General features: G+C 40.1%; 5 protein-coding genes and 1 non-coding gene across 8 annotated transcripts; 2 read left to right on the forward strand and 4 right to left on the reverse strand.

Annotated features, from left to right (window-relative positions):
• Nucleotides 1-6898: 6898 nt before the first annotated feature.
• Nucleotides 6899-10488, forward strand: LOC119740277. Its single transcript, XM_038215542.1, has 5 exons — nt 6899-7483; nt 7678-7803; nt 7979-8137; nt 8308-9780; nt 10068-10488. The coding sequence occupies exons 1-5, from the start codon at nt 6899-6901 to the stop codon at nt 10461-10463; spliced, it is 2739 nt and encodes a 912-aa protein (XP_038071470.1). The 3' UTR covers nt 10464-10488.
• A 3799-nt stretch (nt 10489-14287) lies between these two features.
• On the reverse strand, nt 14288-44403 carry LOC119735848 (small nuclear ribonucleoprotein G-like). The gene is made up of 4 exons (XM_038209789.1): nt 44236-44403; nt 17382-17404; nt 16783-16907; nt 14288-16131 (listed from the first exon to the last, which is right to left on the reverse strand). Exons 1-4 carry the CDS (start codon nt 44265-44267, stop codon nt 16081-16083), a joined length of 231 nt encoding a protein of 76 aa, XP_038065717.1. The 5' UTR covers nt 44268-44403; the 3' UTR covers nt 14288-16080.
• On the reverse strand, nt 22212-25898 carry LOC119735838. The gene is made up of 2 exons (XM_038209779.1): nt 24570-25898; nt 22212-23691 (listed from the first exon to the last, which is right to left on the reverse strand). Exons 1-2 carry the CDS (start codon nt 25647-25649, stop codon nt 23284-23286), a joined length of 1488 nt encoding a protein of 495 aa, XP_038065707.1. The 5' UTR covers nt 25650-25898; the 3' UTR covers nt 22212-23283.
• An 889-nt stretch (nt 44404-45292) lies between the features above and the next one.
• Nucleotides 45293-71990, forward strand: LOC119735858 (protein O-GlcNAcase-like). 3 transcript variants are annotated; one of them, XM_038209799.1, is made up of 16 exons: nt 45293-45539; nt 46953-47102; nt 48767-48897; nt 49659-49827; nt 50665-50763; nt 52148-52276; nt 53408-53569; nt 54699-55708; nt 57552-57726; nt 61130-61183; nt 64983-65068; nt 66372-66473; nt 67873-67964; nt 68375-68567; nt 69281-69440; nt 70346-71990. In XM_038209799.1, exons 1-16 carry the CDS (start codon nt 45500-45502, stop codon nt 70480-70482), a joined length of 2889 nt encoding a protein of 962 aa, XP_038065727.1. In that variant the 5' UTR covers nt 45293-45499; the 3' UTR covers nt 70483-71990. The 3 variants fall into 3 exon arrangements, with proteins under 3 accessions (XP_038065727.1, XP_038065736.1, XP_038065743.1); XM_038209808.1 differs by having other exon boundaries at nt 54702-55708; XM_038209815.1 differs by lacking the exon at nt 61130-61183 and having other exon boundaries at nt 45294-45539.
• Nucleotides 71991-76189: 4199 nt separating this feature from the next.
• On the reverse strand, nt 76190-118131 carry LOC119735877 (receptor expression-enhancing protein 3-A-like). Its single transcript, XM_038209824.1, has 10 exons — nt 117939-118131; nt 104571-104643; nt 97174-97250; nt 91654-91774; nt 89136-89249; nt 86952-87129; nt 84168-84589; nt 83741-83811; nt 80927-80998; nt 76190-77773 (listed from the first exon to the last, which is right to left on the reverse strand). The coding sequence occupies exons 1-9, from the start codon at nt 117968-117970 to the stop codon at nt 80935-80937; spliced, it is 1152 nt and encodes a 383-aa protein (XP_038065752.1). The 5' UTR covers nt 117971-118131; the 3' UTR covers nt 76190-77773; nt 80927-80934.
• On the reverse strand, nt 99087-99159 carry Trnas-aga. The gene has a single exon. It is a non-coding gene; the product is annotated as a tRNA-Ser (tRNA).
• Nucleotides 118132-118730: the final 599 nt, after the last annotated feature.

Here is a 118730-nt window from a genome sequence, read left to right on the forward strand (position 1 = left end):
ATTCCGTACAATACTCTGAGGTATTCTTTGACAGCTAATGTTCTCCATTCCTCCTAGTGTTTCTTGCATTTACTTGTCACTCAGTTGCCGATGAGAATTGCTTTGTTATTGGCCCTTACACACCAGAGAACTTTATCACGATGTAACCATTTTGTCTAGTTTCCAGCAGCAAGACATTGAGAAATCACTGCGGCCACTTGCGTACAGAATAGTCATCAGACAGTGATTATTTTTCTCTGTAGATCTGTTTGGTCATTTGGATCAGTTGTAAGAACATTGAGAACATGATTAAGACTATAATTATCATGCGCTGCTAACGTTCCAGTACGCTGTATTTTGGTAAAAATAATAAGCTTTTAAACTTGAAAAATATCTGAAATATGAAAATATCTGCTTATTGAACCACAGATTTGCTGTTCAACTGATCCAAAGAGAGTACTGCCAAAGTTTACTGTTTCTGTGCGATTTTTTACAACCATTTATTCTGTTAACTAATATCTGAGATGTGGCTTATTCAAATATGGTATTAAAAAAAACTGATCTAAAAATCTTGAAAACAAACCATCAATTCAATTTTGCTTCATATTCAAATCCTCCAATTTGAATATGATTTTTTTCACACACTTATAGAGGTGAGGGTTAAGACCAGTACTCCGTTTGTTCAAGTGTTAGTTGTTGTGGGTGTCCTAACAACCTCGTTAACATAGCTTTCGAGCTCCAATACGAGGTTGACCTTTGACACCCGCAATGACGTCACCTTTTTCAAGTCCGGAGTTCTGGTCTTATTTTCAGCCCAAACATGACATGCACTGATTTTTCTTCATTCCATTTCATTCTCTATTAATTGAGTCATATCCTATGGATCCCTTATTTTTGTATTTTACGATGGACCACTTTTCTTCACGAGTGAAGGTAGCTTAATTTTGAAATAACAGTTTGAATAATTGTAGTAACATCAGTTACTAACACAACCATTGACCTCAGGTATTCATATGGTCAGTTTGAAGACAAATAATGGAAATATATACACATTGTCATTCATATAAGTAGGTATGTAACACAAGTTCAATCCTAACTTTAGCTTTGATGCAAGTTTTTTTTTTCACAGCAAAAAGAAATTCTTTGCATTCTTCTTGCCAGCATAACGTATTTGATTTTTAGAAGAAAAAAAAAGTTGGTTTAATATATCAGAATATTACTGATGCCTATAGTTATTGGTACTCCCGGGTATCTATCACATTCTTTTATGACGCTACTATGAAACTCTAGAATGCTGATACATAGCACAGAATGAAACAATATGTGAAATCAAGCTGGTTTATTCTGTACATTAATGGCAAATGAGAATTAACAAATAAAGTACGCCAGAACGAAAAATCGTGTTTTCTGGTCTTTTTTTCAAGTCGTGAAATTTACTTCAAAATTATAATTGCAAAAATGACGTGAAGGCATGAATCTGGGACAGAGAAATGTTTCCAATTTTGTTAGGAAATACTTGAAACGACTCTCCATAGACTTTGTACATAAGCGCGGAAGTGGCGGCAGGTTGCAACATTTTTTTTCCTGGCGTGTTTAGCAGTATCGCCGCACCCGTACAACCAAGTCATTTTGTGTGCCTTACGTCAAAATGGATAGTTGAGACGACGATTTCTTTCTGGCTAAAAGTAGTTTTTGCAGTGACGGCGGAGAATCTGACAGTGAAGATGCACGGTTATTTTCGGAAAGCAATTTTCCACGCAGACGTTCCTATTCAGGCTCATTACGGAGAACAATAAATTGTCCGACGTGTTCAAAGTGTGGATTCGTAATTCCAAATCCACACTTTACAAAAGATTCGTAGTTCCGAATCCACACTTTGTGAACAGTGTAAGAGATTCGTAGATCCGAATCCACACTTTTATCGATATTGTGACGTCATAGCAATGGTTTAATTTCTGCTAACACTCAGACTCCGGTTTGTTATTTGTATAACGCATTCTTTGCCAGATTTCAGTTTCATGGTTGCTATTAGTAAATTGTTAAGTTTGATCTCCATCGACTAAAGAAGTAAATTGTTTGTTTGTCAGTGGTGTTAATTCAACACTTCTTATTCCCCGTGTAAAAAGGCATCAACAAGTGCAAACTTTGCGTGGGGGATCAGATTTTTCTGAGAAAAAAAGTTATCAAAATGAAATCAGTCTGAAAAGGCTGAAAGTAGGCGGGCAGCAATAACGGTGGGGGGGGGGATGAGGGGGTGATTCTACCCCGTGTGGACATGTTGGCACTTGGCCAAAAATCAAGCCTTGCACACGCTTTAGATCCAAATCCCACATTTGAGCTTTTGTGACGTCACAGTGACGTGCGCGCAAACTTGGAATGTATCGGCGACATCTGCCGCGTCTTGGCAACTTTATGTTAGTTTGTGTTTGTGTTTCGATCAGTGAACACGGTTTTTTGCTTTGGTGCGTTTTCGGATGCTCAAAAGTGACGATTTGACGGAGAATATAGCGATTCAGGATGTACAACTACGCAAGCGCGTACGCAGCAGCCTTTTCGGAAAGTTACAAGTAAGTAACTTTTAAATAAAAACAAATAAAAACATTTTCTGTTCAAAGAAGTCTTAACTTGAATTAACACAGCTGACCTAGTCAAGATTGAATGTTTTCTATTCAAATTTGTAAGTGGCTAGGCTACTGTAGCAACGTTTATTTAGAAGAGATGGAACACAGAAAGTCTTTCAATTTCATATTTCATCCTCATCATTCATTTTTTTGCATTGGAAAAAAAACACAAATCACGTAGTCTTCAATATTATTAATTTGTAGCCGCCTTTAATGAGGTTTTTGTGTATTTTCTATTAAAAAAAATATATTCATCTTAAGTTATATCATATTTTATGTTCAATAAAATAAAAGTACAATGTTCAGTACAATGAAAGGTAGTATGAATGTAATTCCTATTAGGCACTGATGGAATTTGATATTTTTTTCCCGTTGAGGCAGAATATTGTTAGCACAACTGCACAGAAAACCCAAAGTGAATAATTTGACTCCGAAATCGTAAAAATGAATCCTTTTGTCCGTGAAATGACACACTTGGAGCCACGGGAGAAATGACTCATTTTTTTACGATAAAGAGTGAAATGACTCACTTGGGTTTTTATTCCCCATCTTCCTAATGATTGAAGACAAAATGTTTATTGATGACAACCAACATAAACCCTACAATGTTAATTGAAAACCTGGCGTACTAACTACAAACCCATCAGTAATATTTTGAAGACCTTCAGAGCATACTGACCGGAACGTCGATTTTATACCTCTGATTCTTTTTAGAACCATTCTCTTAGTTGAGAAATTATTTGAACATGGTGTTTCCGCAAACCTTTCATTATTTAAACCTAACTGCATTTCAATGACAAAGAATCAATCTGAATGCATTTCAATGAAAATATTTTTCCAAGTGAAACAAGGCGATAGACCTTTTGCTGATCATTGCGAAGTTATTATGTTTGTTCTTGGGTTTGATCATTCAGAAAGGCGTGTGACTCGAATCCCATGACGGCAGGCGGCGGGCAGCACTACGGCACCTGCGGTCCCTACGGTTCTGCCACCGTCCAAGGACGGTGTCCGCGCTCGGCTCGTGTCGGGAGCGGAAATCCACGGGGAGGTGACACCCGCCCAAGATCACGGAATGCCGGCCAGCTCATGACTGGCTCCCGGTGGGTGTCCCCAAGTGGATATGTCCATTGCCAGATTGATTCCGCTAAGGATGAGCGGAATCTCAAGCCACCCTTACAAGTCCCCCAAGCTAGGTGAGTCTCCCTCAAATCTGAACCCCCCCCCCCTAAAAAAAAAAATAGAATAAACAAAGCCCAACGAGAAACTTTCCTCATTTCCCAATGTGAAAAAGAGAACTCTGTAGCAACCCCTAATTCCAATCAACATAAAAGGAATTTATATTTTGGGGGTCTGAGTGGGGGCAAAGATCTGTAAGTACTTTTAAAAAAAAATAAGTAAAAGTAAACAGAAACACGATGGCTGGCGTGGAATCAACAAACTTGCTGACAACACTGATAACTTCTTTCATTTTGGTAAAATATATTGTCGATCGTCTTGAAATTTCATCGTCTAATTTCAGCTAAATGAGTCGTTTGTCGGGAATTTTTATTTACAGGCCAAAATAGGACCACTTCATCACATCATTTCATCACATCTCTTGGTGTTCCAACTTTCATAATTTTTGAGCTAAAGATGGTATCAGCATGCGGTTTTCACAGCAGTAATGCTGAGATTGTGCTCTTTTCAAATCTGTAATAAAAAACCTTTTGACCAGGGTCGACAAACGACTCATGTAGCTTGATCGCATCACATTTGTAGCCTACCGCTTAATGTTTTTTTTAATTCATTCTTTACCGTTGATGTTTTTTTTCCTCGAAACCTGTTCATAGTTTCACTGCACCATTTTTCTATTTACCGGAAATTTCCGACTTCATCAAAAGCATTAAGTTAGTTCATTTATAATAAAGATTGGAGTGGACCTTATCCAGTATACCGCATCTGGTGGTGGGTGGCGAAGATGAGTGGTTGCACACCCTACCGATCAGCCGCTGCAAAAAATGTTGTGATACTATTAAAATGGGGCCAAAAATAATTAAATTATACTCAAAGTTTCTAAATTTATTCTCAAATTGCCTTAGATAGAATGGAGAGAGCGCATTCCCCCAAAGAGGCACGACTTCACTCAAATATCGACCTTCGTCTGCATGCGTTTCCTGAAACTTTTATTTATCCTTTGATATACTGTCTGTCCAAATTTAAATCACAAGATACTTGAACTCTGCCCTGAGAATGTGTTGACTGCAGTTTTGCAGGAAACGCACGCAAATTGATTCCCCCAATCAGGAGGCTATAACCTATTGGGCATTGAAGGAATTTTGAATGTTTCTGTTGAAGCTGAATATTTTAATCACAAAAATTGCCCAATGATTGGAGACAAAATTTGTATTGATAGCTGCCAACATATAGGAACCTAAAACCTGACTTCTGCAAAACTGTGCATACGGAATACAAACCCATCAGTAATATCCTGATGAATACCGATTTTAATCTTGTTGTTTAATTTGATCATTCAGAAAGGCGTGCGAATCGGATCCCTGGCCCTCGGCGGGAGGCAGCGGGCAGCGCTACGACAACTGCGGTCCCCGTTCTGCCACCGTCCAAGGACTGTGTCCGCACTCGGCTCGTGTCGAGAGCGGGAATCCACGGGGAGGTGACACCCGCCCAAGATCACGGAATGCCGGTCAGCCCATGACTGGCTCCCAGCGGGTGTCCCCAAGTGGATATGTCCATCGCCAGATTGATTCCGCTAAGGATGAGCGGAATCTTAAGCCACCCTTACAAGGCCTTCAAGCTAGGTGAGTCAAATCTGCCAAATCTTATTCAAATCTGCCCCCCCCCCTAAAAAAAAGAATAGCAGAAACACTGCTCATTTCGCAAAGTGTTAAACAGTTCAGGTTTACCGGAAACAAACACAAATTTATTTCCACAACTCAGGAGGCTTTTCCCCCTTCGGCGTCTTCCTCAACGCAACAAGGTTCGACCTCTGAACATCAACGGTCCCTCGTTGACGTCAGAAGCACGCCCACCCTGCCCCAGTGACTCGGCCCGCAGCTACGCCATGTTCAATGCCTCTTCGCAAATCTCCAATACCACCCAGAGATCAGGCAACTTGGTCGTAGCCGGGCAGTCCCGTAAGCTGGCGAACATCACCAGCGACAGGACGAGCTCGAGTCCCCCAGAGGACGACATTGACAGGCCGCCGTCTTTCGTCGTAGGACAGGCATTTGTCCCGACAACATCAAGGTGAATGTCATCATTTTCTGTAGGGAAATGTTCCACAACCATATGTTTGATAATAATGCATTACAGCACCGAAGGTAGACTCTTACTGGCCTGTTGCTTTGCCATTAAGTTAAAAGTGGCATATTTTCATCAAGTCCCAATATTGTTGCGTTGCTTACTCATGATCCCCTCTCCACATGTGTGTCTCTTGGAAATTGTGTGTGCTGTCAGGTGGGCTGACTGTCTGAATTTATGTCCGTGGGCCGAAATCGGACCGTCAGTCAGTGAGATGGTTGTTGTTAGATAACAAGTTTGTCAAACTCTCTTCGTTAAATTGCTTCTCATTAGACTTCGAGCATCTCCATTCAAAGGGATCGGAATGCAGGAAAAGAAACAGGCAGACAGGGTCGTGCCTTTGCGTATCATCCATAATAAGAAATGACCGCCACCTATATAACTGTCTTCCCTAAGGTCCAAGCGAACGTGGAAAACGAGACTTCGATCTCTCTTTGCTCCTCGGAGTCGCGGGACCAAGACCACCGTTCAGCATTTCGTTACACCACAAGGGCAATCGGAAGGGCAATCGGAAGTTCAAGTCAGTCGACCTAGGTCACTCAAAGAAGACCACAGTGACCCAGGTCAAGTCAACCGACCCAGGTCACTCAAAGAAGACCACAGTGACCCAGGTCAAGTCAACCGATCTAGGTCACTCAAAGAAGACCACAGTGACCCAGGTCACCAGAGCCACACCAGCGCTCTGATGAAGAATCGAGAAGCGAAGGGATTTAAGGGAAATGGTAAGTTATATCTATCTTGCAAAATCCATGGTTTGTCTGTAACAACATCATCATCTGAATTATTAATAAAAACAAATGTCCAGTTGATTTATGGCAGGTGCATTGCTTGTAATTCATGTTCTTGGACCTTTGAATTTCAAAATGAAAAGCCATTGTGAAAAATAACATTACCCTGAACAATTCCTTGAAATGTTTACAATTAGAAAAAGAAAACATTCCTTATAGGAAAAAATGTGTCCTACTGGCCAATTGCTTTATTCTCCAGCATTAAGTATAAAGATGCATCATCGGCAATGCAGTGCTGCCATGGCAACAAGACCAGCCTCGTACAGCAACCAGCCCCTCCCGATCCCAGGAACACCTCAATTTGACTGGGACCGTCTCCAGTCAAGCTCCCACCCTGCTCCAAGAAGTGACAATCTGATCACATCACAGAAGCAGAAGGAGGTTACGAGCCTCGTCGCCAACTACGGTGACGGGTCACTCCCAGCTTCAGCTCCTAGGAATGCTTCCTTTCGCAATTCCTCGGTTTGCGACTTGCCTTCATTTCCATCTCAGGGGCAAGGAGCAAAGATGCGGGATAAGATATCATCAGATGAGGAAGTAGGAATACCTAATGCAGATCCTCTGACGTCGATCTCACGTGGCGATGGCAAGCCTCACGAAGAGGGAAGAGAAAGTGGAGACCATGGTTGTGGTTGGGAATCGATCTCAGTTCCAGTGTCTCCATCTCCATCTCATCAATCTGTCTCCTCCTCATCCAAGAATTCCTCTCCGTCTCAGAATGTAGGATCAGAGACGGATGTTGAAGACTTCATCTACAATGTTGATGGAGAAAGCTCATCGGTATCATCTATGAGCGATGTAAGCATTGTCAGTGTCCCATCACAATATTAACTCGCTACATCTACCTGGAAGTTACGAATTTGATAAAATAAATACTCACGTTGACTTCCATTAATTTATATCTCGATGTTAAAATTGTAAGTGCTGGCAGTAAGGAAATGTTTCATCGTTCTGGCGAACATTTAGAATATCCCGTCCCCCTTTATCCACAGTCTTCATGGGCAATGCCAAATTCAGAAGCTGATGTGGATGTTGACTCTTTTGATGAGAAGACAATTGCAGACAAAAGCAGACAAAGGTTTACAGAATTACCACCGCTTCGTCAGCAGCGACTCGCTGTGAGTATAATAAACATCGTACATCATCCATACTTTAAAGTTTTTCAGAGTTGAGTTTGACCTCTTAATCTTTCTTTCCTATTGCTTAATTAACTCCATATAAATCTTACGTTGTCTCCATGGTGCATGTTTGAAGCAATCGTTTCAGTTTTCGTTGTTTTGGTTGGTTTTGCAGCTCAAGATGGCCCCGGCATTTGCTTTAAAAACATCTTATCCGGAGGACTTTGCTCATTGGCTGACGGTTGTGCTGAGTTGTATTGAGCGAAGGGATGTGATGCGACGGATGCAACTTGTTTCCAACTACAAGACACCGTTCACAAGAAAGGAGGCTTGGGTAGGTTGATACTCATTACTTCTGCGAAGTGATTTTAAACCTCATGATTTCTTGGAACCTGAGGAAGGACCGGGTCTGAGTTTATTTCAGGAATGGTCAGAATAAACTATTACAAAAAATATTTCGAAATTTTGAAGTATTTTAAATAGTCTGTATGTTTTTCCCAACAGGAAATTCATGCCAACGCCGCAAAAGCCAAAGACATAATGCGTCAATTGAACCAAATCATCTCATTATCGACAAAGGACGAAGAGTCGAGTATTGAGAGTTTGCAATTAGCCTCTCCTGCAAATCCTGTCAAGAAAGACTCAGAAATCGAGGGGGACAGAAGAACATCAAGTGCAACACCACAGGTCCCGAAGGACGCCTGGAGTTCTAGACAGGTAGCATCTTCAAAAGATTCCGAACCGTCTGCATCCATAACTGCAAAGACAAAGTTCGAAACTACTTTGAAGGAACACAAAGAAAAAGTTGAAAAGAGCGACTCAGATCAAGAAGAGGTAACGCCAGCTGAATGTCCAGAGTCTTCAATTTCAAAGCTCTCTGAGATGATGTCTACTGAAAGTAAACCATGGGATGTTGTCAACAAGGCATCCCCATGTGCACATCTACCCACAATCTCGAAGAAGTCATCTTCGAACGACGCATCAAGAGCAGCGTCCCATGCTCAGAAAGACACCTTAAGTCTCGCAGAGGCCGCTTCTGAAAAAGGCGCAGAATATACTTCATCCATGAATGCAAAGAAATACATAGTGTATGCCCAAAAAGAAATGGACGAAATTGCAAGAAAACCCGAAGAGACTGAGAAGAGCGACTCAGATCGACCATCTGGAAGTCCAGCGTCTTTACTGCCAAAACTTTCTGATAAGACTCACACTTCAGCTTCATTAAGAGTAGTTGTCAACAAGGCATCAATTGAAGAAAATCACCATTCGCCACAACCGAAAATCTCAAAGAATTCATCTTGGAAGGATGTGGCTACAACTGATAACACATCAAGCACAGCTAATGCTTCTTCTAAGAGCCCTCAAGCAACACAAAGTCCTCAGCAAGGACTACCAGAACTCACAGCCTATCCCTCAATCGATCCTAGCGAGTTGGAGTTCATTATGTCTGACAACGGAAAAGAAGTTGCGCTTAGGTCGGGTTCTTGTGGTGGAGTCCTACTGATGCGTCATAAAGCAGACAATACTCTCCTTGCTGTCAAGGTGCTGGTTAAAAACTTCTCTTTCTTGCAGCACGAGGTGGCAGCCATGCATGCGGTGAGAAACTGTCCCTTCTTCCCCAAATTTGTAGGAGTCATCGACTACTGCTCTTACGCCCAAGAGCTCGTAGGCGGTGTTGGCAGAAACACGGCTTACGACTTCCGCAAGGCGCTGCAGGACGATCTCTTGAACGCGTTAGAGTGGCTACACGTCTGCCGTGATGTCACGAAGGGACTCAAGGCTTTACACGCTGCTGGCTGGCTTCACTGCGACCTACACTGCGGCAATGCTATGGTGTGTCCCAATCCACCAGGCTCTGATGTGGCTTGGCGTGGCAAGATCATCGACCTGGGAAACGCCCTGCAGATTTCGAATCCAGGCCCAGTCACGATCCTTGATGATGAGCAACAGAAGAAGCTCTACGAACTTGCCAAGCAGGTACGAACGAAACCAAGAGAATTAACACGCCATCATCTTTTAAACACAGTCAATTTCTTGGATGCTTTCTCCTTCCTTTCCCAACTTTTAAACTCACTGAGATTAAGATTTCTTTACTTCAGTTTTAAAACAAAAAATATATAATTTTGTGCAGCTGAATATGAAGTGCAAAGAACAATACAATAGATTATTGCAGTCTGCATTCTAATCAATTGAGCAATGTTATTCTTGCCCGATGTAAAAGCTTAGACTAAAGTCATTTTACTTTCTCACACATTGACTTCCAGTGTGCCCCCGAGATTCTGGAAGGCAGAGACACATTCACCGAGAAATCCGACATCTACAGTCTCGGCAATCTCTTCGTGGATGTAGCCAGTGACGCAAACATCCCCCACGGTCTCCGTCTGCTAGGCGAGTTCTGCATGAGACGAATTCCTGATGCTCGCCCAACACTGGATGCCATCTCGGGGAAACTAGACGATTTCATCTCGGAGATGATGCAGGCTGAGCAGCAGCCTTCCAGCCCGTCTCCCATTGCTCCTTCCTCATCCTCTCCTTCTCCTAATCTTCGTTGCCATCTCATCGCGGAAATGGTGCAGGCTGAGCAGCAGCCTTCTAGCCCGTCTCCTATTCCTCCTTCCCCATCCTCTCCTTCTCCTAAAATGCGTTGCCGTCTTTGTTAGTTTATCAAATCCAAAATCGCACAGAAAGAGTAGAGAAGACCGGTCGCGTCCTCATCGGATGTTTTTGACTACGATTTCAGAGCAGTTCATGAGTAGTGGAAGGCTGGAAACATGCAAACCGTAGTCTAAAACAACCGATTTGGACGCGGCGTTAGGGCCGTGTGTTACACGAAGGAATTCACAGGCAAATTGTTCCAGGCAAGAAAAGGACAGAACAAAAATTTCATTCCTTACAATACTCTGAGGTATTCTTTGACAGCTAATGTTCTCCATTCCTCCTAGTGTTTCTTGCATGTAGTTGTCTCTCAGTTGCCGATGAGAATTGCTTTGTTTGACTTGGCCCTGACAGACCAGAGAACTTTATCAAGATGCAGCCATTTTGTCTAGTTTCCAGCAGCGAGACATTGAGAAATCACTGCGGCCACTTGCGTACAAAATAGTCACCAGCCAGTGATGATTTTTCTCTGCAGATCTGTTTGGTCATTTGGATCAGTTGTAAGAACATTGAGAACATGATTAAGATTATAATTATCATGCGCTGCTAACTTTCCAGTACGGTAAAAAATAATTAAGCTTTTAAATTTAATGAAAACATCTGCTTATTAAACCACAGATTTGCTGTTCAACTGATCCAAAGAGAGTACTGCCAAAGTTTACTGTTTCTGTGCGATTTTTGACAACCATTTATTCTGTTAACTAATATCTGAGATGTGGCTTATTCAAATATGGTATTTAAAAAAAAAACTGATTTAAAAATCTTGAAAACAAACCATCAATTCAATTTTGCTTCATATTCAAATCCTCCAATTTGAATATGATTTTTTTCACACACTTATAGAGGCAAGGGTTAAGACCAGTACTCCGTTTGTTCAAGTGTTAGTTTTTGTGGGTGTCCTAACAACCTCGTTAACATAGCTTTCGAGCTCCAATACGAGGTTGACCTTTGACACCCGCAATGACGTCACCTTTTTCAAGTCCGGAGTTCTGGTCTTATTTTCGGTCCAAACATGACATGCACTGATTTTTCTTCATTCCATTTCATTCTCTATTAATTGAGTCATATCCTATGGATCCCTTAATTTTAATATTTTACGATGGACCACTTTTTTCACGAGTGAAAGTAGCTTAATTTTGAAATAACAGTTTGAATAATTGTAGTAGCATCAGTTACTAACACAACCATTGACCTCAGGTATACATGTGGTCAGTTTGAAGACAAATAATGGAAATATATACACATTGTCATTCATATAAGTAGGTATGTAACACAAGTTTAAACCTAACTTTAGCTTTGATGCAGGTTTTTTTCACAGCAAAAGAAATTCTTTGCATTCTTCTTTCCAGCATAATGTATTTTGGTTTTATCATAAATGGTGTTGGTTAGTACTATCAGAATATTACTGTTGCCTATAGATATTGGTACTCCCGGGTATTTATCACATTCTTGTATGACACTATGAAACTCTAGAACGCTGATACATAGCACAGAATGAAACAATATGTGACATCAAGCTGGTTGATTCTGTAAATTAATGGCAAATGAGAATTAACAAATAAATCATGCCAGAACGAAAAATCGTGTTTGCTGGTCTTTTTTTCAAGTCGTGAAATTTACTTCAAGATTATAATGTTCTCCATTACCTTATAGCAAAACCACCCGTTCATGCAACTGGCGAGGGCGGGGCCGGTGGTCTTTGATTAAAAAAAAAAAATGAAACTATGGAGCCGAATTATTTAAACATTTTAAAGGATTTCCGGTACAAATACAAGAAACCAGATCCTTTATAAACACTGTGGGTTTGAAACAGTTTAATAAGTCAGAAATATAGGTTGATAGTGTGACAAGGGCGGATCCGGGGGGGCCAAAGGGGGCCATGCCCCCCCCCCCCCAAGAAAAAACGAAACCAATTTTTTTTTATGTGACATCGCAATAAAGGTGGGCAATGAGTACACCACCATCTTTCTCTCAAAAAAACATTGGTTAAAGTGGTCAGAAATTGCCTCAGATCGCACCACAGAGCATCTAGGATCCAAAAAAAAATCGGGGCCCTTAAGGCCCCCCCAAAAAAGTCTCCGGTTTCTGGTATGGAGCTTGCCCAAAAAGTGGTGCGGCGACGCGGCTTTTTTTTTTTTTTTACCTGTTTTTTTTGCTTCAAATGTCGGCTGACGACTGCAAATGGTGCCCGACTAAACTTAGTGCAAATATATGGGAGTCCAGAGAGGCCACACAAAGCTTATTCTCGATCATAACCCCATCTAAAAACACGTTAAAATTGTGCAGCAGCAGGATTCCAGTCAAACCAGTGAGTTTGGCGGTTTTGAGACATCATCTTTTATTGAAAAAAAAATAATTTCATTTTGCCGACGCGCATGGCTACGGCGACGCGCGCGCATACCAGAAACCGGAGACTTTTTTTTTGGGCCTAAGCGGGCCCCGAACCCCACGCCGTAATTTTTTTGACCCACTTTTTTGGGGGACAAAAAAAATTTTTTGGCCCCCCAAAAATTGTGTTCTGGATCCGCCCTTGTAGTGTGAGGACATTTGGGCACTGACCGATATAGCGCAGCGTGATTTTCCGCAGAGTCCCCCAGGGGCAGTGCGCGCAGCAGACGGTCAACATCGCAGGCCGTGCTGGCGCGCGGCTGGTACCGCCACCGTGTTTCAATGACATTTTGTAAATAGGCCCTCAGTTTTCATCATTTTAGTTTATTTTCAGCCCTAACAATGTGTTATTATATTTGTTTTCTCTTTTGTCTGTCGTTATTTCCGTTAAAGATTTAAAAGTTTTTGAAGGTCATATATTTAAAAAAAAATAAGAAAAATATTAGTAAAGTTATTTGTTTGGGCTGGGACAACTTGAAAACGATGCCCTTCCTATCTCCCTCCATTTTTTTTTTAGGGGGGGGGGGGTGGGTGGGGGCTTTTAAAAAATTATGATTAAATATCTGTCAAAAAAGAAATGGGGGGCGTCCCCACCCGCTTCCTTTTTGGAGGCCGCCTCCTTTTTAATTTGATAAAAAAATGCTACATTTTAATCAGTGACATCATTTGGGTCTGTCGCATCTAATCCATATAAAGCTGGTTTGTCATTTCCCCCGAGTCCAGGTGGCCGCCATTACAAAAAAAAGCTGTCACTTATAATTTGGCTCCATAGCGTTTCACTCGCACCGCGACCGCAGGCAATGTATTCCCCTCCATTTTTAAGATGGCTGCTGAATGTAAATAATTATCCAGGGGGCGAGTCAGCTAGGAGGGGAGTTGGCGAGGGGGCAAGTCGACTGGGGGCGAGTCGGTCAGGGGCCGTATTCGTATTGTACGGGACGAGACAGTCAGGGGGCAAGTCAGTCAGGGGGAAAAGTCAGTGGGGGGGGGGGCGAGTAGGGGCAAGTCGGCCAGGGGGCGAGTCGGTCAGGGGGCAAGTCAGCCAGGGGTCGAGTTGACCTACAATCCTATTGTTGACCAATGGTTAAGCATAGTTCGACGATGGTTGACTATACTTTAGTCGACCATTTGGACCACAGGCACTACGTACAGCAGGGAGCCAGCACACGGCCAGAAGTTTTGTGATGACATTTTGACCAGCATTTGACTTGAGACGTTCGCACGTTGCTGTTAGTGCGCTAATTGACAAACCACTATATCGACAAATGGTCCTTGCCCAAATTTGCTCATTGTTGATATTCAAGGATCCGTAGATGGCAAAGGGCGAGGGATGCGTAACATCACTAAAAATTCATCTTCACCCCTCAACTCATCTTTGATCGAAGATCGTTTGTTTATGAGGATTCAACTCCAGGGGTAATTCAAACAAAAGAAACCTCCATTTAAGAAAGGCACGGAACAATCTTTTTATTCATAAACGATTATGTAACCACTTAATTTTACAACACAGCTTGGTAGTACAAACCTGGCGTAAAATTCACTACTTTTTGGTTGGCATAGTCCATGATCACACTATCAACTGTTAAAAATCACCAATATTTAATACAAATAACAGTAAACCAAGTCAAACACAAATAACCGGAGAGCCTTATTTTGGTCATCTCCACAAAATCACAAATCGTCATTTTTCACAAAGAGCCAAATTTAGTGCACGGAGATATAGGAAATTTGCCTCCTAGTGAAAAATGATGAAATGTCATCAATTTCCCCAGCACCCCCCCCCCCCCCACAAAAGAAAAACAACGTTTAGACTAACCTACATCAGTGTATGGCACTGTTTCAACATAGAAACCAACATGAACTGCTGTTTCAGTTCTAAGCCTTGTGCACTTCTTTATGAACTTCACAAAAACTGATGACAAGTGCTTTAGAATATGTACAATAAACACAGAATTACGGATCTAGACACATTTCTGATTAGCAGGCAGCACTTAGGCTCTTGAGGGCCTTCCACACTAGGGACCAGTGTGGCTTGGAAATACATGTAGTGGCTTATTAAATCACTATTGCGTTGGCCCACACACCTATATCTCAATTTTGTGATGTGATATGTGCATTGCCAGTAATGTACCCGATAAAATAACCACACAAACTGGCGATTTAACAGGTGAATTTTTCTGAGCCGTGTAAGTACCCAGAATGGTCCCTACCGGCTAAAATTTCAATGTTGGACCAGGATCCAACACAGAGATTTCTGCAACCCATTTCACGCCAACAAGAATCCAACAGCGCTTCTACACGGGTCCAGCACTGTACGCAGGTTAATTCCAACCATGGTCGGGACCAGGGTTGAGTGGTTCTACCGGGGTAAAAAATAAACAATTTACAGTCAACCTGTGTACACACTGTTGTAAATATGAATGATGAGCCTTTCGTACCCGCGTTTGATGTGACCCCGTTCCACTTATGGTGAATCCAAGTTGATTTCAACATGGGTAGTGTGAAAAGGGTTTCAGTGTCAATGCTAAACTAGAAATTTGTTTATTTCCTTCTTCAAACATAACAGGTCTTTGTGACATTCCTTAACCCTAACCCTCCTCAATCCTCCACAATCCTCCAGGCGGTTTTGGAGGATTTTGGAGGTTTGCGGCTGAATGGCAAAAACTGTCGGTTGATTTTGAAGACTACAATGGTGTAGAGTTTGTAGGCTGTACCTATCATTGTTTATGTTCAGTCATGCATAATTGAGCCCCGCATTACGCTTGATACCACCCGCACTGCTTCTGAATGTCATTGGCGCTGCCTCAACCAATGAACAGTATGGTTGGAGGATTTTGAAGGATTGAGGCAATGGTCAGCCCTCCACTGAACAAATTCAAGAAATAACGGATGATTTTGGAGGATTGAGGCCGAGTCTAATGTGTAATGGTGGCAATTGGAGGATTTTGGAGGATTAAGGGTGATTCATAGCCAAAAGGGCCTATGGGTTAGGGTTAAGAATCAAAGAATACAGTTTTCTGGATGCTAACAACCCAATAGGTAAAGAATGTTGGCAGTTCATCGCAAGGCTCCCGAACGAAACTGCCGTTCTCTTCAGAAAGTAATTGTTGCTTCCAAGGAAAAAGCTCAAGGCACTGGAAACTCCTGCTCATGTTTTAAGTTCCAGGGTCCACCATCGAGTCAGAGACTTGGACTAAGATTTTCAAGAGTTCAGAGCTGCCTGTGGCAGAGGGGCTATATTCTCTCCAGCACTTCTAGAAGGATGATACTGTTTCCCCTGATTACCTGCAAGAAATTACAAATGTAAACAATCAATCTTCGTATCTTGTTCTTATTTTATTGTTTTGCCCTAGCAAAGCTGTGTTCTTAAAGGGTAAAATGATGTATGTCTGAATTTATCTTTAATCACATGAGACCTGAGAGGGTAACCTAAGTTCAGTGTATTCATATGTATTGGACCATTTAATCCGAAAAGTGTCGAAAAATCTTGAAAACAATACTGAACAACACCATTATAACATACACTGCTTCACTAAACATTCGGCTACAATAACCATCCCATTTGGCTCCCAAAATGTATTTATAATATTACCAGGATTGGTAGTTGAAATTAACAACAACATACAACCACTACATGTATACTTAAAATCTTAGAAATATACTGATATAAATTGAAAAACTGTGGATCCCACTGTGTTTGTTATTGTGTAGTTCTACAATGTACTTTATATGATTTGGATGGAGGTATGGGGTGGCATCAACATCTGTATTTTCAGATTAACTGTAGTACTAAAATAATGTCTCTGATGAATGAAACGTAGTACAAAATTGGCATACGCAATGGATGCTATCGTATGCAGATTTCAAGTGTGCTTAATCAACTCATAAAAATTCTATTTTTGAAAAAAAAACTTTTGAGAGGATGTGGGAGCTTACCACCATGCCAATGTCGTACTTCTCACCACCAGACAGGTTCTCAACGGTCTCGTCCATGACAAGGTTCATGAAGGGATCAAAACCTCGCAGAGTGCCAGTCACCCTGCGATTGCTGTTCAGCTTTACTGCAAATGAAAATAAATGGAAACAAAAAATGAAAAATCTTAAGAATTAACCCAAATTTTTAAGGTATGGTTGGCCTACTACACTTTCAAAGACCTTCTATGTGCAGAAACCAGCGGCAAAATTCTTCGTCCTTAAAAGGTTTCAAGGGCATCAAACCCTTCCTAAATAGATAAGTTGGAAGTTGGGCGGTATCTTCCACAAGTCTACAAGATTCCCCCCCCCCCCCAAAAAAAAACCTCCGTTGTGGATACTGAGGGATATTTGGGGGCAGCGACGAGGGTTACTAAAGGCATATAGGATCACTTGCATTCTAAGACACAAGTGACAGAGAGTGAGTCAGTAAGTCAGTCTATGGGAGTCAGTCAGTCTCAGTCGGGGAGTTGGGGAGTCAGTCAGTTAGTTAGTGAGGTACATGTAAGGGCAAAGGGGAGTATAGGCTGGCCGACTCAGACCAGCAGAAAAACATTACTTACATGATAATTTCTTGTCCATGAACCTGAAACAAAAGAAAAAAGCGCATTAGTCCACCAGAATTGTAAAATATCTTTTTTAACAAAATTCCCGGGGCTCAGTAAGACACCTGAGATATTCTTGACCAATGACTGAATCAGTCAAGGTTTAGACGGCAAGATATTAAAAAAAAGTTCATCGTTTTAGTTCATCAAAGAAAGTCCATATATTAATTCGGTATGACCCCACTTTTCGGGATGTGTATCATCGGCAGAACTCTAGTAGTATAAAAGTATAATAAATGTGTTAGGTTTAATAAAACTCCTAGTTTTCACAGACACAGATTGAAGAGGCCAGCATGAATCAATCGCCCATTGCAGACTTTTGTGCATCGGCAGATGGCACGGTATAGAACTTGTGCCATCATCCATTAACCCTAAATCACCTCACTCCTCCAAAATCCTCCTGGCGGTTTTGGAGGATTCTAGAGGATTGAGGATGAATGGTGATTGAATCAAATGAGGATTCTGGAGGATTGAGGATGAATGGTGATTGAAGCACATGAGGATTTTGGAGGATTGAGGATGAATGGTGATTGAAGCACAAGAGGATTTTGGAGGATTGAGGATGAATGCATTTTGAGGCAGGACTGTCTGATGATTTTGAAGGATTTGGCATTGGTTATCCTTCATTTAAACACGAGTGCAAAGTTTTGGGATGAGGAGGATTTTGGAGGATTGAGGATGAATGCATTTTGAGGCAGGACTGTCTGACAATTTTGAAAAATTTAGGCGGAGTTGCAACATTTTGGAGGATTTTGGAGGATTTTGGAGGATTGAGGATGGTTGTAAGCAACAAGGGCCTAGGGGGTTAGGGTTGAGCCTCTGTAGTCTGTACTGATGACATCACACTTTGTTTGCGTGTGCACTTTTCTATGGGGCTACGAAACCGTCGTCCCACTAGGCTCCCATAAGAAAGCACAAGTGTAAACAAAGTGTGACGTCGTCAGTACTGGCTTATTTGCCCATGGTATAATGTGCACAGGATGTTGCATGATCAATTGATCATGTGAAACAATTGCAGAATTGCCACTTATAAATCAACCTCCTAGCCTGCTGAGCTTCGCGATCATACTTGGTTGCCTCCGTTAATTATAATGTTTCTCCACTTTCACCAAGGATCCGCAGACCCACAGAGCCACTTCAGGGTACAGAAATTTAGACTTTTATTGTTTCAGCAGGCCCCATTTACTCAATGTGGCTTTGCTGTTTGTTTTTCGCCCCAGGCAAAGTGAAGTAAGGAGCCATTTTGGGCTACAAGTTGGACTTGCATGCAAGACATTTTTAGAACCCCCCCCCCCCTCCCATTCACTTTACATGGCCATGGAAAAAAACTTTGACAACGGATCCACGGATCTACACAGGACTTTGTATGCGGGCACACTTTTGACCAAAACTGAATGACAGGCAACAGCCGTACAAATGCACATTGTCAAAATTTGATGCAAGCTAGTGAGGGCGCGATTTATCACACCATGAATAATGCAACACGACCCTTTCGTGAACAATGGCTGTAAAAGTCAGCCGAATTCAACTCGAAATTACAAGATAACTAGACCTCTGAAGGTGCCGAATTTAACGTTTTGTTGATATTAAGCAGTTGTAGACGGCATTGGGTGAGTATAAAGTGACAAAATAATTGCGATTTCGAATGGATTTTCAGCTCCCTTAGCAACAGACCCTCCGTCCAAATACCATATCTGTATCTGTGACATTTAATACGGAGGTAGTCCAGTTATTAACGTCACATTTATGGGACTAGAAGCAGGTTCTGACTTTGTTATTAAGAGGGTGAGCGTATTTTTTTCGAAGCATAAATGAACTGGGTCTGAATTCGGAATGTGGAAATAACTTTGCAAACATGTCCGAGTAGTTTCAGTGCATGGTGGATGTGTGGCCTATGTTTACGGAGGTAGTCCAGTAAATTGGCCACATTTATGGGGCTAAGGGCGCTATTGACGAGACAAAGCCGGTCTTGGGCTGTTGGGCCAAAACTACCGCCCCCGGCGGGCACGCGGCGCACCGCGTGACTGACAGGTGAATGATCCATGATGTATCCCATCAGGTATATTGCGTGTTGAGCATTGTTAAGTTGGAACATGGTTGCAATTGCGTTACACAAAAACGGATGCCAGAAGCCTCCAAAAGGAGCTGGAAGGAAGTTACAGTTAGTGCCATGACACAAAAACTGGAGAGCTGAACACGTCACTTGCGCATCATTTTTTATTTGTTGTTAACAATAACATTACATTGGAAAAAATTCCGTACTCGGACGTCACTTTTTTCAATTAATTTTCTAGCGCCAAAAGTTACATCTTTTATGGTTATTCCTCCACTTTCCCTCCTCTACTCTCACCCTCTCCTTTCCTTAATTTCTATTTATTAATCAGTCAGTTACTTCATCGGGATTCGAACCTCTGACGCTTGCTTGATACACGAGACTCTTAACCGCTAGGCCGCGCACGATCGCTGTTGCAATAATCAATCTTTGGACGTATTTGAAGTATCCATTGAAATAAACTAAATATTCATGAGAAAATAAATATTCATAATGACGTATTGCACTATCATTGGCAGGCTCATGCGACGTCATGGTTGTTGATGTCACGTGTATAACGTACCGCTGTCTTTCAGCCACTACAATCAATTTTGACCGGCTGCTTCAAGTTAGTTCTGCACGACGTATGCATCCAAAATGTGCTCTAAAAACACATTTTGAGTAAATTTTTTTCACCTTTATACAGCTTCCTGGATTTCTCTTGGTTCAAATGACAAGGTGAGGTGACAATTAATATGTTTGGCAGCAGATAAATTGAGTCCGAGTACGGAACTTTTCCCGAAAAGAAATTTGGTAACAAGTGCTAACGTCATGAACGTTGTGACTAAGCATGGACTAAGTGTGGTAATCCTTACTTTTAGGACACCTCTATTTTGTAAGAGTTCTGTTCAAAACTGACTTTTGCAGATGACTGTCCAGTACCAAAGTGACTTTTGCAGGCTAAAGAAGTCTTTTTTCTTCAGACAAACTCATGTTACTTGTTAGTTATAATTTTGAACATGTTGAAAGCACTTTCGGAGTAACTATAGAATGCAGGGCCACGGCGGAGCAAGGTTTTTTTGCGCGGTGGAGGCGGAGTTGTATAATGGGAGATTCGAGACAGAACGTATTCAGTTTGTAGAATATAAGTCTAAGTATGAGAACAGATGGGGTGAGTTGTGTTTGTTAAGGTTGGAATGGGCATCAAGTACAATACCTGTATTGTAATGGCTTGTTGAGTGCTGAGTAGGCAGAAAGTGCTAAGTGCAAAGTGCCAAAGCGATGGTGTGATGGGGCACCGTTAGGAAGATGAATAGTAATGGTGGACAAAAGAGGGCGCATTTAATTTGTATAGTTTTGGTATAGGAGGGATAAGTACGTGAGGGGACCCCGGGTGGAGCCTCGGAGTAGCGGAGGCGCGGAGTCGCGGAGCCGTGGAGTTGGAAGGGATTGCGGGCTCGTGAGGGGGCCGCGGGTGGAGCCTCGGAGGCGTGGAGGCGCGGAGTCGTGGAGTCGGGGAGTTATGGAGTTTGAGGGAGGGCGGGTTCGTGAGGGGGCCGCGGGTGGAGCCTTGGAGGCGTGGAGGCGCGGAGTCGTGGAGTCGGGGAGCTATGGAGTTTGAGGGAGGGCGGGCTCGTGAGGGGGCCGCGGGTGGAGCCTCGGAGGCGTGGAGGCGCGGAGTCGTGGAGTCGGGGAGCTATGGAGTTTGAGGGAGGGCGGGTTCGTGAGGGGGCCGCGGGTGGAGCCTTGGAGGCGTGGAGGCGCGGAGTCGTGGAGTCGGGGAGCTAGGGAGTTGGAAGGGAGGTCGGGCTTTTGAGAGGGCCGCGGGTGGAGCCTCGGAGGCGTGGAGGCGCGGAGTCGTGGAGTCGGGGAGCTATGGAGTTTGAGGGAGGGCGGGCTCGTGAGAGGGCCGCGGGTGGAGCCTTGGAGGCGTGGAGGCGCGGAGTCGTGGAGTCGGGGAGCTATGGAGTTTGAGGGAGGGCGGGCTCGTGAGGGGGCCGCGGGTGGAGCCTTGGAGGCGTGGAGGCGCGGAGTCGTGGAGTCGGGGAGCTATGGAGTTTGAGGGAGGGCGGGTTCGTGAGGGGGCCGCGGGTGGAGCCTTGGAGGCGTGGAGGCGCGGAGTCGTGGAGTCGGGGAGCTATGGAGTTTGAGGGAGGGCGGGCTCGTGAGAGGGCCGCGGGTGGAGCCTTGGAGGCGTGGAGGCGCGGAGTCGTGGAGTCGGGGAGCTATGGAGTTTGAGGGAGGGCGGGCTCGTGAGGGGGCCGCGGGTGGAGTCTTGGAGGCGTGGAGGCGCGGAGTCGTGGAGTCGGGGTGTCCCGAATACCCGTGGAGAGTTGAGAATATATTGTGCTAGGGGTTGAAGTGGGAGCTTATAGCATAAGGGTTTAGTGATTTTAATAACTTTGATGGATTTGTTAAGGTTGGGGATGAGTGTCTTCTGAAGTGGAGGCGTGCTGTGATAGGGCAGAAAATGGTAGGAATGTAAAGGGGGGGGTTGAGATTGAAATGAGTTTTGTTTTTGTAAGTTTCGTAGCAGCAAGTGTTTAAGGAATTAAAAGGCAGACCTTCTTCAGACAATAAATGGTTGAAACCGGTTATTGGGCCGTCTTTGAGCAATATTTGGATAGAGGCAGTTTGGTTTGGGGGTTTATGTATTGCACATGGTGGGATGAAGTAGATAAACAATTTGGGGAAGAATAGGAAAGGAGCAATAAGAACTGTACGACATAAGATGAAATTTGCACAGCACAAAAGCATTGGAAATGCGTGTTTATTGATTAATTGAACTGGATTAACTGAAGTATAAGGAATGGAGGAATCTTCAGGTCGATCATAACGCAGCAAGTTTTGTAATAGAAATAGCGAAGCAAAACATGTGTAATGGAGAATAGATAATAAAGTAAACAATAATGTTTAAAAAATATGGGTTGGATATTGAGCTATGTAGCACTGTTAAAGTGAAATATATTTGAAATTGAAAAAACAATTAAAAATAGTACAATTATTAACGCGCATTGAAATAAATGCGGCATGGAAATGCACATAAGTTTTGTAGGGTTACAGTGATGGTTGAGTGGCAAGCCAAAATGAGCATCAATGAATTTGTAAAAACATGTAGCAATAGGAATAGAATAGGTTTTTGGTAGCTTAAGTTTAATTTTTGTACGAAAATTGTAGCGAAATGGATTGGAATGTTACAATGAAAGGATTAGCAAAACAGGTTAAGAAGTATCAGCTGGATTTTTGGAAACACCTAGTTATTGACGAACTGATATCAAGTATTAGGAATGATTCTATGGCGCATTAAGTTTTTGTTATATAAATAACACCAGATGGTATTTAGAATAAGCAATATAATTAAGGGTATATAAAAGTATGAAAAAAACTACTATCTATCTAAAGGTTAAAGAGGTATTTAGCTAAGCTTTGAGGGGAGCAAAGGCAGTGATTAAGGGAAATATATACATTTATTGAATGAGGTAAACGTACAAATATAACAAAGTATAGCGCATATCAAAAGTGCATGTCAAATGAATATTTAGCGAGTATAATAACACAAAGTGAAGAACAAACGTGAAGAAACGTGAAGAAAAGTAGATATCTATGTTATTGTATTTACATTAAATAATGAGATTATGCATACATATTTGTTATGGTGAGAGCGACGTTTTATTAGTATTATACTTGTTGTTGGGCTTGGTCCTATCTGTAGGGACTACCGAAGTTAGAAAAATATGTCTGGAGGCAAGACGATTAGGTTTGTGGGTTTGACTGTAGTGCGTCAACAAGTTGGGCAGCCGTTCTTGTCGGTGGCAGTTCTACAAATATTCAGCCAACTCTGAAGTAGTCTTCAGGCAGATCTTCATGTGCTACTACAGCCGCTTGAATGTTTTGTGTGATCTTCACACTGCAGGGAGCGTCGAATCGTGCTCGGTAGACCTCTTCGTTGACTGTCTGCCAGTCGGTGATCGTGTCTGGGTGCTTCTTGAGGAAGACCATGATGGGTTTGCAGCGAGGGACCTTGATTGTGAATTGCTTGCCGTAGGTTGCTGACTTAGTGATGGCTGTTTGAAATTCGACGGATGTTGTTTGGCGCAGACACCGTGGGCCAGAACTTGTGAAGCTGCGGTATGTAACGATTCTGCCTGGGAAAAGGATGATAGCTCGCAGGACATCTTCTTGAGATGGTTGCAGGCGTACGTCCTCCAGTACAGGGCTGATCATGTTGCTGAGAACCTGCGTGTATGGGAAAAAACGAAATACATGTACAGTTATTGTGAAGGCATAATTTGTGGGTGGCTATTGAAAAAAGAGATAGGCGAATGATGTTTATTAGTGACAAGATAATTTTGATGTCTTATGGCAGTCATGTGTAGTGCAGAAAAAAGGAATTTTAGTGGAATTATAAATTTAAACAGTATGGGAGGTTTCAACTAAATAATGCAACAAGTGCCAACAAGTCTTTTATAAATGTCAGCCAGCTGCAACAACGGTAATAACCGCAAATAAGCGTGAACGGTTGTCAACAAGTATTATTTTATTGTGTATTATGTTGTGCAACAATGAAATAACTAAGATGGTAGAAAAAGCAACACACAACTTCTTTTGCATAGGAAATAAAGTGATAATAATGTCCAAACAATTATTTTGGAGGCAAGTGAAATCAACGGCGTATTTTACCAATATCGTGGCCGCCATTTTGTTTGGATGGCGTTCTTAATTGCGCTTGCGTAGTATGGCCTTGAAGTGTTTATTCTGTAATCATGTGTAATAGGAACCCTAGTTGCAAAAGCGTTAACAAGTGTCAACAAGCGTGAACAAATTGTAATGGTTGCTAATGAGCGTAAACCATTTTTGTATAGACTTGTACATAATGAAAACAGTAGTAAAAGCAGAAATGTACATCTTCTGCAAATTATGTATTACAGTTATAATTTTTTGACAAAGTGGTTAAAGTTACTTTTTTGGAAATTTAAACATTGTCTTTGAGGAAGTAAAGGAATGAGTCATAAAACTGAGTTTTGTTAGAGGTTTGTCTCTGAAATAAAAAACACACAATTACAAATGTTGTAATCGTTATTTGTAATGTATAGAAAAATGTTAATAACACTTACCTGCATGAATACTGTTTTCTGGGCTTCGCAGTGTTCGACGAAAGTCAATGCCGCTTCTAAACTGGATAGGTCAATCTCAGGCGGTGGTGGTCCAATGTTGTCTTGGCCATCAAGAAAGGCGGAGCAGGTGTAAACGAACACATGGATGCCAGCAGCCAACCGGACTACGAAGTCGAACGTTTTCGACTTGGGTGGGACGAGGCCATTTTTGATGGCATTGTTGATGTCAGCAATGATGTTTGCATTGATGTCTGAGAGGCGTCTTTTCGCAGCGTCGGTGAAAGTGAAGGTGTTGATGGTGTCCAGGATATCATACATGGCCGAAACCAAATCGGAAAACGAAAAGTTATGTTCTTGCAATGCAGCTTGTGCTGTGACTGTGTCGTCAGGAGTCGGTCTGAGGCATTGAGGGACGTGTATGAGGAAACGATCCAAAAGTCCTTGACCTTTATTAAATGCCGTTAATAGTGTGGCTGCTGGTTGCATCTGGGTTCCACCAAGAATTGCGAAGGGTAGAGATGATGGGATGGTTTGATCGTTTTTGGTGGCGAAAGTAAATGTGACAGGCTCTCCGGAAAACAGTTCGCAAAGTAGGGCGGGGTCGCAATCGTCTGCTTTGGTCAGTCTTCCGAGGGCATCTGAGATTTCTGAACTAACGATGAAGCCGCTTTTGTTGTCGGCTAGTTTCTTCCCGAGACCGGCGGCGGTACATTTGTTCAGCATGGGATTGGCGATGTCTTTTTGGTTGAAAAGTTCCAATAGGGGATCTGTCGTGATGGCTCGAATCGCTTGTGTCTTGCCAGTTGATGGGGGGCCGATGAAGATGGTGAACATATTCGCTTTTTGTTTACCATGAGGAAGTTGAACGTCGCATTGGAGACTTATGAGGAAGCAAACGGTCGTGAGGATGCTGGACAACACATAGCCAGCACAAGTGCTAAGGCTATCTGCTTGCGTTTGGACGTATGTCGCCACTGGCCGAGGGAAGACTCCCTGAAGATCAAACTCCATTGAGCTTAACCGTTGGTGTAGCGAACACCAAGTTTCCTCGCGTTGTCGAGATATTTTAGTTTGAGACATTTTGAACTTCTTTCAGTAAGATACCATGTAGATGTGATACACGACGAAACAAAATTTGTGACTTTATTATGTTGAAGGAGACTTAGTGAGCAGTGAGTTAATACGTAGTTTAATGGGAACGCACGACAAAGCTTATTAGTTGATGACGTCAATTGAAAAAGGAGTTTCTATTGGGTGGTTGGGACCGGAGTGTGTAATGTTGTATCCAATCACAAAGCGATAACACTGTTGCTGTATTGAATGTGATCAATGCAAGGCGCTGAATGAAATGAAAACTCAGTCAGGTGAAGAGGCATAGGCCTTTTATATTTGTGTACATTAGCGTAAAAAAAAAATTAACACGTCAAGTGAGTGTTTGCTTTTGGGAAAAGAGAGAATTTACAGTGTTCTCCCTGTATGATAAGTTTGTGAGTTGGCTAGATGGCTGTAAGATTGTGGTTATTACAGCGTGCATTTGATTGTAAGAAATCATTGTTACTTGTCACTAAGAAACAACATTTGACGGAATTTTAGGATAACAATCATTTTGCCCTCATAAAAATGGCTTCCACATTTTGTTCGAGTTGGAAAAGACAGCGAATGTTATTTATGCACTATCCATGTATAGTTGTAGATTACCCTAGTAATGCATATTTTAGAAAAGGAAGCATCCATATCCATCCGTATGCAGATTAATGGGACAAATGTCCCCCCCCCCCCGCCCCCATTTTTCCGAAAATTAGAAATGGAATTATTTTTTGTGTTTTTCTGTAGTCTGCGCTACATTTGCGTAAATCTTGCATAGGCTTTTGGGCCATGCGTGTGTGAATTTGGACACTGATAAAACGATGTCAATCAGCGCTTTGTGCGTAACGACCAATTACGGTCTGTATAATATAGGCATACATTTAGCAGTTAACGTGTTTTCCCACGAAAAGTGTGTGTGAGTTATTGTAAAATATATATTTTGCATGCATATTTTCGCCAATGAGGTTAATGCTGTACACTATATTATACACAGCCACAACATAAATGCTGTATACTACATCATAACTGTTTGTTTGAAAATGTGTTACCTTATTTTGTATGTAATGTACGTGTATTTTTTTAACATTGATTCAAAAATACAGGGTATCACTAGTCCATTGAATGCATGCCCATCCTAGGAGGACTTGTATTCTTTTGGTAATTGCAATAGTTCTTGGATGTCATTGATGCCCGCTTGTGATTTTTTTTAGGGGTGGGAAAGGTATTTTTTTGTTATGATACGAATTCGCTTTAGGTCATATGTATTTGTCGATTTTCAAGGGGGAGGGGGAAATGGTGCTACGTTGGTGATATGTATATGGTCTATTTTTAAGGGGGGGGCAGATTGTGCTAAGTGGTTAAATATTTCCCCCCCCCCCCCCTAAAAATAAACAAAGTTGTCTTTTTGCACTCAAACATTGTGGAAACATTGTTTTAAAATTGCACTTTGTTTTGGCTATATATGCAGCTGTGGGGAAGATGAGCTCTTGATAATGTTTGCAAACGAAGCAACACAAAACGACATGCTAAGGTATTAGGTGTGCTTGTTTTTACTCATGGTGGGTTATGTGGAAACAATTAGCAGCACAGTGTTTCGTTGAATTTTAGACCTAATTGAAATGTATCACGGGTGCACAATCTGCCGGCTTCGGGTTGCGCAACTTTGCCAGTTGAATACTGCAAAGACTATAAGATTACATATTGTTAAAAATGCCGACAATATTAATTCATTTGTGTAATAACAAAATGCTTATTAAAAAAAAGACCCAATAATTACAAACCATGACTTTGTCCCATGTAGAATTTGTTTGCAAAGACAAAATGGCCTATCAACAAAGCAAACAAATAATTTTTAAACACGCCTTTCTCCTATGAATTTGGGCGGGCCATGTCTTCAGACAATCATCAGTAAAGGCGTTTTCCAGTGATCACAGTTGTTATTAAAATGTGTTATAAAACGCAACCCTCGTAAAATAATGACCGGTCATACAGAGGACGAGACGTATGTTTTCTGTTCTATTTCAATACCTCAAAGTTTGTTGATGTCAATGACAACCGCTTTCAAAAGAAAACACTTATCCCTTTAGTGGGTAGCCACTTTCTATAGATAACACCTATCCCTTCAGTCTAACGGGCGCAAGCCGCTTTCAATGGGTCACTCTTATCCCTTCAGTTTTATAACACCACCGGTACTCGCTTTCAATTATTGTGAACACAAATGAACACATTTTCCTACAAACATTAGTAAAGTATAGTACACATCAAAGAGCGTCCACACAGAGGACAAGGAGTGTTCCTTTTGTTCAATATCAATAGCTCTGAGTTGTATGGTACATGCCTGTAAGTGTTAATGAAGAGGTGGAGTTTCAAAGTTTTCGTATTACCTAGGTTAATTTGTTTCCGGCGACGCACAAATAGCCGACTGGGACTGTAACTTTTGTAAGGTTTTTAGGCACGCTGCAAACGTTCAGCTGCTGCTGACTTAGTTTCAATATTTCAATGTAATTATCACGAAATAAGTGTACATCACATGTGCGTCACTGTCTTCAGTTGGCTGTTTCCTTTTAAACTGTGCAGAATGCATTGACCAGTGGTCGCGCCGGGTCGTTCAACACTTTTGGAGTATTGGCGTTCAGACATATTAGTCGAAGAAATAATGTTACATAGGAAATGCAAGAGTTGGACACATTGTATGATTAGAAAGTTGTAGCCTTAGGCCTTGTTTAATTCAACTTGCGTAAATATACGTATCCTTTAGGTAAAAAAAATTGTTTCGTGCAAACACCAATACGTGATGGCTATTATTTTGTGACGTTGTAAACCGTTTTTGTCAATTCCAAGGAATATTTATCCGCGGGACCTCCGTTATTATACGAGAACATGTATTTGGATATGGATGCGCCGTTCTCAATAAAATATGTTTTGTATTTACAGTAGTACAGCTTTAATATCTGTAAATTCAATGTACAATGTATCAGCCATTGAAGGTGTACAAATGGCAACTACCAATGGTGTACTTAGGAAAAGTGATTATTATGTGAATGTTCTTTGTTTGTTGGTACTTTACCGGTTATACCATCAATAGTTTATATTGTCGTAACATGCATTGCCTGACGATTGCCAAAGTAGTACAGTAGTTTGCTTTTTGTGCAATCTTAGTTTTATAATGTAAGCTACTAATGAATTCGGAGGCAGGCCTTTTTCATATGATTGAGGGCGCGATTAGTCATGTTTTAGACAATCAGTATTATAGACGCTTGCGACTGATCACACCTTTTATCAAAATGTCTTATAAAAGCCAGCTGTAAATGACTGTACGTACAGAGAAAGAGTCGGATTTGTTCTGTGCCATTTCAATGCATGTACGTTTGATATTGTCAATGATAGCCGCTTTCAATGGCTCACACTTATCCCTCCAGTCTAACCACCAGTAGTCGCTTTCAATTCATTACACTTAGCCACAAGTAGCCGCTTTCTTTTGGTCAGCCCTATCGTTTCAGTTATGAATAGTATCGGTAGTCGTTCAATTATTGATCACAGCGATTAGCACATTGTCAGACAAACATGACAAAAGCGTTGTCCTCATCAAAGACCGTGTTCACAGAGGATTAGGCGTGTTCGTTTTGTCAATTCAATACCTTTGCGTGTTTTGGTAGCTATCTGGAAGTTCTGAATAAAAAGCGGTGTTTTGCAAGGCCTTTATAAGTATTATGACTTCGGGGAATTGGTATAGGTGGTTCCAGAAATGCTGACCAAGAGGGTCACTTTTGTTGAACACCATAATATGTTGTTATGCAGGGTGCACTTTGATGCACCCGATAGGGATAATATATGGGTATGTCTTTGTCCATTAGTTTGGGTGTTGGCTATTGGTAGTAGGCGTGCCTTTTGTAACATGAGAGGTGTGAAAGTCAAATCCGGTTGTGTTTTTGGGAGGTAAAGTTCGGAAACTGTCTGATGTAGCTGACAATAGGAAAGGTTGTTGGTGCCTTGTAAAACATCATAAAGGTTGTCGTGTAAAATGGACGTTAATTTTGCCAAAAATTGTAATGCAGGAGTCGGTCTCGTAATAGTCAAGTTTGTTCGATTGATGGTTATGGAAGTAGTTGGAAATGATTTTTCAGGGTAACCATCCTTTTGAATAAATAGAGGTGTGAATATCTGAATAATAATTTATGGCCAAATATATTCCTGTACAGTTGTAGGAATAATTTTTTTTTTCGCACGACATATCCATATCCATATCCTTTACAATGGGACAAATTCAATAATAATATATGATCCTTACCTTGACAGTTATATATGACTTTAGGAATAAATTTGTTGGAGAACGAAGCCAAATATCCAAATTAATGTCTTCGCACATAAAAATGGTCTCCACATTTTGTTCGTGTTGGTAAACACATAAAGTGTAATTGATGCACTATTCATGGATAGTTGTGCATGACCCCAGTAATGCATTATTTAGTAGAACGAAGCATCCATATGCAGATTAATGGGACCAATGCCCCCCTCCCCCCCTTTTACTCAAAAGTAGCATGAAAACAATCAAGGAAATGAAAAATACTGCGTTTTATTATCGCAATGAAGTACACGAGGCAAATTTTTCATTAACTTAGCTATATTGGCCAACTAGTTTATGGATGGAATTACTTTTCGTGTTTGTCTGTAGTCTGGGCTATATTTGCGTAAATCTGGCGTAGGCTTTTGGGCCATGCGTGCGTGACTGTGGACAAGAAACTGAGGTCAAACAGCGCTTTGTGCGTAACGGCCACTTACGGTCTGTATAATATATAGGCTTCGGCATACATTTGGCATCTATCGTGTTTTAGTATGAAAAGTGTATGTGAGTTATTGTAAAACTAAATGTACCTGCTCTTCTCGCCAATTAGGCTAATGCTGTACCCTATATCATTCACAGCAACAACATAAATGTTGTATACTACATCATAATTTATTGTTTACAATGTTTTTCCAGAATTTTGTTGTATTTAAGCTACTTGTTTTTATTGAACAGTGATTCTAAAATACACGGTATCACTGGATAATTGAATGGCCATCATGTAGGCCGACTTGATTCTTTCGGTTATTGTAAAAGATTTTGGATGTCATTGATGGCCGCTTTTGGAGGTTTCTTTCTTAGGGGAGGGGGGAAGTTTTTTTTGGATGCTATGAATTCGCTCTAGGTGATATGTATATGGTCTATATTCAAGGGGTTGGGAAATGGTGCTACCTGGGTTAAAATATTCCCCCTGCCTTAAAAATAAGCAAAATTGTCTTTTTGCAGACAAACAGTATGGCAATATTGTTTGTAAATTGCACTTTCTTTTGGCTATGCACCTGTGGGGAGGATGACCCCTAATGCTGTACCCTATATCATTCACAGCAACAACATAAATGTTGTATACTACATCATAATTTTTTGTTTAAAATTTTTTTCCAGAATTTGGTTGTATTTAAGCTACTTGTTTTTATTGAACAGTGATTCTAAAATACACGGTATCACTGGATAATTGAATGGCCATCATGTAGGCCGACTTGATTCTTTCGGTTATTGTAAAAGATCTTGGATGTCATTGATGGCCGCTTTTGGAGGTTTCTTTCTTAGGGGAGGGGGGAAGTTTTTTTTGGATGCTATGAATTCGCTCTAGGTGATATGTATATTGTCTATATTCAAGGGGTTGGGAAATAGTGCTACCTGGGTTAAAATAATCCCCCTGCCTTAAAAATAAGCAAAATTGTCTTTTTGCAGACAAACAGTATGGCAATATTGTTTGTAAATTGCACTTTCTTTTGGCTATGCACCTGTGGGGAGGATGACCCCTTGATAATGTTTGAAAATGAAGCAAGACAAAAGGACATGCTAAGGTATTAGGTGTGCTTGTTTTTCGTCATGTAGGGTTATGTGGAATGAAACTGACGCAGCACAGTGTTTCGTTGAATGTTAGAGCAAAATTCCATTTTTCACTGGTGCCCAATCTGCCGGCTTCGGGTAGCGCAACTTTGTAAGTTGAATACTGTAAACACTATAAGATTACATACAGCGACGGCGGAACGGGTTTTAAACTGTGGGGCAGGACCCAAAAGGGGCACTTGCAAACCAAAAGGGGCACTTGCTAACCCGTGCTGAAATGTCGCCTAGTTTTTCCACCCGACACTTGGCCACCGTAAAATCAAATAGTGTGGGGGGGGGGGGACCAACTTCCAACATAGGGCGCGCTCTACAATACCAAGGATTCTATGATAAACATACAATTTGTGCTCATTTTCAGGGCGTCTTGTATGGATTGTGTGACTTGGCTTTCATATTCCTCGTTCATATCAAAAATATCTTTACCATTATTGGGAAAAGGTTACTCTTAAGAATTGGTTAGATACTTCAAGGGCATTTGTGATTTATTTTGAGGGGACACCTTATTGCTCGAGGGAGCACATTTATGGCCGAAAAAGGTGCACTTGGAAAAATCTGGGGGCCAAACGCCCCCCCCCCCCCCGTTCCGCCGCCCCTGATTACATATAGTTAAGAGATGCCGACAATATTAATTCATTTGTTAATAACAAAATGCTTATTAAAAAAAATACCCAATAATTACAAACCATGACTTTGTCCCATGTAGAATTTGTTTGCAAAGACAAAATGGCCTATCAACAAAGCAAACAAATAATTTTTAAACACGCCTTTCTCCTATGAATGTGGGCGGGCCATGTTTTCAGACAATCATCAGTAAAGGCGTTTTCTAGTGATCACAGTTGTTATTAAAATGTGTTATAAAACGCAACCCTCGTAAAATAATGACCGGTCATACAGAGGACGAGACGTATGTTTTCTGTTCTATTTCAATACCTCAAAGTTTGTTGATGCCAATGACAACCGCTTTCAAAAGATAACACTTATCCCTTTAGTGGGTAGCCGCTTTCTATAGATAACACCTATCCCTTCAGTCTAACCGGCGCAAGCCGCTTTCAATGGGTCACTCTTATCCCTTCAGTTTTATAACACAACCGGTACTCGCTTTCAATTATTGTGAACACAAATGAACACATTTTCCTACAAACATTAGAAAAGTATAGTACACATCAAAGAGCGTCCACACAGAGGACAAGGAGTGTTCCTTTTGTTCAATATCAATAGCTCTGAGTTTTATGGTACATGCCTGTAAGTGTTAATGAAGAGGTGGAGTTGCAAAGCTTTCGTATGACCTAGGTTAATTTGTTTCCGGCGACGCACAAATAGCCAACTGGGACAGTAATGTTTTTAAGGTTTTCAGGCACGCTGCAAACGTCTAACTGTTGCTGACTTAGTTTCAATATTTCAATGTAATTATCAAAAAATAACTGCACACCACATGTGCGTCACTGGCTTCAGCTGGCTGTTTCCTTTTAAACTGTGCAGAATGCATTGAGCAGTGGTCACGCCGGGTTGTTCAAAAATTTTGGTGGTTTGGCGTTCACACATTTTGGTTCAAGAAATTGTGCTACATAGGAAATGAAGAGTTGGACATCATTGTGTTTCGAAAGTTGTAGCCTTAGGCCACGTTTAATTCAATTTCTGTAAACATAGGTCTCCTTTAAGAACAACAATTTTTTTTGCCTGCAAATTTCAAGATGTGAAGGATATTATTTAAGAACGTTGTAATCTTTTTTTGTCACTTCCAAAGAATATCAATTCCGGGACCTACGTCATTATACGAGAACATGTATTTGGATATGGATGTGTCGTTCTCAAAAAAAAAAATATGTTGTGTACCTACAGTGGCACAGCTGTAATACTTGTAACTTTCAATTTACAATGTAATTGCTATTGAAGGCGTACAAATGGCAACTACCAATTGTGTTAGATCTTGTGTTTGTTGGTTTGTAGCCGGTCATACCGGCGATACTGTATATCGCCCTAATATGCATTGACTGACGATTGCCAAAGCAGTATATTAGTTAAGTTAATGTGCAATCTTAGTTTTATAATGAAACCGTTAGCGTGGAGTAGCATTTGTGTGAGGAATAAGACAAAATTTGTGGGCTTGTGTAGGAATAGATTGTAGTCTATATTCACAAAGTACTGGCGTTACTAACTGTTGTTGTTGAAAAGTTTGATGTTTGTTTGATTCTTGGTAGTAACATTTTTTGTGGTAAACAGCAGTTATGTTTGGTATGAAAATAAAACATACGATTTGAACTGTACATTGTGAAATATTGGCTATACAGTGCATATAGTCAGGTATTTTTTGCTATGGTCTTGAATACAGTCTAGTAAAATCGCGCGTTGAATGTTGGGTTATCCATGCGTGATTCGGGGAAATAAACTGAGGTCAAACAGGGCTTTGTGCATTACCTCGCCACTGACCACCTTTATAATATAAGCGTAGGCTACATGTTACAACAACCACTATTGTCCCCCAAAAATGATATATGTACCGTGTTGTTGTCAGGGGCGGTGGAACCGGGGGGGGGGGCGATGTATGATTATCATAGAATCATTGATTTTGAAGAATGGCCCTATGTTTGAAGATGGTACGAGCCCTCTCTCCCTAGCGCACTATTTGATTTTACGTAGGCTAATTTTCGTTGAAAATAACGTGTCGACATTTGAGCACGGGTCTGCAAGTGTCCATTTTGGTTTGCAAGTGCCTCTTTTGGGTGCTGCATTCCCAGATTCACCTTCATTCTAACCAGCGGTAGTAGCTTTCAATACATTACACTTAGCCACAAGTAGACGCTTTGATTTGGACAGCCCTTTCGTTTCAGTTGAACAATAATTCCGGTAGTCATTCAATTATTGATCACACCAATTAACACAGTGTCAGACAAACATAACAAAAGTGTAGCCCTCATCAATGGCCATGTTCACAGAGGATTAGCCGTGTTGTCTTTGTCAATTCGATACCTATCACTATTAGTGTTATGGCAGTTTCCTGGAAGTGTTAAATAAGAGGCGGTGTTCTCAAAGGCCCTTTTAAGTTTTATGACTTGGGTGAATTGGTATAGCCTGGTTCTAGAAATGCCGGGCATGATCGTCATTTTAGAATGTTTCTAGGCATAACGTTTCTGACTTCTTTAAAACCCGTTGTGAACGTTGCACAATGCAACCATGAAAGAAATCATTACCAACTGAATCATTGTATGAGGAGGTATTGAACACCACTTGCCAAACTCCTAACCGTGGATAAACCGTCTGAAAGTTGGATTCAAGCTGAATGCAATGGCTGCTCACACAAATATTTCTGATTTTGTGTCTTTCCTGGACCTGGAAAGATTAGTAGCAAATGTTGATAGCATGACGCCTGGAGATGTAACCGACAAGCGAATGGAATTGTTTTCGCTAATAAATGGCGACATATTCATGCCAATCTGCCAGTGGCCTGTCAAGTTCAATCGCATGTTTTGGCAAAAACCGCTGTCGGATGCGTCTACATTTGAACTTGTACTCTTTCTGATTGGCAATGGATGTGCCCCTCACATTGCTTGTGAGTGGGTGATCGTATCGCAGTATTGGAATAAGAAATGCCTGCAGAAACGTTTCCAACAACTTCGGTTTATCGTTGGACATTTCCACACATGCAGCAACCGGTGGTTTTATTTTGATATTCACTCAAACACCCAGAGATATGTCTCCGGAAAGCCTCGTTCAACTTAAAACAATTGCAACTGGTTCTTCTGTAGGCCAACAATAAGTACAATCTTCAATCGTTAACAAGAAAAGAACATTGAACATCATCAAACACCCAGACAAGAAATTCAGCGCAAGACTGCTTTTCCGAGGTTTTTTGTCAACGGCGCGTGTGGTTCAGAAGACAGCACCCTTCTTCAACGAAATAAATGGACACATGCAATCAATCACCGCATTGGGAAGTTCCACAATCAACGTAACATATAGAGTATGCTTCAACAATGACTGTGAGGATTCAATGAAGGTGCAACTTGGTTGATTTTTAACTTCATATCCATGGGGTGTAAAATAGAATGACAATATCGCTGGAATGAAACTGGTTTATGTTCGAAATTCTCTGCGTTCAGTTATACATTTAATTATGTGGGAACAACAATTCTTTGGAAGGTGTAGTAGTTGTGGTCATCATGGTATGGAATCGCGAGTGCGAAATTATAATGAACAACAAACTCGTGTGTGTTGAAAATGTTATGAAATGATGTTGGTGTGCTTTATTGAAAGTTGTATTACACATGTCTTGATGAAAACTCAAGTATTGGGAGAAATGAGGTGATTATGCATATTTTTTGATAATCATTGATGTGTCGACAAGTCTTGAATATTCGATATGGGTTTTTTGTAATATAATTTCATCTATTATTGTAGTACATGTACAGTAAGCGTTTTTTGTAGCATTCCTCACTACTTTGCAATAGTTTGCTTTCAGTAATGCATGTGAATAATTTTCTGACGCAATTTGTGTAGAAGAATTGTTGACTTGCCTCGACATGGTATTGACTTGCGATAGTTTATCTAATGTGCAACAAATTTGGCTTTCCCTACAAGGTTACGAAATGTTGTTTTTGTGAGTTGCAATAAACATATGTTAAAAAAAAACAAATATTGGGAAGATTGTCGATACTTATGGTACTGTCAAGCAATCAGCCAGTGTTGACAATTTCTTGAATATTTGATATGGCTTTTGTAGTTATATACTTTCATGCATTTATGTAGTACATGTACATAAATCATAGAAAATCATAGGGTCACAATGAAAATTTTTTTAAATGGGGAAAAAAGTAATGAAATTTTAAAGTGATAGCTTTATAATGAATGGTAAGAATTAAATTAAAATATATCTTGGGTTTACGATTATGCTTTTAATCTTCGTTGGGGCATTGACATAGGCAAAAAAAAGTTTGCAATGTTTTGTGCATGAGCCCAAGCGTATGGTCATTCTAAAAGGTTGATAGTGTCTATTAGTTTGAATGTAAAATTATTCATGTATATATTAAACTTTGTTTCATTTACTTCGAGTAAGTTGCAATTGTTAATTGTTTATCAACGTTACCAAATTGTTCGGCTTCAAAGGTCGGCATCATTTGAGCAAAACTTGTTTCGGTTGGATTGAGCGGAGTAAATATTGTATTGTTCATAAGCTCATTAGACAGGGATGATTTAGAGGTACTTTAGCCAAATTGCTGTGCAGATTTCGTAGCAAGGATTTAATAATATTTTCGATAAATGGCACTATGATATCACTGCCAGAGCAAGTGCACAGTTTTTGTATCTACTGTTTGGGCTCTAAGTATAATGCATAAAGAAAAGGAAATCTTATTCCACAATTCCAATTAATTATGTCCTTTAGTTACAAGTACCTCTGTACACACAAATAAGGAATTGCACACAAATAAGGAATTGTATAGTCAATATTATTGTTGTGTTACGTGGTTATTCTGTAAATTCTGTGTGTTTATAGTTTCAAATGTGTTATTATACGGTACACATATAGGATTGCAAATAAATGTCATGTACTATGATTTATCATGGTCTATTTTGAATTGTTCCATGTTTTGTTTATTTCTCTAGTAATCTGTTTGAAAAATTGTTTATTAGGTTTGCTCTTCGAAAAATGGCTTCTAGTGGTATTAATAAAACTCAGGGAATGGGTTTTTTGAATGGATAGGGGCTACGAGGAAAATATGTTGGGTGCCGTCCAATTTGTATGTATTATAGGACACGGTTATAAGTGTTACCATGAAACAGAGACGTGATAAAGAACACGACATGTGTTGCCATGAAACAGAGAGGTGACAAAGAATCGTCGTGTCCAGTATTGATAAAGCTGCTCATTGAAAAGCGACAGTTTTGTTATGCTTGTCAAATGGCAATGGCGTAGCCAGAAATGTTTCAGTGTGGGGGGGGGGATCTTTGGGGAGCTTTAACATTTTATTGGAAGAGAGGCGTCATGTACATCATAGTAATTTGTTGTGAAATTCAACATCACATTGAGGGCGACTTGAGGTCGACAAGGTTTCATTGTGGAATTGTGGCCCCCTGCTCCCCCCCCCCCTCCCACGGCCCCCGTAGCTTCGCCACTGTACAAATGGTATTTAGGAACATGAAGGGTTCTAAAAAACCAAAGAAGAAGTAGGTTACTAATTAGGCATTAGATTCATGTTAAATATTTTCCTTACAATTCATTCTTAAAATGATTTGCGATCAATGTCACAGTTAATCATTTTGAATTTGTGAGTGTATTTGTGTATGCAAACAAACATATTTTTCCAAAAGCAATACCATTACCAAAAACACTTGTTTATTGACCAACAACAAGACATTAGATGAAATAAACACAGGATTTGTTAACAATTCATATAAACAATCATTTGTAGTAAATGTCACATATGATTGTGTACTTTCGTGTCAGTACGGTTGTGTACGAAAAATTCTGTTTTTGAAGCAAAATCTTAAGGTAAAAGGGTTTTATAGAAACACATATAATTCCCTAAAGTAGAATTGACTTATGGAAAACGTGGCATTAGATAAGCATGTATATGTAATTGACATATCGGGAGATAAGAAAACAATATACTGAGTCATCAGTAAACAGAATGAATTCTAAAACTGAGTTTTTGCTTTTGCTAAACTGAAGGCGATTTGCAACTAACAACGTAAGCCTTAAAGAAACAGAAATATAATGAAATTGTATGAGCCCCAGAAGTCGTTAGTTTATTTAGCTCATTGTAACCAAACCCAAATGCAAGCGCATTCTTTGAATATGTAAAGGATTGTAAAAGAATTGTTGTTGACTGTATAACACGTAAAATGTCGCAGACATGTAAGCGAGCCATTAGTACTTCATTTTTTTAAACAACCCCAATCCATGCTACTGACTGTCCAACACTAATAATTTCGCAGACATGCACTTTAGCCATCAGTTCTTAATGTTCTTTAACAATCCCAATCCAACCAACTAACTCTGGCGTGTTGTTGTCTAGGTAACACAATGCCAGGGTACAGTTTGTCAAGTTTGTTCGGAGTAGGCTATGAACTGCCCCACAAAACCTTCCAACGTCCTCCCCCCCCCCCCTCCAATGGTGAGTAGTTAATTACCGGAAACCTTTCCATTGAGCCCACATTTACAAAGGTAGTTGGAACGACTTATGCGATCATGACGCTGTTATCAGCAAGGATACACTTTAATGTAGCCGACGTGTATTATGCAGGGCGCCTGGCAGGGTATGTCTTGGCGTTGGTTAAATCCATCTTTTGTAAAGTTGGGTATTGACAATAATAGTAAGAGTTTCTTTTGTCAAGTGAAAGAACGTTACCTATCAGAGTTACCATGCTTTTTGATGGATTGAGGTGCGAAAATCAATATAGTCCAGCATTTCAACAGAAAGGTTGACAAGTCAGGAGTGATAAGAAGCCTGTAGGATTAAATGCGGTTTAAAAGAGGTCAAAGGCCAGTGAGCCAAGTAATTTGTAAGTGGTTTGGTTTTCTGAACTATATTGCCCAAGCTTAAAGCGTATGATGCAAATCATGTTTTGGCAGTACATGTACATGTATATGCTTAGAGCGCATTGACTGAACTAGTTCGGTGTGTGCACGTCACGTATGATTAATTGTTGCACGTTAAGTATCACGAAACATTTGTCATAATGTATACCCGCAAATGTCATATTGGCGTACAGTGTGGACACACTGTTGAGAATCGAGATGAGGCGACACAAATGGAAACATTTCCTTGCACCTACCAAAGACGTGATGAACATCAAACTTTCGTAACTTACGATGATTTACTTCGTCTTGTTCTGTGGAACAAAGATACGACTTTGAAGTGGTGTCAACTTAAGAATATCATCGCTTCCTCTAGAGATTGCAGCCATTGCGGATCACCCATGGAAATTGTAGACACAGATGATCGCCTTGATGGTTGCAAATGGGAATGCCGTCGACAAATTAAAGGAAAGCGGCATAAGGTAACATTGTCCATTCGAAATAGATCTTGGTTTTCTAAGAGCAACTTGTCCATCGAAGAGACTTTAAAGTTCACCTACTTTTGGACTCTAGGATTGACGCAATCCCAAATCAAACAACAACTTCGTCTGAGCGCCAATACAGCTGTTGATTGGGACATGTTCTGTCGGGAATGTTGCGATGCCATTCTGACTAGAAACAGCACTCCAATTGGCGGTCCAGGAAAGCGAGTTCAAATAGATGAGTCCAAAATCGGGAAAAGGAAGTATCATCGAGGACACCGTGTAGAGGGACAATGGGTTTTCGGAGGGATTGAAGAGGACTCTAGGAACTGCTTCATTGAGTGTGTAGAGAAACGCGACAAAGACACTCTGGTTCCTCTCATTCAGAAATGGATTCTACCTGGCACAACAATCATTTCAGATTGTTGGAAATCCTATGATTGTCTAGAGAGCATTGGATACACTCACGAATCGGTGAATCACTCGCAAGAGTTTGTGAACAGCGACGGTTTCCACACCAACAAAATCGAAGGACACTGGCGTCAAATGAAATCAAGTCTTCCAAGCCACGGGCGACGAAAACATCACTACGCATCGTACCTAGCAGAGTTCCTGTACAGATATAAACATCGCGACGACGACATGTTCACCTCGTTCATACATGACATTTCAGAAATATACTCTCCCCAATAGTCACATCAGAACAGAAACGACAAACGGAATTCAAATCAAATGAACAATACCTGGCTCTCAAGCTCTGCGGAAGACCCACAAGGCACGCTCAACAGGACCTCAAGCACTCAAGATCCGGGGAACCCAATGGACACCACACAAGTCTAAGCAAAGTGAAGTTAAGTTGAAATTTGTGTTCAAATAAAAAACAATCTAAGTAGCTGGGTTTTTTTAACAAACCATGTCCATTAAACAATCATGCATTAGCATATACAAGTATCGAATTTGGAACTTGACGGATTATCCAATAACGGCTTGTGCATATCCTTTGTGCACTTGCAAAGCCAATTGATGAATTGTTAAAAAATGTCTGCTTTTGTAAAGTGACTTTCATCTGGAAGTAAATACTTTCATTGGGAAGTATGTAACAAACCTTTATTAAGAAAAAGTCGATGAAGAACATAGTGTGTTGTGATTATTTTCTTTACATGTTCCTTGACACCTAGTTATCAGTTAATTTTGTGCCTATCGATTATTATTTGAAAGTTTTTTTTTTTTTTTTGGAGGGGGCAGCCATTTCCAACTGAAAATCGCGATATGCAATTGAAAATGCCGCCATGTTGACAATAGTTGTTATTTGTTGACAATTTTGTTGTGGTCCACTTGATGAGTTTTGCAAGACATTTTGTTTTGATTAGAATCATTTTGAAGTGAAAGTCTTCAATTACATATAAAATTTCTTAAATGTTTGGCAAACAATATCCCATTCGAAACAACATGTAATAGCCAGTTGCATGTTTCCCCTCTTTAAATGTGCTTCAACTAATTGCTTTCGTTTCGACCCTTGTCCTCTACAATATCGCATTAACACAATGTTAATCGTGAAGCTCTTTAGTGTGAGACGCTTCAACTAATTGTGTTTTGTGTGAGCCATTGTGCACTAAAAAAATCGCATCCATTGTCAACTGAAAGAATCGCATTAATAACACCCAAAAAATATCCACTTGCATTCATTTTTTGCACTTGATTACTTTCCAACCTTTTTGTGGTTTTGTCCCATTTGCTCTGCAATGACTGCATTTACAACATTCTGTAACAATTTCCGTTACGCTTTGTTGATGGTAAACTTATTGATCTCTAGTTAGAAAGTGTGTATTTCTGATAAAGCTAAAAAACGTCAAAGAAACGAACATTTTCAGTCAACTTCTTTATATATTTGAAACTGTATTTTTTTTTGTATCAAGCGCATCAAGCCACACACCATCAAGGAAGACAACTCAAACGCTACCACCAGAAAGGTCCAACAAGGTTCAAGACCATCCATGAGATGCTGGTCAAGTTGTGCCACCACCCAAACAGAAGCTCAAGACATCGAGTTATCTTCCACCCTGCAAGCATCTGAGCGGCCTGACGTTTCAAGAACTCCCAATTCAAGATCATCCAAAAGAGCCTTCTTCCTACCAGACACAGCAGCTGTAGACATCGACCTTCCTTCCAACCAGCAACATCTGAGCCGGCCAGAGTTCCAGTCTGCAACCAACTCACCAGAGCGACGTAGTTTACCGGCGGAACAACAAAACAGCCCTTTTCAGGGCTAAACCTTCTCAACCCAACCGGCCCTTTTCAGGGCCACCCCATCTTCCAAAAAGAGATTTGAGCCATGTGCCGTTATATTGCATAAATTATACCCGTTACTATTAATAACCATGACTCAACCCAACCGGCCCTTTTCAGGGCCACCCCATCTTCCAAAAAGAGATTTGCGCTATGTGCCGTTACATTGCATAAATTATACCCATTACTATTAATAATTATGACTAACCCAAAGTTCCACAGAAAAGACAAGAGCTTGATGCAGCAACAATAATTTCCATTTTTTTGAGAACGAAGCATCCATATGCATCAAAAGTCATTCTCATGAGAGATTGAAGGGATCATACGGGAACATCATAAGAGGGCGCAATTTTACTGGAAATAAGAATGTAAACGAAAATCATTATCCCTTGCAGCATAATTGTATGTAATCGTTATCCCTTGCAGCATAATTGTATTTAATATTTTAATTGCTTGCAGCAACAATAACTTCCATGTTTTTGAGAACGAAGCATCCATATCCATCCAAAAACATTCACACGAGAGATTGAAGGGGTCATAAGGGTATACTGGGGTATACCGGTAGAGAGCGCATCTAAAAACATTCAATTAATTTCAAAAGAAAGATTAAAATAAAAAATATTTAAGCAGTAAGGGTGTTTGAATTTCTTTTGTAAAAGCCAATTACGTAAAGAAATATTTAACCAGTAGAGGGCGCATGAATTTCTCATGAAGAGGCAATACCGGTAGAAGGAGTATTTTATTGACAGGAAATTTTGAAAAAGAAAATGGAAAACCGCCGGTAGAGGGGGCCATTCTTGTCGGTAGGTTTTTTGAATTTTTATGATAGCTTGTGCAGCAACAATAACTTCCATCTTTTTGAGAACGAAGCATAGAGCAGGTAGTGGTAGGTGCGTACTGCTTGACATCCTGGGGACGAAGTTGGGTAGCCTTGGGTAATACAATGTGCACAATGTACGTCACGTGACATTGTATACAATGTGCAAAATTTACGTGACGTGACTAACACGGGAGGAACGTCACGTGACTAACACGGGAGGAATTCTTCCTTTTGCCGGAAATCTCCGAAGTTTGCCGAAGTCGTTTACGTGACTAACACGGGAGGAATTCTTCCTTTTGCCGGAAATCTCCGAAGTTTGCCGAAGTCGTTTCGTGGACAATCGGATAGCGCCCGAGTATTTCCGAGTATGTAATCAGGTATAAGTAACTGGTAATTGCTTATTAATTTAAATTTAAATGAGAATTAACTGCTAATTGCTTATTAATTTGAATTTAAATAAGTTGACAATTAATCTAACAGTGCTATTTGAGTCTCAAATTTTATTATTTTAAATGACTTGATAATTAATCTATCAGTGCTACTTGGAGCCCTAATTTTGAAGATTTAAGATGTTAATACATCAAATTCTATTATCATAACTGTATGATAAGCGAAATCAGAAACGAAGCCATTAATGTCGTCATGTTAATTTTTAGCCGTGAGCGTCGGGAATAAGTTTGAGGTCTGGGAACCAGACTAGTCGGTAGGTCGACTGCGCCTCCACGTAGCTGCACGGCCGCCACGCGCGTACGCAGCGCTATACGGCCTCCTATACGGCCTACTAATACATGTACATGTAATCATAGGGCTTTTGTGTGCTACTGTATGTGGTATTGGTCGACTGCGGCTCCACGCCTCCAGGGATTTTGTGTGCTACTGTATGTGGTATTGGTCGACTGCGGCTCCACGCCTCCAGGGATTTTGTGTGCTACTGTATGTAGTATTGGTCGACTGAGGCTCCACGGAGGCACGGATGGAGTGGAGTGGCAGGTATAGGGTTTTTGTGTAGGTAGTATTGGTCGACTGCGGCTCCACGCCTCCACGCATTCATACGGAGGCACGGATGTAGAGTCGAGTGGCCCTGCATTCTATAGTTGTACCGCACTTTCAAAGAAAATGCGACTTTCCTACCTTTTTTTGCAGTTCGCCATCTTGCTTTTTAAATTTATTTTCTGTTTGTCATCGTCGTCTTTAACCCCTCATAAATCAAAACCCTGGCTCTTTCTACAAAATCAAACCTGCTGATATTCAAGAGGTGTCATTGCCAAATGTTCAAATACATGTGTCAATAAATATTAGAATGTCACTTTTACTAGTTTTGAGTGTCATTTAGTCAGCTGTTTTGGTGAGTCTTTTAACCTTATATAGGAAAGGGGTCCTAAAAGTAAGGATTACCCTAAGGGTGGCCTTTATTTACGGAGTCAGTCAATTCATGCAATTACTGAATTAGGCCACATTTATGGGGCTAGACTCGAGCAGAAAAATTAATAAAAAATGAATAAATTGTGTACCGGTATCATCGTAATGTACAAAAGTACCATGAATGTTTCACAAAATAATCTTACTTTTTAAGCTCGGGAGGATGTGCTTTACTCATCTTGGAATATGACGATGTTTCTCGATTTAAGATCGGTCAAAATCGTCCGCCAAACGTCTTTCCACGGAAATCACACTCGCATCAAAATTATGGACTGGTTCCCGATTCTGCAATCGTATACTATCTCGTAGTACAGTACAATATTTTTTGATAAACAAAGAGGCGAGCACCAGATTCTACATTAAGAAGAGGCCTGCTGATAGGCTATAATATCGCTATTCCTCAGATATTGTCCAATAAAATCTCGTGTAACATGGTTGGTATTTATATGGCCTCATTAGGGGAGAGACCGTTTTAGCTGAATTTCGGCTAAATTTGACAGAAATTTTAGAGGGAAACCCCGCTTTAGACAGAAAATTTAGCAGAATGATTTTTTTCAGCAGATTGCAGGCTGAATTCTGTAAAATTGGTGATCTGACTGAAAAAAATATGACAGATTTGAAAAATATAGCTGATTAGTTTTGAAAAAGTTTCAATTTGAGGTTCCCTGACGTTAAGTACACAGTAAGGAACTTAAGACCATTGCAAGCCAAGCTAGACATGAGCAAATTTAGAACTTGAAAAAAAACATGAATTTAATCTTTTTAAAGGGAATTTTATGATTTTTACGGATCCCCTAAAAAAAGGGACATTCAATATATATTTTTAAACTGGTGCGCCGACATAATTAAATCTTGTGCACACGACATATACATGTACTTTGTATCTTGTGCGCACGACACAATTATCTCGTGCGCATGACATATAGCTCGTGCGCACAAGATAATTATCTCGTGCGCACAAGATAATTATGTCATGCGCACAAGATTATGTAGTGCGTACGAGATATTATTTCGCGCATACGAAATAAAAAAATATATATATTGAAAGTCCTTTGGCTCCGTAGATTTTTGTTTAGTTAGTATAAGTGTTTATAATGTATTTCGTGTTATAATAATTATGTATTTCGTGTTATAATAGGTGATTTAGCAGATTTTTGTTAAATCTAGCAGATTTTGCAAGGTATCTAGCAGAATTTTGTCATTACCTTACGGTCACCCTTTGAGTCAGTAGTGCAAAGATCCTGTGTGGCGAATGACACGGGTGTCCAATTCCTGATCCTGCAAGCACCAGTTATCACCTAAAATGTTGCATTCCATGTAAATTGTATTAAATTACCGATGCATACAGGGTTCATGATGATTCAAGTATGACATTGGACATTCTTTGAAGTCGAAAAGACCCATGAAAACATGATTCCACCGTCTTCTTTTTACTGTGGCTGTGTGGAGGGTGAGTTTTAAATGAACCAGTCTGAACCAGACATTGCCATGATTGCCAGACATGCCAGACATTATTTATTTGTCATTTTTGAAGGATTCCCACATAGGCCTGTCTGGCCATCAGTAATTTTTCACTTCTGTGACCTATCCCTAGTATCATCAGCCATCAGAAGACAGAAAGTGAAAATATGTCCTAAAAAAGTCAAATTTATTAGCACTGTTTTGTTAGCAGGGAAAATATTGAAAGATTTAGAGGGGACAATACAACATGTAGGCCTACAAACATTTGATAGGTGCATTACATTAGGACTCCTTCATGTTTTGAACTTACTTCTAGCATTAAGTTCTAGCATTTTGATTTTTACGGGTCAGTACGCTATGTCTTTTGGAAATGCACTTTAATAGACGAAATAGTTTAGTTATACCGTTGTCTGGAATTCCAATTTCTGAAACACAAATCCACCCAAAAAGTTTTACTGAATTTATTTGTTAACTCTAAAATGTTTTAGAACCATTGACATTTGGATCATGGGACAAATTTTGAGGTGGAAAATCCCAGTTTTTATTCACCAGACTCCGACGAATACGTGGGTCATTCTTCATGTGTGTTTATGTACGTTGTGCGTGTGCGGATCTTTGCATGACCTCAGCAGGTCAACTGTACATGCGGCTCGACCATTTGGGATGGAGGGGGATTGTATGCTTTGCATCGCACAACAGTACATAAAATTATTATGTACGTTATTTGGGCACACTAAATACGCTGCGCTATATGGTTTAAGTTGTCAGTTTTGGTGGACTGTTTACTGATGGATCTTTTCATCCCTTTTTTTTAAATTTAAAAACAGTCCACCAAAATTGAAATTACCTTTAGGCTTTGGTAATTTTTGGTCATGATTTGGCGATGTTAGAGTCCGAGCCGAAACCATTCGTGGAACTCATCCACCAAAACCGTCAGACTTTACCCCCAACACAGACCACAAGGTCCAGAATACACCATCTCAGGATCCAATATAGAGATCAAAAATAAAGATGATGGTATTTAGGTAACCTTACAATTCGGAAAGAAAGAGACATTTCCCCTTTCAAGACTGAGATTTGCTGTTTGCTCGTTGACACGTTAGGTCCTCATTTGTTCAAAGGCAAAACAAAAATGTCATTACGAATTGGCTCAGTGCTGATGTGATACCGAAGAACAAGTGCGTATTCTCACATTGGCTTATCTAGTGTCCAGACCTATGTTCTTGAAACTCAATGGTTCTCAAGTCTGGAGTGCTGAATGGTAACACATAAAAAAAAAACAGTGAAAACTGGTGTACAAATGAGTAGAGTTTTTATCGGATGACGTCAGCCCGCCCTTACCTATGTATAGTTAATGACCATAATGTGCATGCGTGAAATGGTACCGTTTGTCCTTTTCAAGGTTTTTACGGCCGGCCATGGACGACAGCCCAGCGCAAGAACCTGTTTGCTCTCATGCGACGACTCAAGCTCAACACGTACATGTACGCACCGAAAGACGACTGCAAACATCGGATGTACTGGCGAGAAATGTACTCGGTCGAAGAAGCTGGTAAGTAAGGAAGTCAACTCTTTGAAAGGAGATATCTTTGAAATGTCCTCGGTCTCATGTAGTGCCTTAAAAGCACCTTGTCTGTGACTCATTTGTTAAAGGGTCCATGATGTGAATTTTCTTAGGAACATATTGTGTGCAACTTTCTACTCCTCTTAAAGGGAAGATGCAACATTTGCAAACATCATTTATAAAGCAAAATGATCAAATTATCACGAAATACCTTACTGGATTGTTAGGGAATGACAGTCTCAAGCGTCCTGTAAAATTGTGGCTCCTGGTGTGCTGTCATTTTCAAGAAAACTGGTATTTTTCCAACGCTGGTCGGCCGACCAGCGTTGGAGAAAACTGGCTTTTTTTCAAATACTGCTCCCAATTTTTCATAATTAGTTTTTTTGCAATTGATTACTCACCTGTGAAGGGGTACAAGCCTGCTAGACTGATTCTCTGACCTTACAATTCCCAAAAGTCCATAAATTGCTCCGTTTCATCTTAAGTGGGGTCAGGGAACCAGACTACAAGAGCATGATTGGTTTTCTTGGTTTTTCCAGCATCTACAAGCCCAAAACGTGAAACAAGTCATTTTAACAATATTTGTTATAACATTTTAATCCTCCAAATCCATTTATTTCTGAAAATTGCAGCAAAAGCAAATGTTGTACATTCCCTTTAAACATTTGAAAACTATTTGACTTCCCTATTTGGTTAATTTTATTGAACAGTGCACTAAACATTTTTAAAAAAAATTCCATTCTTTTCCGGACAACTGAGGGTGCTGTTGCTGTGATGTCATTTCGTGAAGACACTGTTCAGTTAAATAGGGGTTTTCTGTTCAAACTGAGAACCCGAAAATTTGCTCATTGTCAGAGGTTAATGTAAAAAAGGAGTTAAAGGGAATATACAACATTTGCTTTTGCCATAATTTACAGAAATGGATGGATTTGGGGGGTTAGTATTTTATAGCAAATATTGTTTCACTGACTTTTTTGAAGTATTGTGTTCGTAGATGCTGGAAAAACCAAAAGAAACAATCATGTTCCTGAAGTCTGGTTCCCTGACCCCACTTAAGATGAAACGGAGCAATTTATAGATGTCGGGGAATTGTAAGGTCATAGAACCAGTCTAGCTGGCTTGCATCCGTTCAGGGCGTGTTACCAATTGCAAACAAAATGTGGACTGAATAAATTTGGTAAATTGGGGGCAGTAGTTGAAAAAAGTCAGGTTTTTCCAACGCTGGTCGGCCGACCAGCGTTGGAAATCGATACAAAAATATCACTTTTTTTTTTAAATGACAGCACACCAGATGCCATGATTTTACAGGATGCTTTAGACTGTCATTCACTAATAGTCCAGTAAGGTATTTCATAATAATTTGGTAGTTTTGTTTTTTGATGTTTGCAAATGTTGTTTATTCCCTTTAAGTGAGTGCACATCATCTCATTCATACAAATTGTAGGTAATGCATTATTTATAAATCTATACATAAATTCGTTCAAGTCATTGAATTGTAAAAGACTCAGATTTGCAAACAAAGGAACAGAATTGATCATGATAACCAGCACGAGATAGGAGGTATTAGGGTAATTTCTGACCATGAAGTTTGTCATTAATTCGAATTAATTTTTTACCATATTTTTGCCTATGACTCATTTTTTTGTTCACAGAGCATTTGACCGGACTGATTGACGCAGCCAAAGAAAACAATGTAGACTTTGTCTATGCACTGTCCCCTGGCCTGGATGTTACCTTCTCCAGTGCCAAAGAAGTCACATGTCTCAAGAGGAAACTCGAACAGGTACATACAAATTAGGCAGACTGTCCTTCAGACTTCATTTTCAAAAAAAATTATGTATGTTCAAGAAACAATTAAAAAATAACTGGTCCTTAGATGGCGTTAGTATTTTTTTTATTCGGTGAAATGCGCGCAACCGTTGGAACGATGCGCACATGCGCGCGGTTGCTATAATTCGTTGGATCGGTGTGCAACATCGCGTAGCTGCAATCGGCTCGGTGAGAACGTGTCTCGGACGCTGAATTCAGGCCCAATTCAAAACATTATTCAGCAACTTTTGATTTGAAATAGAGATCCTTGAATGCTGTTTTTTTCTGGAATATACAGCTGAAGCTGAGCTGAAACTTCATCAGGTTAGTTGTTCAGCACCCCTCTTTAGATTTGAGCACGTGTGTTGCTTCAAACGAACAAAATACACAAATTACAAATGATGGACTGTACCTTTAAGAGGTACCTGCAGGGGGGAAAAAAACTTTCTGTCGTTCGAGACGCTTTAATGCCTAGTTTGACAGCAAAAAGCCCTTGAAAGATACCGGTGTACCTATCGAAATGTTCTTGTACTCATATTAAATACGGTACTTGTACTCTTACTCATACTCTTGGAAATGCACTCTTATGTACTCGTACTCATGGGGAAAAATTGCTTTGCACGCTTGTTCATACTCATGGCAAGATACTCATACTCTTACCCATGGGAATGTACTCGATGACAACACTGCTTACATGTTAACCGAACAATTTTATCTCTGTTTTTATCCCTGAAGGTTCGCCAGTTTGGATGTGAGGCGTTCTCTCTACTCTTTGACGACATTGACACGGATATGTGTGCAGCTGATAAGGAGGTGTTTCAGACCTTTGCCCACGCCCAGGTCTCTGTCACCAACGAGGTCTTTCAGCATCTCGGACAGCCCAAGTTCCTGTTTTGCCCAACTGGTAATAAACCTCCCAAATTGAACTTGGTCTCTATCTCGCAGTCAGCTAGACATGCCAATGCCTTCTGCCCAGATTTCATTGGATATTAGGCTTGGACGATATTTCGGTAATACCATGTAATGACGATTTATGGGTGGCTAGTCTGCATTAATGATGTGCATCCGGTTGGGTTGACCAGGCCAAACCGACCTGAAACATTAGAGATATAAACCGAATCCGAACCGAAACCGATTTTAACTCCCTCAAACCGACCCGACCCGACAATAAATAAGGTAAAACCGACTTGAACGGACCCGACCCGAAAAAAAACACACAAAAAACCCCGAATTCCTGGCTAGGGCAAAGTGATCACTTTTTTGTGCCTGTCCTCCCCTTACCCACGTGGGGCATGAATTCTTTTGCAAAACCATCGTCTCTCTTTCTCTGTCATACTCAGTGGGTTGATCGAGAGTCCACGCAGTATCACTTTACAATCTATCTATTTCACTTTCAGTCCCGATCCGACTAGAGACATTAAAACCGTGGGAACTTGATAGTGCGCTCGGTGGCCACACCACACAATGGGCTGCGGTCACAGTGACTGTCAATAATATTGCATCACCTGAATTTCTCAACTGTTTCGGTTTATTTCAGTTTATTTCAGTTTTTTCAAAATATGGCTAAACCAACCCGACCAGACCCGAAAATGTAAATGCGAAACCGAAACCCGACTGAAAAGATGGGCAAACTGACCCGACCCGAAGTCGGTGTCGTTTCGGTTTCGGGTCGGGTTTGCACATCATTAGTGTGCATGACGTTTCAGCTTCCTACAGTATTCTTTTCTTGCCTTATTTACAGAATATTGTGCAACAAGAGCAGAACCTTCTGTCCGCAAGTCTGAATACCTGAGGACACTAGGTGCCAAGCTACTACCAGATATCAAAATCATGTGGACAGGTAAAATTATTGAAATTTAGTATATTAGCCCATTTGGATATGAACTCTATGTATATCAAGGCAGGGTAGATCATTTGCAGCTATCCACAAAGTCAGTGACAAAATTACTGTTGAAAAGCTCACTTGGTTTAAAGATAGTAATGGCACTAACCTCCATGTGAAATTAGTCTTTCTGGCATGCTGTCATTTTGAAGAAAACAATGAAAGAAAACCATTTCCAACAGCGCGTCAAGTGATGCATCATTGGAAATGTCCTTTAGTAGTTGGTTTTGTAATTCGGCGCATCCGTGAATGGGTGCGCGCCAATTGTTGACACAACGCATACACGCGCACGATTGCTGTAATTCGTCAGTTCAGTGCATGACACTGTGTAGCTGCAATCGGCTGAATAAGAATGTGTTCCGGACGCTGATTTTTGGCGCAATTCAAACTATGACTTGGCAAATTTTGAGTCGAAAACGAGATCCTAGGATATTTTTTTCTCGAAGTATACAGCATTCACAGAGTTAAAACTTCATCAGGTTAGTTGTTAAGCACACGTCTACAGATTTGAGCTATTTTGTTGCTTCAAATGAAAAAAATGCACAATCGACAAATGATCTGCCCTACCTTTAAGAACCCCCTTAACCTCCCTCCTCTGGCTGGCAAATTCAACAATGCCATCCGAGCAGCCACAAAAAGTCAATCGATTGACTGTTTTTAGTAGTTGAGTCGGGGGGACCACTATTGTAGCACTAGTTCTCCTCAAGTCATGTTGTATTTTTTAAATTACCTTCCTAAGTGCTTGCTCAACTGGAAACAAACAAAACTAGAGGTCTATGTCTGTTTGAAAACAGAACATAGGGCTTTTCCGCATTATTTTTGTATGACATGATGCTTTTTTGCCAATGTGCAGTCATGTAAATTTTATTTTTTTGTTCAAAGTTCATAAAAAATTATATTGAGCTACCGACAACAGATATAAAATATAAGAAAATTTGTTGATGGCATCATGTTGACGTCACTTCGGATTTGGTAACACTTGTCATACATTTGCATTGTGGACTTGGTTTGTACTAAGCTTGAAGTCAATCCAGTGAAAGGAAGTGTTAAATTTTGGAAGCCGAATGAAATTGTAAATATTAGAAAAATCATAAAAAAATCAACTGATGACGTCATGATGACGTCATGGTTTTGCATACTGGTACCATTATCTAGCTATCCACCAAGTTTCATGACCATCGAACCACAACTTTGCAGAAAAGCCAAAAAGTTTATCTCCTCTTTCTGATTTATGCCGCGATGAATTGATTCATATTCTAATTGATAGGGAATTAGTGATATCACACATTTTTTTTTTCACACGAACTATGTGTTAGATCCCATTTATTTTTTTTCTATGCAGGACCCAAAGTTGTTTCCAAGACGATATCGGTTGAGTCCATACTGGAATTAACCGAAGTGATCAAGAGGAAACCGGTCATCTGGGATAACGTCCACGCCAATGATTACGACCAACAGAGGATATTCCTTGGTGAGTACAAAGTCAAATCTGATTTCAAAAATATTGGGATCTGATTTTGTTGACAACACATTTGGGCAATTCTGAAATTCAGATGTACATGTCAGACACTTTAATCCTAACTCCCTAGCATAATTTATTAGGAACCATACCCATCCTGGCAAATTCCAAGACCATATGGGAAACTGTACACACATATTTCTGACTTTGATTCTGGAGGTGTGCCAACCCAATGTAAAAGACTGTCAGTTTAGGAGTACTGTACCCATCCTGACAGATTCCAACAAAACATGCCGTTGGGGTTTGATGGGTTGAGTTCTGTTGGGGTTAATTAATGAGGTGCTGTTGGAAAAGTGAATGTGATACATCACTAATATGTGACATCTAATGAGTAGAAAACAATCACAGACCAAACTATTAAAGGTATCACCACTTTAACAAACTTGTACATGTACATCATGTGGTCGGACGTATGTTGGATTTTACGGAATTGCCCATCTAGTAACTGTTAACAAAAAACTGACCATTAAAAGTGTACCTCAAATAAGTTTTTGAAAGTTTGCAGAGTTGCAAACATGGAAGGAACTGAGTCAATTGTAAGTGTGCACAACATGTAGACAATTTTGTTCATGAATGCAGCAGCAAATGCATACGTGTAACAGATGGGAGAATATTTCATTAATATTATCGTCATTGTCATTATTGTCATTATTAAGTTGAGTTACACATTTTATAGCACAGTGTCCTTTTTCCTATGTGTACTAATCGTTTACTGTGTGGAAGTCCAGGATATAACTTCCCCTACTTTAATTCATCATGTTTACACGTTAACGCAGTGTGACACGTGCAACGTTCTGATGCACATGCTGTACTTCATTTTTTCTTGCGGCCACTGTGGGTAAACAAGTGTGACATGCTTTTATGTTGAAGTATGAAAGACTGCCTAAAAAAAGGATTGAATGCTGTAAATGCATGAAATGACGAACATAGTTTACTTACAGATTTTCTTTCTCGATTTATTGAGAAACTCTCCAACAAATTTCTTTACATTTGTTTCCTAGACTCGGTCGCAGTGCAGTGAACATAGATGGATTATGGTATATGGTCTACACATTTATATATTTTTGTATCCTTTACATGTAGGTCCATTCAAAGGCCGTTCCTCTGAGCTACATTCCTACGTCAGTGGTATCCTGACCAACCCCAACTGTGAATATGAAGCCAACTACATTGCCTTGCACACCCTGGCCACGTGGTCGCACTGTTGCGACGGAGACCCTGACGAAAGCAAGGAGGAGCCCAGTGGTAAGGCAACATCATTTGAGATCCCTCAGGTTCAGTTCCGGTTTGGTTCCAATTCGGTTCGAAACATGTTATCTGAACATTGCTTCAATTTGGGTTCGGCAGCAAATTGGAACATCAAAACAAGTTGCAGTCTGCGCGCATAATAAATCACTAAGAGCCCTTTGCGAATAACCTCAGCCACGCCACACTGCCATTGCTTTATGGTGCGAATACAAAACAGTCCTTATTTTATACGTGCTCGAAGCGCAAAATTCGAAATGAGAGTTGAGTTGCGTACGTGGAAAAGTCATCCATATTGCCCATTTTGTCTTGCCAAAAATGCTTCTCAATGGCTCATTTTTGGCCTCCATGTTTTTGTGTAGCAATTGTGTCAGGCCGGAATTATCCAATAGGCACTCTGCCTTGGGCCTACTTAAAATTTGGGGGCCTACAAAAAGTTTGAGGTCCTACGAAAATATCACGGTGTGGCCTGGCTTGCTTAGTACAGCTTAGCATCAACATGAAATTGGTGTTGGTGGCTAGGTCAGAGTAGGGCCTCCGGAACACTGGTGCCTAGGGCCTATAGAACACTTAATCCGGCCTGATGTGAGGATGATATCAGGAACTTGCTAGTAATCGGCAATGGTAGGACAGTTTGAAACATTTCATGTGGACATTTTGGAAAAGATTGAAAAGTGAAGATTTCAGCGATTTTTTATTTTAATTTTTTTTCCCCCAGCATTGAAACTCTGACTTGTAAACTTTTTCTGCAGCTTCAAAATTCTTAACTCATAACATATGCTAACCATAGTGCAGAATTTTCTTTATTGGTTTGCGGAGATATGTTAAGCAGAGTTTTGTGACGGTAAATCATATGTTGCATTATTACTCTCTGTTTCAGTAACTTGACGGAAAGGAAATGAGTATAAAAGAAACATCTTCCCTACATGTACATGCAGCTTCACAATGCATGTGTAACAAATGTGGTGAATCTGTTAATATCCTAAGCTAGGGAACTCGTATTACCCACAAATAGCCCGGAAAGTTGCAGGTTTTCAGAAACTGCAGCAATTCCAGGTAATCTTTCACCAAATTGATAACATCTCGTGTGCTCAGCTTGACCAAGACTTTCTTTCATTTTTCCATAAAGCAGGAAGCCCTTCGGACAATCCTACCATTACGGCGGAAATCAAACTGGAAACAGAAGGGGACATTGAGTCCGTTCCCCCACACAGGAACTATCCCAACCACGGGCAGTATGATCCGGACTTGGCGTTGAAAGCCGCCGTCACAGAATGGATGGAAGTGATAATGACTGTCTTGCCTGGAAATGAGAAACGTTTACTAGCCCCACCTCTGGTGACTGTGCCCCCCACGGCCCCGCCCATACCCAGTATCAACACTTGCATGAGTATTACAACTCCCACCACGTCCAGCAGCAAAGACATGCCCTCTCCGGGGGAGGGACAGTTGGCCGAGGAACTCTTGAAAAACAAGGAGGCCTTCGACACCCTGGCCGCAGTCAGCGCGGCGGCCGAGAACTTCAAGCCGATTCCCAACCCCGTCAACTCGCTGGTGTCCAACGCCTTTGCGCCGGGCGATCCGTTGGAGCCGATGGACTGCAACGGGGATTTCTCCTCCCGGAAGGAGACGGTGCCGAGCTGTGTTGTGCCAACCAAGATGAGTTCCAACGTCTCCACCACCACCACGACGGTCTGTAAGGTCAGCGAGGTTGCCATGCAGATTGACGAAACCGTGGAGAAGGAGTCGGAGGGGAACCACGCACAACCTGAAAACACGTCGAATTCGCACAGCAAGACCCCAGAGGTGGAAGCGATGGCAGAGACAATGACGGACACGGATACTGAGATGCAGAGCGATGGAGCAGATGCCGACAGCCAACCGGAAGACGTGAACATTGAGTCTGCCGAGCCTGACTCGGACATCCCCGACGAGGATTCAGACTCGGACAAACGGACCAAGAAACTGGCTGCCACGGAGAAGATCACCGTGGAGGACGTACTGCTCCTGGTGGAACTATTTTATCTGCCGTATGAGCACGGTAGTAGAGCGGTCAAGATGTTGGAGGAGATACACTGGTTGAAAACGAATGCTCATCATATCTGCGAGGCCAAACTCAAAAGCAATCCATCTGATACGGTAAATAAAATATCATGATGTACTTCTCCCCTTTTTTTAGTAATCTTTGTTCCTGTATTTTAGGCCATTTTTGAATAGAAAACAAATTATCTTACATGTTTGTATGATTCTGATTACATTTGCCGGATGGATCATTCGAAACATTTGGGGTCTACTTTTTTCCTGTCCCTGTTACATTTGACATCTAAGATTTTATAATGCGGATGCGCTCATTAACCCTAGCCTTGAGCCTTTTCTGGCTAGGATCCATCCTCAGTCCTTCCAAATCCTCCATTTAATTGGTGCAGCCTCAAGCCTCCGAAATCACCTTTTATTTCTTGCATTTGTTCAGTAGAGCGGTGACCATTGCCTCAATCCTTCAAAATCCTCCAAAATCCACCAACAATCATCGTAACACAATGAGGAATTACCGATGATATCCAAAAGCACTGCGGATGATATCTCGTTTAACCGTAATCCCTACTTACCGGTAGTTTTACTTAGTAGAAGACCATGTCCATCAAAATCCATCGCTGACTCTGCTTCACATAATGCTTCAGGACTGAATCCATTGAAATCCACCACTGGTGCTGGTGGATTTTGATGGAGTTGGTAACGTTAGGATTATATAATGAGGCATAGTTTATGCATGGATAAGCATGCATAACACAAGGTGCAGTTTTAAGACCTTGTCACAATGCATCCTTCTTAAAGGTACAGTCCATCATTTGTAATTTGTGCATTTTGTTCGTTTGAAGCAACAAACGTGCTCAAAATCTAAAGAAGGGTATTGAACAACTAACCTGATGAAGTTTCAGCTCAGCTTCAGCTGTATATTCCGAGAAAAAAACGCATTCTAGGATCTTGATATCAAATCAAAAGTTCCTGAATCATGTTTTAAATTGGGCCTGAATTCAGCGTCCGAGACACGTTCTCAATGAGCCGATTGCAGCTACGCGGTGTCGCGCACTGATCTGACGAATTATAGCAACCGCGCACATGTGCGTCGTGCCAATGCTTGCGCACGCTTCGCTGCAAAACAAAATGAACTACTAATTTAAATTTCCTACGGTACGTCTTAAGAAGCATCGTTGGAAAGGCCTTCTTTTGTTGATTTCTTCAAAATGACAACTTTCCAGAAAGAATAATTTCACAGGGAGTTTAGTCCCCTTATTATCTCTCAACCAAGTATGTTTTTCAACAAGAATTACGCCAGTTACTTTTTGGACAGCTGCAAATGATGGACTCCAGCTTTAATCAACTGACACAATAAATGTCTGCACGATAATACTACCACAGCAAGATACAATGGTGTACAATGAGCTCAATACATGTAGCTTTATGGTGTGGATTGCAAGTTGTTTTCCATGCAGCCTTGTTTTCATTTTAAGAATTGTCCGCAAATGACATTCAAAACCTAAGCCTAAGTGGCCATCCACTCAGAAGGAAAGTGAGCCAAATAATGTGTCCGGCATAGCGAGTTACTGTGAAAGCCATTCATGTACATTGTATGCTTTATATGTACATTGTACATGATCATTGAAAAATTGTGAACTTTGCGTAACTCTGACTGCGAATATCTCGAATTTTCTATCCATTCCCTTGAGATTTGACCTATTGACATGATTGGGATTTCACTGTACTTGACGAACAGCAGGCACAGTGTATGCTGAATCACAGTGTTCGTCATAATACAACAAATGGGAGCACCACAACTTTGAGTGAAGGTTTTGAATTTCTTTATGAGAGGGGAAACTACCACTTGGCATTGGGAATATTTCAAGGGGGACCTAAGCTCTAACAGAAGCAATGAGCATCAAATGTATTCCTTAATATCCTGGCTCCTTGTTTTGCTTGCAACTAGGCCGGCGAGTGGGCAGACCGGGCCGCCTCTTTCGTGGACTTCAGCCGCCAGGTGCACCAGGTGATGATGCGCCTGCTCAACATCCCCAACCGCTCCCTACTCTACGACCTCTACCCGTACATGTGGGACATGGAGGGGGTGATTTCCACGCTGGCCTCCTTCGTCAAGTGGCTTGGTAAGTTTCCCTGGGCTGTTTTTATCCCCCTGGCTTTTAAACCAGAAAGCCGGGCACATTGCGATAGCGTATTTCGTCTGTGTGTCTGTGTGTCTGTGTGTTCCATTTTGGATAGTGTAACTGTTTAGTGTTGTCATATGAAAAGTCAGACTTCTCTCTCAACCAAACTTGGTGACAATAAACTTTGGGTAGGGGACATCAGATGAATGGATGTCATTTGAGGTCAGAGGTCATCTAGGGGTCAAATGAGGTCTTTGTTGGTTTTGGTTTGGTAAACTGAAAAGTGCTGTCATGAAAAGTCAGACTTCACTCGCAACCAAACTTGGTGACAATAATCTTTGGGTAGGGGGACTACATGTGACTTGAGACATTTGAGGTCAAATGTCATATAGGGGTCAAATGTCATATAGGGGTCACATGAGGTCATTGTTGATTTTCGTTAGGTGCACTGAAATGTGTGCTTAATAACTTACTGTATAAATACTGCCAGCATGCCAGGGTTTCTATGGTTCTCACATTTTTCTTAGGGTCAGTTAGTCGGTTGGTAAAAAATATAAATCTGAAGAAAAGAAAATTACAGTTGCACCCGTATGTATAGATGGATAACTTAAATGATGCCAAGTGCGTAGTGCCTCTTGTTTTGTTTATTGCAAAAGATATTATCATGAGTTGATAACACCGAACAATAATAAAGCTATGTTTGGCAAGATGTAGTTGACTTACATAAGATATCTGCACCATGTACCTCACTGTCTTGGTTGTAGTGGCAGGCATGACGTGACAGTAAAGGTGAAGTTTATAGACCCTAGATATGTTGAGAGGCAACAACATTGCATCTTCTGGGACTGCATTGGTTGCTACCAGTATACACCGTGCTTCGAGTAAAATCAGAACTTACTTTCCGTAGCTTTTCAAATAACACAGAGCACGATTGCCTGAATTTTGTTCTCCATTTCTTTATTAATTTTTCTTGTTAGTTGGGGTTCCAGGTTGTTTTTTGGCTTTGATCGGGAGCCCCAAATAGGGTCGGTCAGAAATGAGAACCAAAGAAAAAGAAAGGGATGCCCTACCAAGTGCTGGGAAGACGATGACAGCATAATCTAGTAACCCAATATTTGCCACCACTCCTTAGTCTAGGCAACTTCTTGGGTAGATTTTTTTTTTACAAGTATTTTGCAGAGTACATGTTACTGCAACAAACTAGTAAACCTCCACAGAGTCTGTCCAGCATGTCTAGGGATTTTGAAAAGGTTCAAGGTGATTGAGTTGAGTTGACATTTCCATGAGTGAAATAAGTAACAGCCAGGTGATCCATGGCACATTACATTTCCATCAGCAATGCCTCAGGAAACAGAACGCTTCATGCATCACCTTGGGAGGCTAGTTTTACTACACCACTCGGAGCAGTCAATATTTTGTATACTATTCTATTGAAGCAAACAGAATTTTAAAAATAAATGCCTTTAGGCAGAGTTGTAGCGAGTCACTGAACTTTGTGACTTGAGTCGAGTTAAGTCATTTAAAGGAAGTGACTCGAGTCGAGTCATTAGATCAAGAAGGTCCAGTCGAGTCACATTGTGCGGTTGAGTCGAGTCGAGTCAAATTTATGCTCGAGTCAATTGGAGTCACTGATATTTGAACACCATCCACCACCATAAATTAACACAAAGGAGACAGAGAATGGGTTAGGATTCAGCAGTAACTTGTTGATATTTTTTTTTTTTCATCCTGGTCTGTATATCAACGTGTGCACCACGAAGTGACGTATCGTCTATGGAGTTTGTGAGCCCGATACGTCACTTCCTGGTGCAACCGACGATATGTACATGTGGTTGGACTTCGGGAAGACCAAATCGCCCAAAGCCGATGATGAATCCAAGAATTTGGAAATTTGCGTTTAAAGTCTATTTCCGGGATAGTAGTTTGTGCGCTACATTATAAAACCAAGATATGGGAGTCTGTGATACGGCATATAATTGTACACGATAAGTAGCCACAATTTGACGGTAGCGTGAAGTACGCGAACATAAATAACTGAGTCGCCGTAAATATATTTTTTGCACAGTTTTGGACTCGGGTGTTATTAGCCATGAACTGGAGTCAAGTCCAGTCTTCTAACGAGGGACTCGGGTCGAGTCAAGTCATTTGCTCACAGTGACAGGAGTCAAAGCAAGTCAGTTACCCGTTGGGACTCCAGTCACGTCGAGTGGCCGAAAATTGTGACTTGAGTCGGACTTCAGTCGAGTCATTGACTTGAGTCATTATAACTGTGCCTTTACGAAATCAAGGGCAAAACTAGTGTACCGAAGATGAATGAATCCATGTACCTATGATTGTATATTTACCCTCCCCTTAATCCTTCCAAATCCGCCAGATTATGGAAGATGTTGCAGGATCGAGGAAGATCATCCGCAGTTACATCTATTTTACAGGAGGCGTGATGCCTCATTACATGTAACAGATGAAAGTTTAAGGCCAAATAGTTTGCTATATATGGTTCCTGCAGAGTAAAGGATTTTGGAGAATTTCACAAGGTTTAATGAGAGTTACGGTTTAAGATGAAGAATACTTCACAGTGTGTGAATGCATATATTGCTAAAATTGACCTGGATTATGAAGGGAAAATTGATTGACATTGCTATTGATCCAGTTGTTTTCAGTTTATCCACTTCATGTACATGACACATGGAATTAGTCATGGCTCGGTCATTTGCAAGTCGGTCACGTGATTGTTATTCCATTGTTAGCATAGAGCTATATTAAATTACTAGAGCGCTAACTCCTCATTCTTGCGCGCAGAGACACGTTGAAGCCTTCCTGGGCACAGACGTTTTGAATTCATGTGCGTGTTTGTAGAACATAATAAAATTTGATGGATTGAATTTCGAAAGTGTACTCTACATGCAGCGTGCAAGTGGAACATAGGCAAACGACTTAAGCGCGTCATGAAAGTTAGAAAAAGTCACGGCAAAAAGCATCCTCAGCAAATACGCGCACGCGTTGCGCCGTTTGTGTAGAGCAAAATGAAATGCTCATTTGCTGATCGTGCGTTTTGGTTTTGGGCGTATTGGCTTCGATAACGCACCGGTATGGAATACAAATGCAGATACATGCAAATAGACGTACAAAATACGTAGCGAATTTCTAGTTCTCCATAGCTTTGTGTACAAACATGGATGCGCCCATCAGGCATCTCTTTGTACATCGAGTTAGCACTCTAGTAATTTAATATAGCTCTGTGATTGTTAGTCAAGGTTAACCATTATACTGCTGAGTCAGGTCATCTACCTAAACAAAGTGCTGCGTTTGCGTAGCGAGCAGCGAAAGCTTTGCCGTCTTGCGCTTACTACATGCAGAACCTAATGGCTGTGTTTTTATTTTTTGGTTTCTCTTTTTATTCTAGATCTTGGCAAAGTTCCTCGTATTGGCTGCTGTTTCATGGACTATCATCCATCATGTACGATTGGAAAATTCCCTCCTGAAACACAAAACAGCCCAAACATGGCACAATGTTCGTGGTCTATTTGCCGCTAGCGCAGAGATACCCCTCAATTACAAAAAAATCTTTGTTCCAAACCGTGCCTTTCTTGTTATTGTGTTATTGGAAACTGCAAAAATAACTTGCATTTCATAGACGTGACCATTTTGCCACGTGAAGGCTGTTTTTTGTACTGGAAGACATTAAAACTGTCATGTGTTGCACTTTTTCGACTGATGAGGCTGCACAGCTAGCTTGCCGCTGTTGTGTGCTTGAAATTCTTGTGAAAACAACTTAATTACTTTGACGTGTGGCAGCTTAACGCAGAAGTTGTTTGCGCAACCCCCATCTGGCAGTGAGGTTTGAGTTTCAAGACTTTCAAATTCTACAATATAGAAAGTAACCTTTGACCCTTCCTTTTTTTCTGTTGGTATCCATCACTGGAAACCATCCACCTTTGTTTAAAGCATGGTTACCAGCCAGACAGATTCGGTAGTCATCTTTTGTCATAATTTTTGTTACTGTGTTCTTTTACTTTTTGTTGATTCGAATCAGATTTAGTCTTTGCGAGGCTGAAAAGGACTGGCACTTCTTGAATATTGACTGCAATTTTAGCTCCCCCCCCCTCCAAAATTTAATTTTTTTTAAAGATAGCAAAACTTCAATAAGCCAGTTCGGTATTCCAAAATAGTCTGGTGCACAACAAGATTCGACGATTTTTTTTCGGGATAAACGCGGCAGATAAATACATTAAAGGCTATGGGGACGTGATAACCGAATCTGCATTCTGTGTAATTTTTCGTGCAATCGAAGAAAGAGATGGAAACTTTCGTTCACACAAAAGTTTGGACACACCAGACACCTAAAAACACGTCGCTGTCCAAACAGTTTTTTGCAAAATGTTACTACAGAACACAACAATCCCTTCAATTTTTCTGGCACCCCGCTATGCTTTTGCAAGCATACGATGAAATGTTTGTCCTGAAAGAAAAATCAATCAAGTACATGTGCACTTGGAATGCCAAACTAACTTATTGAAATCCTGCTTTACTTGAATTACTGCGTTCGATTTGATTCGTGCATGATTTTTCTTTTCTACCCGTGACCGAGTCATCTCAAAAGTTCAACTCTGGAGGCCTGCCCTGAATTCACTGTTCCCTGTCTGTGGAATGGTTTCTGGTGTTCTAATGCTCACTTTTTGGTTATCTGCCATCAATATTGCGATCACCGTGGTGATATGCAAATATTCACCATAACTAGAGGACAAAAAAGTGTTTGAAATAAAATATTGTCGAACTCTGTGAACCAGACATTCAGGATTATATGCAAATTCGATCAGTATACCACAAGCAAACAGCAATCGAACCGGTATTCTGACATAAAATATACATACCATTTTTCAGAATGAATTTTGATGATGCTTTCTTTTTCTACTCCTGTTGTGTGATCCATTATAGAGATGGCAAATAACCGAAAAATTATTTTTGGCGTTTTCCCCATTAATCTTGTGCCTTTTTTTCATTCAGGCAAGGAGTATCTTCTCAGCAAAAACATCTTCGTTGTTGGCTTCCCCTCAAAAATTTTTAAAAAGGAGCCTAAAAATGACAATGCTGATGTTTTACTGAAGAAATGTGTAATGAACTGTTTCTGGGTTTGGGGTCACTGTCTTGGTGTCCATCAAAAAATTCTGACGTACAACAGGAAAGAGGTTTTTTTTTCTCAGACTACATTCCGCTGTGGATACAATCATTCAATGCTAAGTTAGTGTTTACAGTCAAGCAAAGAATGATGAGAAAGCAAATTGCTCAGTTTAATGAGTTGTTGTGAAATTTCCTTTCACAACATTCTTTGATGGGGAACGTTGGATGGGCCCATCGGCTTGTGAAGCCAGTTGCCTTCTATAAGTTTTCAAAATGTACAAGTCCCAGCGTTCAAAGGAAACCCTTCCAAGCACAAGTGTTTAATCTGATCGCTTGGTTGCGTTGTAACAAAGGTAATGTTAACTTTGAAAAAATATGGACACCAAGACATTGTACCCGTTTCTTTTTAAAGGGCCACCTTAAATTAACATCCTGCAACTGCAGCACGCACCTTTAATATTAGTAGCAGCCATGGCAGCAAGGTGCTAGGAAGTGTGGCCCTTTAAAATTCCACGAAACAGCTCCTTCACTTCAATTTTGACAGAGGATCAAACTGTGAGCCAGAGACAGTACATACAGCCGACTGGAGTTGGGTATCGGCAAGTGTGGCTGCTACACATATATATATATATCCAAACTTTGCTGCGATGCGCATTGCATTCTGCAACGGCAGGAGTATTTTCCTTTCAGATATTGTAGAAATCATACAGGTAGACTTCTACACAAGTCTTAGGTTAACAATGCACAGAGCTTAACAGTAATCAAGTATTGAAAATGCTGTTAAATATTTGTCAAATTCCAACGCGTACCGGTAGATTCGTACAAAACAGTGAGTACATGTACACCTACTGGTTTTTGCTGATGCATAAACAAACACTTATTAAAATGCATTGATAACATTTCATTTTTACTCCTATTGTTATATTTTGACTTGCTTTTCACAGCCAAAACAAACTGCCTAATCATGTCAGAGTCATTGCCTGAGTGTATATGTACATTTGGTTGTCCAGAAATATTGTGACAGCCTCAAAAAATCTGTCAGGGAAAAATAGTCCTGCCGCATGCTTGCTGCTAGCCGTGCAATGCACCAGATTCCATTCTCAACAGCGGGCCACAGCTGCAAGAATCCTAGCTGTTGGTGCAGGAAAGTGCGACAACTTTTGGCCTCAATCCCTGGGCACAAAATGGACGCCGATATGCAGCGATTTAGACTTGAACCCATTTGTGTCAACAGGGAGCTAGTTGCCAGAATTTTTTGTCTTTTTCTACAGCTCTAGCAAGGAACAGGGGCCTCTTAGCCCATGAGTGAGCTTTTGAGATGACCTGCCTGTGTTTTGCTCTTGTAAACCGCCCCTTGTTGAATCTAGACCCGCTGCCCTTATCAGTGTGCAATTTTTTTCCCCACGAGTCAGGAATCCAGACCATGAGGTCTGCTAATTATATAACTTTGAGGCTACCTTAGGTAGAGCAAAGTATTTTGGATATTCAACGACTGTTAATCAGGGAAACTGACCGTCTGAATAGTTTAATATGGCCGTTAATAATCGATAGAAACAAATTATCATTATTATTATTAAGCGTTTCTGGTAATGAAACCAAGGATTCCTCAAAAGCGCCTATAGGCACTGCAGCTTGCAAGCCTGAAGAAACCTGTAGAGAGGAGACAATGAGAAGAAATTACAGTTTTAGAGGTGGGAGGAAAAGCCCAGAAGAATGTTCTGGGGAAAACCCACGGAATAAGGGAGGGACTGAAAACCCAATCCACATTTTGGCCCAGGCAGGATTTGAACCTGGGTCGCAGTGGTGGAAGGCGAGGAAAGTACCACTACGCCAACTTGACTCCCCAATTGTAATTTTCCAAAGGAATAAACAATTCCCTATCAGGGATCACAATGATTCATTTAAACAAAAATGTGGTCTGTTATATAAAAAAGCACAGGTTAAGCATCAAAAAAGTTATTGAACTGTGCTTTAATTTATAAAAACAATGATGTTTTTACAATAGCAATAAATCATACTCCTTATAAAGAGTGTCAAACATCTTTTTTTTTTTCAAAAGTTCCAATGAGAATTGATTGATGTAAATACAGTGAAATTTGCAGCTGTTCAACACTCCTCTGTTTTGCTTTTCTTTTCAGGGTGTTCAAAGGGCTACAAGGAAGCCTTCATGAGCGGTGATCTAGAACCATGGGTCTTCCGTGGTGGGCTGACTGCTGAGTTCCAGGTATGAAATTCTTTTTTTGCAAGGAACCGTGCCTTCACCCTCTGAAATACACAGTGTGTACATGTACATACCGAATGGCATATTCAAAGTCTGTGTAAGGTCAGAAACTGAGAAATTGTGTGATTCTCGCGGAACAAGACGACCATTCCTCAGCATAGACGTGATCATGTGACATCTTCAAAATGGCGGTGTGCGTGTTGATAACAATCAAACGATCTTCCACGGCCACGTCTGTTCATTCGACCATTTTTGCCGCACACTGATTGGCTACACAATGAAATAAGACGATCTGGATGCACGCACGACGTCGACTGCGAGTGGTTCCCAGCTGTCGGGAACCTGTTCCGTCGTGATGCAGAAGTTGAAATTTTTCTACTCTTGCAACCGTTGAATTTTTTTTAGCGCCGACTGATGCCGATCGTCTTAATATCGTTGCAGTTACACTAAGGTGGCAAAAAAAATCGGCCACTGATATGTGCCAACAGTCTTAGCTTAGGCGCAGCTTGGTCCTGAAAAGTCAGTCGCCAACTGTTCTGTGTCATCACAAGGGCGACCTGAGGGCGGCCTAAGAAAAGGGGCTGGTCCATTCCTTCATATAGCCGGGTCAAATATGTTCTCACCGTGAATGCGAGCTTGTGACAACCCTGCAAGTTTTTGCGCTGTGAATTTGCAATAGTTGAACACTTTTCATCTCCGACAAATTTTGCTGCGAAGGTTTCAGGAAATTTTTTAAACAAGTAAATAAGCTTGTTTAAAGTCATCTTTCTTTCTTTATTTCTTCAAAAGCTAAGTCAAAAGTTTTGTTTCTAAGGAAATTGCACTTATCTGACACTTGGCCGTGTAACTCACAGGTAACATTAAAGTTGCTGTCCTTATCCTGTTTTTGAGTTTCAAACTACCCCCAACTCCCCCCCCCCCAAAAAAAAAAAATTGAAATTGCTATTTTTCTAGCATTACAAAAGTTATTTACTATTGAAAGAGACATTGAACAAGAATCTGCCCACATTTAGTTATGGTATATTTACTTACAAATTCAACTTATTTGCAGCACGATAATGATTTAGGTATATCTTTTGTGTGCATTGGTGCAAACACAACCCAAAATAAAATTGTGTTGTCAAAGTGTTGGAAGGTCCAAAATTGACAAAAACAATTGCTTTTAAAACATGCAAATTGAAAATTAAAAAAAATGTGCCAAGGTCAGTTTATTTTGGAATGTAAGCGAAATGCTGATGCTATTTCAAGTAGTTTCTGAGAGTTTGGTAGAATTCCTCCAACGCTTGTTGCCTACTTTATTCAACAGAGAATGCTGCCATTAAACGGAGCTGCAGACCTGTTTTCCAAGAAGCCGTACCTGGTCAGTAGCAAGGTGTACACAATCAGGCCCTTCTTGCCTGCCGATGAGGTAAGGTGGATTCTCTCGTCTTATCTCTGTGTCAGTCTGTCTGTCTGGCTGTCTGTCAGATTGGGTGGATGTGGACTGGAAAAGGGTATCACCAAGGTCACTTATCCGCTCCGTTCACAAGTACGCCCTCACCGGCAAAGAAAGCACAGTTGGGGGGGGGGGGGGGACCGACCGACGCCATCTTGTCTGACTGCAATTTTGCCGCGACGCACGGCCGTATCATGTACCACTGCGTGTACATAGTACAAATCCCCTGGTGTACGTGCGTCACACACAAGGAACGGTGTGCGTCAACCAGCTAAATGTCCCGCCCATGGGACGTCGTTGCTAGGAAAAAGGGCGCCCTCTTTCTTTAGCGCACGGAGCCCATAGGGTTCATGAATTGAATTTTACTTGGGAACATAATTTGTGCAACTATCTATTCCTCTTAAATATGTGACCCGCTCTGCAAAAATGAGTCTGATGTCGCATAGCTTGAATTCCAGCTTTCACCACTTTTAAATGGAAACAGTGAAAATTTGCTCAAAATTTGGATTTTTTGTTTTTGTTTTATTTTGGTTGTTTGATAGTTTTAGTTCAGATATCTTGCACAGAAATTTAAATATTGTAAGAAAAAGACAAAAAAAATTATGATTTTTGGTGATTTTCTTGGTTAGTAACAGTGTATTTGTAATTTTTAAACCCCTTTTTTCTTCATTGAGACATTTCTTGCTTTGCAAAAACTTGACAGAATTAAAAAAGGCACAACAGTGCAACCAAACGTCCTAGAGAGGCCCATGATATACCAAATGAAAGCTTATTTCATTCCCATTTTATTAATGTAGTTAACTCAAAATGTCAGTTTTGCCACAACAGACTCATTTTTGTGGAGCGGGTCACATATATGAAAACTATTTGACATCCCTTTTTGGTTAATCTTAGTAAAAAGTGCACTTTCAACATTTAAACATTTTCCCTGCTTTTCCTGACAGATGAGGTCGCAACAACGAATCATGGAAGAAAAGAGAATTTAATAAAGCAAAATGTCCAAAATTCTGGCAAATTTTGATGCTGAAATAACTGTGACATTGAGGTTTCTGCCTGAAATGACATCACACTTTTGCTCATGAATATGCAAATTTGCATTAACATAAAAACCAAAAATGGCACCAAAAAATTTGAAAATAAGGTTAATTGGGACACAAAGTGCATTTCCAAGGACTGCATGGACAAAAATTACATTACATGGGCCCTTTAAGACACATCACAGATCACTTAAATATCTCAGCTTTGTGAGATTCGGTTATGAGTCGTACATGAGATTCATTTATCTCCTGCGAGGGTGAATCTTAAACACTATTTGGAATGGGTAACAGACACTGTATTAATTTTTGTTTTGCCCCTTTCTGTTGTTGGCCAGGATGCTGTATACAGGGTGTGTCTACTCACATGTGCTGATGGGGGGGATGGCTCTGGTCTCTATCCTGATCATCCTCAACTCATCGGAGACAGGTATGCTGACTTGAATGTCTTCCTCTAATCCCTGGATTAATCGCCACTAACAAGACTGCTTCAATTAGCCGGCAAGCATAGCGCATTCATAATGCTTTGTACCCGGCAAGCATAGCGCATTCGTAAAACTTTGTAATGTGTATGTACAGTACATGTACATGAACAGTACATGTAATGTATATTGTACAACGGAATGCGTATGCGTACAGGGGGCGGGGGCGTTGGAACCACTATGTACGCCATGCGTACAGGGGGGAAGGGGGGTCTAAAAATTTGGCATTTCTTGTGTACGTACTTTATGGACGGCCCCAAAGTCTCATGTAGATTTGAATTCTCTTTTTGTGAATTCACAGCTGCATATCAGCAATGATCTATAGATCGTTGAATCTTTCATTTCTGTTGATTGACAGGCTTGCGGGTACATTCCTAACCTTCAGTCGGGAGTACTGCTTCGTCCTCTGTGACCGGGATGACATCGTGGGCTACGCTCTGGCCGCCTTCAATGCCAAGAACTTCAACAAGCAGGTGCAGGTGGCTTGGTTGGAAGAGATGAAGAGGAAATACCCCAAGCCTAGTGAGACCAAGAAACCAACTCAGGCACAGGTGGGTTGAACCCCCTCTCTCCCCCCCCCCCCCCCCCACCATGACTTCGTAAAAGTTGCTGCGCTAGTTCCTGGGTATACCGCGACAAAGATACCGTAGTATTGGGTACTACATGTGCTTTTTGAGGAGAGCTATTGTAATATGTCATTAAAATAATAAAATGATATGTGACATCTGTTCCTTCCGCCATGCATGCTGCATGGTAAGAAGCTTGATCGGCAAATTTTGTATATTCGGTCAAACGCAGCTTCGAATATCGAATACTAAATTATTTGAAACTGAACAACCCTAATTGTGACCAGTGACAATCAGGCAATGAGATAGGTTAGTAGGTTACCAGTCTAATTCACAAGTGACAGTCAGACAGTGAGACAGGCAACCAGTCTCATTCACAAGTGACAATTCATCAGTGAGATAGGCAACCAGTCTAATTCACAAGTGAAAGTCAGTGATAAACTAAAAGCAAGTCTAATTCCTTCAATGGCGAAAGCGTTGTATCAGCTTTGTAGAAAGCAACTGCCGCATAACAGATTTTCTGACCAATAGCGGGCACAATGCTTTTCTCATTGAAGGGGTTCTCCCTGATTTTACAGGTGTAGCGTGCTTGGAATGGACGATACTTGCAACGTATATTTTGCAGTTCTTTCATCAGTTCTGCAAAAACGAATGCTACAGCTAAATACCTCTTGTTGTGTTGGTTTTCCTGCTTGTAGAAAACGATCCTCAGTTTCCATGAAGACCCCGTGCCCTTAACAGAGTCGCTATTCAGCCGCTTTCCCTCACAGCTTCGCTTGGACGTCCTGCCGTGTGTGGAGGACACCGGGGTAGTCAAGAACATGTTGGCCTGCGTCTTGTCGGCACTGAAGACAAGTGGTGAGTGCCTAAGATAAATGTTACGACCTTACACATGGACGAGAAAATGAAGATCACAGTATTTCGGACTGACTCTAGTCTTAGAAATGATATCATTCAACATCCGGAAAAAAATTAAGGGCAAGTTTATCCGCAGTAGTCGCATGTTGGACACTAATTGCAGAATTCAGAACAAGGTTCCCAGAATCTCCCGACAATAAGTCATCAGCATTGTTTACAAATTGACAACTTCATTCTACAAGATGATTCTTGCAAAGTTGCCAGTAATACCCATTCCACATAGGACATAGATCTCTCCCAAATGACGTCACTGCCCATAGATTGTCACGTGCATTAGCATTTTCGTGATGCGCATCGGCTGTGCCGTAGGTCGAAGAAATTTTGAGCAACATGCGTGTGTGTTTAGAACATTTTGCCCACTGGGCGCACACATACCTGATGACATTGAATAGGCAGTTGTAATTTTCCTACGAAGATGTACAGCCAACTCCGCAACGTATCCTTACAAAAAAAATGTTTGACTCGCTTTGTTAGTGGCTCCTGATAACCATGCGGAGAAAAAATACATGCACCTTTTGGGGGATTTTAGTAAAGAAAAACCCAATCCCAACCTTGGCAGCGTGTCCTGCTTTTTATGTTGGGGGAGGGGGGAGGAGCAAAATTAAGGCTTTAGTGTATTGCATCTGAACCATCTTAAAACCATCTTAAAATCGTCTTATTATGCCATCGAAATGCCGCCAGGCGGAGGGGAAGCCCTCTTGCCTTCCTGCTGGATATGCCACTGGCCAACCTTTATGATGCCTTAATAACTTCAGTAAAGCTAAAAGCAGAATTTGCACCTCCAACAGCAACTTTTCTTTTTAAAGATCGTTGAGAATTTGGTAATTTTGTCTCTTTTTTTTTAGGTTCTCACGGTGCTTTCGTTGAGGTCAGCACTGCCAACAAGGGCCACACGGAGTTCTACAACAAACTGGGTTTTGTAGACGTCTCCGACTCCGGGGGGAATCCCGACGAAGTTGCTATCCTCGGAAGAATCATATGAAACCCCCCGAAAAAATCTTCCTCCAAAGAAAAACAACTCCAAAAACAAAAATAAAGTAGCATTATCTATTGGTTTTCATTCCAAACCAATGTTTGTAAAGGTTTAACAACTGAGTTTTGTCATCTGACTCTTGTGGAGTAATTTACCCCTGCTGAATTCGATGCTGCTTGCCGAAAGAACCAGTTTACCGCACTGAGAGTTCGGATGGGTCAGGTTTTCAACGGTACTTAACACGCTCGCTCTTGTTTCAGTTTATTTTATACCTGTAATTGAATCGTTAGAATTGGCACAGTGAGATTGTTACAATTTGTATCCATGCAGTAAGCCAGTTCGGTATCGCGATGAAGTAGTCCAGGTCAAAGTTCATTCGGGATAAAATTGCTGATGTGATGTTACGTGATGTTACGCGAACACCCATTCTGCTCGTGCACCCGTCTCCCTGCGCGCTCATGCGCTTTTGATGAGCGTTCAATTGTCCTGAATGACCCGTGACCCATATCATTGTGCGCATGTGCAGTTGAAATACCAAACTGGCTTATTCTGCTAAAAGCAGTCGGAGCAAAGTCCTATTATTTAAAACCGTAATTCACATTTGTTGGTGCCCCTGATAAAACAAGTGGTACATTGTACATGTATGTACATGTAATAGATAAGACACAATCATAGAGCTATATCTAATTACTAGAGCGCTGACTCCATGTACAAAGTGATGCCTGCTGGGCGCATCCATGATTGTGGAAAAACTCAAAATGGAAAACTCAAAATTGTGTACGGCTTTTGTACGGCTATTTGCATATCTGCATTTGTATTCTATACAGGTACGTTATCAAAGCCGCCACACCCAAAACCGCAAATCATAATCAGTAAATGAACGCTTCATTTTGCTCTACGCAAACATTGCAAATGCGAGCGCGTATCCACTGCAGATAATTTTTGCCGTGACGTTTTTTTCACCGTCATGACGCGCTTAAGTTGTTTGCATGTGTTGTTCTTGTGCGTTGCATTTATAGAGTACACTTTCAAAATTCACTCCATCTAATTTCATTATGTTCAGCAAACACGCACATGAATTCAAAATGTCTGTGCGCAGGACGGCTTCAAAGTACCTCTGCACGGAAGAATGAGGAGTTAGCACTCTAGTAATTTAATATAGCTCTATGGACACAATAGAAAATTGTGGAAATTAAACAATTTTTTTATCGTTGCAAATTATCCTAATAAATCAGCCTAAATATAACACTGAAAAAATTCCTGTGCTTATGCCCCCCAGAGAATTGTTTATACAAAAACAATCATACTGAAACAATAGTTTCTTAAATGAATTTCAGATATTCAACAGATTGGGATATTGTTTTTTTTTCCAATAATTATGTAAGTCCCACTTTTTGTTGTCAATCATGTTCTGGCTATTTGGATAATTGTGTTGCTTACCTCGCACAAAAACAGTATTTGTGTTTTCTTCGGTGTATTAGTTTGCAAAGAAAAAATTAGTCTGTGGTATTTAGGGACAACAGTCGGTGATTCCTTTTTTCCTATTAGCTGACATTGTTAGTATTTGTTATTGGAACTTCTCACTGTGATTTGGGATATTGCTCTATTTTCTTTTACAATGAATGAGCTTTGCAGTCGCGTAATGAATCCTAACCCTCCTCAATCCTCCAAAATCCTCCAGGTGGTTTTTGGTAGATTTTGGAGGATGAGGCTGAATGGCAACAAAAGTGGCGGTTGATTTTGGAGGATGCATTGCGTCGAGTTTGTAGGCTGTACCCAGCACTGTTTTTGTTCAGTCATGCATAGAAGAGCCCTGCATTATGCTCGATATCATCCGCACTGCTTCTGAATGTCATCGGCACTATCTCAACCCATTCACAGTGATTGTTGGAGGATTTTGAAGGATTGAGGCAATGATCACCCCTCCACTGAACAAATTCAAGAAAGGATGGATGATTTTGGAGGATTGAGGCTGAATCCAATTTTTACATGCTAGGAATTGGAGGATTTTGCAGGATTGAGGATGGTTCCTAGCCAAAAGGGCCTAGGGGGTAAGGGTTAACCGTTGAAGGGCCTAGGGGGTTAAGGTTAATCGTTGGTAGTCTCTCTCAGATTTCATTGTCCTTGTAACCTCTGATATGAGATCAAATTCATTTGAAATGTTTACATGCCTACTAAGGCCAAAAAAAAAAGTCTCTGGTTTCTGGTATGCGCGCGCGTCGCCGTAGCCATGCGTGTCGGCAAAATGAAAAAGTTTTTTTTTTAATGAAAGATGATGTCTCAAAACTGCCAAACTCACTGGTTTGACTGGAATCCTGCTGCTGTACAATTTTAACGTGTTTTTAGATTGGGTTATGGTCGAGAATAAGCTTTATGTGGTCTCTCTGGACTCCCATGTATTTGCACTAAGTTTAGTCGGGCACCATTTGCAGTCGTCAGCCGACATTTGAAGCAAAAAAATCAGGTTAAAAAAAAAAAAAAGCCGCGTCGCCGCACCACTTTTTGGGCAAGCTCCATACCAGAAACCGGAGACTTTTTTTTTTTGGCCTAATGGGCTCTGTTTTTCCACTTGTAGAGTACTCGAGAACTAGACCAACCAGAGTGCGTGGAAGGTAGAATTGACAGACATTAAGCTCCACCCACTGGGTACATGGGCAACAACATGCTGCTTTAACGCCACATGTGTCAGATGTGCCACGCATGTTGGAATTTTTAAGATGCATGTCAGAGATTTAATCATGGCTGTGATTGGTCAAAGCGTTATGGGCGGGGCTATCCGGTGTGTAAGTGTGATGTCATTTCAACTTGAACCACGCCCACTACACACAGAGTGGCATTCAAAATCACTAGAAACTTTGGAAACGGAAGTAGTGCAAAATGGAAATATGAGGGCATTGACTATCCTCTTATACAGGGTGAGTAAAAAAAAGCGCATACCAAATGACATGACCAATTTTTGAATGAAGTTTTGTCTCCCCACATAAGATTGAGCTTGGAGTCCTTTGCCTTAATGGGACAATGTTTCTTAAAACTGTTAACATTTGCTGCTTGTATTTATTAAATACAATAAATTTATGTTCTGGGCTCTTGTACCTAGGTTTGCTCATATTTGGTGCATAATGTACATTTAGGCATTGTGACTAAATGCTTGTGGTCACCTTTCAACCAGTAATAATAATGATAATAACAGGTTCTGATATAGCGCTTTAAACTATGATCAAAGCGCTTTATTACTCCTAATCATTGGGCCAATTCAACAACTCAAAATACCATCTCACTTCCCTGGGGAGTGTACAGCTCGATGCAGCCTGTTTTGCGCAAGGCAGCTAATTCAATCGCAATAACCATCTCTGCCCTCACAGGTACCCATTTACTCCTGGGTGAAGAGAAGCAATGAGTGACAAAGTGCCTTGCCCAAGGGCACACACACCATGACCTTGGCTGGACTCGAACCCACAACCTGCAGCTTTACCCACAGACCACGAATCCAGTGCCCTTAACCACGAGGCCACAGCACTCCAACCAGTGTTGAAGTCGAGTACATTTCCTTGAGTGCGAGTATGAAACTCAGTACTTTGCCACGAGTACAAGTACAATGCCACTTTGCCATAGCCATCTCAATAATGGGGTTGAAATGAAAAAGCCTCCTTCAATATGTGTCGTATTGAATTATCAAAATAAAAAAGAATGTTGCTTGTTCAGTTACTACTCTTTTATTTGATCCTTGCAAAGTCGCAGTATCTGTTGAAACTGAAAACCTCAGAGAAAATGATATTTGAATGATATTTAAAGGTAGTAATAAAATAATTATGTCCTAAATTGTGGGGAAAAGTCATAAGATTCCCGGTATGTTTGTTTTACATTGGGTCCTTATTTATTGGCCCATCCCATAACATTGTGTTATATGTCAATAAAAAAAATAGTGCATCATGCAATGTGTACTTGCCAAACTTTCTTTGAGTCAATAAAGGCATCATAGTAGGAACATCGGTAACTTACTCCAGAAAAGAACCTAATGCGGAAAAAAAAAAACATTTGCAAAGTGAAGATATGGCACTACATACCCTGTGAAATGATTCCATCTGAAATGGTATCGTTCAGAGGAAGACAACAAAAATTGAAGGTGATTTTTAAAAAGTATGCCTGCGGGCACACTTTTATCAAACTTTCCATTACTTGTGTAATATACTGCAAGGAGTACCCATCCACTGGGACCTGGACACCGTACCACAACCTTGCTGAATGAGATTCGTGTCCTGAGTGCTGATTTAGGGATTGTACATGATGAAAAATGTACATCAATATCTTTTTAATCTTACAAGACCAAAGAATCGTGCATTATTTTTTTTTCTCTGTTTTACGTATAGTATCCACTTAGCTAAAACTAGCAATAAATAAAAGGGTTTGAGTGAGACGTCGCACGAAAAATCCCCGACCTTTAGTTATTGAATTATTCCTTTTACAAAAATCGAATTATTTGGCCAGACAATAAGTTGGTTCTCAAAGGGTGGTTCATTTGTGCTGCAAATGAAAGCCCCTTGGTTTTTTTTTCAGAGTTGCAGCTATCTCTATGGTTGCAGATGCCAACTATCGGGGAAAAGGTAAAATAAAAATTTGTTAAAACAAAATTGCCTCTGAAACAGGCTCCCGTTCAGCCGCTGACTAATGTTGATGCTAGTAAAATGGGGCAAAAAAAATAATTAATGGAATGCTTAAGTTCGCAAACTTATTCTCAACTTACCCCCTCCCCCCCCCCCCATCCCGTTTTGTGTTTTGTTTTATTTTTACTTCAGTCGGCCGCCCGTGCGTGCCCAGTACCTAACAGGTGGAGCAAGGATGGCCCTGAAGTTTTTTTCGTGAGCTCCCGGCACATCAGCTGTTTTCGAAACCACGGATTCGTCCCTGTTCAATTCATCTTTGGCGTCAAATTCGTTTAAAAGCCTTTTCGTCCAAACCAACTATAAACAGTCTGTAATTTAAGCATTTTAAGATTTGATGTACCAGGGCAGAACACGGGCTACACTCCACGAGTATTTACGTAGGGGCTTAACATTTTCTTGAACCGATATTGGAGACAAAACCGAGGCTTCAAAAAGCTACTGTAGTCTCATTTCGTTTGGTCAATTGAGGGCGCTGTTCGGGTCAGTGATTGGACAAGGCATTTTTCGGTTGACACTTCTAGCCAATGACGCTGCGTTTCGAAGTCTTTGGCAGAAAATTTTTATAACGGAGGATTCTTGGCGCCGTTTTTCAATTGCGAGTCGAATAAGGCTGTCCTTTCTGTACGGAATAAAAACCAAGAAGCGAATTAAACTGATGGCTAGTGCCAGCACCACAAGACGACACATAAGCCAAACATGCAGGTAATATGCAGGTAATAATTCATTTATGCAGTTAGACATTAGAATGCTCAAATTTATGCTACTTTCTTTCACACACAGACTGGAAATACTGTGTTGTGCCCCACTTTTTTCCCCCACGGAACTGCATCACACTTCATGCACATTTTTATTCCATTGACTATTCCATTTTCTTGCGCAGCTAGCTGTGTACTTTGTGAATGGAGATATAAAATCTGAAGGATTTGGACAGAACAAAAAGAGGTTTTTAAAAAAAGTTCTTCTTCCAAAAGTAGGTCCATGTGAAATATATTTTAAAACAAAACTAGACCTTATCCTATGAACACATTACACACACTTCATACACAAACAAAATATTCTTTCTTACAAAATATGACTTTATTCAGACAGTTCAATTGTAAACTTATTATTCTCTTTCTCTTATTATGTTTTCTCTTACACACCGAATATGAAATCACAACCGCTACCACTTATTGACATCTACTTCCATTAGTGAACAACAAAGAGGTATTAACAATTTTAAGAAGCCTATAAACGAACATCACATAATTACAGACAAAAGCCAGGCAACACGGTGTTAAGTGGACTTATTTTCTATCTTACTCCCAAAATGGAATTCTCATTGTGTGCTTTTATGTACAATAATCTCATTAAGTTCCGAATGCCTTTTTCTTTTACAAAACATAACTTAAGGCAAAAAAGTAAAACAAATATACAGTTAAGTTCTGAATGCCCAAAATGTGTGTAATTTTTTACAAGGTAGGACTGCAAGGCACAAATATCGAAACAATTTCTATAAGAATTTACCAAAACCACTAATGGGTGCTGAATGTTGCTGATTCTGAGGTAATGCCCACATAGTATAGTAGTAATACTTAGTAATACACACAATACACTTTCAACAAAAGCAGACATTTGATCCGAATTTGAATTTGATTAAATGTGTACTTCATTATCTGAATCCCTTAGGTATTTCCCCGTTTTCATTGCTTATTCACACAGAAGTCATTTACATGGCCCAGAATGTCACTTTTGGGGGCGACAAAGTGGTATTTTGAACATTATCACAAAAAACAAAACTGGTGCATTGAACAAATTACTAAACCAAACCGTTAATGAATTATTAAGGCCAACATCAACATACACTTAATTAACATGAAATTACACATCTCTTAACATTACTTTTCTGACAACAAAATATCGGAAATCTAATTTTGTACTGAAATAAGCTGTAGCCGTTGTTTCTCATATTTTTTTATTTTCAGGTGTGATTTTAAGTACAATCAATGAAGAAATCCAAGGTAAGCATTAAAAAATACTTAATGTGAGATATTCATATCTGAAAAAAAACCAATGCATTTTCCCTACATTAAGCAACAAATTGATTTACCATGTCACAAACTATGGAGGGATGAATAAATGTCCACTGCAACTCTTCCACAAGATAAAAGTTAAGCTGTAAAAGTGTAACCTTTTAAGAAGATCTGTCTATTTTACAAACTTCTGTGTTTTTGCAGGCTTGTGCTTTGAAGTTTTAGACAGAAATAAATAAATATCAAGTTATCAATACATCCCACCATATGAAAGTTACATAACCTTAAGGTGCAACTATGTTAAAATGTTGTGTTTGTTATAAGGTGTGTATTTTGATGGTTGATATCACCATTTCAACACTGGCACTTGCACAACTATTACTCTACAGACCCGTTGCACCGGTCGCCACACCTGAGGGCAGGTTCCTCTATGATACCAATGGTACGTCAGTGAAGGTGCACCGAGCAAATGCTCTGTTACAACTATTACAGAAAATCTTGTTTTCCAAACACAGACGTAAATATGTCAATGGGAAATAAAGAAAAACTTTCACAATTTCTAGAGCGCCGTTGAAATCTCCAAACTTGCTCATTTTGTCCCCCATGCAGTCCAATAGCCATAAACAGCTGAAAAAGGATGGCATCAATTTTTGCAAATTATTCAAATAAATTTCATGCATGTATCGCCATTTCACAGATAATTGCCCCAAGATTTCCTGTCCTTTTACGAAAAAAAAAGCTTTCAAATACAATTTTACATGTATGACCAAAAAATTGGAAGTCATCACGAAAGTGAAGTGAATAACAAAATGTTACAATTGTGATTTCAGCCACTTTTTTCCACACCTTAACAATTATTTTTCCCCATAAATGAAAGAATTTACAGCCATATTATAAAGGTAGATACAGAGTTTTCAGACTATGACAGAAGGCACTTTCTCTCCAGGAAAAAGGCTGATGTAAAATGCGGTTCTCATGGCCAAAAATATGCAATGATTTCCAAACTTCTCAGGCATTTTCTGGAATATGTCCAAAGTAATGTATACCATTTGCTACAAACGAAACTGGAAAATATTATGAAATATACTTGAATGAAGGTAAATAATAGTATCAAGCATCCTATGACATCGTTGCGCCTGGTATGCTGTCATTTTTAAAGAAAAGAGGAATTTTGTATCAGTGCTATTGATGCTTCGGTCAAAACCATCACTGTGTAGAAAAAAAGGAAGTTTTTGCTTCAAATACTACATCCGTTAGTGTGCGGTGCCATCTATTGACTTTGTGCGTACGCTTGGTACACTAGGTACATGTATGTACATTTGTAATATGTTTTCCCCATGACACATGCTGTCACTCAATCAAGCCCTGTGACCTATGTGTTCTATACACAACAGATTCAGCGAGCTGCACTTTGATGGTTGAAAACAAACAACGCTTTTTCATGTTTTTCCAGCGCCATTGAAGAAAAAGAAAAACTGAGCACATTAATGGAACGATGTCTGCTAGTCCTATAGTTGGTCAATTTCATAAAATTATGACAAATGCAAATGGTATACATTACCTTTAACCAAGGCACTGATTAGATTATGATATGAAAGCCACCAGACAAAAAATGCAAGTGAATTTATTACCAATGGAATTGAAATACTCAGCATCAACCCACACCCTTGATGGTTACACAAAAAAACGACAACACAACCTTAAGAGGAAGAACTGTTTGAAGCTCAAGTTGTGGGAGTATTTGTTTTAATTTGATATTAATGGTCAAGTTTGTTAGCGCCGGTCACATTGAGACAGATGTGACTGTAACCATGTGCCTTGTGTTACACTTGTTTTAAAAGAGTTTTAAAAAAAATGGATTTTCATCTCACCAAAGTCTGTGAGAATATAGACTAACTTAATGAAGTTACATCTCTCCGAATCAGAAAGGCAAGTCATGAATGATCATTTCAATTTTTATTAAAGGAAATCATCACTTTACCACTTTAAAGCAAGTTATATGACAGGACGAAAAAGCAAGTTATTTGACAGGAAGAAAAAGAATCATATCTGATGGAAAGGGAAGAGATTGGATTACTGGAGGAAATGATATGTACCTGGAAATTCCTAAACTGGAAACCATTATGCAAAGATTGACTTCAAGATAAATCAGTGGAAGGAAAAATATGTGATGATGATGAAAACCAAGTCTGTCTGACGTGATTTTTTTCTTCTTTTTTTGGAATTTCGAAGTTCAGTATTGCGAGCTTTGCACACCGTGTTTCAAGCACCTTGGGTCGCACAAGACTGTAACTGAACGTGTGGCAGCTTGCCTGGAGCAATGCGTTTCACACATATTGCCCAGGGCTCATTTTGCCGATCTGAAAACATGAGGGTACTCAGATAATGACATGATCATGTCAATTTGACAAGCTTTGTGTTCTTTCCAAAGAGTCCACGCACAGTCACAATACAAATGTGCAAGCGACATGTAAATATGGTAAGCAATTGTTATCACACAATTGTTTTCACACAGTTTATGACTCGGAGGCAAATGCACAGAGTAGCAAGCTAGCTAATGTATGTATGTATGTATGTATGTATGTATGTATGTATGTAAAAGCATTGCTGCGGGCATCTGTCTGGAGATGCAGATCATTGCAAATGGCATCATGAGGTTATTAACCTCGTTAACGATTGTCTAGTTGGCAAAAGACCCAGGAGAAGACACCATAACAGGCAATAGGTAGAGAGTGGTGCATAAATCAAGGTTTCAAAACCAAGCCAATGAAGTGATAAAGCTGCTGCGGTGATGTAACTATTAGGAAGTCCACAGAGGTGATGATTTTGCTATTCAGAATGGTAAACAAAGCCACGGCATAAGAAGAAATCTGTAAAACACTCAAAGGTAGAGTAGATCATTTGCAGCTATCCAAAAAGTAACTGACCAAATTATTGTTGAAACGCTTACATAGTTTAAAGATAGTAACGGCAATAAACTCCTTGTGAAATTATTCTTTCTGGCATGCTGTCATTTTGAAGAAAATATTAAAAGAAGGCTATTTCCAAAGATGCGTCAAGTGAGGCATTTTTGGAAATTTCTGTTAGTAGTTGGTTTGTAATTTGGCAAATCCGTGAATGGTTGCACGGAAGCATTGACAGGACGCACAAACGCGCAGTTGCCGTTATTCATCGGTTCAGTGCATGGCATCGCATAGCTGTAATCGGCCAAATGAGAACGTGTCCCGGATGCTGATTTCGGGCACACTTCAAAACATGACTCGCAACTTTTGAATTGTAATCGAGATCCTAGAATATTGTTTTCTCAGAATACACAGCGTTCACCTAGCAAAAACATCAACAGGTTAGTTGTTTAGCAACCATCTTTAGATTTTGAACACTTTTGTTGCTTCCAAAAAAAAAGAAAAATGCACAAATGATCTACCCTACCTTTAAGCCCTCCAAATTGAATTATCCACACGCTCACACACATTTCAGATTGACATTCCACTTATTCCAAAGACTCAGTTCAAAAGTTGTTACAAGATCAACTGTTGCCGTTGTTTGGAAGACTCCAGACTTTAGTTAATTGAAAATCAATGCATTTGTCTATCGATACTTTTGGGTTCGGAAACTTTGGTGCGACTCTGGAATGCCAATCTGAGACAGGTATAAAAAGAAGCATGTAAGCCACTTTGTAGTTTACTGTTATTCTCATTAGTTATCCCTTTCCACCTCTCCTGCTAGCTACAACCCCTTCACCAGGGAAGCAATGAAATGTATTCCAAATGGTTTTTATACCTTATACTTTAAAGGGTTCCTGTGTGCCCTTTTTGGGGACTTTTTGCTGTTGATTTAGAGTTCTTCTGTTTCCTGTTTCAGGGCAGTGTAAAGGAAGACAAAAACGAGCAGGTTAAATAAATTGCACTAGTTTAAATTATTGAGGAGAAAAAAATACAAGTTTTTAATAAATTCACCTGAAGTTTATGTGGCAATGAACATTTACCATTACCAATATGGAAAGAATGTTGCATCCTGACACCACATTTTTTCATCATGTACCCTATCATCTCAATGAAGGTCAGTCATTGCAAAAAAGTGTTTAAAAAAAAGAATCTGGGACTGAGAAACATTTCCAATTTTGTTAGGAAATACTTTGAAAATGCACTCGACTCTCCGTAGACTTGGTACACAACCGAAGAAGTGGCATCCGGATACTACATTCTTTCCACCAATGTTATTGAAAAGATCTGATGCGATCAAGCTAATGAGTCATTTGTCAACCCCGGTCATTTTTTTTTACAGATTTGAAAACAGCACAATCTCAGCATTACTGCTGTGAAAACCGCATGCTAATACCATCTTTAGTTAAAAAATTATGGAAGTCGGAACACCCAGAGATGTGATGAAGTGATGTGATGAAGTGGCCCTATTTTGGCCTGAATCTCCAAACGAAAATTCCAGACAAACGACTCATTTAGCTTGATGGCATCACAAATACAAATATTCAACTTTGTGGTACTTAACAAAACCAGAAAATATCAGGAAGGACTTTTCATAGATGAATCCTGGCACATGATCACTGTACAGGCACAGGGCCCCCTTCAATGGAGAAACCATTATGTGCTTTACTGGACATGTACAAAGCAACTGCCCCATTACAGATTGTCGGAGCAATAACTAGCACAATGCTATCGCATTGAAGGGGTTCTCTGTGATAGAAGTGATGGTTCTGACCAGATTAATCTATATTTCAACAGATATAAATAATATTACAATATATTGTACTAGAATGTCAAATACTCATATTGCTAATCACATAGAAACAATTATTGGCATTTCCAGCCAAAACCTCTTATGCCAAACAAGTGAAGAAAACAACACAAATTACACATTTGTGCTGATGAAAGGATCATGTAACATTTTAATTTTTTTTTTAATTATTAAATAGATGCTGGGTGCAAAATACCTTAAAGGGAAGATACAACATTTGCAAACATCACAAAACGAAATGATCAAATTATCACAAAATACCTTACTGAATTGTTAGGGATTGACAGTCTAAAGCATCCTGTAAAATCGTGGCTCCTGGTGTGCAGACATTTTCAAGAAAAATGGCATTTTTCCAACGCTGGTCGGCCGACCAGCGTTGGAGAAAACCAGCTTTTTTCAAAAACTGCTTGCAAACTCTTTGCTGCAAAAACTGCAAAACCTCTTTGCAATTGATTACACACCTGTGAAGGGGTACAAGCCTGCTAGACTTATTCTCTGACCTTACAATTCCCCAAAGTCTATAAAATTCCCCGTTTCATCTGAAGTGGGGTCAGGGAACCAGACTACAAGAACATAAATGGTTTTCTTGGTTTTTTCAGCATCTACAAGCTTCAAACGTGAAACAAATCATTTTAACAATATTTGCTATAACATACTAATCCTCCAAATTCATTTATTTCTGAAAATTGGAGCAAAAGCAAATGTTGTACATTCCCTTTAAGATGAGTTGAGCATGCACTGGTCAACACATTGTAAGCCTATCATAGATTTTTTTAATTTTCCTCAAGGATTTTTGGGATTTATATGTCCGATCCTTCTGGACACACATAAAATTGTAGAGAATATCAAATATAGAAATTTCAGACTAAATGGAGTGCAGAGTTTTTCAATCTTTGTAACCCACTCAATGTTGGTAACATTTTTATTGAAAAAAATCCCATGCACTTTATGTAACTACAATGTACAAAACGTTACCCATTACTGTCCGTATTAGTTTACAACTGTACAAAATGAAAATAAATAAGGTGTAAATATAGTTAACAATGTACGGTCTTCTGAACAAAACTTAATTTCTTACTGTGTCACTACAAAATCGTAAAGGCAATAAATGCACCAACTAAAAAGCTGTGTGCAAAAGTTGTCCACAATCTTCCTTATAACGAAGTGATAAATTAACTGCATCAGAAATTGATCAGATCAAGGGTCTGATCCACAAACTGAGGGATGAACAATCTCTCCTTGAAACCAGCAAGGAGGAAATACGTTACAAAAAGTTCAAGGCTTTTATCTTCACACGTTTAAGTCAACCATTTCTTGCCACACACACTTATCTGGGCAATGGGTGTGGTACAAGACAAATCCTTACACAGAGGGCTCAGTTGAAGAGGTTCATGAGTTTTCCAGGTTAAAATTAATTTTGATGATAAATCCTCCTCACGACAGCTTTTTTGAATTTCTAAATCAATCACTAGACAGTATTCTATTTTTAGCTTGCATTATAACAGGTAACACGTGGCAGGCAATCTGTGCATGAGTCACTAAGCTCCTGTCCAACATTTAAGACGTCTGGGGGCATGCATGGCATGTCTACGGTCGTGTGATGACCAAACTTCAGCAGACGTTTCCCTTTTTGTCAAGCCTACAAACATTGACAGACTGGATTACAATTGCCACTTGGGAAGTCCAAGTTGCATCATGCATGTACCTTCAAAGGTTCCACTGGTTCGATGTCAAGTCTCATGAGAAAGTCTATACATTATATACACAGCTCTGCCAGGCTTCTTGGCTGAAGTACAAATATTGCAACATGTTCTGAGGTTTGCCCCTAGTCTGTTTTAGTACCTGGTCATTTTGATGCCTGTATTCCGCAATGCATATCGCCCCTGAGACCTCTCTGCACCCGGTGTAACTGGCTGAAAACATAAAAGGGAATTTAAAAATCTTTACATAGGCCCTTAAAAATATACAGACGAGAACAAGAACTGCAAAAAATTACAATTTGGGTTCTTGCCCAACTGTGATGGACATATGATGGCTTCTTGCCAACTTACATTTTTACTTTTCTCCACAGGTTGAAGACGAAAACTTATCACTCTAAGAATTTGACATAATTCCTTGTTGACCAACTGAATCTTTGTCAAACTCGGAACATTTTGCAAAACAAATTTCAACTTTAGTCTGGCAAGAATCACCATAGTTTAAGTGGTACTGACTGGACCATTAGATCTACTTGGCAGCTGTCTTAAGAGGAACATGCCAGCATACCCACCTCCTGTCTTTTTCTGGGTGGTTTTCTGCTCAGATTGTCAGCAGAGGCATAGTGTGAGCGCGGCACGTTCCCGCCTGCCGTTGACATGTAAGGCTGCTCTCTCAGCGAACGTAGCGACGGGGACCGATGGAAAGCTCGGTCGTCCTCCGGCAGGTACATGGTGTTTGCGTCATTGTCGTATTCCTCCCTGGTTTGTTGGTCGTAGTGTCTGGACGTCGGCCGTCGGGGGCTGAATTCTGGTCTCTTCCGGCGACGTCTGACTCGTTCTTCTTCCTCGTAATCGTGTTCCTCCAAATGCTGTTCCACTTCCCCGATCTGTGACGCGTAGCGGATGGTTTCCTCTTCTTCTCGGAGGCGGTTGTCGAGGCTCTGCAGGCTGTCCAGCAGGTCTGGGGACATGTCCGGGTCTGATTCTAATCTCTCTACATTTTTGTACCGAAAAAAAAATGTAACAAATCAAATCGTGACAGATCAAACACTACTTTCTAGCACTTTAATTTAAAGTGAAGGAAAACATTAGAGATGTTCTTGGACACTACTTCTAAATCTAAGATGCATCCAATGAAGTAAGGCATCATTAAAAACTGCATATCCATTCTTCACACATCTCTCTCTAATTGTCAGCAACCACTGGACGCACAATAGACCTTTATCATGCTTCCACCATTTTAGTCATGTTCCCTATATCCAATAACAGTACTGAATGATAATGTTTTTGTGCAAAAAGGAACCAGACTATTTTTCCTTCCAATCTCGCTTTGGTTACATTGATCTGAATGGGGAAAAAATCTAATGGCTGCAATGTGATAATGGTCTATACAGACTGAGTTATTAAACTTCAGCTGGAGTGAAAATAGTGTTGTAGTCAAGTCTGTCACTAGTTCTCACAAGTCCATCACAAGTCATCCAGTCCCCAGTCAAGTTACATGCTATTCACTAGTCCGAGGATCAGATATTCACGTCCGCAGAGTCACGGTCAAATGTCCGAAAACATGCAAATTTTATGTGACTCTGCCCGCCAGCCAATCGGAGTCGACTTTAGAAACTATAATGTCATTTCGATCAGAAATGTGGACTAAGCTATTGATTGGTCAATTTGGCTGCCATGTTTTTGGAATACATCAACGGGTTACTGAAGACCTGATATAGAAGGAGCCTCGTATATGGTCAGAATATCGAGGTCAAATTTGCATAATTAATCGCCCAATCTGCTCTCATATCATAGACCCATGCTGTGCAAGGGGATGTTCAATAGACTAGCTATTCACATGAATGTTGACAAAAGTATTTTTTTTACAACTGTTCATCCACTTTTGCTTTTGATCGGGCTTGTGAAAGGACTTGTGAGTTTCCATGCTATGAACTCTACTGTAACACTGAGAGAAAAGACATATCTCTCGGTACATAATGAAAACAAAAGATGGGAAGCTAGATTATTAAGTTATGGACGTCACAAAACAAGGAAGCTGTCACTCTCTGTACCACACAAAAACACATCCTTGAATGTGACTCTGGTACTGAAAGCAACCTCTCTACCAAAAGTATCCATTCAAAAGGCAGCTTGAGATAACGTCAGTTAAGCTGACAGTAACCACAGCCAGCCACTTTGCATCCTGCTTCACAGCATCTGCACTGCTCCACATAATACTGTGTCACCCTACAGTACATTGGAAACAATATCCATTGTTCTCACTAAGTCAATTCAAGCCGCAGTCTGACTCATGAACTGACCCGGTGCTACAGAAGGAAATCTAATTCGGTCAACTAAGTCCCGAGACCCCTTAAAAACCAGAAGAAAATTAATGACAGAAACAAAAAAGCTTTGTTGAACACTACTGATCTGAAGTCATCTGTTTCAATTCTTCATTGACTCCTACCCTTATATCACCTGCAGCCTGCGGCCTACGTTAACAAAAGCAATCTTAGTTTGGAGCCTGCTCATTTCAGTTGCATGCATGCAGTCTCTTTTTACCATGGGAAACTGGCTACAGTTGAGTCTGTTGGTTTCAGCAGGGGGAAGCCAAGTTTACGTTAAAATCGACAAAGGGGTAGAATGCGAAATTAAACTGGCGGAAACTCAAGATTTACCTCAAGGGTTAAGGAGGTTTTATTAAGGGAACAAATGTGCTTGGCCAGTTTTAAACAAGTCTGTTCAGGAGAGTGAATGCTGATTTGGCTTGGGCTATTATCGACGACCAGGCCCAGAGCCAGTCTAGCTATGTTATGGTATGCGCCTCTTGCGAACAGTCATAAACAACTCCTTATATGGATATTGGCACGTGCGTGGCGCATACTGCGCGATGTGGCGCATACTGCGCGATGTGGCGCATACTGTGCAATGTGGCGCAGAACACAGCGGTGCCAGTGTAGTGTGAATTTAGGACTATGACATACGGACTCATTGGTAGTAATGTGTATGCCTATTAGTGAGGATTGTGAACATTCAACCAATAAAAGGGTAAAATGGACCAGATTTCATAGGAGTCCAAATTTCATGTGACAACTGAAAAGTGTTTGAGACCAGCCAGCCGGTGTTTTATCAACTGTTTAAGACTGGCCACGTGATGGGCTCTCGACCAATATGAATGGGTAAACTTTCTTAAGTATTTACGAATGGGTTTTACGGGGGTACCTTGGGGTTCAACCCCGAATCACCCCTTTTTTGTTTTTAGCATTTTTCCCTCCAAAATCCTTAGTATGGAGGCTTTCAAACAAAAACCAGTGCTCTGTCAAAACTAGAATGGTCAGAAAAGCATCATTATCCTTGCAGACAGGCTGCCGTACCTCTGAGGGGGCGATCGTATTCCTTCTCCTTTCCCCCGTCTGAGTCTTGGCCCTCTTTGCTCCCATCTCCTCCATCTCTTTCCACAACCGCCACCTCGCCCTCATCCTCTTCTGGAATTGCATTCTTGGCTGCGTTTTTGTTGTAGTTCTTCAGCTGATCCATCAGGGTCGTTTGGCCCTGTAGTGAAAATAGAAATTATTTTGTGAATTATGGAAATGAGCAAGTCTCCAACTTGGATCACGCCAAACAAACTTTCTTTTAAAGCCTTTATTGAAAGGGCCATAGAGGGAAACTGACTTGGTAAAACTTAAAACAATAGTAGTAAGGATAAAGAAATTGACAAGAGTAGAATTTGAAATTGTGACCTCCGGAAAACAACGTTCGCATTTTACCATTGCTCACCGTGCTGGCTGGTGCAGTGTTCCATGGGTCTCAAGGCCAAATCCAATTTTAGCAAATTTCCTCATAAAAACCCAAATACTTTTACATAGTTGTATAAAAATGACTTGAAACACTTTTGTAGTGTAGAAAATGAAATGTACACCTCCAGACAATTGCTGATTTTATATCCCAGGCCAACATGCATTAAAGGTATATTACAACATTTGCTTTTGCTGTAATTTTCAGAAATTTATGAATTTGGGGGTAAGCATTTTATAGCAAATATTGTTACACTGACCTGTTTAAAGTTTTGTGTTCATAGATACATGTACTGGAAAAACCAAGAAAAAAAATGATGTTCTTGTAGTCTGGTTCCCTGACCCTACTTCAGATGAAACAGAGCAATGTATAGATGTCAGGGGAATTGTCAGGTCAGGGAACCAGACTAGCTGTTTTGCACCCGTTCACGGATGTTTAACGATTGCAAACAAAATATGGACTAAATAAAATTTGGTAAATTCCGGGCAGTATTTGAAAAAAAGTCAATTTTTTTCCAACAATGGTTTGGCGACCATCGTTGGAAATTGATAAAAAATTCCACTTCTCATGAAAATGACAGCACATCAGGTGCCACGATTTTCACAGGATGCTTGAGACTATTATTCACTTACAGTCAAGTAAGGTATTTCATAATAATAGTTTTGTTTTTTGAAATTAGAAAATGTTGTAGATTGCCTTTAAAGACACGGATACACTGTTTGCGTGACATTACCGAAAAGTCAGCAGTAACATATGGCAAACATTATTTTCATACATACGTTGGTTGGGGAATTCAAACCTGGAACATGGATTTGAAAGATATCAACTATTTAAGAGAAACATCTAAGCATTCCCCTTCCCCTTTCAGTCATTGCGGGATGTTGATTATTATTAGATTTATTCTTGGAAAGATTGACTTCAAGTCCTTCCTGCCGATATGATCACACAGCAGAGGAAACTCTCATTTGATGCCCAGTTAGATAATCCTGCACCACCCTCCCAATCTGAGCGGACATGTGCCACGTTGCAATCCGATAGGGACCACTAGAAATGGTGGGGGTATGGGATACATATGCGGCTCAGAAAATCTAACTGGTTATTATATCCATTTTGTGTTGATATTTCACTAAACCCACTTATGTACATCTTAACACCCATGTGCCAGATGAAATAACCACACAAAATGGTGTTTTAACATGCTTCTTTTTCTGAACAGCATACGTATCCCTCATGCATACCATTTCTAATGGTCCCTAATAGCTGTAAGAGAGAAAACATACACAGGGTGTACCAGATAAAGTTGTGCAAGCAGATATCCTTTCATTTCTCACAAACTACTTAACATGAGTATTTCATCTTGATTGAGCATATTAATTATACTCTTGTGTATATGCAGTAAAAAATTGTCATCGAAATCAGTTCATGCAAACCAGCTATCTAACAGATTATAAAAGGCTATGGGTTTTTCACCCATTCAAATGGGATGGGATTTACACAGTTAACTTAATTTACATCAGAGTGAAAAGGCCCATGACAATCTGATGCACTGATATCACTAACTGTGTAAATCCCATTGGAATGGGTGAAAACCCATAGCCTTTTATAATCTGTTAGATAGCTGGTTTGCATGAACTGATTTCCATGGCATTTTCACTGATTATACTTAATATGCTCCATCAAGATGAAATACTCATGTTAAGTAGTTTTTGAGAAATTAAAGGATATCTGCTTGCACAACTTTTTGGGGGACACCCTGTACTTGCCTTTATCGCTGATGTCATGACAACATTGGCAGCAATCGTCAGTCCATCTTTGCTGACCTTCTTCAGTGCTTCATAGCCCTTGTTGCTTGCCTGTGATATGTACTCGTCGATTTCCTGGATAACAATTAAAACAAAGAAAGAAAAGACCCCTTGATTTACTAACAATTTATCTCAAAATGCAATCCTAGGTAGTTGAAATATACACCAAATCTACATCTAAGGTTTAATCTCAACAGAGATTTTTTTTTAAGTCACACACACATGATAGATGAGTAATTAGCCAAAAATTACAAAATCAAAACTCTGTTTACATTGAAACTTCGGTCACAAGACGACCGTGTTAAACATATACATTTTGATTCAAATATTGTAATATCCACACAGAGATATACCCAGACAAAGATTGACTGTTCAAAATACCATATCATGAGTAGAATCAACCGGGATGCACTTATTTTTTTTTCTGCAACCAAGTATAGTCAATGACCACATACGTCAGTTGGTAACGGAATGGTTTTCGGACTGTATTTCCCTTTAAAAAAATCGTCCAGAACCATGAATCAGAAAATGCAATCTACTTCATTGATCAAGAAAGAATTTCCACTTTTAGGGAATATACATGTCACAAAAATATGCAGCATTGTGACCACGAAACCTAACGCATCAGACCAGAGGGACCCCATGCTTTCAGCCATGGAATCTAAACTACCTGTATATGAAGGTATTTCAAATCACATATGTTTTACATGTAAATGACTTATGAGAAAAAATGTTACAACCTGACGCCACTTCCGCAATTGTGTACGAAGTCTATGGAAAGTCAAGAACATTTTCTAAGTATTTCCTAATAAAATTGGCAATGTTTCTCAGTCCCAGATTCATGTCTTATTATCATTTTTGCAATGAATGACCTTCATTGAGATGATATATGAAGAAAAAAGTGGCGTCAGGTTGCAACATTTTTTTCCCTTTACTAGCCTGCATACAAAATTTGCAACCGGGATACCTATCTACATAACTGGAAAAGAAAGCACCAGAGTTAAGATCTACTCATAACTCAAGCTAATTATAGTCTCAATGTCAATTACATCATTCAAGTTACATGCAAGCTTCCCTCCCCAGGAACTTGATAATCAAAACTCCCGTCCCCTTGGCAGTTTTGCTTCATTAACTAAACACAGATCCTGCCACTTCATTTCAGACACTTAAAAAAATGTGTGGGGACACTTCTGAGTTGCAAGTACAAAGTCATCGCTTAGTAATTCTCCCAAAATAACTGTGAAAACAACATATGGTCACAAAATCTGCTCTGCACGTTTCCTGAGAAAGTATCTGATCTGATGCGACAAACATCAAGGACTCGTATGTTAATCATACATGTATGTGCTGTAGTTTTTAATACATGTATTCATCAAAATATTTTACAGCCCTCCAGCACATTTCATATGCACAAACATAAAAAAGAATTAATTCCTCCCACAGGCAGAAGATTTAGTTACTACTCAGGGATTTTTCCAAAATATCTCATGCACTGACACAATTTCACCACGAAACATCGATTAGTCAGAAAAATATACTGTCCTTTTCACAAGATGGCATAATGAACAACTTCTCAAATCGTGCAAGTTTTTGCATTCTGCAACTTTTTGTTGTTGTTTTTTGTTCAGCAAATTACCAATGAAAAAGGAATAGGAAGTCATTTTATCTCTCAGTGCTACAAAATAATAGAGAAGTGCATTTTTTAAACAACTGAAAAATAAGAAGCGATTGGTGCAGAGAAACAAGTACATGTACTGGTACATTGTACCATCTCTGAAGAACCATTATATATACAGGGTGAGTAAAAAAAAATGAAACCCAAATGTCGGGACCACTGTTTTAGTGAAGTTCTGCATGTAGCACTTTAGGCTATAAAAGCCCAATTCATAAGCTTTCTTTTAGTACAAGAATCATTCAAATCACTCATGCACTTTTCACGTTACCGAGTTTTAAACGCAACCACCGTTATAAAGTTCTGTCCAAGGATCACAAAAAAAGGTGTGCGTTCTTTCAGCAAAACAAAAACAATTCACACACATCCTTATGTGATTTGTTTTCGTTTTGCTGAAAGAACACTGAACTTTTTGTGATCCGTGGACAGAACCTTAAAACGGTGGTTGTGTATAAAACTCCATAACTTGAAGAATACATGAGTGATTTGAATGATTCCTGCACTAAAAGAAAGTTTATGAATTGGGCTATCATATCCTAGATTTTCAAAGTGCTACATGCAGAACTTCACTAAAACAATGGTCCCGACATTTGAGTTTCGTTGTTTTTTTTACTCACCCTGTAGATATTCTTCACAAAGTTTAAATCTTATATTCCCACTCATACTTTTCATCTCAAGGTTTGTCGTCTGCACAGTACCACAGTAAAGCTACATGTATCAAGGCCCCTTGACTATAATCTAGGGGCCTTGGCTAATTGCCATAAAGACAAATAATTCTAAAAATACTTCATCCTTTACAGTATTCACCTGTTCTCGCTTGCTTAGTGTGGGGTGAATGAATTTCCTGTAGAGGTAGGTGGAGCCCTTCGTCCATGGCGAAATCAGCCAGAAAATGAAGAGGATTTTGGCTTCGTAGTAAAATGGAAGTCTGATGATAAAGTAGGAAGAAAAAAAAGGTTGTCTGAGTAATGGGGATTAGAACTTTCAATTTTTTTTTAACCCTAACCCCCTAGTAGTTCCTCAGGACTACCCTGCTAACTCCAACAGAGTCCAACCGGAGTATTTTCAGTTGTCTGCTGAATCCAACGGAGTCCAACTTGGCGTTATAATGCGGTTCAGTTAATTGCCTGCTGAATCCAGCATTTTGCATCAGGGGTACACAAGGGGTTTACTGCTCAATCCAACAGACTCCATCGGGTATGTGACATAGTTGGATCCTGTTGGATTCAGCAGGGTTAGGGTTTTAATGGACAGAAGTCCCATTCGGAATTCAGATTTTGAAGCAAATACTATACCTAGATGGATATCTTAATAAGGGTCCCCAGATGGATGTATTAATAAGGGGAAGAATAGTGTGCTTGAACAGTTTTAAACGTGTTGTTTCTAACCGGCATGGTGTCTGGTCACTCATAAAGGCCTGAGCCGAAAGTGAGGGCTGCTACCAGCCCCCTAGCTAGCCTTAAACATCACGTTTGAAACTGTTCCAGCACACTATTATCCCCATTCATATTCCTTTTTGTTTCAAAAGTCAAAAGCAGTCAAGAATGGACAAGTTTCTAATAATTTTGTTCACCAATTTCACTTCATGTCTTGTGAAACACCTCTCTGGCCATTTCTATGGTACGTGACTCGTGCACGTACGTAAACATCTCCTTCAGGAGATTGGCGTGATATGGCGCAGAACACAGTGGTGTTTTTACCTGCATTTTAAAACCAACCATGTGATGGGCTTTCAACCAATAGGAATGGGTAAACTGTCTCAGGTGTTTTTATGAATTGCCATCAATTATTGCCAGCTAGAGGCATAATGTACCAATACATATACAATTTTACAGGCTAGGCTTATTGTAAATTCTGAATACAATTTGTTTGAAAGAAAGGCACGTTCAGCAATTTTCAATTGACATCAAAATGTACATGATGACACGATTGATGAAATATAAAACAAGTTGGTAATACCTGTAGATGTATATTGATACTTTAACCCAAACCGCCCTGAATCCTTCAAAATCCTTTGCCAAAGTGGAGGAATTTGGAGGATTGAGGTTATATGGCAAAAGTGCGTTACTGATTTCGTAGGATGCAATTTGTCAAGGTCTTGGGCCGGACCTTGTGTTGTTTTTGCTCAGCCATACATAAATATAGGCCCAGATTATACTTGAAATCCTCCACACTGCTCCAGGATGTTATAGCCAAGCCTCGTCATATTGACAGTCACTGCCGCAGGATTTTGCGGTGGTCACCCCTCCATGGATCATATTCAAGAAATAATGGAGGAATTTGAAGGATTGAGGCAATGCTATTATTCCATGAGGCCAATCGGAGGATTTTGCAGGATTGAGGCTACGTCCTAACAAAAAGGCCTAAGGAGTTAGTTAATATTTCAATTCCCCTGGCTTTATCCCTTTCACCCCCCCCCCCAACTGAATATTTGCAAAATTAAATAAGTAAATATACATGTAATTTCATCAATATAAAAATTCCACTGTAAAAATCAATAATTACATGCATACTAAAGTAAACAATGCGCATGTCCTTGTACGATTATCACATTTCACAAAAGAAATCTTATGACGGCATAAATCGTTCAACGATTTATACCATAATCACTCTGTGTAATACTGCAGTACGGTTAGGGCTTGTACATAAACCTGCACATATGAAGCCATTAGTGCATAATGGACACACAAAGCGTGTGACCTCTGTGATTTACCTAGAGACAAATTTGTAAAAGGTTTGTCAAATTTTCTCGTGTACTTGCAGCTTGTGTTAAAAGCAAATCCATGCTTGCATTTTCTGTTCCATACACATGTATGCGTGCATTTCAAAAGGAATGCATTTATTTTAAATGGAATGAGGCATTCGTGAGATTTTGTGGCTGTTCTGGCCATGGAATTCATGGTAAGTTGAGAGGCGTTCTGACAACATGAGACAGAACTGGGCAGATGCTGAAATGAGGGTTTGCGGGTGTTAGGAAAGAGAACAAAATTCCCCTTACAATACTGTTTGGTTCACTTCAATTAGACATTCCATTGATAAGTTATGGCTGTTTAAAGTTTGCATTTACCATGTTTACCGACACGTCAAAAAAAGTAAAATACTGAGAAAAAGGCTATTGAAGTTTCGAGATTTGTACTTGTACAATTGAAAGATGATAATTGTTTTTCCTAAAAAATATATGTATTCCACATATGTTATACTATAGCTTTAACATATACGTACAGGCATGCAACTTTAGAGGAAACTCTAAACCACACAAGACTTTGTACAATGTTTTCAATTTGTACCGGCATTCATGAGGAGTGAAAAACGAGGAAATCAGCGAATCCGAGGAAAAGTTGCATGTCTGTATATAGTAGACATATCAAAGATTACACATGGGAATCAAATCTGAAAATCAAAAAAAAAATTGTTCGTTTTTTATTTTTGCATTAATTGTTCTCCACTACGGCATTGTACATAGGCCAGAACGCCTCACAATTATAAGTCAATGCATGTAAATATATAAACGAGGGTGTTGTTCAGACAGCTGCATACTAAAAGCAAACTACTTCTGCTGTGTTTAACATACATAAACTCGATCAATTCCAAACTAACTAAATTTTTCAAATGGGATTTTCTGATTTATAATGTATGATGCACTTTATGCAAAATTACTACCGGCAGCATGACTGCTGAGTCGCCCGTAACTTAACAGCACCAAGTTCAAAAACTAACAATTATAGTAGCAGGTCAAATGCAGAAAGGTCTTAAATGTGAAGGATGAATGGATGATGAGTCAGGTCGTTACTTTGCGACAGGGTTTTGTAGGCCTTAACATCTGTCACAGATCCAGGGATGCCGTTATGGGTTGCATCCTTGGCCGGTTGCTCAGGAGGCCGAGTGAAATGTCTCCAGTGGACGTCTCGGAATCTGGACTATTTCCATCAAGGACCGGAAAAACATGCGTGCGATTGAGGGACTGATTCAGAAAAAAATGTCTTGGCAGGTTCAAAGACAGCCCTGACAAATAGTGACAGGGTTACATGAGTATCGCTGTGATTATACAGCCGAATGAGCTGATTAGTACAGAATTATATTTAGGGGCACTGTGCGTGCAAAAACTATAAAGTTTGACGTGTTCTGTGAGTAATTCAATTACATTACAGGAGTGAGACTTGGGGAAAAACGGGAAATCCACGAAATAAACAAGACGGTTTGGGGACTGCCGAGTGCCCAAAAGCAACATAGGGTACATGTATGTTATCCTTGTATTTGCCTAATGGCACCCCTTAAAATACGAAGTTCTTTTGTTCTTTAAAAAAAGCTAAAAACTAGAGGTAACAACTTTCAGGCACGCAATTTGGAATTAACCAAAAAACGAGGAAATTCCAATATTTACAGGACTTTGTACAGTGTTTTTCAATTGTAAATGGCAAAAGTCTGAAGTGAAAAACGAGGAAATCAGCTGATCCGAGGAAAAGTTGCATGCCTGAACTTTACGGTAATATCTCAGGGAGTTCAGATTTCAACGGAGATTCTTTAAAAATCCTCAAACCAATATTCCAGGATCTCGATTTCAATTCAAAAGTTGCTGAGTCGTGTTCTGAACTGCCCCTGAATTCAGCATCGGGACACGTTCTCATTCAGCCGATTGCAGCTACGCAATATCACGCACTGAATCGACGATAATAGCAGCCACGACTCCGCGAGAACGTGTGCCTCGTGTCAATGCTTGCGCGCACCCATTCAATGGATTTGCCGAATTACAAACCAACTGCTAACGAAAATTTCCAAAAATGCGTCACTTGACACATCTTTGGAAATGGCCTTCTATTCATTGTTTTCTTAAAAATGACAGCATGCCAGAAAGAACAATTTCACAGGGAGTTAGTGCCATTACTATCTTTAAACCAAGTAAGCATTTCAACAATAATTTGGTCAGTTACTTTTTGGATAGCTGCAAATGATCTACTCTACCTTTTAAAGGTGCTGTGAGTGAATGTATTTATCTTCCTATGCCTGACTCAGCACTTCAAACATAAATGTTAGAACAGCACACATCAAGGCAAACAGCTGCCGTGGCTAGCTCCACACATATGAACCCCGACAGTTCAGTGTTTACAAAGTCAACTACAAGCGCAGGGGTGTGCGCTGCCAAGTTGGCTTAACGGGATTACGATTTAGGAAGGACGTAGGGACGGTACTCCATCAGGAATTTCCTCAACTGATCATCAGCTCTTTCCGCTTTTTTTTTTTTAAACCCTCCCTCCTTTTCCCCTCCCGAAAGATGATTGCTTTTAAAGACTTCTGTGTTATAACAGGTCTATAAACTGTTGCATTTTGTTTTCCGGATAAATATTGATACAGTTTATTTCATGAACAGTATCTTTTGATTTGGATATCGGTTCGCAATTACAATGTATGTCACATTTCTAAAACTTGTGCTGTAATAGATGAATCCATGCAAGTGATAACTGTACACTCACGAGGCCCCCGTCAATGGCACATGACAGATTATCTGCACAATAGCTAGTACAATGCTTTCGCCATTGAGGGGGGCTTCCAGCCTCGACTCCATGGGTTATCCGCGCGTTCCTTCACTAACCCTGGCCGTGTAGAATACGTAAACGATGCTGCTTGGCTATTCAGAGCATACTGCGCGCGTATTTCGAAGACTGCACGCCCTATATGCGCTCGTGATATTTTCGCACGTCACGTCAAGTACGCACATATTTTTTCAAGACTGCGCAATGTCGGTACAATACAGATTCTGGAAGCCTAATTTTTTTTGACAAAAATAAAATTGTTTCTGATGTTGTAAAGGGACGACAGAGATATATGTACGTACATCAAATGTAACTCCTTGCTCTATAACGCAACGCCAAAATCTCATGTTTGAAAGGATTAATTCTACCAAAAAAACTTTCAAAATTTAAAGCACTGCGTCACGCGTTATAACCATCTTCTGCAGTCCTTATTTAAATGTGCCAAATAGTGGCAAATTTAAATTACACAATGCCAGGGGTTAAGATCGCTCAAGGCATGATGGGAACCAACATGGCGCAGCAAGATTGTACCCATGGGGAACGCGGTCGGGGGGCCTTTCGTGATAAAGCATGCCTGCACTGGTCTATACGTCAAGCGCTGACCAAACAAATTACAATTGCTCTTCTGATATTTGGTGAATATATTTATAATTTACATTCCTAATAAATCATTGGTCTCCGATCAAGGCCTCTTACTGTTATTGTTATGATACATCTGCACTGTTTACATGCGTGCGTGTCTGTAATTTTAGAGATGACATGACAAGCTTCCCTTTTCCTGTTATGTAGGCGTACTTACATTGAGGCGAAGATGTCGGCTACCGTTTCCACAAACGTGAACAATGCAAAAACTATCCAATACATCATCCATTTCACCTGCAGAGAAAAAAAACACAAAACAATAAGCACATCTCACTTTAAAGGTAATAGACTATATTAGCAAATATCAAACAACAAAACTACCAAATTATTATGAAATACTTTACTTGACTGTAACTGAATAATAGTCTCAAGCATCCTGTGAAATCATGGCACCTGGTGTGCTGTCACTTTCAAGAAAAGTGGAATTTTTGTATCAATTTCCAGCGATGGTTGGCCGACCATCATTGGGGGAAAAAAACAGACTTTTTTTTTCAAATACTACCTCCAATTTACCACATTTAGTACGGTAAGTCCACATTTTGTTGCAATCGTGTACACATCAGTGAACAAGCTAGTGTACTTCCCTGACCTGACAATTCCCCGACTCCTATAAATTGCTCCGTTTCGTCTGAGGTAGGGTCAGGAAAGCAGACAAGCACAAAACTTTAAACAGGTCAGTGGAACAATATTTGCTATAAAATACTAACCCCCGAAATCCATTCTTTTCTGAAAACTACAGCAAAAGCAAATCCTGTATACATGTACATGTATGTATAGACCTGAAATAATATGATTACCAGTATTGTATGACCCAGCATGACTGAGTGTGTATCTCTGATACTATCTCAGCAACAGTTAATGGGAATTGTAGAAAACAAAGGCCTAGATATTCTTTCTACAAAAGCTCAGATAGAAAATGTTGTCATTAAACATAGGAGAGACTAAAGTCAATAAGCCAAATCAGTATTCCAACTGCACATGTGCATGTCATACAAGATTCAATGTTTTTTGCCTTGGGATATTAAAACGCAGCAAATAAATGTACATGTCTGCATTCTGTAATATTTCATGCAATCAAACAGACATTGAAAAATTTTGTTTGCACAAAAGTTGGGTAAACAAAATACTTGTAAATCCTTTGTTGTCAAAACTTTTTTGAAATTTTGTGCTTACAGTTTCAAAACGAGACAATTTCTTTAATTTTGATGGTGCATGATAGGTTGCAATAGTTTTGGACAGATACCGCAAATCGTTTATCCCGAAAGGAAATATTGTCACTTCTTGATGTGCACACACGTACGTAGTTGGAATACAGAATTGCATTATTCTAGGAATGAAAATGTCATTGGAACCGGAGCAAAATCCATCGTCATCACACAGGAAGGATGTCGGTCTGGTTGTCAAAAACATGTCTACAACCCAGTTTCCTGTAACCAATCAACAATCAAACCATAAACGTATTTGTACACCTTTCAAACATAGGCTTTGAGGCAGTCATTCTGTTTCTAGAAACAAGTTCTTTTAACTGTTTTAATACCAAATGCATCAATGAATGCATCAGTGGTGACCGCGTTGTGGGGAAGTTTGTTATTGTAAGGGAAGTTAGGAGCGGGTTCGGACGGTCGGACCGGGGATTTTCTACTGTCTCCACTGCATCTATGATCCCCACAACAACTTTCACTCATTAGGTGTGTGTACCGGTAGTCCCCAAATTTATGGAACAAGTAACGGTATACTTGTATTAAAAACTATTGTCTTCACTGTCTGTGTCAGTCAGATTTTTTTTCCAAATTCCACAAAGCAAAACTGAAAGACAACAAATAGCTTTTTATTATCATATTCTTTTCATATGTGTATAATTCAGCTGTGCTGATGTACATGTAAAAGTATGCAATTGGCACTGACTTTAAAACAAAATAATTGCATGGTAAAAACAGTCCTGAATCCTCCAATTTCAATACAATTTTCCACACCCCCTAGGGAGTTAGGGTTAACTTGAATTAGGTTTTGCCCTTCACTGACATACAAACACTGTATACTCAGTGTGTTACTCAGTGAAAGTTGGAAAAATCACTCGGGTGGGACTTGAACCCACGACCTCCTGATTTCTAGTGCAGATGTCTTACCACTCGACCACCGAGCTCACGGGATCGGTTAATGCGTTACCCGCTGCTATGCACATCAGATTGGAACCAGCCAACGCAGGAGGTCGTGGGTTCGAGTCCCGCCCAAGTGATTTTTCCAACTTTCACTTGGGAGTTAACACACTGAGTATACAGTGTTTGTACGTCGGTGAAGGGCAAAACCTAATTTGATTTACATCACCCCGATGCAAAAAAAATCCATCTTATAAACGTTAACTTGGTTTTAAGTCTAAAGCCCTCATAATCAGACTTAATCCTCAAGCATCTGTTTGTGTGAGGATTATGGACAATTTGTCTATATCCCGGACGCTTTGCTTACAAATGCTTTGCTTACAAATGCATTGAATGTAATTTTCCTTCCCCCCCCCCAAAAAAAAACAGATTTAATTTAATTTGCTGGTGAAGTTTGACTAAAGAGTTGGGCTTGGTAAGATACGTAAACATGCACCACAATTTGCAGGAAAGGCAACTAATTAATTCCACACCCACTGGTCAGCAAAGTGTTCGTGTGAAACCATTTCCTCAAAAGGTCACTGCTGACGACAAAATAGTAAAACAGATGACAAAATTGCAGAACTTTCCAAACAGTTGTTCCTATTCATGTCCCTGCTTGTTTTATGCAAAGGTACGGCACAAGCAAGCTTTTATCTACAACTCGAGGTCATGCCAACAGCTAAATGTGTGCACTTTCCCATCTTTGTACAAACTTCATAAAATGTTTATGAAGGGATTATAAAACAAAGTGGTAGGGAGATAAATGCAAATCTTATTCCATGACACTCATGGCACGATCACATGTATTATGTACACGATAAATACAAATTATGCATACCATTTTGTATACTGGTACTGGTACATGCATGTTTCATACATTACAGTACATTACATGCATTCGCTCATAAAAAAGTTACACACGTCAGTTCAAATCAGGCTCATGTACACGTACATACACTGTATGCAAACTGATTTTTCTGAGACCAGTTCTTAGATAACTGATGGGGCTACCCTGGTAAAATAAAACGATACATAAATAAATAATGTTTTAAATATAAACATATGAACATGTACGCTTATTAATCTCTGTACTTTCTGGACTCCGTCGGAGTTTTCACTTTCAATCACATGCCACATCATGTGTATAAGTTTTTGTTGTTACAGTTCGGCACATGTTGAGATTGAATGCCAAGATCCCCAGGGATCTAATTAGGGTTAAGTTTCAGTTTAGAGGCACGCACACTGTCATGACTGTACACCGTAGTTCTTCATGAACATCTGTATTAAATTTGTGATCCAAACTCAGGGTTACTAATATTGAAATGCATATGAGTTTTGAAAGCATGGAATTGCTACAGGCAGAAAACGTTGGAATATTTTTTGTTAATCAATTACATGAATGACTTCAGTTTCAAACTAAAGGCCTTTTCACGTGATCGTCTCACCTACTCATGCGAAAACAACATGGGTTTGCCATAAGCAAAACCGGGTCCCATCAAACATTAAAGGGACACTACCGGTAGGTCCTGGAACAGCCCATTTGGGCTACAAAACGCGCTTTGAACGAGATGATGATAATCGGAAATAACTTTTAAAAGTAGGATATAAACATCCACACAACTATCCTTTCAAAACTGGGCGTTTTTGTGTTATTCCTGTATTATGCGTGCGAGAACGAATTTCGGGGTCCACTTTTGCGACCCCATAAATTCGAGCTGTTTGGATGCTAGTTGTGATTTCATTCGTACGCGTAAAGTGTTCGCCTTTTGCGGACGTTGAAGAAACCACAATTTTTTGCATTGGTGATTGGTCACCGCGCGCTGTTCCCGAGACACACAACGTGTATAGCGTACATGAGAACGACACAAAAAACGTTTTCGCACTCCTTTATGTCCGATGTAAACAAGCAGTTTTTTTTCGTCTTTTCTCGGGAACGGTAAGACATAAGGTTGGTTTCCTTTCAACCAGATGTTTGAAATAGGCTAAGTAAACAATCCAAAACATAACATTTTCGGGGATTTCAGGACCTAGTGCCCCTTTAAGCAAGGTGTACCATTCCCACTTTTTGTATACAGCTGTGTTCTAGGGTCAGCTGTAGATTTTGGACTTTCCACCCGGGTAGAGCAGCTCAACCCTGGTCCTGACCAGGGAAGGATTTTACCTGTGAAGAGCACTGAACCCGTGTAGAATACACGTTGGATTCTCGCAAGTGTGAAAGGAGTTGCTCCCAAAATCTTTGTATTGTACCCAGTTGAACACAGAGATTTTGGATCTAGTGTGAAAGGGGAGTCAGGTTGGCGTAGTGGTACTTTCCTCGCCTTCCACCGCTGTTAGTGTTACCCAGGTTCGAATCCCGCATGGGCCAACATGTGGATTGGGTTTTCAGTCCCTGCCTGATTCCGTGGTTTTGTTCCTAGAATATCATTGTGGGGTTTTCGTCCCACCTCTAAAACTGTAATTTCTTCTCACTGTCTTCTCTCTGCAGGTACATGTATCTAGGCTTGTAAGCTGTAGTGCCTAAGGCACTTTTGAGGAATCCTTGGTTTCATTACCAAAAATGATTAATACTAATAATAATTAAAATACAAAACTCTGTATACATATGTCGCATCGCATTGTTGCTATACCATACATCTGCCAGTAATACTGTTGCTTATGTTACCTACCGGTATTTACGGTATATAGGCCTACATGTACTCCCAGACAGAAATGTACTTTCTGTTAAATTCTAAGGACCATAAATACTTTGCAGTCTCAATTTTATTTTATTTTGAAAACCCAAATAAATTTTCAAAAACTCGAACCACTGAAAACATAATTTTGTACACAGAGATTTGTTAAGAGTTTTGAAGCTTGCAGGAAGTTAAACAGTGAAATGTGCCTTGAATTAAATAAAACTTCTTTGTGGCCCAATAAAAAATTAACAAATCTCTGCTCGACAGGTAAGCGTGGAGACGTTTGACTAATGATATTCAGGCATTGAGAGGTATACTGTTGGCAGTATGCTGATGACAGCTGCTGGCGTTGTCTGATCTCTGACCACAGACAGATCCAGGAATACCAATTGATATGATGATGAAGAGAAAGTCACATGATGTAGAAATCTTGGACTATATGTGCATCACCATACAACGTACAATGTACATGTACAGTACTAACTGGGACAATGTTGGATGAGGAAATTTAAAACAACTTTTGTTTTTTTGGCCTGTTGTAAACATGTACCGGTACATGTAATAAGGAAAGTGTACAAAGACAGTAATACAGAAATGTATGTATACGTACACTGAATAATAGAACAAATTTTGAGGAATTAACCCAAACCTCCCCAACTCCATCAAAATCCACCCCCCCCCCCCTCCATTTTGGTGGATTTGGGGGGGACTTGGTCCTGCAGGCCTGGTTTAATTGACTTTATACTGATGGAATATGATAGAATTGGGCCTGGAGGCCTAAAGCAAAGCATGCATTGGAAGCAGTGTGATTGATGGATTTTGGCGGACTTGGTCCAGTACTTAGTATAAAAGACAGTAGGGAGTTAGGGTTAAAGAAAATAAACATTAAAGTCACGAAAATGTGATTACATGTATGGGGCAAAACAGTAACACAATGCTGAAGGAACATCGGGATAAAAGTGCAAAATAGGAGTAGATGTTCATCTATGCATCAGTTGTACTAAATTTCAGCTAGAAAATCATTTGCAAGTCTTAACCAAAACTTAATATCTGTATTAGTGTGCAACATGACTGTCCACAATTCTTTGTTCAAGAGTCTATGAGTGGAGCTCTGTCTCTGTAAAAGTTTATGTTTTCATATCTTTTTGTAGGTATGTACCGGTTTTATGGATACCCCAGAAGCTGTTACTGTTTTAACTCAAGAAATCACCCAGCAACTCATCCATCTTGCTGATGCATCACATGCACATTGCACTAATCAGTCCTTAGCATACAATGCCTTGATGAAGTCTCATTACGGTGTTAGCACTGTGCCAATGACCTCTTCCACATCCGTGCTCAGAATGGCTCATGACTAACTGACCATGCCATCACACATGTCCTGCGGGTTGGGCACACGCCTTTCAGACTGGATACAGCCAGCTCACTCATTTTTGGGGTTGAGGTCTTTTTAAAGGTCAGTTACTCCATGGTTTCAGGATGGTCATGTCTTAACAGATGCGCATTCAAGGCACGTAGAATATTTGTTTTAGCGAGTTTTTTCCATTGAAGCAACAAACTTGCTTAAAATCTTCAGTAGGGTGCATAACAATTAACCTGCGGAAGTTTTAGCTCAGTAGCTACCATTTTGAGAAAAGTAAAAATGAACTTTGAAAAAAAAAATATTTTATTATATTTTTTATTTTTTTTTATCTCGTAACTGGATTTTGTTGCTTACGCACGTGAGAATTTAAAAACACCTTCAAAGATTGTTTTCTTTTGACTGCTATCATTTCAGCCGGAATGATTTCACAGGTGTACAAATCGTTCTCTTTTTGGCAGACCCCTCCCCCTCCCCTGAATGAGTGCTTTCAAAAATGTTAAATTTCAAAGATATCCTGGAACAAACAGTTCATTTATGGCGCCGCATTTAATTATGGATTACACGTATTACCGTCTTGAAGATAAGCTAGGTAATGAGACGCTTGCCGTACTCACATTGCATTTGCAATTCATCGCTACGACATTGGTGGCTGATGAAGAGGGCTGCATCGCATATGTTTGTCGGGCGAGTACAGCGTAGCACAAAGATGAATGACAAATATGGCTGCACCCATGAATCGCGAGCTGGTCCGGAAATTGCCAAGTTGAGGTATCAGGGTTTTATTAATGAAACATCTTCTGAAAGCCCATTACAAGAAGTACTGAACCAAATATATTGAATGCCATTTTTGCAAATTTTCAAAAGCATCCATGGGTTGTTAACCCCCTCCCCCAGGCGCACGTTTTGTACGCTTTTAAAAAATGTTGATAAATACTGATGGAAGAAAAAAGTAATGTCCGTCACGAGCCAATGTGGCCCATCAGACCGACGTTTATCTCCGGTTTCATTAGTATGAAACGACTGAGAAAAGTTCTACTCCCCCTGGATGGGATGCTAGTCCATGGCAGGCAGGTTACACCCCAGCTAATGCCGATACCCATTTATACCCCAATATCCATTTACACCCCTGGGTAGAGAGAGGCAAGTGGAGGTGAAGTGGCTTGCCCTAGGACACAACATATGGCCAGCAGCTGGATTCGAACCCCTGACCCTCTGATCATGAGTGACAAACCCTAACCACTAGGCCACAGTGTACACACTCCCCCTAATTATGGATAACCCCTTACTAAAAGAAGGTTGCTGAATGTAACAGATCTGTATACTTACGGTACAACAAGTAACATAGAGGTAAACATGCCCGAAATTTTAATTGACTCACATATTCCTTGACGTTTCTTGTCTTGACAGCTTTGTAGGAAGCATAGGCTGGATACAGGGTACCAAACACCAATCTGAAATAAACAAAGGAAGTTTTGCAATCCTTGAACAAATTTCTGAATACTAATTCTTTCTTTCCAGATGCCTTTTCTATGCAATTTTGGACTAAATTGGACTAGGCATATTTTCCCTAAAAAGGTTGATAAGAATAATTTCAACCACACGGGGTAACACAAAATAAATGTGTACATGTACCCGGTATTTACAATTCAATAATTTTATGTGACACTGAACTCTTTTTTTTCACAAACTCTTGAGCTAAAAAAAAGAAAATTAAAACAACTTTAACAAGTCATCAGCACTGATCCTACCGGTAATCTTGGGGCTTAAAAAGCAGTACATTACTAGCAGGTACTTGGCATTACATAATCACTCTTGGAGGTACCCGGTAGAAGACATTAAAGAACGTTTTCTGAATTTGCAAAATCTTATGTCAGATGTAACAGGGACACCCCAAAAAAAATTGGACCCCAAATTTATAGAATGACCCATAAACAGCAAAGTAAAACTGTCTTCACTTTAATTATACAATACAATGGCCTTTTTGCACACAACTCAATAGTTGATATAGGGACACCAAAATCTCACACTTTTGGACCTCAAATGTATAGAATGACCCTTAAATATTAAATTGTTGAAAATCCCTCATAACAAAAAAGAAACACTAAGAAAAATCTGAGAGCAACATGTACCACTGAAGCAACTACTGACCAGCAGTATAGTTCAATAATGTGCCTTAAATGTGATTGGCAGATCTCAAGTCGTCTGTAGTTCAGGTCATTAAAGTGCACTTTCATCAGAAGCTTGGCTGACATTTCATTGTGAAATATTAGGACCCGCTCTTAAGTTTCAAAATTAAACACATGGCAATTCTAGCCCACATGTGTTTCTTGTTTACATTTTGAAAATAACCATGTGTGGCTAGAATACAACAAGCGTGACAACGAGCCCAAAAACCACAATTCTGTACCCAGAAATACCTTAGCGTGATGATGAAATGAAAGCTACAAATTTTCAAGGCGTAGCTGGGTGAACATTTATATTCTACATTTAGAACAATCTTTCAAACCGTTTCATTTCATTGGAAATGCGTTTCACAGCCCTATCCGGTGTATTCCAGACGAAAGTTCCCTTTAAATGCTAAGTAAGATCGTGTCTGCCGTTCAACTCTCCCATCTTTTCTCTCTCTATTTATCTCCTGTCTGCATCCTCTTCATTGCTATCTGCACTGCAGATTCCATTATCCACCAAGGCCATCAGGATCTTAATCATTCATATCTCCTGGGATCACAAAGCAAGTACTCAAGCCATTCTGCGAACATGTACAAGCTTAACAATTTATCACAATCCTCTTAGTTTGTACAAGTGACAAAAAAAGTTTCATACCATAAAATAATTTTTAAAAAATATACGCACATTTCAAACCTTTATCCTTTTTAACATTGTACAAGTTGCCTTTGAGGAAGATTTTGCTTGATTGAAATAGAAGGCCCTCTGCTTTTTTTAGCAGACTTTTATCATGCTGCAACCATTTCAGTCATGTTCCCTGTATCCAATAACAGTACTGAATGATAACTTTTTTGTGCAAAAGGGAACCAGACTATTATTTCTTCCAGCCTCGCTTTGGTTACGTTGATTTGAATGGGAAAAAATCAAGATGGCCGCAACATGATAATGGTCTATAACTACAATTTTGTAGGTTAAATTGAAGTAATCCTAGAAAGTTTGTACATAAGTTCAACTGCAGGCACGACACCACACATAATTACCACATCTGTATTCACGAATGATTGTTATTTTGCACACACAAAAATAGATCAAGAAAGACCTCTGATTGCTTTTGTTTAATAAACTGTGAATGTTCAAGAATTTTTCCAATGAAGTAGAAAATTCATTGAAGCTGAGGGCCAAATCTCTGTGTTAACTTACAGCCAGGCTTAACACAGAGATTGTTTTACCGCTTTCACACTAGCAAGAATCAAACATGGCTTCTACACAGGTCCAGCTCTCTACATAGGTAGAATCCAACCCTGGTAAGGACCAGGATTGAGAGGCTCTACCCGGGTAGAACGTCCAACATCTACAGCTGACCCCTGTATTCACCGGTGTAAGTGTGAATACTAGTACACATACATGTAGCGACCCATGTTCAATGAGATTCAGGGCTTTTCACTCTAGACAAATCTTGGGGTTGGTGCGGGGTTGACGCAGGGTTGAAAACATGCAGCGTTTCACACTTGAAAATGTTCAACCGTGCGCCAACCCTGCGTCAACAGTGAGATTGATTTCGCCCCGGGTTGAACTCAACCCTGCTCCGGACCAGGGTTGTGATTTTCAACATGGGTCGATACTCTCGCATGGGTTCAAACTTCAAAACAGTCGTAACCAAGCAAAATAAGCTCGGTGTGGACGAAACGAGTGTCAAACGATGCAAAGTTGAACGCGGGGTTGAAACATAAAAAACTCAACCCTTGGCAGCACTGGGTTCAACCCGGGGTGAGAGGCTCTAGTGTGAAAAGGCTTTTGCAACAAGGGTACATGTAGGCATGGAGGAGTAAGAACGAAGGTGAGACCAAAGTGTGAAAAGGCCTTTAGACTGGCCCCAAGGACGTAAACAGTTAGGCCTGAGACAAACAGGATACCATATATATCATGTTCCTTTCTGTATGTAAACAATCGTTCTGATTCCAAGGTCATATCATTGGTACCCTGATGGCAGCTCTTTCAACAGCTTGAGTAGGAACCCAGGATACAAGAATTACCCACAATTCTGATTCCTCCCCTGATATCTCTACCCATAATCCCCCTGGGTCTCCATTGCCCCAAAACACAACCACATGTCCAAAAATGAACAGTTCCTGGATTGCTTGTGCTTGGCTTTTCATTGGTCGGATTTTATGGACCTCCAAATTGTTGCAGATGTACAAGTTGATCACGTGCGGAGGCTAATGTAATGTGGCACAACTTGCGCACACGTTTTCACTTTTCCTTTAAGTCCAAGTCAATAAATATTCACCAGATAACTTAATACGTAATTAATATGACATGTTGCTTAGACCCCCTACACACAGGGCATGCGACCTTTGGGCCTCCCTTGTGCGACCATAAAACTGGCCAGGTCGCCGTTGGAGGCTCAAAGGAGGCCGAATGGTTGCCTAGGTTGTTCAAAGGTGGTACACAGGATGTTCAGACATCGCCATGGACGCCATGGTCGCCGTAATTTTTTTTTTTTAGATATGTTCAAAACAGTCGCACAATGGTCGCCAAGGAGGTTGGTTGCTCAAAGGTGGCTCAAATGAGGCAGACGGGAGGCACAAGCATTGCCATGGTTGCAGAATGGATGCACAATGGACGGCAAATGGTCGCCACGTAATACATCTGTTCTGTTGCAAATTTTACCATCAATCTTCTGCCTCCCTTGTGCCCCAAGGATCGGGTCGCCTAGGAGGCAGAAGCATGGCCGAATGGTCAGCCAATGATAGCCGTTAGTTGCCGTTGGTCGCCAATGATGGCACAGAGGAGGCACAGCCCTGGGAGGCTCAATGGTTGCTCAAACATTGCTCGGGGGTCGCCTATGTTGCCTATAATCGCGTTGGTTGCCGGGGATACACAGGGGAAGCACAGGGAGGCAGGCAAGTGGCTCAGTGGACCGCACAGGTTGCTCGTAGCTCGACATGGAAATGCCTGAAAATTGCAGTTTTGGTAGTTCAAAGGAGGCACACAAGGAGCAGTTACATAGAAACAGGATTTTCTGGGTTTAGGCGACCATTGAGCGTCCTTGGGATTTTTTGGTCGCTCACATGTGGTACAAAGGTCGCAGCCCTGTGTAATGGGGGCCTTATGGCACAAGCAATTTTACCAAAAATCAAATTTAAATGGCAAAACCTGTTTTATATTACAATAAAGGTAATGAAAAGTTACAAAGAAATCGGATAAAGTACAAGAGGGACTGATTGTATGACGTCGAAGTACCACGTGACCATCCGATTACCAAATAATCGGCCACCATTGCAGTAGGCAAGCATTTGGCTAGCGACCAGTAGGGCTTATTTTCAGGTACACTAACTGTCAAAATGGCATTAATATTTAATGGTCACTACCTGTGCCATGCCGACCCAGCACTGGCCGTTGGCTCTGCGTTTTGCTCACAGTTTTTGCCATCCCTCAGGATTCGAACCCCTGACCTCTGATCATGAGTCACAAGCTCGAAACACTAGGCCACACTCTACAATAAATCCCGACAATATCACAAGAACAAACTGTGTTTTTATTTTGTCCACTGTAACTTTTCAATCCAGCATATACACAGTGTACCATATGTGGGAAACTAATAGTACCTGTGCGGTATCCACGGTGATTATTTTACAAAATTTTGTCTTTGCCTCTGTTCTACCTTGCTGAACTTACGAACTTCATTACGGAAAAACATGTCTAAAAAATCACCCCAATCGAATCGTTTTAAGAATAAGCAGTGTTCTATACATATGAAACATTTCCGTCAAAACAGGGCACCTAATTTCTTTGCGAAATGTCAGAGACTTGTTTCCCTTCAGCTAGCTTAGACGCACGTGATTACATTTTCACCTGGTACGTGGGGCGAAATTGAGAACAATCTGGTTAAAAAGATGGTCTGGATTGTGTTGTTTGTACTGCCACGAAAAAGACGCAAAATCCAATACACGTGACGTACGTTAGTCAGTTGGTTCCGCCCCTTATTAGGTAAGACCTTGCGGTATACTGTGGTAACAATGAATTTGTGGTTTGTGGTTTTTCATGGGAGCGCTTTAGCGGCTCTATTTGAACTCAAGTGGTGACTTTACAAAAGCGGTACTACAAAAGAATATCGCGATATTTTTTGGCATATCGTATTCCACGATTTTTTTTTAAGAGATCGATACGACTTCCGATATGAAAATTAAATCGAAATATCGTGAAATATCGTCATATCGAATAGGCTTATGGGAAAGAATATCTACATGGCTGAGCATGGAGTAAGTATTATGAGACAAAATGGAAAGTGAGATACATTGTGCACTCATCCGGAATTCATATTCAAAGACCTGGAGGTAGTTTCCTTGCTCTATGATTGAAACTCACGCGGTAGTCATGTGCTTCCCAAAGTTGAGGTCTGTTCACCTCTGCTTCATCCACTCTTTTCAAGTCACCTAATCCAATGTTACACACCATGTACCGGTAAAGCGAAGAGAACAAGTACACACACGTTGTACATCCTGCACTGCATCCTGCTTATTAATAGGTAACCCAATTTCCTGGCTTATTAAGAACAATTAATGAGTGGAAACCACGGCAAGACTACAGGACACAGAAGAGGCTACACCCCATCATGGGATCCTACCACGTCCATACTTGAGAGTTATGATTCACGTACACCAAGTCAGATAGGACGGAAAATAATCAAGGAAATATGTGCAACAATGTTTCAACCGTAGTCCCTGTGCAGCCCCAAACTGCCCTGCCAATCGCCAAATCGGTCTCTCTCAAAGACTGCCATCTCTGTAGGAGAACTGTTCTGCTATTTTACGCAATCAAGCACGCATTGCGCAGTGTTAAAAATATTCCAAACACGCGCGCTTGTTGCTCGAAATGTGTTCGAAATACGACGCAGCCAACTGGCGTTATGTAAGTTGACGCTCAACATGCCGATGCACGTGGCTGGTCTGTAGGAAATGAAGTCATTTGAGAGAGGCCTATAGATTACTGCCTGTAATACCCCAAACCACCCAAGCTAGCAAAAAAAATAGGAGATTTCGGTTTCTAGAGTAAGTTCAACCGGAATATTTACTAACAGAAATTACAGATTTTTAGTTGTCCAATTTTGGGGCGTCTAGAAAAGTCGTGAAAGTAAAACCCACATGACATTTTGCAAAATGGGTGTTATGACTTCTAAAATCTAAATCTCTGCAACCAGGAAATAGGAAAACGGGGTTGTTCACTTTTGGAGCATCATAATTTTTGTTAATAAGGATTTGAGATTTTTATTATCTACTTTTGAGGCACCAAGATAGTCGTCAAAGTAAGATCCAAATTCGTCATCAAAGTAAGATCCAAATTCCTGCTAGCAGTTTTTTAAACCGGTGTTGCTATTTCTGTATTTCTAAAAACCTAAAATTCTACTTTAGCAGAAAATGGGAAAATGTGGTTGTCCACTTTTGGCGCTCCATACCCAAACACCCTACAGCTTTCTATTTATCAGTGAATAAATACAATGTAATACAATGTAGTACAAGTGCTAGCACGTCAAGGCCTGGTGCTGTATAGTGTACAATATGGTTCTACATTCAATCCTTCAGCAACACAGCAAAACTCGCCCTTGTACATCTTATCCTCAATGACCGTGATCTCTTGGAATATTCTTGTGATAAATTTATGACCTCTAAAACCTGCTTGTAATGTGCTGTAATCTTTCCTGCTGATTAAACTGACAAGGACAGGTTTATTTTCTTCAGGATGGCCGACCATCCTGGACATGAAAAATTCCAAGGCATAAACAAACCCCTCAAGAGCAGAGAGAGAGAGCGAGGGGGAGAGATCAGAACTGCCAGCCATTCCTTCCTGGGCATCAGACGGCTTGTGCATTCTGTAAAGCTCATCTTTCAGACAGCAACTGACGTTTACTGATCCAGGGCCGAACAGTTCTAGTCATGGCCTTTCAGTTTAGAATCTGTCAACATAACCTCTGCTTAACCTCGTGAGGATTTCAGTTTATGGATAACTACCAGTACATGTACGGTCAGGTCGCAACAAATCTGGATTTGCAAAGTAACTGTTGTCCCATGTGTGCCATTCTCATAATCCACATCTTTGATTTTTATTCCTTCATGAATTTTCACCCAAATCAGTCTTCAGGCTCTCACGCAGACCCAGGTGAAAAAGTAGAACAGTAGGATCAAAATTTAAAAAAAATTAAAAAAATTTAAAAAAAACAGGACAAAGTTTCTGACTGTCACTCAATCTGTTCGCACCAGAATTTGATACAAGTAACCACCACACCAGCTCCTCAATTCCTAAATTGAATCAATCAATTGGATTGATCATTTGACCAATTCATCAATCTACATGTACTGATCATACATGTACTGATCATACCCATAATCCATACACATTGTACACTGCACACATGTGCACACATAGCCAGCCAAACTTCAAACAGGACAGGACTTTCGAAGAGGACAGAGCTCATAAGCAACATGTACAAAGTACCAGAGAGTTAACTCACAGTGTAGCCTGCTAGGGCATCCATGTTTCTGCACAAACCTATGGAAAGTTTGAATTTTTTTACCGCTTTTGTGAGGCTACCGTATTTTGCACAATCTGCATAATTTGCATTTGAAACATATGTTCAAAATGAAGCCGATTCTCCCCAAACTGAAACGCAGAGTCAGTAAACGATCCTTCTATTTCACTCTGTGCGAAAAGAGCACAGGCCTACCGTGCGTGTGCTTATAAAATGCGTTTCAAACGATTTGTTTGCACACTAATGACGAAACCACATCCACGCAGCTACATCTGTTGTCCTCTCGCCATGCATATAAAAATCACCGTTGGAATTCCATTCTATCTAATTTCAATATATTCTACAATCACGCACATGTTTCATCCATAAACATGTGGCCACAGACACATACATGTATTCTACGTGTGGGAATGAGGAGTTAATGATCATTTGCATTTATCCCAAAACTAACCTACCGAATTATAATTAACAAGCTTACTTAGATTAAGATCCTACTAGGACTAAACACCCCGTGAAATTATTCCATCTGGCTAATTTTTTGGCTGTAATTTAGCAGAAATCAAGAAATGTAGGTGATATCCAACGATCAGTTCAATTGACCGTTTTTTTAAATGAGTGCTATTGACGAAATCGTATTTCGCGATTAAAAGGTTGTGCACAGTTTTCCACTATTTCTCGAAGAGTATATACTGCCCATTGAGCATAAAACTTCAACAGGTTAGGTTTTGAACATTCTTCTTTAGCTTTTGAGTGGTGTTATTATTGGAAATGAAGAAACGCATGAAAAACAAATGATCATATATGCCTTTAATTAACGCAGCTTAGTATATATGTACATTACACAACTAATGTTCACGAAAATATCACTCAGGCACAAAAGAAAAATTAATATTAAAAGAGGGGGGTCATTTGTAAGTCAAAAGTCAGACAGTTTAAATGCCATACTGAAAGGTCAGTCACTGTCCGGGAATTCCTGCCAAATATTTGCTGATCCCCAACCCTCACAATTCCACAGCAATTGATTGCAATATGGTCATTATAAAACCCCTCAGGAGCCAATAATCTCAAACATTCCAGAAACTTCACATGATGTTTACTTTACACATCCGTGGAATTCACATCATAAACCTCATAATACGTGATCATACAACATGTCTACAACATCATCGCCACATCTCTTACAAACAGCCAGTATGTGTATTTTATCATTGATTATTGGTTAATACATTTTTAATTAGCGGGGCTGGGATTTTGGTGATACAAAGTGTCAAAAAGACACTTTCGACAGCCTGAGATCCACGCACTTGTTCAAATTCAGGGTTGGCAATAACGGAGAACATGACAGTATTTTCACTGCATCTTGGAGCAAGTTCAGGTTGAGGACCATCAGTCGACTTATGGTTGATTTTATTTGTGGTGTGACTTACGCCTGCGCACTAGTAATAGTAGCAACGTGTGAACGCTTCTAGTCAATTCGCTGGTAAAAATGTCATCACAAAACTTCTTAATCCTAACTCCCTGTTATTGGATATTGGTGGTAAGCAACAATGAAACCATGCCCCACGGTCCACTTCCAAAAAGTCGACTTCGACTCAATAAAAAGCAGTCCAACCATTAGCATTCGAGTGAAGTTAGTCAAATCATGGTTAACCGTAGTCCTCACCCGAACTCGTTCTTGGTGAAGGGTTAGGTATGTAAATAGTATTTCATAAACTTACAGTAGGACACACATGTATACACACATCTTTGCATACAGCGTCCTTCAAGGTTCTCAGCCTAGAGCCAGTAATTTAATAGTCTTAGTCACAGCCAGATGGTCCTTATGATGTGCACTTAAACCATTGACGTCACACTATTGTTAAAAGTGTGGATTCCGAACTATGAATATGTTACACTGGTCACAAAGTGTGGATTTGGAACGTTCAACGAATCTTTAGTAAAGTGTGGATTTGGACAATTGTTCTCCATAATGAGCATTAATATGACCATCTGCATGAAAAATTTCCTTTTCGAAAATTACTAATGCATCTTCATTGTCAGATTCTCCGCCGTCACTGCAAAAACTACTTTGAGTCAGAAAGAAATCATCGTCTGAACTATCCATGTTGACGTAAGGAACCTACACAAAAAATGACTAGGTTGTACGGGTGTAGCGATACACATGCTAAACATGCCACAATGCTTGATTACGCATAAGAGCCTCGAAAAACTCCCTTGTAAATTACCCTAATGGCCACAACTCGACACGAGATATGCAAGTCTTTTCATCTCCACTCACTGGACTATAAATGACAATTTTCTCTTGACGCAATGGTTCAAGTTAAAGAATACACTCACAAGCGTGGATTCTTAATTTACAAATTCGGCGCTTTGCGCCGAGTGAATTCTTTCGGCGCTTCATGCCTCGTGAATTCTTAAATTACGAATCCACACTTTCTCGTGTATTCTCCTTAACTACATGTAAATAAGGCCAGTTCATACATTTGTACTTAGCGCAAACGCGAATTTGTGACATCAGGGCAAGTTTTTGTGCTGAAAATTCGCAAAAGTTGAACACTTTTTAACTCTGGCGAATTTCGTAGCGAATGCATCGTGACATCAAATTCGCATCACATTTGCATTAACCAGCCTCTGCACATCAAAATAGCACAGCCAGCTTACAAAATAATGTTTATTTTTGAGTTTCTAAGCTAAGTTATGAGATGTACTAGTATTGAGCGACATTGCTTGTCAAAACTGCTTGTTGTAGCAAGGCTCAAGCAGCTGAAAACTGTTTTGAGTGAAAAAAAAAACAGAGGCGCTTGTCATGACACAATCATCCGGTCCCTGCCAAATGTTACAAATAAACAGCTGCCTCTCCGATGTGTGACATTTGACTGAAGAATCATAGTATTTTTAGTTTGGAAAGTTGTAAATTGTTAACACGACACTGAGCTTTACAATTTTAATGTTGATTACAAAACAAATCTACAAACTAATAAATTATTATTATATTACTATATTCTCTTCATCAAAGTTGCATACCCCATGCTCTTGAACAAAATGGATTTTTTTTTTCTCCTAACAAATTTTCAATTTGTTTTGTATTGTGTTTTAACAAAAAAATAGTTTTTTCCAATTTTTGGTGTCTAACCCTCTGAAAAAGGCATTCATGTTGCGCACATAGGCCTACATTGTATGAACTCACACAAGAGAGCCGAATTATTGTCCGACAGCCAAAAATTCAAATTTTGGAAGAAATAAAGAACTAATTACCGGCCGGTGTACTTTTTCGTGCGATGTACCTTTCAAAAGTACATGTACATACATGTAACTTTTATATTGCTAGGAAAAGAGCGATTGAATAAAAAAAAAATCTATTTTTTAGGTGAAACCCTAAAATAGCTTGAGGAACGCATCTTCAAAACAATATCACTTATGGATGTCATTAAATGTAAATTATATGCATCGGTACATAATTTGTAATTGATGTAAATTTACACACACACAAAAACATGTACACACAGTCGTTTTTTGCTATGCTTCTGAGGATTGGCTTTGTGTTTTCCTTTGTCCCTGTAATATAACACTCTCCCATAGACTAAGCACACAAACCTGCGTTCGAGGACAATAGGCACCTTCCTTCGAGGATCAATGGCCCCTTTGTGCTCCTTTTGTTGTCTGTCCTCAGGCGTAATGCCATGCAGGAACACAGGTACACGTAAGCAGGCCGTCACCGCGTTATGGGGAAATTTTTTTATTGTTAGGCGAATTAAGACCTAGTTGTGGGGACTTTCTGCTGTCCCCACAGCGTCTTCGGTCCCCATAGTACCATGGCACAACTCGTGTGTAGTCCCCACAACTACGGAATAAGTATGCGTTAAGTACGTGATGTATGCAAATACAAAGTTGATTTGACCTTCACCAACAGCCAACCCAAACTCTATGCAGACCAACAACAATGCCCACACATTTCCACCCATTGTTAGATTGAAGGACCCTCTATTCAGTCACAGGCATCTGTGCACAGACAGGTGTAGCATTGTAATTTTACTGGACACAATGCACAGCATCAGGTGTGGAGAAAGGCCATTGGGTTTGATGGGGGTATTTTTCAAAAAAAGAAATCAGACAAATGTAGAAAAAAAAAGTACAATCAGTAAGTGAGTGAAAGGTAGTTGGTAGACCGCGCTAAATGCTCATTGTGTGCAAGTGCAGTGTTCACCGGTGCTACACATGTATGTAGATCAAAAGAGTTTTTTATAATTTGTGTAGCACTCCCAAAATTATGACCTTGCTTCATTTACATGTAAATCAATTAACAATTGGGGGGGGGGGAAGTACATGTAGTGTGTACTAGTATTATAACACTTTTTATAGTAGTTCTCACTGGCCTTTATTTTGTGGAAGGATTTTGCAAGCATTATGACTTTGGAAAGTCATGACAACTGTGAAAGTTTTGACTGATTGCTTATTATGTACATGAACAAATAACTTAAACTTGGGCGGCTTCACCTAACTTTCCCTTTCTGGTTCATTTGAAAATATTAGAATTTACGTTAAATAAATGATCCTCAGAATCATGAGCCATACCATCATTTAATTGCTTACAAAGCAAGAGAGTAAATGCAAGTTCCATTGACACCAACAGAATTTGCCATACATGTCATCAACAAATGACATTTAAAGGAACAGAAAGTGAAGGAACAACAAATTGGAATTTTTGTCTATCAACAAGCTCAAATCCAAATCCCACAGCGTGCAACAGACCCAAAAATTGATAGTGCTTTCTAATGCAGGTGCCTTCTAGTTCTAGAAGTAATGGGGTACATCCAGAACTAGGAAAAGTGGCATCAGCACTTTTGACGTCGCATATTCAAATTAAAAATTAAAATTAAACTTTGCAAAACCAATTTCACTAGAATACTTGGATTTGTTGAGCCGAAAGCAGCCTAAATGATGTTTGCGATCTAGAACTAGGAAAAAGACTAAAAGTAAAGTGTAATAATAATTATGATAAACAAATGAGAACTTTAAAATGGAATGAATTCCCTACTTGAGTGCCTTGTGAGTTACTTTGTGATTTTAATCAAGACAAATCCAGGAAGCTCTGTAAATGTGAGTAAATGTCGTGAAAAAGTGTTTTTAGAACACATTTTGGATGCACACATCGTTGGACAGCAGACATTGTGGGCAGCCATATTGACAATCATAATGATTGAAGAGTCTAGTAAAGTCTAGCGGTGCGCATGACATCGACAACGCGTCAGCCAATGACAGTGCAATACCTCATTACAAATGTTTAATTTCTCATGAATATATGGTTTATTAAATATTCATGAGTCTTATTTCAATGGATACGTTAAATAGGTCCAAAGACACCACTGTAACAAGCGCGCTCACGACCTGGCTGTTAGAGTGGGTGTGTTTTAAAGAAGACAGTCCGAGGATCGATTTTCGATGGATCTCCGTGAAGTAAGTTACTAATTAATAAGAAGAACAGAAGAAAGGAAAAGGTGACAGTCGAGGAGGGAGAGTGGGGGAAATAATCATATAGGAAGCAACTTTTTTGGCGCTTGAAAATTAATTGAAAAAAAGTGGATCCGAGTACGCAATTCTTTCCCTTTAAAATGAAATAGCCCAGGCTAGTCATCAAATTCTCAAACCCCAAACATAGTCCTCTACATAGACTCAATTATGTATGAGAGTCGTGCTTTAATAAAATCAAAGGAAAGAGTGTTGCATCCTTACGCTACTCCCACTTAATCAATGACAATGAAAGTCAGTCATTGCAAAAATGTTGAAAAACATGAATCCGGGACTGAGAAACATTTCCAATTTTGTTAGAATTTATACTAGAATAGAAAATACCTCGAAAATGCACTCAACTTTGTACACATAGTGGCGTCAGGATACTGCATTCTTTCCAAATCAGAAATCACCATTCCACTGTTCGGAGCACTACTGCCACTAGGCAAACACTGAAACTAAAACTAAAGCAACACCGCTACCAAACATGCCAAATTTAAGTTACTGCATTCATGACGTTAGGCCTAAAATTAAAAATGTACTCACACAACCAGGCGAGATATCAAGTAGGAAACCATTCTCGGAGATTTCGCTGCTTGGCTAAAGTTTAAACCTCTACTTGCAGCTTAACTATAACGGCGATGAATACAGACAGAGAATCAACTGGCCGGGTTCACTTTTTAAAATCAGTTTACCGAACCTCTCGATCAGCTGGGTTTCGTAGCCATCCTCAAAACAGTAAAAATTGTACTCGACGGTTTGTTTTGATTACGTTGTTCATGTTTGATTTTGTTACGTCCGCTAAATTCCCAAATAGCGCCATCAACGTCACATAGTTAATCACTTTCAAATTTATATTGTCAGAGAGGGCGCGCTTTCATTCACCGTAATTTTTGTCTTGTCAAAGCGAAAAGGAAAATGTACCAATGCAGCTTTTTTAGACGACCGATAGAGGGGGTATCAGTTTTCCCCAAAAAATTACTTCTTTCAGCCATCATCATGCAAATCTTTTTCCTTTCATGGTACACAAATATACACTTTTTCAAAAATTGACTACTTTCAGTTTGTTTATATTCCTGTGCATGCAAAGCATTTTGCTGGATCTCGTGCAGTTTCGACATTTCAGTTCACTAAAACTGCATATTTTGGGAAGAAAATTGCTATTCATGTATAAACCATTTTTTTTTAAACAACAAAAACACCAAACAAAAATGCACTTCTTTCAAACATTTAAATTGTCCATGTTTTTCTTGACAACTGAAGGCGCTGTTGCTGTGATGTCATTTCATAATTCAAGAAGGCACTGTTCCGTTTAGGGGGTTTCGGTTTGTGAGAAAA

Source organism: Patiria miniata, unplaced genomic scaffold, assembly GCF_015706575.1.
Source record: "Patiria miniata isolate m_02_andy unplaced genomic scaffold, ASM1570657v1 HiC_scaffold_10, whole genome shotgun sequence".
Classification (NCBI taxonomy): domain Eukaryota; kingdom Metazoa; phylum Echinodermata; class Asteroidea; order Valvatida; family Asterinidae; genus Patiria; species Patiria miniata.

Coding starts and splice junctions, on each gene's coding strand:
- LOC119740277 (XM_038215542.1), top strand. CDS start 6,899: ATGCATCATCGGCAATGCAGTGCTGCCATGGCAACAAGACCAGCCTCG. Junction 7,484..7,677: donor CGGTATCATCTATGAGCGAT/GTAAGCATTGTC, acceptor CTTTATCCACAG/TCTTCATGGGCAATGCCAAA. Junction 8,138..8,307: donor TCACAAGAAAGGAGGCTTGG/GTAGGTTGATAC, acceptor TTTTCCCAACAG/GAAATTCATGCCAACGCCGC.
- LOC119735838 (XM_038209779.1), bottom strand. CDS start 25,649: ATGTCTCAAACTAAAATATCTCGACAACGCGAGGAAACTTGGTGTTCG. Junction 23,692..24,569: donor AGAAAACAGTATTCATGCAG/GTAAGTGTTATT, acceptor CCATACACGCAG/GTTCTCAGCAACATGATCAG.
- LOC119735848 (XM_038209789.1), bottom strand. CDS start 44,267: ATGAGTAAAGCACATCCTCCCGAGCTTAAAAA. Junction 17,405..44,235: donor CATCCTCCCGAGCTTAAAAA/GTAAGATTATTT, acceptor CTTTTGTTTCAG/GTTCATGGACAAGAAATTAT. Junction 16,132..16,782: donor AGTACGACATTGGCATGGTG/GTAAGCTCCCAC, acceptor AATTTCTTGCAG/GTAATCAGGGGAAACAGTAT.
- LOC119735858 (XM_038209799.1), top strand. CDS start 45,500: ATGATTCCACCGTCTTCTTTTTACTGTGGCTGTGTGGAGG. Junction 47,103..48,766: donor GTACTCGGTCGAAGAAGCTG/GTAAGTAAGGAA, acceptor TTTTGTTCACAG/AGCATTTGACCGGACTGATT. Junction 66,474..67,872: donor CCTTCTTGCCTGCCGATGAG/GTAAGGTGGATT, acceptor GTTGTTGGCCAG/GATGCTGTATACAGGGTGTG.
- LOC119735877 (XM_038209824.1), bottom strand. CDS start 117,970: ATGGTTTCCTACTTGATATCTCGCCTGGTTGT. Junction 104,644..117,938: donor TTGATATCTCGCCTGGTTGT/GTGAGTACATTT, acceptor TGTTTATTTCAG/ATTGGTGTTTGGTACCCTGT. Junction 83,812..84,167: donor CACCCAGAAAAAGACAGGAG/GTGGGTATGCTG, acceptor TTATGTTTTCAG/CCAGTTACACCGGGTGCAGA.